This window comes from Heterodontus francisci, chromosome 4, assembly GCF_036365525.1.
Source record: "Heterodontus francisci isolate sHetFra1 chromosome 4, sHetFra1.hap1, whole genome shotgun sequence".
In the NCBI taxonomy this organism is placed as follows: Eukaryota; Metazoa; Chordata; class Chondrichthyes; order Heterodontiformes; family Heterodontidae; genus Heterodontus; species Heterodontus francisci.
The window spans coordinates 132188795-132332973 of NC_090374.1; the positions used below are offsets into that span (position 1 = coordinate 132188795).

At 44.0% G+C, this 144179-nt stretch overlaps 1 protein-coding gene across 2 annotated transcripts; it reads right to left on the minus strand.

The window, feature by feature from the left end:
* Positions 1–25161: 25161 nt before the first annotated feature.
* On the minus strand, positions 25162–117249 carry slc27a6 (solute carrier family 27 member 6). 2 transcript variants are annotated; one of them, XM_068030177.1, is made up of 10 exons: positions 116485–117246; positions 92102–92311; positions 79366–79524; positions 77823–77947; positions 58921–59115; positions 39169–39259; positions 31077–31275; positions 30331–30428; positions 28937–29067; positions 25162–28247 (listed from the first exon to the last, which is right to left on the minus strand). In XM_068030177.1, exons 1-10 carry the CDS (start codon positions 116963–116965, stop codon positions 28074–28076), a joined length of 1863 nt encoding a protein of 620 aa, XP_067886278.1. In that variant the 5' UTR covers positions 116966–117246; the 3' UTR covers positions 25162–28073. The 2 variants fall into 2 exon arrangements, with proteins under 2 accessions (XP_067886278.1, XP_067886279.1); XM_068030178.1 differs by lacking the exons at positions 25162–28247; positions 30331–30428 and having other exon boundaries at positions 28986–29067; positions 116485–117249.
* Positions 117250–144179: the final 26930 nt, after the last annotated feature.

Consider the following 144179-nt stretch of genomic DNA (forward strand, 5'->3'; position numbering starts at 1 on the left):
CGATGCTGCATTAACATCCCACACTGAAGGGTGTCTGCAGAGACTCATTGACAGGATTGCGGATGCCTGCAACGAATTTGACCTAACCATCAGCCTCAAGAAAACGAACATCATGGGACAGGATGACAGAAATGCTCCATCCATCAATATCAGCGACCACGCTCTGGATGTTTTTCAAGAGTTCACCTACCTAGGCTCAACTATCACCAGTAACCTGTCTCTCGATGCAGAAATCAACAAGCACATGGGAAAGGCGACTACTGCTATGTCCAGACTGGCCAAGAGGGCGTGGGAAAATGCCGCACTGACACAGAACACAAAAGTCTGAGTGTTTCAAGCCTGTGTCCTCAGTACCTTGCTCTATGGCAATGAGGCCTGGACAACGTATGTCAGCCGAGAGCGACGTCTCAATACATTCCATCTTCGCTGCCTCCGGAGAATCCTTGGCATCAGGTGGCAGGACCATATCTCCAACAGAGAAGTCCTCGAGGCAGCCAACATCCCCAGCACATACACCCTACTGAGCCAGCGGCGCTTGAGATGGCTTGGCCATGTGAGCCGCATGGAAGATGGCAGGATCCCCAAGGACACATTGTACAGCGAGCTCATCACTGGTATCAGATCCATCGGCCGTCCATGTCTCTGCTTTAAAGACGTCTGCAAACGTGACATGAAGTCCTGTGACATTGATCACAAGTCGTGGGAGTCAGTTGCCAGCGTTCGCCAGAGCTGGCGGACAGCCATAAAGGCGGGGCTAAAGAGTGGCGAGTCGAAGAGACTTAGCAGTTGGCAGGAAAAGAGACAGAAGCGCAAGGGGAGAGCCAACTATGTAACAGCCCCGACAACTAATTTTATCTGCAGCACCTGTGGAAGAGTCTGTCACTCTAGCATTGGCCTTTATAGCCACTCCAGGCATTGCTTCACAAACCACCTCGAGGCACTTACCCATTGTCTCTCGAGACACAGAGGCTAAAGAAGATTACTGACACAGACATGCCTACCTCATCTGGTTAGTAAGTGGGTTTATTCAATATTACACAAAACATCCCTCATTTCAGTAAATTACTGAACATAAAATAAGTCAATATAAAAATTGTAATGGGGAAAATCATTTATTATGTGCTGAAAAATGTTCTGGTAAAATTAATCACTATTAAAACAAATCCGCAGCTCATATTGCAGAAAAAAATTAAATTTATCCTGTCTTATCCCTTATCCCTGCTAATTATTGTTTTATCTATAACACTTGTGATGGAAAACCCACATGCCAAATGAAAAATAATAATTTTGTCATATGGAACTCTGCCTGAGACTTTTTTACTGGACATTATTACAAATAACTTTTAAAAAGCAGAACAGAACAGCTAAGGATGGCCTTGCACAATTTGCATATGAGAAGCCAAAGGCCGGCTGGGAGACAGAGGTGATTACTCAGTCTAGCCAGAACAATAGGGATGCCCTCTGATTCAATCACCTAGAATGGTTTTGTCAATGTCAGTCGTCAAAAGCCATTGACACCCATTGACTATGAAAGAGCCAAACCGCATGCCCCCCACCCCCAAGTATGTCTGAAGAACATTGTATTTCAAAAAACCTTCCAGATACTTCTACTTCAAACAAAGAGGTGGTCACATGACATGACTGCCTGTGTGACAGAGAGTTTGTGAATTGTGCCTCTGAAGGCAGATGGTAACTGAATTCCAAAGAAGAAAGTACCTCTCTCTCTCTCCCTCTCCAGCAAAGTCCAAGGGGAGCCTCAGCTACAGCTAAACCTCAAATCTACAGATCCTCACAGTCAGCAAAAGCGGACGGATAAAGCCTCTCTTCAGCCTTCCGGAACCAGAGAAGCAAGCCTGAATTGTGCACGTGGCTCAGCGAGGACTTCAAGACTTCAGTTTCAACTAAGGATGCAGGGATTATGCTTCCATATTTAAATTCAATTTTTAGTAAGGACAGTACTCCAAACTCTCAACCCTGCTTTTTCCCCTCTGTATCTATGTGTGTGTGTGTGCCTCTCGTATAATGTGAGCGTGGATGCATCGCATATCTCAATAAGTTCAACTGGGTTAGAGTGATAAGGTTAATAAACTTACATCTTTCTTGTTTAAACTCAAGAAAACCTGTCTGATTGGTTCATTTGTAATTATATTTGAGGAACAGTGAACAAGTGCTCACCGAGGTGGTAAGCTAAATCACTGTGTTAAAAGAATAAACCCTGTTGAGGTCAAACCAGAGAAGGGGTGAAAGGGACACATTCCTCAGCTGGTCGTAACAGAAATTTGGGGCTCTAGTCCAACATTTTACCCACAGAGAGACGAGAAATTGGAAGTGGGAAACCAAATTGATCCCAATCAAAAGAGAAAAAAATTTCAATACATGTTTTCTTGTGATTTGTGTTGCTAGAACACTAACATGTCCGCGTCCAAAGCCAGTACCTCCCCAAGCCAGGGTGAAGTAACTTGGGATAAGTTAAAGGCACTATCTATGGAAGAGTTGAGGAATACGGCTGGGCGGTATGGGATTACTTTCCGTGCCAAAGCTAAGAAATCCAAACTCATTAGACTTGTGGGCAATCATTTTTTCCTTGAACCTGAAGAGTCAGAGGTAGGGTTGGAATTAGATTCAGACAGGGTAACGGTAGCAAAAATACAATTCGAACAGAGGAAAGTCAAATTGGAATTCCAGAGAGTAGAGAAGGAAAAAGAGAGAGAAAGAGAGAGAGAAAGAAAAATAGAGAGAAGAGAAAGAGAGAGAGAAAGGAGAAAGAAGGAGAGAGACAGAAGAGAGAGAGAGAAAGAACTTTCCAGAAGAAGCAGGAGGAAAGGGAGTTACGGCGGCTTGAGATAGCGTGGGGTGATAGAGTAACCCCAGTGAAAGCATGGCCAATATGGAGGCTACAATTAATTTAGGGCTGTGTGCTGAGCTCTTAAAATTCTCCCAATTGTTCCAAAAGTTCAATGAGAGGAAGCATTTTTTGTAACTTTTGAAAACCTTGCAAGCCAGTTAAAATGGTCATCCGAGAGCTGGACCCTCCTGCTACAAAGCAAGCTAACAGGAAAAGCCCATGAGGTTTATTCCCTGTTGCCAGATGAAAGTTCATCAAATTATGAATTGACTAAAAATGCCAACCTCGAGGCATTTGAGCTAGTATCGGAAGCCTACCACCAGAAATTCCAAACTATACAGAAACAAGCTGATCAAACTTACCTGGACTATAGTAGCAGCTTTTTTGCCCAATGTTCGGGTGTATTGTCGCCATATTCTTTGGAAATATCTCGACAAAACTATTCAATACTATCAATCTCAATTGCCCACATGCAATGTCATGGGAGATCAACTAGTAGATAAAAATCATATTGGTGAATCTGCAATGATGCCATTCAATGAGTACTGGGTTGTGAAACTTCAATTTTGATCAGGAGCAGGTTTTAGTGTTCTCTTGACCTGCTCCAACTAGTGAAGGAAGTTTGTAACTGGTTACTATAGCAGTTGTTCATACAGTTGTCAGATACTCTACTTGCCAAAAAATTAATCCAGCTCTTAATTTTAAATAGTTCCTGTGAGTTGAGCATTTGCCCACTGTATGGTTAGCTGTTATAGCAACCACATATAAAAAACATATGTGAATGACAGGTGGATTGAGGGAGGGAGAACACAACCATTTTAAACCATGCTGCTGATTAAACTAGGTTTATCTCCAACTCTTTCTCTCACTCTCTCTTTCATGTGAGGCTGTTCTTAACTCAGTCTCCTGTCTTCTTTATGTTACTCATAAAAGAGGTGAATTTAACTTTGCCCTTCTAGCAGATGTCGATTTCTTGCTTTCTTCCCACAATCTTCATGCTTAACCTACTGTTCAGCAGGAGGGAAGAAAACAGTGGGACCTCCTTTAAATATGCAGTCAGGTTCCAATGATGGCATCAGTGCCCAAACCCTATTTTTACCATGGGGCTTGAGTGGGGAAGTGTACTGCTTTTCTACCAGGTTAACCCAGTGGGAAGAGGAGCTGCAGCCAGAAGAGACTCAAAGAGGTAAATATTTTTAAACTTTTTTTTTACTTTCCTTGTGGATTCAGAAGGAGCAGCAGTGCTCCTGCAAGCCTCACCGGCCTCAATTCCAAGATCCTCCTAAAACCCCTTTTCTATGACTTATCTGAATGCCAGGGACTGCTCTTTCAATCTGTGACTGCAGCCTTCTTCTGCCTGAGATTGCTCACTGGATAGCTGCCATTGCCTGCTGGTTTCAGGTGGGCAGATGCATGCTGCTGAGGTCTGGGAGTTAAAATCATCCGAGCCTCATGCTGCTGAAATTAAATGGTCACACATTACAATTGAGTCAATACTGTTTATCTTTCCTCCACATATGTGTATTTCTTCCTCACTTTCAATGTGTCTGGTAGTCTGTAAGCCTCGTGTGCACTTTCTCTTCAGGTGTTTCCATGTCTCTTTCTCACACACACTGTGGCTCTCCTCCCTTTAAAACTAACTCCTGTCAAAACTTACCTCAAAAAAGCTCATGCTTTACCTAGCTTTGATGTCTTCAGAAAGCACAATTACTGTTATTGCTTGTGTGCCCTCACACTTCTGGGGCGTTTTCATTGCATTGTGGATCGGCCCAATTTTAATTTCCAAAATGTTGCCTTTTTTTAATGGGAGGCCAATCCATGAAACCGATTTTATACCCAGGCAAATTGAAAATCTACCCCTTTGAGTTGTTACGTACAGATTGCCTGTGAGGTTTTCTCACAATGGGAGGGTACTTTAACTTTTCGACCAACTGGGAGTGGAAGGTGGGGTGGGGTGGGGTTCCAGAAGCGCAAGGGTTTTCCTGCACACTGTGGAGTTTTAACTCTACGTGTCTGACATCACTAACAGGTTCCCCACCCAGAAGTTAGCCTGATTGACAAGCTTAGCTCCCATTCAGACAAGGAATGCTGGAGAACAAGCTGCAAGACCAGGTAGATCTGATCCCCGACCCTGGGGGCCTGGGGGCGGGTCTGATCCCACAGAGGCTTCCAATCCCTGATCCTAGGGGGTTCTAATTTTGGTGGGGAGTGCATCCAATCCCAGGGGTGGATCTGAGGCCTGAGAGAGTGGCGGTTTGTATGAAAGGGGGTCCAGATGGTGGGGGGAAGCTGGGGGGTGGTGCAGAAGGAAGCAGTCTTGCTTCTCCTGGCCCATAAGGAGTGCTCCCTGAGGCTGTTCTTGTCTTGTTGCAGCGAGGCTCCCTGAGGCCTGGGAAATCCAGCCGACCATGTGAAAAGCATGTTAAATCCAAAGCTTTCAGCCTCATTAACATATTTAAAATGCTAACCTCCTTCTGGGAGCAGGTGGCTGCTCACTTCTTGTCCCAGCTGAGTAAAAGCCGTAAGTTGGCGTGTTAGAGCCGGTTTCCGAACACGATTCCATTTTTTGCCGATTTAACTGCCCACCCACTCCCCATGTTAAAATTCCCCCAAGGGTATTTGCATGCATTCAGACAGATATCCATCAAATATTGGTACTGATAGTTGCTAAGAGTTGTAGTTGGCTCTTCACCTGTTACAGATGATCTCTGATAATTTGAGGAAAGGTAATGTTGAATGATTGTCTGTGTGAGGTTTACCTACTGATTTTTAGGCTTCACTTATCCTCTAGGGTGCCTTGGGTGTGATTAAGTGCTGGGACATGGTCTATTTGCTACTCGGATTCAGAGTTCATTTTGTTGTTTGAGCTTGGGGAGCAGATGCCAGCATTTTGTATTAGTTTTGAGGTGCGTGCAGGGGGTCAGTGGTTTGCTGTGTGCAATCTGAGCTACTTCCATTTCTATTTTCTTCAGTCTCCGACACATGTGTGTCCGTCGCTGTGATTCCATACTTGTGTCAGTGATCGTGTAGTATTTTATTTTGGGCCATATATGGGCGGCACAGTGGCGCAGTGGTTAGCACCGCAGCCTCACAGCTCCAGCGACCCGGGTTCAATTCTGGGTACTGCCTGTGTGGAGTTTGCAAGTTCTCCCTGTGTCTGCGTGGGTTTTCTCCGGGTGCTCCGGTTTCCTCCCACAAGCCAAAAGACTTGCAGGTTGATAGGTAAACTGGCCATTATAAATTGCCCCTAGTATAGGTAGGTGGTAGGGGAATATAGGGACAGGTGAGGATGTGGTAGGAATATGGGATTAGTGTAGGATTAGTATAAATGGGTGGTTAATGGTCGGCACAGACTCGGTGGGCCGAAGGGCCTGTTTCAGTGCTGTATCTCTAAATCTAAAAAATCACAACTATCTTCCTTTGTGCTAGGTATGACTCCAACCAGTGGAGAGTTTTTCCTCCGATTCCTATTGACTCCAATTTTGTTAGGGCTCCTTGATGCCACACCCAGTCAAATGCTGCTTTGATGTCAAGGGCAGTCACTCTCACCTCACCTCTTGAGTTCAGCTCTTTAGTCCATGTTTGGAATAAGGCTGTAATGTGGCCAGGTGCTGAGTGGCCCTGGCAGAACCCAAACTGAGCGTCAGTTATGGCTGAGTATTTGTTGCTTAATAGCGCTGTCGACAACATCATCCATCACTTTACTGATGATTGAGAGTAGACTGACGGGGCGGTAAATGGCTGGGTTGAATTTGTCCTGCTTTTTGGGTACAGGACATAGCTGGGCAATTTTCCACATTGTTGGCTAGATGCCAGTGTTTTACCTCTACCGGAACAGCTTGGCACGGGGTGCGGCCAGTTCTGGAGCACACAGTCTTCAGTACTATTGCCGAAATGTTGTCAGAGCCTATAGTCTTTGCAGTATCCACTGCCTTCAGCCATTTCTTGATAATCACATGGAGTGAATCGGATTGGCTGAAGACTGGCATCTGTGATGCTGGGGACCTCAAGAGGATAATCCACTCGGCACTTCTGGCTGAAGAGGGTTGCAAATGCTTCAGCCTTGTCTTCTGCACTGATGTGCTGGGCTCCCTCATCATTGAGGATGGGGATATTCGTGGAGCCTCTGCCTCCAGTCAATCGTTTAATTGTCCACCATCATTCATGACTGGATGTGGCAGGACTGCAGAGCTTAGATCTGATCTGTTGGTTGTGGGATTGCTTAGCTCTGTCTATTGCATGCTGCTTCCACTGCTTGGCATGTATGTTTTGTAGCTTCACTGGATTAACACCTCATTTTAGGTATGCCTGGTGCTGCTCCTGGCATGCCCTCCTGCACACTCCATTGAACCAGTGTTGATCCCCCGGCTTGATGGTAATGGTAGAGTGGGGGATATGCCGGGCCATGAGGCTACAGATTGTGGTTGAATACAATTCTGCTGCTGCTGATGGCCTACAGCACCACTTGGATGCCCAGTTTTGAGTTGCTTGATCTGTTCGAAATCTATCCCATTTAGCACGGTGGTAGTGCCACACAACACGATGGAGGGTATCTTCAATGTGAAGACAGGACTTTCTCTACACAGGGACTGTTCGGTGATCACTCCTACCAATACTGTCATGGACAGTTGCATCTGCAACAGGTAGATTGGTGAGGACGAGGTCAAGTCGGGTTTTCTCTCTTGTTGACTCCTTCACCATGAGCTGCAGTCCCGGTCTTGCAGCAGTGTCCTTTAGGACTGTGCCAGCTTTGTCAGTAGTGGTGCTACCAAACCGCTCTTGGTGATGGACATTGAAGTTCCCCCACCCAGAGTACATTCTGTGCCCTTGCAACCCTCAGTGCTTCTTCCAAGTGATGTTCAACATGGAAGAGTACTGAGTCATCAACTGAGATGGGGGGGTGGGGGCGGCGGGTGCGGTAGGTGGTAAACAGTAGGAGGTTTCTGTGCCCATGTTTGACCTAATGCCATGAGACTTCATGGGGTCTGGAGTCAATGTTGAGGACTCCCAGAGCAACTCCCTCCTGACTGTGTACCACTGTGCCTCCACTTCTGGTGGGTGGGTCCTGCCAGTGGACAGGACATACCCAGGGATGGTGATGGTGGTGCCTGGGACATTGAATGTAAGGTATGTTTCTGTGAGTATGACTATGCCAGGCGTTTCCTGACTACTATATGGGACACCTCTTGCAATTTTGGCACAAGCCACAGATGTTAGTAAGGAGGACTTTTGTTATGACCGACCGCTCCTGTCAAAGCCCCCAAGCAAAATATGTGATTCTGATTGTGGTGGGACCAACGCACTGTTAATTCAATCCTGTTGTTCCACAGATCGGCTAACATATCATTTAAAACTTTCCAAATTAAAGAAAGACCCAGCCAAATTGTACCATCTATTAACCCCCGAATGAAGCTAACCAAACCAGGTGTCTTTAAATCAACAAATTAACTCTTTAATTAGAAGAACTAAATTCTTAAACACTATGAAAAGATAAACATTTAAAATTAGAAAAAAATTACAGTCCTTGCAAATTTACAATCCAATGTTGCTTGAAGTCCTCACAATCATCCAATGCGGGAAAAAGGTTCTTCCACAGTAGAACAGTCTGTAGTCTAACTTCAGTAGGTGATGCTTTCCTTCTCCAGCGAATTTCAACAATTAATGACTTGCAAACACTTTCAATGGAATCAAGCTTACTTTAGAGTTTTTGAGGGATAAAAGATTGTCACAGTATAACCCCTTTCTTTAGTTTCAAGTACCAGAGATCTCTGTTTTGGCTTGATGTTTCAGAATTTTGAGAGATAATAATTAAACAGACTAAAATCATCTTCCTTCAGTTTAAATGGTTGGGAGCTCTTTTTCAGGTGTGCTCATCACAGCTGTGTCCTCTGTGTCTGTGTTCTGTTAGAACTATCTGTCTTCAACTAAAAAGCCATTTCAAAATTGAACTGTAACAAATGTTTCACATGAGACACACTCCTAGTGGCTGTTTCCATGGTATCGAGAATGCACCCTTTGAATCGCAGTCTCCAAATGGCTGTTTCTAAGGCAACAAAAATGCACCTTCCTATAACATCTGAGGCTTGCTGGTTCTTAAAGCAATACTGATCCTTTGCAAGCCTTAAAGGCAAACCGCATATTCCTGAAAAAAAACTACAGGACCATGACTCATGACACTTTGTAGGGTCGACAGGTCTGCGTGTGCCATTGTCATTTACAGTGCCCAGGCCAATGCTGGATGTTCTGTCCAGTTTCATTCCTTTTGGACCTTTTTCTTGTGGTTTGGTACAACGGAGTTGCTTGCTAGGCCATTTCAGAGGGCATTTAAGAGTCAACCACATTGCTGTGGGTCTGGACTCACATGTAGTCCAGGCTAGGTAAGGACAGCAGATTTCCTTCTCTAAAGGACATTAGTGAACCAGATGATTTTTTAGGACAATCGGCAATGGTTTCCTAGTCAATGTTACTGAGACTAGATTTTCTTTTAAATTTCAGATTTATTAATTGAATTTAAATTCCACCAGCTGCCAACTGAAATACAAAGCGGGAGAAATTTGTACACACAGCACTGCTTCTGGTGGCACGATGCGACTTACATCAATTCCTCCGGGGCAGGCTGCTAACTGCACGGCGTGCGCAATGGTCTTCATTGATCTCTTTCAGGAATGTCATGCAAACTGTGCAGGTAGTGGCTCATGATACTGCTTGCCCCTGGGAAAATGACGTAGACTGTGTAGTGTTGCTAAAAGTGGCGCTATGTAAACAAAATTCTCCCCAGAATGTTTCTGATATGAAGAGACCTCCAAGAAAAATAGTCAGAGAAATTAAAATGTATAACATGTATTTCCATAGGCAGGTGAATGATGCTGCTTAGAAATTTGTAATTGTTTGAGTATATTAGCTATTTTATTTTGAGCAGAAAATCTGTTAGGTACTGAGAAAACAAAAAGGAAACATGAAGGGGTTTCAAAACTTGATTTTGCTTCCAATATTTTATTTGATTTTCATCCTTATTCTTAGAGTCTGATTTGTTGTTTTTGGAACATAAATTTGAACCAATCAAAAAGTGTTATACCAAAATGTGAGCCATGAAATCAAGATGTGCAGCACCCATTTTTTTGGACGTTAGAGAGGCTCCCAAGTCCCCAATATAGCAGGCAGGAAGCATACACTCATTGGAGTTGGAAATGAGCTGGCCATTGTTCCTTTGTTATGTGAACTATGCTAAGACTCACAGGACTACAAATAATATCCAAAGAAGACATGGGTTTTTATTATAACGGAACCAGAACATAAATATATATACAGCTGCTGCACAAGCACATCTACACACATCTTACTCTGTCAGACTTCACCCACAACTCCCTGGTCATCACTTGCTCCAGTGACCTTCACTTACAGCTTCTTATGGTGGTCCTTTCTTAACGTCCACAACTGCCACCATAATGATAAAGGACAAACAATTAGTGTACAGTGCCTGTGCCTGAAACTGATGTTAGGCCCTTTGCATATACAAATAAAGAGCATAACACTTATTTGAGGGCTAATGTGCAAGATTGGCTTTCCCTGAGGCAGACAAAGCCAGTCGTTAAAGGTGAATTCTGGAACCAGAGAAAACATCTAAAGTGTATGTTCTAACCACTGCTCTCCCTAGTATTATGTAATGAAATGAATCAGGTCTGCGATAGTCTATGACATCCCCCTGTTATGGAGGACTCTCTGACATAGAGAGAGATCATATTTCAGTTTGATTTAGACTGCAAACCTAGAGCTGGATTTTGTGCTGGAGGCGGGGCCCCTGGTGCTGGGCCATAAAGGCGGGGGGACCCTTTTTGTGCCCCTCCTGGAGCGATCCTCCTATCTTTTTGAATCAAAGTTTTAGGAGGTGGGATCCCCATTGCTTTAAAGACTTTACAGGGATGGGGATTCCGCCTCCAAGAGCTGCTGGCCGATCACAGGGCCGGCAGATCTGTGGTATTGGCAGCACCACCGGGAGCAGTGGCCACTGCTGGTGCTGCAGAGACCTCGGACCCAGGCCCAGCGCTGGAACCCCGGACCAGAGGTAGGTGAGGTGGGGTTGCCAGAGCCAGTCCAGCAGGCCCTGATGAGGGGGAGTGGGGGGTGGTGGTCATGCAGTCCAGGGGGAGGGGTCTCCCGGGGGGTAAAGTTGTTCCAGCTGGGGGTCCGTGGGCCACAAATTGCAGACCCCCCCACAAACCCGCAGGGAGGGAGCCTCGTTTACAAGGTGTCCTCCCCACCCAGCAGAGGCCCCCCCCCCCCCCCCCCCCGCTGCTGGGAAGAGCCCTTAATTGACCGTCAATAGGCCAATTAAGGGCCTCAATTGGCCTCTGGATAGAAAGGCCGTCATTGGCCTATCCACCCCCCGGGAAGATCACCAGGCAGAGGGGAGGCGAGGGGCCCTCTGCCCCACCGCCCTGCTTCGGGGGCCTCACAAAATCCCCACCCTAGTTCTAACTAATGACAAGTGGAAATGCAATGAGCAGTCCTCCTAATTCTATCTTTCTGGTAATTTTATTTTTCCCTAAAGGACCCTCTTGATGTATGGCGACAAGCTTCATGTTTCAAATGTGAGTTGTGTTTGATTTCTAGATATGTGTAGAATAAACACATACCATATAAGTTAAATTTTCTTTACTGTCTTATCTCCAAAGCTATTTGTGTGTTATGTTTTTACTTGAATTTCAGTTGAAAATAACACTTGTTTATCTGCAATATGCAAGGTCAAGATATGAGTTACATTATTCTTGCAGTTAGGGCTTTCCTTCCGTCTCACTTTATTCATGCTTACAGCAATGACACCATTCCACTGGCAGATCAACACCTCTGATAATACAATACTTAAGATCTTATATGTGGAGTGAATAGATTAAGTATGCCTCAAAATTAATAATTACACTTTTACCAAGATATTTTGTACTGAAAATCACATTGGGTACCCAACATGTCCCCAATATCTTCATTAGTCAAAAAAAAGCCACTCTGTTAGACTATTGCGCAGGCTACAACTACAAGTCAAATTTATTCACAATAATTAGGATTATATAGCAGCAAAAGAATACGGTAAGGGAATAACTTCACACATAATCATAAAGCAAAGTGCATAAAAGTTTTAAAATATACTCCAAAGAGCATATTTATTCTGCAGGCTAATATACTAAAACATTTTTTGGTGAAATGTTAGTATGTGGGTGAGAAGATGCCCTTGCCTGATATGATGGAACCTAGACATTGCCTGGGGACAACCAAAGAAATGGTCTGAAGCCTGTAGAATATGTTCCTGATTAAGAGCACAAAGGTCGATTCAAACCAGATCAAAGGACACTTTTCATAACATGCTAATTCCCTTGAAGAAGCTTCTTCTTTTCCAATAGGGCAGTAATTATAATTATTATTTTACCCAGATTGATAGCGGATAGCTGCAATTTTGTTATCTGGTGGAATTTTTACTGGGACAGGCTTGAAACAAAAGATGATAATTTTAATCTAAACTGCTGACCGAATTGGCTCAGACACCTGTTTTACATCCTGATTTTACATTCCATTGATTTTAACGGAAAATAAAATTGAACATGTGCTAAATCAGATCCCATTGGTTTCACACAGAGAGATTAGATTAAAATTACCTCTAAAGTAGTCTGAAATTTTTACCATTTTTAATGGTTGAGGTGAACATTAATAATAACTGTCTCCTCATACAGTGCTAAATTTATATACACCATCATTTTAACATGTGGAAGTTAACTAAATAAGATTAACCTGATTAATTTCTATTTCTGGCCATGATATATACACTTGTGATTGTTTTATTCAGGAAGGTAATAAAGTGATATGATAGAGGTATCTTAAGAGGTATCTCCAGAATTGGCCTTTATAGCCACTCCAGGCGCTGCTTCACAAACCACTGACCACCTCCAGGCGCGTATCCATTGTCTCTCGAGATAAGGAGGCCCAAAAGAAAAAGAAAAGAAAGAAAAAGAATCTTAAAGTTATGAAAGGAGAAGACCGGATAGAAACAGATTCTTTGCAGTGGTTGAGAGGCCTAGAACAAGAGAACTCAGTTACAAAATAAGTGTAAGAGATTAGACCTAAGAGTAGGAATTTTTTTCACACGGGGTTTTGAGGCTGTGGAAAGAATTATCATAGTTAGTGTTTGAAGCAGAGACCACACCAATAACTGAGAATCGACTAGACAGGCTCGAGGGGCTAAATGTCCTACCCCTGTTCTTATAGGAAAGGCCATTAAAGAGATATTGAAACAGGGCAGGCACATGAGATTAGGATTACTGCTCATGTGGTAGATAAACACAAATATGGACTAGTTGAGCAAAATGGCCTGTTTCCATGTTTTAATTCTATTTAATTCCCTTGAAATCAATTGCTTAGACTCACAACCTGAGGCAAAAGTGGTTCTTTCAGAGTGCAGCAACAGGATTCCATTTTAAGTGTGCAATGCTTGGCCAAGTTAAACTTTCATATGAAAATATATCAACCAGGAACATTATGACATCAAGTTGGAGGGAGTTCTACTTTTAAAAATTACTAACATGCGAAAATAGTTATTGTTATCAGTAACCTAAATGCATTCAATGCAACTTGTAAAGAACAATGTGGCTGATAAAATGCTTATTTCACGTACTTTAGATTCGCATTTCTTCAGAGCTCCAAAATCTCCTGAAACTTCTTATTCAGACATTAGGCTGCTTTAGTTAAAACTCTCATATTACTATTATAACTATTTACAGGAGTAATAATAAGAGAACAGTTATTAATTGCAGCCGAATGTGCTATCAGGTGTGATACTTCTTTCAATAAATGATTGAAAGCTCATGAGTGCGACAGAAACCAATCATTCACAACGACAAAAGGGTTTCCACTGCACTTCCAATGAAGTAATGCGATGGAGCAGCAGCAGCTCTGAGGAATTTCCTGGCCTTTAAGATTGTGTATAGTATTTGCGGCAGAACTCCTATTTGTTATAGTAAGATTAATCCCTACGCTGCTGAATAAAGTAATTTGATATAGCTAGCAAAACAAATGTAGTGAGTGGGCTGAAAAATAAAGCTCCCCCCTAACCCTCATCACTTGGAGGGGGCGGGCTGTCCATCCCAGGCAATGGCTTCGGCTGCCTGTGCGCAGGTGCTGACGCCATTTTTAAAGGGCTGTTAGCCCTACTGGTATATTTAAAGAAAGATTATATGAAAATAATTAAACATATACATCAATTTTTCCCCTTTCCCACCTCCCAATAACAATTAAATTAATTATTTGCCTTTTTAACCCCTCAAAAGACTTACATTTACCATCTGACCTTACCCCTCCTCAAACTGCACAAACTTTAAACTTCAATCCTTCCCACCATCCCCTATACCCATAACATTAATTTGACCCCCCCACACTGAGAATCTTACCTCCTCCCCTCCCCACCAGTGTTGCACCTCGTTTCCCTGCACGGAATCCGAAGCGACATAAGTTTATTTAAATTAATCATTTAAATTGATTTAAAAATTCGAATTATGGTCTAGTCGCCGGTACTATCAGGCCAGGCCCTGCCGGCGTTGAGGTCCATGGTGGGCCTCATCCGAGGCCATCTTCAGCCCCCTCCCCCCCCCCACCATGGATCCCGACGTCGAGGGCTCCTTAAAATCCAGCCCAGTAGGCGGGCTATTTTCAGAATGCTGGTTAGTGAGAACCTTAGGCAATTATCAGTTGTAGATAAAACTGGGTGATAGCAAGTCAGTAGCCTGTTTTCAATGGAAATAAAAATTGGGAGATGTAAAACTGGCTGCCCACTCGCTATCACCCATTATTTCATTGAAAACAGCCTACTGACTCGCTATCACTCAATTTAAACTATTATGCTGAGTCAAGATCATGAAGAAGAAAAGGATTACAAAAGAAAGTGTGGCACTATTTAGAAATGAAGGGAGGCATCTTTTATTTGAAAGTGATGGAACGGCAGAGATATTTGGTTAGTATTTTGCCTCACTTTTTACAGAGCAAGAAAGTGGAACTGTAAGAGTACCTGAAGTGGATGTGGAGGTTTCACGATTAAAAACATTTAAAAAGAAAAATGTATTAAAAAAAAAAGTCAATGAGACTAAATATAAAACAGTTCCCAGACTCAGATGATGAGAAGGAGACCACAGACTAATCAACTATAATTTTCCAAAAATCTTTGGAATTGTACCCAATGGCAAAAGTTACTCTCCTGTTTAAGAAAGAGAATGGGGATAAGACAGAAAAGCTCACCCTCCATCACTCTGCTAGGATCTTCCATGGCTGCTTGGCCTTGTGTGCCCTGTGTCCTCTTCGTCAGAAGAAATCGCATGTTCCCAGATGTTTTCCACTTGCAAGGCCTTCCCCCCTCTGCATAGTGCTATGTTATGTAGAACGCTGCAGACCACAACGATACACTCAACCTTCTGTGGGGCATATAGAAGGGCTCCAGCAGATCTATTGATGCATTGGAACTGCATCTTCAGCATACCAATGGTCTGCTTGATAGTCACTCTGGTGGAGCCATAACCGGCGTTGTAATGAATATCAGCAACATTGCTGGGGTTTCTTGCAGGCATCAGAAGCCATGTCCTCAATGGGTAGTGCTTATCCCCAAGAATCCACTTTTGAAGGTGAGCAGGGGGAGTGAAATGATGTGGCACCTGGGACTGCTGAAGTATGAATGAGTCGTGGCAGCTTCCTGGGAAGCGGGCACATACTTGTAGAAAGTGCTTTCTGTGGTTGTATGCAAGTTGCACATTAATGGAATGAAAACCCTTCCTATTGATGAAGGAGGCTGGTTGGTCTGTGGGAGCCTTAATGGCCACATGTGTGCAGTCGATCACACCTTAGACCTATGGGAATCCCGCAATGATCCCAAATCCAATGGCCGTTTCGGCCTGACTCTCAAGTTCTGTCCTGTCGTGCACATAGTCGCCGGCCCTCTTGAACAGAGAATTGATCACTTCCTTGATGTTCTGTGGATTGAGAGGCCCCACATATGTCCCAGGTGGATCCCTGGAATTATCCAGAGGAATAAAAGTTTAGGGCCACATTATTCTTCAGGTCCACAGTCTTGGGTGACCACCAAAACCGATTGGCCGCAAATCCTCATTGAGCAGTGTGGAGAGGTCTGTGACCGCCTCTCTGGACAGCTAGTCTTCTCTGGCAGTTCCGCTGAGACATCTGTAGGTGTGTCAAGCGAGTTCTATATACTTGCTGCTGTATCTGTACTCTTTGGTGTGTTCTTGGCTGCTTCCGCGCACATCTGGGAGGCTCCGCTTGCACTGCAGCTGCCTCTTGGGCCAGCCTCCGGCAGATTCGCCTCAGCACAACATGGGGGTCCAAGAAATAAAGGGTGAATCAAAGTGATCTTCATCCTCCTTCGACCTTTAGCTTCCTTCAAAGCTTAAGTTTACCTATCTGGGCAAAGAGATGTTTGAATTTTGGTTGCCAGAAGTCTACGTTAGCTCCATGGTATGGATTGATGTTGGACACACATTTCCAAAACTGCGAGCCATCATGAACAAACCAACAACATTTCAGTGCCCTGCACTGGTCTTCCGAAAGAAAACCATCTCTACACTTTCCGAGTCCTCCCAACAACCCCATCCCCTTCAGAGACACACCAATTGTAGAGTTCTCCCAACTCCCCCCTTCACAGACACACCACTTGCAGAATTCTCCCAACTCCCCCTTTCACAGACACACCATTTGCAGAATTCTCCCAAATCGCCCTTTCACAGAGACACCACTTGCAGAGTTCTCCCAACAACCCTGTCCCCCTTTCACAGACACACCACTTGCAGAATTCTCCCAACTCCCCCTTTCACAGACACACCACTTGCAGAATTCTCCCAAATCGCCCTTTCACAGAGACACCACTTGCAGAGTTCTCCCAACAACCCTGTCCCCCTTTCACAGACACACCATTTGCAGAGTTCTTCCAACTCCCCCCTTCACAGACACACCATTTGCAGAATTCTCCCAACTCCCCCTTTCACAGACACACCATTTGCAGAATTCTCCCAACTCCCCCTTTCACAGAGACACCATTTGCAGAATTCTCCCAAATCGCCCTTTCACAGACACACCACTTTCAGAGTTCTCCCAACTCCCCCCTTCACAGAGACACCATTTGCAGAGTTCTCCCAACTCCCCCCTTCACAGACACACCATTTGCAGAATTCTCCCAAATCGCCCTTTCACAGACACACCACTTGCAGAGTTCTCCCAACTCCCCCCTTCACAGAGACACCATTTGCAGAGTTCTCCCAACTCCCCCCTTCACAGACACACCATTTGCAGAATTCTCCCAAATCGCCCTTTCACAGACACACCACTTGCAGAGTTCTCCCAACTCCCCCCTTCACAGACACACCATTTGCAGAATTCTCCCAACTCCCCCTTTCACAGACACACCATTTGTAGAATTCTCCCAACTCTCCCTTTCACAGATACACCACTTGCAGAGTTCTCCCAACTTCTCCCTTCACAGAGACACCATTTGCAGAATTCTCCCAACTCCCCCTTTCACAGAGACACCGTTTGCAGAATTCTCCCAACTTCCCCTTTCACAGACACACCATTTGCAGAATTCTCCCAACTCCCCCTTTCACAGTCACACCATTTGCAGAATTCTCCCAACTCCCCCTTTCACAGATACACCATTTGCAGAATTCTCCCAACTCTCCCTTTCACAGAGACACCATTTGTAGAGTTCTCCCAACTCCCCCTTTCACAGAGACACCATTTGCAGAATTCTCCCAACTCCCCCTTTCACAGATACACCATTTGCAGAATTCTCCCAACTCTCCCTTTCACAGAGACACCATTTGTAGAGTTCTCCCAACTCCCCCTTTCACAGACACACCATTTGCAGAATTCTCCCAACAACCCCTTTCACAGACACACCATTTGCAGAATTCTCCCAACTCCTCCTTTCACAGAGACACCATTTGCAGAATTCTCCCAACTCTCCCCTTCACAGACACACCACTTGCAGAGTTCTCCCAACTTCTCCCTTCACAGAGACACCATTTGCAGAATTCTCCCAACTCCCCCTTTCACAGAGACACCATTTGCAGAATTCTCCCAACTCCCCCTTTCACAGATACACCATTTGCAGAATTCTCCCAACTGCACCCACCCCCCACGCCCCCCCACCAAAAGACAATGCAGTTGCTGAGTTCTTCCAACCAACCACTTCTCCTGGATAGCAGCAGTAAATGACCCTTTTGAGTCACAGAGGACTCTCGGTGGCTGATGCCTCCAGCTTTTTAATGATGCAAAACAGAAGGCACGTGAGTGTCGCATGCCCAACACAAGATTGCGAATGCCTGGTAAGATTGCTATTAATTACATTCAGATATAAGCTAAAGAGTGTTTACCAGATATAAATGCCAATGACGTCACAGCAGTGCATAAGTTCTGCCATGGCAATTTGCCGCCTCCAATAGAATCGGAACACAGCATTACGGTGTTGTGTTCTGTGGCAGCGACTCCATGCCGATTCTCCACCACCTCCCCCCACCCACCCCACTAAAAACCTGCCTTACAGAGGAATGTAAAATTCAGCCCACTGTGTGCCAAGAAAGAAAGACAGCAACACTGATTGGCTATTTAATTTCTCTCAAGTTACTTCACTGTTGTTTTTACCAACATTTTTATTATACTTAGTCAGAATTATAATTATTCAAGCGCTACCTGCTACCTGTGCCCAGAGGTCAGCTGGGTGTGGCACCAAGCCATAGGTAAAGAATGTACAATTTCACTTGTTCACACCTTCTGGAAAGCATTGAGGATAGGACAAATGGACTCCTGGGTTTGAGCACCATCAAATCACCCAGAGGCGGTGCTGACAGTTGAACAGTGCTCTATTCGCAAAGCTTTTTGGTTAATGCCATATTCTGCACTATAGATACCCAACTCCAATCACAATTACTTACATGCACAAGTACAAACACCTTCCTCCACTTTAAAAGCCTCATACCACCACATGCATGACTTGACCTCTCCCATGACATTTGCTGTATATTCCTTAACTGCCAGCTTTACCCTCATTCACTTATCTCTTTGTATAAGTAATTGGCATATGGGGTGAAATCTTATTGTCTTAGGTTTTAGTGGAGCATCAGGACTATTTTTAGGTTGGGAACATAAATGTAAGAATTGTGGGCCTTCCGGTTGCTCCTTCTGGAAGGGGACAAATTACAAGCCTGCCTCCGGGCTTCCTGACCAATTAGGGAGGGCAGGCGGGCGGGATGACATGGCCATTTTGTCAGAGGAATGACTTCTGCTTAAAGGAACGATGTTATATTGCAGAGAAGCTCATGAGCTGTTTTTTATTTAGGCTGCAGAGTCCACAGGAATGGAGAGTAGATCTCGAGTGGCTGTTCCCCGTATCTCCCATTCTTAACTGGAGATTCAGCTGAGGGAGCTGAAGGGCAGCAGCAAGGTGATCTATCGCAAGGACAGGAGGAAGAAGATAGCCTCTCCAACCAAGCAGGGATGGATGGAAGTGGCTGAGGAAGTAAGAAGCAACATTGTGTCCCTTCCAACCCACAGACCCTGGACTAGGAAGATTTAGGACCTCAGGAGGGCATGACAGGTGAGTGGCATAGCACCCTCAGGTGCCAAGCCCCGTAATCTGACTTTCCCAGCATTCTCCTACATAGCAAACCTTAGGTTAACGCAGCTCCACTATTCCTCTCTCTCCAAGCTCCTCACATCCCCATCTGAGCAACTAACACTCATACTCACCCTCAGCCTATTGTCTTTTGCAACCATGCCTCACAGTTACCCTCCACAAATGTTTGCTTTCATTTCTCTGCACACTTGCCATTATGAACACTCACACCTCCCTGCTTTCTCTCCTTGCAGGAGAAGGGAAGACACAACTTGGCGAGAGTCAGAGGTGTGGTTGGGGGAAGCAGGCGGTGGACCTCCAGTGATAGGCGCCTTGTTGGCCTCTGGCAATGCATGCTCATCTGGAAGTCTGGGAAGGCAGTTTAGCATCATGAGGATGCAGATTTCAGCAGTGACCTGCCGTGACAGGCCTGAACTTCCTGAAGCACCGGTACTCCCACATATCAAGATAGCTGGTCCTCAGTCTGTAGCCACACTGTTGGGTGTCTTGCTGCCTTCTAGTTGCATCTCGGTGGCCATCCCCTCTTCCCTCTGGAGGAGCATGTGGCTAAGGATAAGGCAGCTGATGCTTCTGCTGGTGTTGCTCCTGCAGCAGCTGGAACATGTTGCATTTGTAAACCCCTGCCTAGACCCTCAGAGAAGGTGGACGGTGATCATATGAATTAGGAGCAGGAGTAGGCCACGGCCCCTCGCGCCTGCTCCACCATTTAACAAGTTCATGGCTGATCTGATTGTAACCTCAGTTCCACATTCCCACCTACCCCAGATAACCTTCCACCCCCTTGCTTACCAAGAATCTATCTACCTCTGCTTTAAAAATATTCAAAGACTCTGCTTCCTTTTGAGGAAGAGAATTCCAAAGACTCACAACCCTGAGAAAAAATTTCTCCTCATCTCTGTCTTAAATGGGCGATCCATTATTTTTAAACAGTGACCCCTAGTTCTAGATTCTCCCACAAGAGGAAACATCCTTTCCACATCCACCCTGTCAAGACCCCTCAGGATCTTATATGTTTCAATCAAGTCGCCTCTTGCTCTCCTAAACTCCAGCGGATACAAGCCTAGCCTGTCCAATCTTTCCTCAAAAGACAACCTGCCCATTCCAGGTATTAGTCTAGTAAACCTTCTCTGAACTGCTTCCAATGCATTTACATTTTTGCTTAAATAAGGAGACCAATACTGTACACAGTACTCCAGATGTGGTCTCACCAATGCCCTGTACACCTGTAGCATAATCTCCCTACTTTTGTATTCGATTTCCCTCACAATAAACAATAACATTCTATTAGCTTTCCTAATTACTTGCTGTACCTGCAAACTAACCTTCTGAGATTCATGCACGAGGACACCCAGATCCCTCTGCATCTCAGAGCTCTGCAATCTCTCAACATTTAGATAATATGCTTCTTTTTTATTCTTCCTGCCAAAACGGACAATTTCACATTTTGCCACAGTTTCCTCCATTTGCCAGATCTTTGCCCACCCACCTAACCTATCAATATTCCTTTTGTAGCCTCCTTATGTCCTCTTCTCAACTTATTTTCCTACCTATCTTTGTGTCATCGGCAAATTTAGCAACCATACTTTCGGTCCCTTCATCCACGTCATTTATATAAATTGTAGAAAGTTGAGGCTCCAGCACTGATCCCTGTGGCACACCACTTGTGACATTTTGTCAACCAGAAAATGACCCATTTATGCCTACTCTCTGTTTCCTGTTCGCTAACCAATCTGCTATTCATGTCAATATGTTACCCCCTACACCATGAGCTTTTATTTTCCGCAATAACCTTTGATGTGGCACCTTATCAAATACCTTCTGGAAATCTATGTACAGCATATCCACCGGTTCCCCTTTAACGACAACACGTTACTTCTTCAAAGAACTCCAATAAATTGGTCAAACATGATTTCCCTTTCACAAAACCATGTTGACTCTGCCTGATAACCTTGAATTTTTCCAATTGCCCTGCTATAACATCTTTCTTAATAGCTTCTAATATTTTCCCTATAACAGATGCTAAGCTAACTGGCCTGTACTTTCCTGCTTTCTGTCTCTCTCCCTTTTTGATTAAAGGAGTTACATTCGCTATTTTCCAATTAAATGGAACCTTCCCCAAATCTCGGGAATTTTGGAAAATTAAAACTAATGCATCAACTATCTCACTAGCCACTACTTTTTAGACCCGAAGGATGAAGTCCATCAGGACCTGAGACTTGTCAGCCCGCAGCTCCAACTATTTGCTCAGTACCACTTCCTAGGTGATTGTAATTTTCTTGAGTTCCTCCCTCCCTTCCATTTAATGATTTATAGCTATTTCTGGGATGTTACTTGTATCCTCTATAATGAAGACTGATACAAAATACCTGTTCAATTCTGCACATTAATTTCTCCAGTACAACCTTCTCACTAATACTAATTTCCTTCCTCATTCTCCCCAAGCCCTTGGAAATCTAATTTTGGGAGATTTCTTGTATCTTCCTCAGTGAAGACAGACACAAAGTAATCATTTAGCTTCTCTGCCATTTCTCTATTCCCCATTATAAATTCTCCTGATTCTGCCTATAATGGACCCACATTTGTCTTAGCCAAACATTTCCTTTTTACATACCTGTAGAAGCTTTTACAGTCTGTTTTTATATTTTTTGCTAGCTTACATTCATATTCTATTCTCCCTTTCTTCATCAGTTTCTTCATCCTCTTTTGCTGTATTCTAAAATCCTCCCAATCCTCATGTTTACTACTATTTCTGGCAACTTTATAGGCCTGTTCTTTTAATCTTATACAATCTTCAACTTCCTTTGTTATCCACGGTTGACTGCCTTTACTTTGGGGGTTTTTGTGCCTTGAAGGAATGTATAGTTGCTGTAAACTATGTAATATTTCTTTAAAGACTATCCATTGCCTATGGACTGTCATACCTTTTTAATGTATTTTCCCAATCCACCTCAGCCAATTTGCCCCTCATACCTTCCTTTGTTTAAATTTAACACCCTGGCTTCAGGTTAACTACCTCACTTTCAAACATAATGTAAAATTCTATCATATTATGCTCACTCATCCCTGAAGATTCTTTTACAACAAGATGATTAATTAGCCCGTTCTCATTACATAAAACTAGATCTAAAATAGCCTGTTCTCTAGTCAGTTCCTCAACGTACTGCTGTAGAAAATCATTCCTAACACACTCCAGAAACTCGTCCTCCACAACATTAGTGCTCATTAGTTTACCCAGTCTATCCACTGATTAAAATCACCCATGATTACTGTATTACCCATGCCACATGCTGCTCTAATCTCCTGATTAATACCATGCCCCACACTACCACTACTGTTTGGTGGCCTGTTAACAACTCCTACCAATGTTTGCTGCCCTTGCTGTTTCTTAGCTCCACCCAAACAGATTCCACATTTTGTTCTTCCAATCGGAGATCCTCCTTACTAATGTACTAATATGCAATGAGATAGGATTAATTAATGACCTCATAGTGTAGTCACTCCTAGGGAGCAACGATCATAATATGATTGAATTTTACTTTCCATTTGAGGGAGCGAGTGGGTCTAAGACTAGTATTTTAAATTTAAATAAGGGCAGTTATGAGGGTATGAAAGCAGAGCTAGTCAAAGTGGACTGACAAATCAGGTTAAGGGATATCGAAATGCAGTGGCAGACATTTTAGGGGATATTTCAAAACACACAAATAGATACATTCCAACAAGAAACAAAAATTCCAAGTGGAGGACCCCCCCCCCACCCCATCTATGGTTAACTAAAAAAGTTAAAGATAGTATCAAACTTCAAGAAAAAGCATATAATTGTGCAAAGATGGGTAGCACGTCAGAGGATTGAACAGAATATGAAAAACAGCAAAGGATGACTAGAAGATGAATAAGGAGGAAAAAATTAGAGTACAAGAGAAAGCTAGCTAGAAATATAAAAACAGATAGTAAGAGTTTCTATAGATATTTTTAAAAGTGAAACGTTATCAAAGTGAGCATTGGTCCTATAGAAAGTGAGTCTGGGGAATTAATAATGGAAAATAAGGAGATGGCAAATGAATTGAACAGACTCAAAGCTTCATAATTTCGAATCCTGAGCCTAGATTCTCCTATCTTCATTATTTTAATGTCAGTATTGTCAGGCAAGCCTGACCTGCCAAGATTGAGGCACACATTATTTCGCCACATGAACATTAAAACTTAAAATTGTGGCTGGGAAGAAAAGAGGGCCTATCACAAGGAATTGCCAGGCCCCTGACTGGAAAGATATTTGCATGCTAGCACAGTGTTGGAACAAGGGACCCAGTCCTTGCTTCCCCAATACACAGAAGAAGTGGTCAGATCAGTTTAGTCACATGACTAGCCGGCTGTTGGTTTTTTGAATTTGAACTGGCCACAGAATTTTGAACTCAGAAAGCTGTTTGCTCCTCGACTGAGAACACCTCTCTCCTGTCTGCTCCCATCTCTTTCTCAAGGAACGGAAGACCCATTGAAGACAGTTGAATTTAAAGAGAGAAAAGTCTCCTACCTGAACAAGGTTTAAGAAGAATACTGGGCCCCAATAAAAAGTAAGAGCTGTCTACAATCAAAGACTCTACGGTGAGCTGGAAACACAGAAGCAGTAACAAGAACCCTCTTCAGAGATTACCTTAAACCGCTCTACTTTATTTTTCTTCTGCTCTTTTCTGTCCCTATATGAATGGGTGTATCGCATGTGCATGCTAGCATGGGTGTATCGTATATCCATAGGCATTAACCGAATTAGAGTTTAAGTAAGTTTAATACAGGTCATTTTTCTTCTTTACACCTAAGAAAACTTGGTGTGCTCATTTCTTTGCCTTATAATTGGAAAGTGGTGAACAAGGATTCACCAAGGGGGAGCTCAAAACACAGTGTGTTTAAAAATTAAGCCCTGTTACAAGACCAGGTGAAGGCTGAAAAGACCCCCAGACACCTTTCTCACCTGGTTGTAACAGTATCAACCTAATAATTTTGAACAGGTTAACAAGTGTTAAAATAATGCAGATAATATGAAACTAAGAGGGCGAGGTTTCAGGACCAGAGCTGCTGCACTGAACATCCGTAAGGCTGATTCCTCATGTCATAGGTCTGGATTATGAGAAGAAACTTGGGTTTTTGGCCTTTGAAAAAGGCTTCTGAGAGGTTATATATATATATATGGGCTATCCTTTAGAGGTATATAAGACAGCAAATAGTGTCAGGGAAGTAAATCGGGGAATGACTATAAACTGAACTGAGATAAAAAAAGGGTTGGAATTTTACCCGGGAGTGGGCTGGAGGCAGGGTGGGCTAAAATTGTGTGGGAGGCAGGAGGTGCCGTTCCCTTGCCTTCCCACGCACGACAGGAGAGGTAACAAATGGCCCACCTGCCCCAGGCCAATTGAGGCAGTTAAGTGACCAATTAATTGCAACTTAAGGGCCTTCTCCCGCCGCTGCTGGTATATTACCTGGTGGCGGGCGGGCACTTTGTCAGCTGTAGAGGCTGCCCAGCAATACCAGGAGGCCTCCGTGCAGGCCCAAGGGGGGTGCTCTCCTGATCGGTCACTCTGTGCCCCATGGAGTTCCCCCCCAAGCACCTCCTGCCACCCCTGCTAGTGCACCTCCCACCACCCTCCTGATAGTCCCCCACTCCCTTGCTGGTGCCCAGCCGATTCTCCCTGGCGAGGCCCAAAACACCATTTACCTTTTTTGGCGCCAGTGTCCACAATCCTCCTGAAGCTGGGTGCAGTTCCAGTAGTGACCATTGCTCCCAGTGGAGCTGCTGGGACTGAGCAGCTGCCGGCCCCCTGATTGGCTGGCGGCTCCTGGAGGCAGGACATCCTGCCTGGACCACGTGTGAAGCTCCCAGGCCCAGCAGGCTCATCCCTGACTTTTAAGTCAGTGGGCAAGGTTTCCACCTCGACGTAAAATTCTGGCTGGAGTCACTGTTTCAAACTAATTAAAGGACTGAATCAGGAAATTTTTCTTCACACACACAGTGATCATCACACAAAATGAACTCTCAGATAGAGAAGTGGAGGAGAAAACCCTGGAATCATTGAAGAAATAATTGGATGCTGTAAAGGGGGAAGCTTTAGGGTTTTCTGGATGAATGTACAAAGATGGGTCAAATAACCTTTTGAATACATGTTTTTCTTAGCTCTTGTGAATGCTTAGTTTTTGATTCCATTATCTTTGATCCTCGAAATTGTGTTTTCTCAAGGGCAATAAAATCCTGCTTATAGTATGGTGATTAAGAATGTATTCACTTCTCTATATGGAGTTCTACAAATACATGATAAAATTTCATTAATCAAGAGCATTTTAGCAACCAGAAGTAGCATAAATATCATGCAAAACCATCACAGTTAAATTAGCATAGTTAAGACCTGGTCTGAATGAGATGTATTATATTAACAGAGTATATAATTTAATATTTGGAATAAGCTCTGTAAGTTTAATTACATCCTTACCCCAGTAATTAACTCAACTGGCGTTATTAATTTATCTGTGTTAAACATCTTTCACAGTAGTAAACCCATATTTAGATATGGAAAATTATATTAATACCATTCAAAATAGCTTTAAAATCTTCACTGGCATCTTCAGAATGCCAGTAAGTCTGTATACATTTTACGAATGGTCTGAATCAAGTCCCTACTATTTTACGGCCTAATGCAGGTGTTGGTACTAGAAGAAGCAAGAACAAACCTTACCAAAGGAAGGATATACTTGCCTTAGAGAGAGTGCAACAAAGGTTCACTAGGCTGATTCCTAAGATGACAGATTTGTCCAATAAGGAGGGATTGAGTAGACTAGGTATATATTTCATAGAATTTAAAGAAATGAGAGGTGATCTAATTGAAACATATAAAATGCTTAAAGGGCTTGACAGGGTAGATGCTAGGAGCATGTTTCTCCTGGCTTGGGAGTCTAGAACTCGGGGTCACAGTCTCAGAATATGAGGTTGGGTATTTAGAACTGAGATGAGGAAAACTTTCTTAACTCAGAGGGTTGTGAAACTTTGGAACGCTCTACCACAGAGAGCTGTGGATGTTCAGTCATTTATATTCAAGACAGAAATCAATAGATGTTTGGATACTAAGGGAATTAAGGGATTATGGGGATAGTGCAGGAAGCAGGAGTTGAGGTAGAAGATCAGCCATGATCATAATGAATGGTGGAACAGGCTCAAAGGACTGAATGGCCTAGCCCTGCTCTTAATTTTTACATTCTTAAACAGCATGGTAATGGTGCCTCACATACAAAAATATCCTTAAATATACAGAAGTCTGGAACTTTCTGGCAGGCCATTGCATCACTGGAGGTGTGGTGAGGTAGGACTTCCACCCTCGAGTCTGCCCTAGCATTAAACCTGTCCAACACTCAAGAATAAAATTGCTAGAATAAGGGGGCATGCATGCAGAAGAACAAGGAATTTCAGAATGCTGTTCCATGAGGGGTGAAAAGCAGATCCAGATGAAGCGCCAGATTTTATTTTTACAGTTGATCAAACTGACATATGCAACTTTCTTAACAGTAATCAATTGCTCTATGGACCTCACTTCTACCAGGATCTGATTGCAGCAAGCAAAGGAGACAGCATTTTCTGCAGTTCTGGAGAATGATACTCTGCCAGTCTTACCTAGTCTTCTGATCTGAATACAGGGGTGATGTGATTGAGGATATCACAAGAAGTACCCAAACACAACCTATGAGAATTTTGCATACTCTCAATAAAAGCCCAATGAAACCAAGCTCCTCCCCAGCCACCCAAACAATGGCAACTTTATGTTTCCAGAAACCAGGCAGTTACAGTGTAGGTGTTCTATAAAATCAATATGGACAGTAAACAGGGCACAAATGATTTGTTATACGATGAAATTGGTACTGCATCAAACATTACAACTATGCATTTAACCTGGTCCTGGTGTAGGAAATTAAAAAGTCTAATGTGCCTGATTAAAAAGTGCAATCTTCCAAGTTTTATAATTTCATGCATAGAATACAAGAACCAAGAGTGGCAGCATTTTTATAATGCTACTTTATCCAATTAAAAAGTCAAATCCAGGCTTTTTAACAGTTCAGAAACTGGAGCTACTAATAGCATCATAGGAAATAGGAGCAGGAGTAGGCCACTCAGCCCATCGAGCCTACTCCACCATTCAAACAAATTATGGCTGATCATCTACCTCTACACCATTTTCCCCCACTATCCCCATATCCCTTGATGTCATTAGTGTCCAGAAATCGATCAATTTCTGTCTTGAACATGCTTAATGATTGAGCTTCCACAGTCCTCTGGGGTAGAGAATTCCACAGATCCACTTTTAACATGTGTTTAAATATATGTAAAATAATGTTTTTGTTACAGAGATACAAATTAAAATTATTTACAAGGCAAGTGAAAAAATATTCCCTGCAAAAAATACATCCTCAGATATAATGTGCTAATAAAACACAGTTGGTATTAAAATTAATGCTATACAATTATTTGTTGAGAAAGCAGTCATGTCGGATTGCTGTGGGCATATAATAAAACGTTCAAATTATAAAAATGGCTCATAATTTTATCTTGAATGACAAAATCTGGTTGTAGATTTGTTCCGTCATTAAAATGTAAGATTTCTCAGAAGCATCCAGGAAATACAATGGCTCAGTTATCAAGGGATTAAATGCTTCTTGCACCAAATGAATTTTTTTTCTCTTGAAGGTTCCAGTCATCTCCAAGGATTCCTAAGTTATAATAAAACAAATACAATTATTTTTAGTTTATATAAGATTTTCTGGAGGATATTTATGTTCTGCTATGTTTTTGCACTGGTGCTACATTAAGCTCACAGTCTTCTCGACCAAAGCCACCAACAGTGTGAACTGTGATTTCATATGTACTTGGGACATGCTGTAATAATAGGAATTAGTACACTTTAGATCTCAATTTAAGAATGCAATTGCTAATACCACTTGTTGACATCTTTAACAAAGCCGTCTAAACTTCATCACTTCTGCCTGAGTAGAACCAGTTCTCATCACTATTTTCTTGTGTCTCCCAAAGGTCCAGTTGCAGACTGGGACCAAGGTGGACATGGACATCCTCATTTGGGGGGTGGGGGGGGGGTAGTTCACGAAACCTGCACTGTCACATCCTACCTCCACCAGTGCAGAGACACTCACCTAGGATGGACCACAGATTAGCGTAGAAAGGGGAGCACAGGGTGAACCTCACAGCACATGCGAGCAGGAGGAGGAGGGTGAGGCAGAGTTACCTGTGGACATATTTTTGAATTGAAGATGATAGTTTACCTGCACTATTTAGCTATGGCCAAATATGTCACATTCATGTTTACTCGATGTAATTACTTATTTAGTGAGAACTCAAACTTCACTAATGTGTTAAATTGATTAAAGAATTTGTAAATATTGACCTGGATCCTTAGGAAACGTGGGTAAGCATAGCTTGGCAGATATTTCACAACATGACTGTATAACTTTTTTCCATCAAACTCTCGAACTGGTTTCAGTATGATAGCTGCCATTCCTATCTTGCCTTCATACCCTGTGATAAGTACATGAAAATGGTTAATTAAATGTTTTCCAACAATGTTAAAAATGAAAAAAATATGCAATTAATCATTTGCATTTGCCATATGCTTAATATAAGTAATGGACACAAAGCAGGCTGATCAGTTCAAATTTCACATTTACTATAAACTTAAACACTTTGCATTTCACTATCTCCCAATAAATTCCCATTCATAAATAAGATACTAATCATATTCCTGAAAAACTTTGGATGCCATGACAGTCCCCCTTTTAATTCTTTCTCATCCACCATCAGCCCATCAACTTGTTAGGGACTACTTGCCTAAAACAATGATTTCCTGACCTGCCCTATTACCTCCTATCATGCATCTTCAAGAAGCCCATACTGGTTCTCCTACCGAATTAGGAGCTTCTTTCTCTTAAAAGCTTCAGTCCTATTTTCAAAAAGAATCTGCAATTTTTGCCTTGCATGCTTAACGGATTTCCCAAGATTATCTTTTAGTGATTGCTTTTGTCCCTTAGTGATGTCAATGACACTATGGTCAAACATTTGAAGGTGCAGATGAGCTGATTTCAGGATAATAGCTGCAATTAGGTCAAAGAGAAGAAAAAAACAGAATTGGCAAAACTGATGAGAAAGAAAAGCGAGAGAAGGAAATCAATTAATATGGCTGGTCCGAAAGTCCAGTTTCCATATTGTAATGGTCGATGCAATTCTATGTAACAAAATTAAGAAAGATTGAATTTGGAGAACAAAGCCAAACATTAAAAATAATGAAAGGAAAAATGTAACCATGAAAGCAGAAAAGATGGGCAATACAATAAGACAAAAATCAGTAAAATAGTATTAAGCAATAGGCTCCAGGCCAGATTACTCCAATTTCCTTCTCATTAGCCTCCCCAACTCCACATGCCATTTCTCTAGGGTTTCTGTGGATCTAATGTCAAACTTAAGGTGGACAACTGAAAGAACCCCCACTGAAATTCAACCTCTGGTCTCTGCAATCTCCTCTGAATCTATGTTTCTACTCCTTTAGTGCTTTCAAAAATCGCAAAAAATAAACCCTTCAACTGTGCATGGGCTCCCACCTTTCAACTTCTGTTTTCCTTTCGCTCTTCACTGGTACCCATCTTTCTTTCAACCAGTGTATACTTAGGAAATATCACACAATTAGATAATGTATAAACAAGACCTTAATGCTTAATTAGTATACGACTAGATTTTTAAAAAATCTAAAATGAATTAAAAAACTATTTTTATGCTGTCTTTCTTCACCTGGGATAGCTACTCCACATACATTGGCTTCTTCCACAAAGTCCAGCATTCCGATAATTTCAGCCACCTCTGTGGTTGCAACATTTTCCCCTTTCCATCTAAAAACAATGACATTCAGACCAATGGATGATATCACTAACATGGGAAAGGTTAGGTACTTTTAAAGGGAACAGATTGATGGCTGACATTTGTTTTCTGTTTGAAGCACCCAGCATACATTTATTTACATTTATTTAAATCTAGTCACATTTCTCTGAATGGTGAACAATTATTATTCATTAAAGACATTAATGCTCTGTTGAAATAAGGTGCTTTTTAAAAGAAGCATTTAAACTTGTTCCTCCCTTTTGTATCAAAGTAGTTAGAACTCCTTTCCTAATCTGTAGGTAGGTAACTCCTGACATGGTCTTTCAGTATGACATTCTAGAGCACTCAGTATGCATGTGGATAACCATTAAAAGTTCCTGCATGGGTATTTTCGAAGTTCATAAAATATCAAATATCAATTTTGTTTTCAGTGAAGATAACTAGCTCATAAAAGTCAGAATCAATATTGCCAAAACCTAATAACAGCAGAAACTAAAGTAAAATCACAAATTCATCCTAATCAACAACTTGATCTTGACAATTTTAGTAGAAAATCAAAAACATTTACTATCTCGGCTTCTAATTGTTATTCAAACAAACCACATTTTTCATCCTCAATGGAATAAAGGAGCAAGGGTTTCACATTTGATATTGCTTACCTAAAGGTGTCCCCAATCCGATCATGGAAGTAAATATAGCCATCCTGGCTCTCAGACATTAGGTCTCCAGTGTTGAAATACAGATCACCTTTTTTAAAAACATTTTCCAGTAGCTTCTGCTCTGAAAGCTTTTTGCTTCCAGCATAACCACTAAATGGGTTCCATTTAGTCACAGGAGATATGAGGAGTCCAGTCTCACCTACCATAGGAAGAGAATGGATTGATTATATCAGTTAGTAAAAGGGACAAAATACAATGCAGCCAAAGTTGGACTACAATGGACATTGTTAGTGCCTGCACTGTGTACAACTCCCACTATGTTTGATTGCCACATGCTAGGTAATAAAGAAAGCTTGCAGTTATATACAGCCTTTTACAACCTCAGGATGCCTCAAAGTGCTTTACATCCAGTAGTTACTGTCGTAATGTAGAAAGGTCTCACAAGTGGAAATAGAAAAGACAGTCCATTCATAATGGCACATTTACAAAATAGTGACTCAGATACCTCTGAACATAAATTTTACATCATGAAACATAACAATAAGATGAACTGAGAAAGACTGAAGATTATATCTCTATCTTCAAGATCATGTGAGATCCTGTAACAATAATGATGAGTCTTTATTATTTGATAAAATGACAGGTAAGAATAAATAATTCTCATGAACAAACATTCTCTGTAGATTAGTATGGATTAGAAACAGAGCACAGACCTGATGAAGCCATCCCATGTTGGTTGCAAAGTACTGGTCATCACTATGGGTACATTAGCATAGTGGTTATGTTACTGGACTAATAATCCAGAGGCCTGGACTAATGATCTGAAGACTAAGTTCAAATCCCACCATGGCAGCAGACAAATTTAAATTCAGTTAATGAAATAAATCTGGATTGAAGAGTTAGTATCAGCAACAGTGAGTATGAAATTATTGGATTCTTGTAAAACCTATCTGGTTTGCTAATGTTCTTCAGGCCAAGGAAGGAAATTTGCTATCCTTACCCAGTCCGCTCTATGTGTGACTCCAGACCCAGAGCAATTTGTCAAGTCAGAGCAACCGGGGTGGCAGCATAGTCCGGAGGGGTGGCCCGGGGAGTTCTCAACTCTGGACTCCATGAAGTCGCATGGCATCAGGTCAAATATGGGCAAGAAAACCCCTACCATCGGGAACATCCTTCCTGCATCTACCCTGTCAAGTCCTGTTAGAATTTTGTAGGTTTCTATGAGATCCCCCTCACTCTTCTGAACTCCACTGAATATAATCCTAACCGACTCAATCTCTCCTTCAGCCTATCGAGTCTGTGCCAACCAACAACCACCTATTTATACTAATCCTACATTAATCCCATATTCACTACTACATTCCACCATTCTCCTACCTACACTAGGGGCAATTTACCTATCAACCTTCAAGTCTTTGACTGCAGGAGGAAACCGGAGCACCCGGCAGAAACCCACACGGTCACAGGGAGAACAGGCAGTACCCAGAACCGAACCCAGGTCGCTGGAGCTGTGAGGCTGCAGTGCTAACCACTGCGCCGCCCATTTGCAGCAAGACATCCTGCTCCTGTAGTCGAATCCTCTCATTATGAAGGCCAATATACCATTTGCCTTTTTTACCGCCTGTTGGACCTGCATGCTTACCTTCAGTGACTGGTGTACGAGAATACCCAGGGTCTTGTTGCATATTCCCCTCTCTCAGTTTATAGCCATTCAGATAATAATCTGCCTTCCTGTTTTTGCTACCAAAATGGATAACCTCACATTTATCCACATTATACTGCATCTGCCATGCATTTGCCCACTCACTCAACTTGTCCAAATCACCCTGAAGCCTCTCTGCATCCTCCTCACAACTCACCCTCCCACCCAGTTTTGTGTCATCTGCAAATTTGGAGATATAACATTTAGTTCCCTCATCCAAATCATTAATATATATTGTGAACAGCTGCGGTCCTAGCACCGATCCCTGCGGTATCCCACTAGTCACTGCCTGCCATTCGGAAAAAGACCCATTTATCCCTACTCTTTGTAACCTGTCTGCCAACCAATTTTCTATCCATCGCAATACACTACCCCCAATCCCATGCGCTTTAATTTTACACACTAATCTCTTATTTGGGACTTTGTCGAAAGCCTTCTGGTTCTGTTTTCACAAAGGAGGACACAAATATCATACCAGAAATATTGGGGAACACAGGGCTTAGTGATTCTACAGACTCTGGAACAGTTCCTACAGATTGGAGGGTAGCTAATGTAACCCCACTATTTAAAAAGGGAGGTAGAGAGAAAGCAGGGAATTATAGACCAGTCAGCCTGACGTCAGTAGTGGGGAAAATTCTAAAGTCCATTATAAAAGATTTTATAGCAGAGCACTTGGAGAACAGTGGTAGAATTGGAGAGTCAGCATGGATTTACGAAAGGGAAATCATGCTTGACAAATCTACTAGAATTCTTCGAGGATGTAACTAGTAGAGTTAATGAGGGGAAGCCAGTGGATGTGATTTATTTGGACTTTGTGAAGACAGAACCAAAGTATGCATTTAGTTGGTCAGCCATTTCTTTGTTCCCCGTAATAAATTCCCCCTGTTTCTGACTGTAAGGGACCTACATTTGTCTTCACTAATCTTTTTCTCTTCACATACCTATAGAAACTTTTACAGTCAGTTTTTATGTTCCCTGCAAGCTTGCTCTCGTACTCTATTTTCCTCTTCTTAATCAATCCCTTGGTCCTCCTTTGCTAAATTCTAAACTGCTCCCAATCCTCAGGTCTGTTGTTTTTTCTGGCGAATTTATATGCCTCTTTCTTGGATCTAATGCTATCTCTAATTTCCCTTGTAAGCCATGATTTGGCTACCTTTCCCGTTTTACTTTTGCGCCAGACAGGGGAATAAACAATTCTTGCAGTTCATCCATGCGCTCTTTGAATGTTTGCCAGTGTTACAACAGTGTTAAATGGAAAAGAATCAGAACAGATCTAGCAGCTCAAAACTGGGCATCCATGAGGTGCTGTGGGCCATCAGCAGCAGCAGAATTGTATTCCACCACAATCTATAACCTCATGGTCCGGCATATCCCCCACTCTTCCATTACCATCAAACCAGGGGACCAACCCTGGTTCAATAAGGAATGTAGAAGAGCATGCCAGGAGCAGCACCAGGCATACCTAAAAATGAGGTGTCAGCTTGGTGAAGCTACAACAGAGGACTACTTGCATGCCAAACAGCGGAAGCAGCATGCTATAGACAGAAATAAATGATCCCACAAACAACAGATCAGATCAAAATCCGGCAGTCCTGCTACATCCAGTCATGAGTGGTAGTGGACAATTAAACAATTAGCAAGTGGAGGAGGCTCCATGAGCATCCCCATCCTCAACGATGGCAGAGGCAAGTACATGAGCATAAAAGACAAGGCTGAAGCATTTGCATCCACCTTCAGCCAGAAGTGCTCAGTGGATGATTCATCTCGGTCCCCTCCTGACGTCCCTAGCAGCACAAGTGCCAATCGTCAGCCAATTTGATTCACTCCACTTGATATCAATAAACGGCGGAGCATACTGGATGCAACAAAAGACTGAGCCATGACAACATCCCAGCTGTAGTACTGCAAACTTCTGCTCTAGAACTAGTCACGCCCCTAGCCAAGCTGTTCCAGTATAGCTACAATACTGGCATCTACCCAACAATGTGGAAAATTGCCCAGTAGGTCCATCCACAAAGAGCAGTCAAGTCTGAACAATTACCGCCCCACCAGTCCAGGTTCAATCATTAGCAAAGTGATGGAAGGGGTCATCGACAGTGCTATTAAACAGCACCAGTTTGTGTTCCGCCAGGACCACTCGGCTCTAGACCTAATTACAACCTTGGTTCAAACACGGCCAAACAAGCTGAATTCCAGAGGTAAAGCAAGTGACCGTGCTTACATCAAGGCAGCATCTGGCCGAGTGTGACATTATGGAGCTTTAGTAAAACTGAAGTCAATGGGAATTAGTGGGAAAAACACTCTACTGGCCGGAGTCATACCTCACACCAAGGAAGATGGTGTGATTGTTGAAACCCAAACATCTAGCCCTAGGACAACGCTGCAGGAATACCTCAGGGTACTGGCATAGATCCAACCCTCTTCAGCTACCTCCTAATGACCTTCCTTCCACCATAAAGTCACAAGTGGAGATGTTCGCTGATGACTGCAGTGTTCAGTTCCATTCGCAACTCCTCAGATAATGAAGCAGTCCGTGCCCGCATGCAGCGAGACTTGGACAATATTCAGGTTTGGGCTGGTAAATGATAAATAACATTTGTGCCACAAAGTGCCAGGTAATGACCATATCTAACATGAGAGAGCCTATCCACCTCCCCTTGACATTCAATGCCAAACTTCGTGTATCAACCTCATCTGAATTATTGTAGCACTGGCCGAGCAATGTCCACGCTCCTTTCTACTCCCGAACACTGCCTGCCACATCTGTGCTCAGCAGGAGGACCCAGAAGCATTGTTTGCAGACCACATTGTACAGCCAGCTTACTCTTCTTAAAGGCAGGCTGTATCAGAAAGGAAAGTTGTGCAAAAATATTGCTTCAATGCAAATTATTGCAAAGTGTACACCAGAGCAGACAGAGGGATCCATAGTGATAGATGTGGTGCTGGAGGCATTAGTGGTGCAGGTGGGCAGGAGGAGAGATGCCATTGGTCTGTGGGTGACCAGAAGACCCTCAAGGGCCACCCTCAGAAGAGTGGGGTCAGGAAGGTCAACTCCTGGAGCCTCAACCCGAGGACCAGGCAGCAGTGTCACAAAAAGTCTAATGATCTCACATGGGTGGTTAATGTCAATGAATGCATCTTCACATGACATCGCCAACCCACCATAACACCAGCCTCTCATGCTGCTCAATGCAACACACCCTCATCGCTCACTCAGCAGCACTCCCTGGCACTCAGGACTCACACCTAACATCCAGATACTCCACTTCACCCTCATACCTTCCAATGCTGCCTGCCTCACGCACATCTCTCACTGCCACCACATACCTCCAGCTATTCAGCTATGGCAGGCACATCACCCAAACTGAGCATGACCACTGACACAAAAGCTAAATACTGCAGATGCTAGAAATCTGAAACAAAAACAGAAAATGCTGGAAAGATTCAGCAAGTCAGGCAACATATTTGGAGAGAAAAGCAGAGTTAATGTTTCAGGTCGATGACCTTTCATCAGAACAGGCAAAGGCACTTGGAAGGAGTGTTTAGGGCCCTGAACAGTGAGAAGGAAGGAGGTAAAAGGGCAGGTGTTGCATCTCCTGCACTTGCATGGAAAGGCACCGCAGGAAAGGGGGGATGTGTTGAGACTGACTGAGGAGTGTACCAGGGTGTCGCGGAGAGAATGGTCCCGTTGGAATGCTGAAAGGGGAGGTGAAGATGTGTTTGGTGGTGGCATCACAGTGGAGGTGGCAGAATTGGTGGAAGATGATCTGTTGAATAAGGAGGCTGGTGGGGTGGAAGGTGAGGACAAGGGGAACCCTATCATGGTTCTGGGAGGGAAGGGAAGTGGTGAGAGCAGACGTGCGTGAAATAGGTCAGACACAGTTGAGGGCCCTGTCAACCATGGTGGTGGGAATCCTTGGTTGAGGAAAAAGGAAAACATATTGGAAATACCAGTATGGACGGTTGCATTATCTGAACAGATGCGACAGAGATGGAGAAACTGGGAGAATGGAGTAGAGTCCTTGCAGGAAGTGGGGTGTGAGGAAGTGTAGTCCAGGTAGCTGTGGGAGTCCCTGGGCTTATAGTGAACATTCCTTCTAAATGAAACAGCGATTTATTTATACTTCTTTCAATTTAGTATACTGTATTTGCTGCCCGCTACACTGGGGAGACTGAATGCAACTGGGTGACCACTTTGTGGAACACCTCTGTTCAGTCCGCAAGCGTGACCCTGAGCTTCCTATCGCATGTCATTTTAATTCTCCGCCTTGCTCCCACTCTGACCTTTCTATCCTTAGCCTGCTACAGTGTTCCAGTGAAGCTCAATGCAAGCTCGAGGAACAGCACCTTATCTTTCTATGAGCATTTTACAGCCTTCCGGACTCAACATTGAGTTCAATAAATTTAAATCACAACCTCTACCCCCATTTTCTTTCCTTTTCTCGTGTTTCATTTGCTGTTTCCCTACCCGCACCCCCACCCCCAGCACCCCCGCCCCCCCCCAAATTTCTTTCTTAATCTCTTTACTTTGTGTTTGGACGCCTGCTATCCTGCCATCTACCCCTCATCCAGAAAACCTTTTATCATGTAATGTCTCCTGCCCTCCACCCTATAACAGAACTTCCCTTTTGTTCATCTTCGCCCCACTTCTCTCCTTCCCCCCTTCACTTGCTCAAAACGTATTACATTTCTAACCATTGCCAGTTTTGATGAAAGATTATTGACTTGAAACATTAAGTCTGCTTTTCACAATCACTGACATTCTGCCCTCTCTCTTGCAGGACAAGGTGGCACACAATAGAAGGGAGCAAAGCAGAACTGGAGGGAGACAAGGCAGTTGCATCTCCTGAACCTTATGGATGAGATGCTTCTCTGCATCATGGGGCCAGCTGCGACGGGGCCAGTGACATCTGACATCGCTGAGAACAATCGAGAATGATGGCATGTTCCTGCCTTATGCCTCTTCTCAACTCCCAACACTACCTCATCCTGCAATCTGAGATGATGAGCAAGCTGCTGATGGCATGACCATGGACCTCTTCCTTCCCACTTCACACCCCTTCCATCACACCAACCTTCCCCTTGAGTTCCTGCTTTTAGACACCCAAGAACTGCCTCCTGGCCAGCCACAGCTGTACCAGGAGGAGAGAGAGCAACAGCACAGCACTAACAATGATGCCCCTTCGCGTGATCTGACACTCGAAGCCACCAGCTTAGATATTGGCATCACACATACCTCGGAGGCTGGTATAGAGGTGGGATCAGCAGGCTCCTAGTCATCCTGCGGCCAGATCAGTGGTAAAGAATGGTTAATTTGCTAGCTCGCCAAATGGCAAGGTGGCAGATGAGTGCTGCTGCAGAGGAGCCAGAAGAGGACCTTGATAGGGCGGCATTTGAGAGAATTCTGAAAGGGCATGCAGATCAAGATGCTGGGTGCATTGGCTGGCCTGTCAGACAGCCTCCTGTCACTGTCAAACAGCATGGTGCAGTCCAGCTCCAACTTGGCAGAAGGGATGGTGTAGAGCTTGCCCTCTTTGCAGCCTCTGCTCCATCTCTCTGTTGGGACGTAGACCCAGAGACACAGCTACTACTGCCCCCATACCTTTGAGTGGACAGATTACCTACTTCTCTGGTCCCACCATGAAGATGCAGCAACACTCTCTGGCAAATCCAGGAACTTCCTGAAACACCTTTAAAAATACTCCAGAGTACTTAGAAAGAGAAAAAGTTCCAAAAATTTGACATGCCTGTAATCAGGGTGCCTGGCCCTTTAAATAACATTACTGCAGGGCCCATCTTGCAGCCTCACAGTTATTTTCTTTTGAGGTAAGAACGCTGACATTGCCTGGACATTCATTGCCTAAATTTGCATTACGTCAACTTGTTGAGCTGTGTGGTAAGTTAGCACCAAATTAGAGCCTTCGGCGCATGCAGGGGATGCATCTGCTTGTGCCCTCATCTTGGCAGAACGCCATGCCAGTAGCACAGGATCAGCCAAGGGTATGGGGGACACTGGCAGCACAGCACAATGCAAGACAACTTCTTGCCCTGGAATTCCCTACGTAACACTATGGATGTGCCTACTGAAGTGGGTCAAGAAGGCGGCTCGCCACCAACTTCTCAAGGATAATTAGGGATGGGCAATAAATACTGGCCTTGCCAGCACCGCCCACATCACATGAACGAAAAAAAAAAATTGCTGGTGAAATGGCACGTTATAGGCTCTATAATCCAAACAGTGAAGCACAGTTATGATTATCTGGCCTTCGATTGTACTTTTAAATACATTTGCGCTTAATATTTTGTTTGATTACACCTCTGTGGAGCACTTTGGGACATTCTTCTACTTTAAAGGCCCTGAATAAATGGTAGAATGCCCTTTAAACATACCTTTGCCAACCTTTTCACATTGTCCTTGTTCATTCCTTATCGGTGTTTCCTTTTGAGCATCGTATTTCACCAGTTTATAAGATAGCAATGCCTGAAGAATGAAAAGATTTGGAAAGAATCACTTTCAATGTAATTACATATGATGTGAAACAAGAACAATTGTTCCACATTTATACAACTGGTTTTGCAGAATTCATGAAAATCCTCTTAGAAAGTGTCTTCACAGTCTTGTAATTATTAGATTACCTATTTTTGGTATAACCTTCCTCTTCAATCAAACTCCTTCTATGAAAGGAAATCAACCTGAATGCGGTATGTTTGAAATGTGTGCATAATTTCGATAAGCTGCTTTCCCCTCCCTCTGCAGTGTATAAGCCAATTTCTGAACTCTGCTTTAATTTTGTTAAAGAAGGCTATTTGAACACATAAATAAGCTTCAAATTGCACCAGGTCAGAGACAGGAAGAAAATATTTGTATGTGTTGGATGAACTACATTAAAAGATTGAAGACTATAGCTAAGATAAGTGATCTATTATTCTTCCACTTCTGCTCACCCTACAAACTAGAGTTATACTAAAGTAGTGTTAAAAAAGGGCAGGAAACTATGATCTCAACATTGAGGCCAAGCTTGTTGCAATCTGTCCAACAAAGCACTTGTTATCTTGAACTGTTACATCAAGGCAATAATGCTTTGCGAAGGCATGCATACCATTCTAAGCATCTGCACTGTAAATTGTGTTGAGAAAAGCCCTTCACATATTGACCCACAATATGGACTAGTAATGGACTTCACTTTCTTACAGAGACTTACAATACAGGTACTAGTTTAAGCAAGTTCATCTGATGGTGTGTTCTTTTACATGAATATACTTTCCGACCAAACCTCAAATATAACAAAAATAAACAAAAAATTATGAAAACATATTGCATTAAACTCAATAAGATTAATAGTGAGCTTAATTACCATCAGAAATCTTGTTATTGGACATAGCCCACCTTCTCCCACCTGCATAAATGGAAGTCCAAACACTCAGCACATTATTCAAGATGCTATGATAGGCCGGGCACAGTCTTTCACAGTTGCAGGCTGTGGCCAGAAATGCTGCCCAAATAGCAGGAAGTGCTGCATGCAACCTCAAGGAACCAAATGAGCAGTTTCTTGATATTGTGATTCCCCTATTTCTAGATTGGCAAACTCCAGACTTCTTTTTAGTCACTGAGGTAGTAGCAAGTAAATAAACATCACCCAGTCAAGTTGGCTTAAACCGCTTTCGAAGATTGCGATATTCAAAGAAAATTACCACAAAATTTCTTGAGCTGGCGTGGGGGGTGGGGGGGCGGCGGTTGTGGGGGGAAGGGCTGTTGTTTTCAGTTGCACTTACAGCAAATGGCCAATGGAAAGCAATCCCACAACCAATGGATCAGATCAAAGTTCTGCAGTTCGGCCACATCCAGTTGTGAATGGTGACGAACAATTTAACAACTAACAAGAGGAGGAGGCACCATAAACATCCCCATTCTCATGGATTGGGGAGCTCACCATGTCAGTGCAAGAGACAAGGCTGAAACATGTGCAACTATCTTCAGCCAGTAATGCCGTGTGGATGATCCATCACGGACTCTTTCTGAGGTCCCCAGCATCACAGATGCCAGTCTTCAGCCAATTCAATTCACTCCAAGTCATATCAAGAAACAGCTCAACGTACTGGATACAGCAAAAGTTATGGGCCCTGACAACATCCTGGCTGTACGACTGAAGACTTGTGCTCCAGAACTAGCTGGACCCCTAGCTGAGCTATTCCAGTACAGCTACAGCACTGGCATCTACATGACAATGTGGAAAATTGCCCAGGTATGTCCTGTCCACAAAATGCAGGACAAATCCAATCCGTCCAACTGCCGCCCCATCAGTCTACTCTCAACCATCAGCAAAGTGATGGAAGGGGTCGTCGTTAGTGCTATCAAGTGGCATCTACTTTGCAATAACCTGCTTGCTGATGCTCAGTTTGGGTTCCACCAGGACCACTCAGCAGCTGACCTCATTACAGCCTTGGTCCAACCATGGACAGAAGAGCTGAATTCCGGAGGTGAGTTGAGAGTGACTGCCTTTGACATCAAGGCAGCATTTGACTGAGGGTGGCATCAAGGAGCCTTAGCAAAAGTCAACTAAATGAGAATCAAGTGGAAAACTCTCCACTAGTTGGGAGTCATACCGAGCACAGAAGAGATGGTTATTGCTATTTGATGCCAATTGTTTCAGCCCTAGGACACTGCTGCAGGAGTTCCTCAAAGTAGTGTCCTAGGCCCAAACATTTTCAGCTGCTTCATCAATGCCCTTCCCTCCATCATACGGTCAGAGTGGGCATGTTCACTGATGATTGCACAACGTTCAGTACCATTTGCAACATCTCAGATACTGAAGCAGTCCGTGCCCACTTGCAGCAAGTCCTGGACAACATTCGGGCCTGGGCTGATAAGTGGCAAGTAACATTCACATCATACAAGTGCCAGGCAATTACCATCTCCAACAAGAGAGAATCTAACTATCTCTCCTTGACGTTCAACGGCATTACTATCCCCAAATCCTCCACTATCAACATCCTGAGGGTTACCATTGACCAGAAACTCAACTGGACTAGCCATATAAATACTGTGGCTATAAGAGCAGGTCAGAGGCTGGGAATACTGTGGTGAGTAACCCACTTCCTGACTCCCCAAAAGCCTGCGCACCATCCACATAGCACAAGTCAGCAGTATGATGGATGAGTGCAGTTTCAACAACACTCATCCACCATCCAGGACAATGCAGCCTGCTTGATCAGCACCCCATCCACCACCTTCAACATTCGTTCCCTCCACCAGCGGTGCACAGTGGCAGCAGTGTGCAGCATGCACAAGATGCACTGCAGAAACTCACCAAGCCTCTTTCAACAGCATCTTCCAAACTCATGACCTCTATACCTAGAAGAACAAGGGCAGCAGGTGCATGGAATCCCACCACCTGCAGGTTCTCCTCCAAGACACCCACCATCCTGACTTGGAAATAATCGCTGTTCCTTCACTGTCACTGGGCCAAAATTCTGAAACTCCCTCACTGCACTTTGAGTTTACCTACACCACATGGACTTCAGCGGTTCAAGAAGGGTGCTCACCACCACCTTCTCAAGGGCAATTAGGGATAGGGAATGAATATTGGCCTTGCCAGTAATGCTCACATCACATAAACGAATATAAAAACATATGTATCCTTATTGTGCTAAGTCCCTAGTTATCAGTATTGGGAAATTTTGATTTAAGGGATCTAAATTTTTCATAACTATTTGAAAAAGGAAATAGCAATATTAATAAGTTCTCAACATAGTCATTGGCTTTTGAGTGCTCAGAGCTGTTCTTTTATGCTGAGTTTTGGGAGGTGAAATTGGTCTAAGCCAGCATTGCAAAATGGGCTCGTAGCAAATCGGCAGCTTGTTATACACTGGGCCAGTTTGTATTTTCCATTGAGTTGGAAAATATCACCAAGATTTTAAGTTTCAAACCAAGCACAAGTGACAGTGAGATTAGGAAATGAGTTCCAAGAAGAGTTTGAACTATCATTCTGTGAACATCAGTGGAATGAAGATCAGGCGTGATGAAAATCTGCTGCTGATTTGCCCATTTTGCGCTGCTGGTGGAGACCAATTTCACTCTCTTGATGTTAGATTTTTGGTGTCACCATATCATGTGATCTACTAAACCATTAGCAGCAATAACACATAGCCCCTGCCCCCGTCCCCCACACTCCACCCAAAGCCTCCCCTCCACCTCCACTTTGATGTTTGGGTTGAAGTATGGTCTAAAATGGCCACCTGTGGGTAATTGGATGTCTGAAATATTCAATTTTTAATCTCTTTATCAAGGAACCAATTGTTATTTTGAATCATACTCCTTAGGCAATTTGCCAGAACGTTGTCTTTCCAGTCATCTGCCAATACCATTAAAAGTCACAACTTAACAAACATAATGAGAGCCTATTTTTGAAGACTCTAATAGATTTCCCTATCATCATCGACACAATATTGATCCACTTTACTGTCGTAATGTCATCTGTTTAGGGCAGGGTTACCTGCTTATGAAACATGAAGAAAAAATGCCAGCTAGCCAAACTGAGTCTAAGTAGATTCATATACATGTTGGACAGAATCTTATGAAGCCAGCTGAGGTGGCTTTGGAGGTGGCAGGGGGGGTGGGGTGGTGCAGGTGGGGAACTTTTGAAAGTATGTGTTGGGTCAGCTCCCCTAATGCATTCCTACCTCCATTTGATCTTGCTAGAGGCGGGCTGCCACAGGAACCGGCAGGGGAGGGCAGACAATTAGTGCAATTAAGGCTCCACTTAGGTGGCATTTCCAGAACCCGTCAGCATCTCCCCAACGTCGGACGAGTCCATACTGAATCTGCAGTCCGGTGGCTACTTGGAGGAGACCTCCAGGCAGCAGGTCGTGGGCCATCAAAGCCTCCTCTCAATCACACTGATGCCTTGACAGCTATGGGCATTCTTTATTTTTAAATTTTCATCACGCTTCAGATGCTACAGTAGTGCCCACCTCTCCTGGTGGGGCTGCCAGTTATCCAGTGCTGTGGGCCCTCTGATCGGGCCTCCTGCCTTGGGAACCTGCCCGCCATCTTTAATTGGATGGCAAACGCAGAGGCAACCTATTAATTGGCAACCGCCCAGAAGATTCCAACTGTTGGTGCAGCTCTGACCCATGTGGAGTCTCTATCCCTTAAATTTTTCAATGGGCATAAGATTCTTCCCATTAAAACCAGTTAGCAATACTGAATTAGCAAAATAAATATATAAAATAACATTTTAAACTTCACACTCTGGAGCTAAATATAGAATCAGTATTGATTTGAGAAAACAAAGTACGATTCCTTACTTGTGGTTACATGATCAGTCACAGCATAGTAAGAGAAGGAAATAGAGAGATGTAGAATGTGGGACATAGATGTCATCATCTATTCTTAACGGGACAGATGCTCTCTAAAGGTTCTTCATGGGAATTTATGACTTTTGATCTGCAACCATCATATACGAAGATGTAAAGGCTCACTTTCAGCTCCCCCAGTGGGTCAAACGTCATCTCTTTAACCTGCCCAGTACATCAGGTTGGGAACAGTTGGAACATACGAATTAGGAGCAGCAGTAGGCCACTCGGCCCTTCAAGCCTGCTCCGCCATTCAATAAGTTCATGGCTGAACTGATTACTCCACATTTCCACCCGCCCCTGACAACCTTCCACCCCCTTGCTTATCAAGAATCTATCAATCTCTACTTGAAAACGTTCAAAGACTCTGCTTCCATCGCCTTTTGAGGAAAAGAATTCCAAAGACTCACGATGCTCTGAGAGAAAAAAATTTCTCCTCATCTCTGTCTTAAATGGGTGACCCCTTATTTTTAAACAGTGACCCCTAGTTCTAGATTATCCCACAAGGGGAAACATCCTTTCCACATCCACCCTGTCAACAGTCCTCAGGATCTTATATGTTTCAATCAAGTCGCCTCTTACTCTTCTAAATTCCAGTGGATACAAGCCTAGCCTGTCCATTCTTTCCTCATAAGACAGTCCGCCTATTCCAGATATTAGTCTAGTAAACCTTCTCTGTACTGCCTCCAATGCATTTACATCCTTCCTTAAATAAGGAGACCAGTACTGTACACAGTACTCCAGATGTGGTCCCACCATTGCCCTGTAGAGCTGGAGCATAACCTCCCTACTTTTGTATTCAATTCCCCTTGCGATAAACAATAACATTCTATTAGCTTTCCTAATTACATACTGTACCTGCATACTATTTTGTGATTCATGCACTGGAACACCCAGATCCCTCTGCTTCTCAGAGCTCTGCAATCTCTCACCATTTAGATAATATGCTTCTTTTTTATTCTTCCCGCCTACGTGGACAGTTTCAGAAGCCGTATTTAAAGGGATCCTCGCTTCCCTGAAGTTAAGTTTCTGGTTCGTCGTTTTAAGTTGCTAGGATGTTCTTGGGCTAAGTTTTTGGGTGTTTTGAATAATGTTTAGCTGTTAAATAATTTGGATGAGAAAGTTTGTGGAGGGCTACAGCTGTTTCACTGACTTTTCTTGTTCACTATTGTAGAACATGGGCACACTATTGGGTTTACCCTTGATGCTCCCAAATGAGGAGGAAGACAGCTAAGACATTAGAACATTAGAACATTACAGCGCAGTACAGGCCCTTCGGCCCTCGATGTTGCGCCGACCATCTGACCTACACTATTCCATTTTCATCCATATGTCTATCCAATGACCACTTAAATGCCCTTAAAGTTGGCGAGTCTACTACTGTTGCAGGCAGGGCGTTCCACGCCCCTACTACTCTCTGCGTAAAGAAACTACCTCTGACATCTGTCCTATATCTTTCACCCCTCAACTTAAAGCTATGTCCCCTCGTGTTTGCCATCATCATCCGAGGAAAAAGACTCTCACTATCCACCCTATCTAACCCTCTGATTATCTTGTATGTCTCTATTAAGTCACCTCTCCTCCTCCTTCTCTCTAACGAAAACAACCCCAAGTCCCTCAGCCTTTCCTCGTAAGACCTTCCTTCCATACCAGGCAACATCCTAGTAAATCTCCTCTGCACCCTTTCCAAAGCTTCCACATCCTTCCTATAATGCGGTGACCAGAACTGCACGCAATACTCAAGGTGCGGTCTCACCAGAGTTTTGTACAGCTGCATCATGACCTCGTGGCTCCGAAACTCGATCCCCCTACTAATAAAAGCTAACACACCATATGCCTTCTTAACAGCCCTATTAACCTGGGTAGCAACTTTCAGGGATTTATGTACCTGGACACCAAGATCTCTCTGCTCATCTACACTACCAAGAATCTTCCCATTAGCCCAGTACTCTGCATTGCTGTTACTCCTTCCAAAGAGAATCACCTCACACTTCTCCGCAAAAAACTCCATTTGCCATCTCACAGCCCAGCTCTGCAGCCTATCTATGTCCCTCTGTACCCTACAACACCCTTCGACACTATCCACAACTCCACCGACCTTTGTGTCATCCGCAAATTTACTAACCCACCCTTCTACACCCTCATCCAGGTCATTTATAAAAATGACAAACAGCAGTGGCCCCAAAACAGAACCTTGCGGTACACCACTAGTAACTAAACTCCAGGATAAACATTTGCCATCAACCACCACCCTCTGTCTTCTTTCAGCTAGCCAATTTCTGATCCAAAGCTCTAAATCACCTTCAACCCCATACTTCCGTATTTTCTGCAATAGCCTACCGTGGGGAACCTTATCAAACGCCTTACTGAAATCCATATACACCACATCCACGGCTTTACCCTCATCCACCTGTTTGGTCACCTTCTCGAAAAACTCAATAAGGTTTGTGAGGCACGACCTACCTTTCACAAAACCGTGCTGACTATCGCAAATGAACTTATTCTTTTCAAGATGATTATAAATCCTATCTCTTATAACCCTTTCCAACATTTTACCCACAACCGAAGTAAGGCTCACAGGTCTATAATTACCAGGGCTGTCTCTACTCCACTTCTTGAACAAGGGGACAACATTTGCTATCCTCCAGTCCTCCGGCACTACTCCTGTCGACAATGACGACATAAAGATCAACAACAACGGCTCTGCAATCTCCTCCCTGGCTTCCCAGAGAATCCTAGGATAAATCCCATCTGGCCCAGGGGACTTATCTATTTTCACTCTTTCCAAAATTGCTAACACCTCCTCCTTGTGAATCTCAATCCCATCTAGCCTAGTAGGCTGTATCTCAGTAATCTCCTCGGCAACATTTTCTTTCTCTACTGTAAATACTGACGAAAAATATTCATTTAACGCTTCCCCTATCTCCTCTGATTCCGCACACAACTTCCCACTACTATCCTTGATTGGCCCCGTTCTAACTCTTATCATTCTTTTATTCCTGATATACCTATAGAAAGCCTTAGGGTTTTCTTTGATCCTATCCGCCAATGACTTCTCGTGTCCTCTCCTTGCTCTTCTTAGCCCTCCCTTTAGATCCTTCCTGGCTAGCTTGTAACTCTCAAGCGCCCTAACTGAGCCTTCACGTCTCATCCTAACATAAGCCGCCCTCTTCCTCTTGACAAGTGCTTCAACTTCTTGAGTAAACCACGGCTCCCTCGCTCGACAACTTCCTCCCTGCCTGACAGGTACATACTTATCAAGGACACGCATTAGCTGCTCCTTGAATAAGCTCCACATTTCGTTTGTGCCCATCCCCTGCAGTTTCCTTCCCCATCCTACACATCCTAAATCTTGCCTAATCGCATCATAATTTCCTTTCCCCCATGCTCAGGTTGCAGAAGATGTCAAAAGAGGCTTTAGTACAGGAGATGTTACAATATGTGCACCTTCAGGAACCAATCATCATACCTGGACCCCTAAGAACAGCAGCTACATTTCAATAAAGAAGAAAATAAGACATGCATTGATACAGCATCTTTCATGACTTCAGGGTGTCATGGAGTCATATACGGCACAGAAGGAGGCCAGTCAGTCCATGCCAGCTCTCCATGAAGCTGTGCTGTCAGCCCCACTCCCTGGCTCAATCCTTGTAGCCCTGCAAGTCTATTTCTCTCAGCTGGCCATCTCACTTCTTCTTGAAGTTATTGATTGTCTCTGTTTCCACCACCCTTGTGGGCACAAGTTGCATGTCATTATCACCCGCTGCGTAAAAAAATGCTTCCTCATATTCCCTCTGCATCTTTTGCCCAAAACTTTTAATCTATGTCCCCTAGTCCTTGTATTTTTTTTTTAATGAGAACAGTTTTTCCTTGGCTAACTTATCTAAGCCGGTCATAATTTTGCACATTACTATTCAATCTCCCCTCAGTCTCCTTTGCTCTAAGGAGAACAACCCCAGCTTTTCAAACCTCACCTTTTAATTAAAATCCTCAATCCCTGCAGCCATTCTGGTAAATCTCCTCTGCACCCTCTCAAGGACCCTCATATCCTTCCTGAAGTGTGGTGACCAGATCGGAACACAATACTCCAGTTGGGGTTTAACCACAGCTTTGTAAAGGTTCAGCATAACCTCCCTGCTTTTGTACTCAATGCCTCTATTTATAAAGCCCAAGATCCCATATGCTTTACTAGCCACTCTTTCAATATGTCCTGCCACCTTCAAAGATCTCTCCACATGTACTCCCAGATCCCTCAGTTCCTGCACACTCTTTAGAACTGTGCCATTAAGCATATATTGCCTCTCCTTATTCCTTCAGCCAAAATGCAACACTTCACTCGAAAGTATTAAATTCCATTGGCCACCTCTTTGTCTTAATGCACTTTACAGCAATTAAGTCCTTTTAAAGTTTAGCCACTGTTGTAATGCAGGGAGACAATCACGAACCTGTCACAGCTGTTTCAGTGAGAAGTGGAGCCCAACACCATGCACTGCACTGTCTATGGCAGTGTAGGTTCACATGGCTCAAACATATTTTACATCTGGCTTCTTACAAATTGCTTCTGGGGACATCAGCAACATCAGTCAGTTTGTTATGCCCATGGTGATCCAACAGGTCACTGTTGAACTGTTTGGGAGGTATCAACAGTTTATTAGCTTTACCATGGAGGCTGATAAGCAAGAAGAAAGAGTACTGGGATTTGCCCACATTGCTAGTTTCCTGCATATGCCTGTAGCTGTATTTGCAACACAGCAAGAAGCAGATCTGTTTCTGAACAGGAAGTGCTTCCATTCATTCAATGTGTAACTTTGTTTTGACCACAAAAAGTGAGTCATGTTGGCCTGCGCCATGTTTCCAGACAGTAGTCATGACATTTTCGTACTGTGCCAGTCCTTAGTACCTTCTTTTTTTCAACTGGGCCATCTGGTAGCAGGATGGTTTCTGGGGACAAGCGATATACTCTCACAAACTGGCTCATGACTCTTTTCAGGAACCCTGATACAGACATGGAGCTCCGAATAAATAAGAGCTGTGCCTCAGTGTGGTCAGATCTGGCAGCATCCTTTAGTGTAGACCTGTTACGACCAGGTGAGGATGGGGTCTAGGGCTCCCCTCTCAGCCTCTTTGCTGGTTTGGCCGTAACAGGGTTTAATTTTTAAAACACCGGTTTCAGCTTCCCCTCAGTGAGTTCTAGCTCACTGCTCTTTAATTGCGATTGCAAAAAAATCAACTAGACAGGTATTCTCAGATTTAAACAAGAAAGGTGTAAGTTTATCAACCTTAAAACTCTAATTCAGTTAAAACTACTAAAAATATGCAACGCAGCCACGCTAGCATGCATACGCGATAAACACACATGCAAATAGAGACAGAGGAGGAGAAAGAAGGGGAAAGGTTTGAAGTAATAGCTGGAGTTCAGTTACTGGTTTTGGATTGGATGTAAAGTATTTGTTTGAAATTAAGTCTTGCAGTTCTTGTTGGGGCCCAGTGCACACTTTCAAATTTATTTCGCTGGTCTTCTGTCTTGAAGCTGAAGTTACTTGTGTCGGTCCCTGAAACTTTGCGTGAGAGAGGGAGAGAGTGAGATGCTCTCTTCTTGAAGTTCAGTTGCAGTCTCTTCATAAAAACCTCTGTGTCAGGCACAATTCAACTATCCCCAGGTTGGCCAGCAGGTTAGCCATGTGACAAGCTCCTTGTTTACAGCAGCCTCGCCTGCGAGAATTGTGGATTCCTTCAAGCTTACCAGATACTCTCAGTGGCAGGGTGGAATGCTGGCTCAATGACTCTCAATGTCTCTTGATTATCACTATGGATAAAATCACTATGGCTAACTGAATGAGGGAGTACTCCCATTGTCTTCTTCATGCAACTGTCTTTTAAAATGCAAATGTGCAGCTGTGTTTTCAGCCACTGTTGTGGTCTTTTTAAACAAGTTATTTCAAGTCCAGTAATAATTCAAAAATAATGCTCCATATGACAAAATTAATATGTCTCATTTTGGCAAGTGTGGTTTCTATCACAGACCAGAAAGCATTTCAATATTCATTATTTGCTGCATGCTCCATAATGTATTGTCATGCTCGGAAGGAGACGAGATGAAATAAACAATGAACTGCAGGAATTATGATAATAAAAAGTTAACTGTTAAACTGAACCAGAAGAAAATGGTTACATCTGTACCAAAAACAAAATGAAGTAGAGGTCAGATGATCCCTCCTGCACTGGCAATCAGCCTGTTTTTTTTAAATTCTTTCATGGGATGTGGGGGTCACTGGCAAGGCCAGCATTTGTTGCCCATCCCTAATTGCCCTTGACAACTGAGTGGCTTGTTAGGTCATTTCAGAGGGCAGTTAAGAGCCAACCACATTGCTATGTGTCTGGAGTCACATGTAGGCCAGACCAGGTAAGGATGGCAGATTTTCTGCCCTAAAGGACATTCGTGAATCAGATGGGTTTTTACAACAGTCAATGATAGTTTCATGGAACCATTACTGAAACTAGCTTTCAACTCCAGATATTTTAAATTAATTACTTGAATTTATTAATTAATTGAATTTAAATTTCACCAACTGCAGTACCTGGCAGTGAAAGGGAGGTGGTAGCTGCTGACTCCACAAAGCAAGTGCATTTTCTAGTATTCCTTGTGGGTCAGGAGGGGCAGGAGTGCTCCCCCCGGCCCCTTAATGAAGCTTCTGGCCTCTCCCTCCCCTGAGCATGCAGCAATTACCGACCTCCCACCTCCACCCCCGATGGCCCCTCTCTCCCAGAAGCCTTGAACATTAGTCTCTTTCCCTTACAGACTGCTGAGGACTGTCCAAAGGGTCTCAGCGTGCCATCCTGCCCCTCATTTCAATCAGACTGCCAATTTAGCCGCTTCCAGGTGGGAAACTGATCTAAAAATTGATACTGAAGTCCTGCCTTGCTGGGTTTTTTGGCTTCCCTGCCTCCACAACCTCTCCATGTCTCCATAATCATTGCGGCCAAAGAGCCTGTCTAGGGTCACAAATTGAAGACAATTAGATGGTTGCTGACAGGGCTGTGGGCTAAATTTTCCACACATTAACTGTGATTGGGTGAAAAATCTAGTCCTGTATCTCACCAAAACTTATCAAAAGAATTAAAAGGTGAACGGAATAAAGCGATGGATACAAAATATTTTCAGGTCTTAAACTGAGTGCCTGTATGTGGGAGGCCAGGGGCTGTCCAGGAATTGGACCTCATTAATATTATTTGGGTAAGTGCTGATGTGTCTCGTGCTTCCATAGGCAGCTCGCCTATTGTATAAAGATGAAATAAAAACAGAAAATGTTGGAAATACTTACCAGATCAGGCAGAATCTTTGGAGAGAGAAACGAAGTTAATGTTTCAGACTGATAACTTTTCATCAGAAAGATTTGAAGGTATAAAGATGAATGTCGGACTGATTGATGGCAAATCCCCAGTTGCAAAAAGAGTCAATGAAGTTCAAACTTTAAAATGTCTCGCCGTCTCCCCCCAGTAGCCACAAAATCAATCAATTAAGTCTAGCTCCCACTATCACACACTCTCTAAAGGCTTCTCAAATTGGCCCCCAGTACTTACCTGCCAGATCCTGCAGCAATCGAGGGGATGAATCAAAATGCAGACTCTCTTACAACTGCTGCTGACTGACATATACAATAGCCAATCAGCAAGTGGTATTGAAAAGGTAGCTGGCCAATCGGAATGCCTCCGTTCCTCCTTGAAGACCTCCTGGCTCTGGCATGATTGACTTTGTTTATTATTATTTTATTTTATTTTTTATCCAGCTAGGATTCCTAGCCTCTGACCTGCTCTTGTAGCCATGGTATTTATATGGCTACTCCAGTTCAGTTTCTGGTCTTTACATCCTTTTTTGAACAATATTTGCAGTTCTCCAGTCCTCTGGCATCACCCATGAGTTTAAGGAAAGTTCAATATGCTACTTAAGCAGTGATGACTCATCAGGAGACAGTCTATTTTTAGCAGAGAACACAGTACAGTTGGAGGCATGGAACTTACAACACAGTTGAAGATAACTGCTGATAGTGATAGATCTTACATTGCATACTTTCAAAATAACGTGACTCTGAATTAGACCTCTGTTCATTGAACAGTTTGAAATTGTATGCTATAATTACATGGCTCCTCGTAACAAAGTGTTCTTGTGTAAATCTCAAACAGTGTGAATCTCCATTGAAGTTTTCACTTCATTCATGTAACTTTGTTTTTGCGAAAACAATAAAAGGATGTGACAATGAACATGCATCTCAAACGGACTTACATTTTCTCAACGGGGTATTTCCAACCCTTGGAATAAAGTACTTGAAATGTTGCAAATTAGTTGACAATTCAACCAGTGCCAATTTGGCGTAAAAAAATTACTGACAAGCACCCCGTTCAGAACAAGATAAGTTCCTGCAAGGGTGAGCAAGAATGGAAGTGGGTTGGGGTTGATCATGGGCCAATAGGCTCTCAAAGTGCTGCAATGCAAAGAGGAGCACTCCTGCCCTATCTGGCTCCATGTCAAACTTACAATTTTTGTGGCAGCTGCTTGCTAGATCCATATCCACACCTGGAAAAAAAACAGATGGAACAGGCCTTATGCCTGCTCCACACAGGGCAGCCCAAATTTCCTGTCGGCTCCTAAAGCAGGCATTGATAGATGTTAAGCCCCAATGATTGTTTTAGGCGGCTACCCCAGAAGCCTTAAAAATGGCCTCATCCAATATCACTTTGTGGCACAGGCAGGACTGGTTGTTTCTGTTTCTGCAGCCAAGAAATACCATTGGGTGAAGTAGTGAGGGAAGAGAGAGAAAAACAACAGCCACCTATTAAGATAAACAGGAATTCAGCTGATGGTGGGATTCTCCCTTGGTTGAGATGGTCCTTGCCTGGCACTTGTGTGGTGTCAATGTTCCTTATCAGCCCAAGCCTGGATGTTGTCCAGGTCTTGCGACATCTGGAAGCGGGCTGCTTCGGTATCTGAGGAGTTGCGGATGGTGCTGAACATTGTGCAATCATCAGGGAACTTCCACACTTCTGACCTTATGATGGACAGAAGGCCATTGATGAAACAGCTCAAGATGGTTGGGCCTAGGACACTAACCTGAGGAACTGCTGCAGTGATGTCCAGGGACTGAGATGATTGACCTCCAACAACCACCAACCATCTTCCTTTGTGCTAGGTATGACTCCAACCAGCAGAGAAATTTCCCCCGATTCCCATTGGCTCCAGTTTTACGAAGGCTCCTTGAGGCCATACTCAGTCAAATGCTGTCCTGATGTCAAGGGCAGTCACTTTTACCTCACCTCGAGTTCAGCTTCTGTGTGTGAATACCTAAGTGTGCCACATTGCAAATATGACTAATAATCTTAAATTGGTTGTTAGTGTAATTCTTAGCTCACTTAGATTGTTCAGTAAGTGCTGTCCAATCGCGGAACCACATCTAACATTCAACATTGTTTCTGAATTTTGCAAGTACAGGCTGGTTGAGTACGGTCAGCAGTCTGCCTATTGCGAACAACTGAAGGGACGAGCTGATGATTCGGCACCCTGTACCCCAAAAAGGGCCCCCCGTCCTTGCCCTCCTGATTGACCCACCCCTCCTTGCCGGGGTCCACTGATTGTCCCTAACAAGGCTCAAAATCCCACTTACCTTTCTCGAGGCCAGCATCCTTACTGCTTCTCAGACTGGGTGCAGTCCCAGCAGTGGCCACCGCTCCCTGTGGCACTGCTGGGACTGAAGACCAGCCGGCCTGCTCATTGGCCGGCAGTCCTTAGAGGCAGGACTTCCTGCCTCAGAGGGCTGAATTCCCATCCGAGGCCAATTAAGGGCCTGGGCCACGCAAAATCGCTGCGTGGCTTCCAGGCCCAGCAAAGGAGGGCTCTCCCCCGACTTTTAAGCTGGTGGGCAGGGCCTCTGTCCCGATGTAAAATTCTGGCCATCATGTTGCTACGACAGCTCCCAGCTGTGCAGGTAATACTGGGCTCCACAACCACCACATTCCACCATCTCTCTCTGGCCTATCGGCCCAAGCCTTAAGCCTTAATCCTCCCCAACATTCATCTCTCTCCTGTACTTCCATCTCCCCCAACCCTATTCCCTTCTCTCCCTTTCTCCCACGAGCCCCCATCCTCCAACTGTCCAGTCCTGTATCCTGCCCCCTGAACCCCCGCAGTATCCTATTATAATCCTTTCAGCCCACTACCCCCATCACAAACTCAAATCTCCTACCCCCAATTCCTTTAACCTTAAACTCGCACCTCCATCTCTCTCTCCCTTCCCACTGCCCCAGACTGTTTTGCAAACAGCCAATCCAGTTTCTGGTCACCCCTAAGTGGGAACAGGCTCCCAGACACAAGGTTCATGCCAGGCACCATGCCTTTGGCTATCTGTCCTCAGGCATCTGGCCCTGCCCACCGGCCCTGACGTCACTCACATTTCTTTTTGGGCAGGAGACAGTGGTGGAGAATTTAAATGATGCTCAGGAGCTAAAATAGCCTGTTGCTCAGCCTGTACTCTCCAGGGATCCTCCCTTCCCTGGGTTAAAATTGACCCGAATATGTTGTAAAAAAATCTTCTCTGAAAAGAACATTTGTCTTCACGAGAGTTCCAAGCCAAAAACAAGAAGCATTGCGCAAATTGAGGCAAACAGCTGTGAACAATAACCTCTTTATAATTCCCTATCATAAGACACAATACTCAAGTCATCACTGGTGCGAGCGGAAGAACAAAATATGCAGCATTATTCTCTTGCCATCAGTTGACTCAACTGTACCAGGTTTCACATTTCAGAAATTATTTTCAAGCCAATGCTTTCAGTTTAAGTTCAAAAAATCAAAGTTAACACAAAGACCTAGTAGCACAGTAAACCTATATACTGCAATTGGGCATCCATTTACTTAAAGCTACATGAAGCCAACAGACTAGAGCTGTGTTAAGTCAACTCTTTGTTCACATTAAAAAGGCAAAAAATTAAGCATAAAATAAAGCAGGCTGGGAAGATAGACTACAGGGGAAGTCAGAAGATGAGTAGTGGCAGACTTTTAAGCAGATATTTTATAACACTCAGCAACCATTTATTCCAGTCCAAAGGAAGGACTCGATGAAAATGAGGAACCACCCGTGGATAACAAAGGAAGTTTAAGGAAAGTATCAAATCAAAAACAAAAGCGTACAATGCGGCGAAAACGAGTGGTAGGCCAGAGGATTGGGATTTTTTTAGAAAGCAGCAGCAGATGACTTAAAAACTAATAGAGGGAGAAAATTGATTTGAGAGTAAATTGGCAAGAAATATAAAAACAAAAGGTAAGAGCTTCTACGGGTATATTAAAAGGAAGAGAGTAGCTAAAGTAAGTGTGGGACCTTTAGAGGATGAGACTGGGGAATTAATAACTGGGGAACGGCAGATAATTATAAACCAATATTTTGTATCGGTCTTCACAGAGGAGGACACTATAAACATCCCAACAATAATAGATGAGCAAGATGTAATTGGGAGGGAGGAACTTGTAACAATCTCTATCATGAGGGAATAGGTGCTGGACAAACTGGGACTAAAGGCACATAAAATCCCTGAAGGTTGCTACCCAGGTTAATAGGGCTGTTAAGAAGGCATATGGTGTGTTAGCTTTTATTAGCAGGAGGATCGAGTTTCGGAGCCACGAGGTCATGCTGCAGCTGTACAAAACTCTGGTGAGACCGCACCTGGAGTATTGCGTGCAGTTCTGGTCACCGCATTATAGGAAGGATGTGGGACTTGAGGTTGTTTTCGTTGGAGAGAAGGAGGAGGAGAGGTGACTTAATAGAGACATATAAGATAATCAGAGGGTTAGATAGGGTGGATAGTGAGAGTCTTTTTCCTCGGATGGTGATGGCAAACACGAGGGGACATAGCTTTAAGTTGAGGGGTGATAGATATAGGACAGATGTCAGAGGTAGTTTCTTTACTCAGAGAGTAGTAGGGGCGTGGAACGCCCTGCCTGCAACAGTAGTAGACTCGCCAACTTTAAGGGCATTTAAGTGGTCATTGGATAGACACATGGATGAAAATGGAATAGTGTAGGTCAGATGGTTTCACAGGTCGGCGCAACGTCGAGGGCCGAAGGGCCTGTACTGCGCTGTAATATTCTAATTCTAATTCCCAGGCTATCCAGCACCTTAACATTTCACTTTCCCAGCAGGAAACCTGTCCATCCCAAAAGACATACAGTATGGAGTTAAATCTCCACAGCACTCCACCCCAACCCATGTTTTTAACCCACCTCTGTTAACCAGAATCTATGGCCTTGATATTATTTATACTGCTTCCCAGTTAGAGGTCACAGTTATCCATGACTAGATGTTAGGTGATAATGCTAATTACTATTTATTTATTCTAAGCATCGGTGGCTAGGCAGCATTTGTTGCCCGTCCCTAATTGCCCTTGAGAAAGTGGTGGTGAACCGTCTTCTTGAACAGCTGCAGTCCTCGGGGTGTAGGTACACCCACAGTGCTGTTAGGAAGGGAGTCCCAGGAATTTGACCCAGAGACATAGAACATAGAACAGTACAGCACAGTACAGGCCCTTCGGCCCACGATGTTGTGCCGAACCTTTAACCTACTCTAAGATCAAACTAACTACCTACCCTTCATTCCACTATCATCCATGTACCTATCCAAGAGTCACTTAAATGTCCCTAATGTATCTGCTTCTACCACCACCGCTGGCAGCGCATTCCACGCACCCACCACTCTCTGTGTAAAGAACCTACCTCTCTTACCTATTCTGGCACTGGTCTCCAGTGACCTCATAGTTCTTCTGAGTAAAACAGTCAATCCATGCCACTGTCACAATTACATGCTCCAGGAATCTTGTCCCCTAACTTTCCTTAGTAGTGTCAATCCGTCCTTCCAGTGAAGCAAATGTTCCCTTTGCTTTAAGTTTCAGCCCATTTTTACTTACAATTATAACTGAATAAAATTTATCAGCTCAGTACAATTTAAGGTTTTATTCATAATCCTTTTTCTGACTATGATCAGCCAAACTGAATTAAGCAGAACAATCAGCTGACTACCTCATTTTACTCTATTATCTCCTGTGAGCAATTCACATGCTGGAAAAAAGTAACACTAGCTTCTAATTTTGAATTAGCCACGAATGTTTACTCTCTTCCCTGCAGGATCTTGCTGGGACTTAAAATCCCCTTGGGGATTGCTCATGGCATCATTTCAGTGGCTGCTTTCACCCTATAGACTGCCTCTTGCTTACATAATAGTAGTGATTACATTTCAAAAAGTAACCTAATGTTCATGAAGGATGTTGGGATATGAGCGGATGCTACAAAAATGTAAATTCATTAGTTTCTTGCACAAACACAAGTGGGCAGTGAGTAGCCTGAAAGAGTGGGAAAAAAAAATTCTAAATAACGATTTTTCAAAAAAACTGTAACAAAATGAAGAATAAAAGCAAAGCTAAGTACTATTTTCTATTTGGAATTATAATTGAAATTTAATTCCATGCTTCCAGTTTGTCCAGCTGCAAATATTAGTTTCTTTTTTCAGCTCTGCATCACTCGCAGTGCAGCCATTTTCCATAAGAACTCTGTTACGACAAGGTGAGAGAGAGGTCTAGGGGTCCCTTTCAGCCTTCACCTGGTATTACTGTAACAGGGTTTTTTTTAAACACACCGTGTTTTTAGCAGCCCTTGGTGAATTCTTGTTCACCGCTTTCCAACTATAAGGCAAAGAAATGAGCACAAACAGGCTTTTTTAGGTTTAAAGAAGGTGAAATTTGATTAAACTTAAACGCTAATTCAGTTGACACCTCTGGAGACATGACGTGCCCACGCTAGCATGCATACGCGATACACACATGCAAATAGAGACAGAAAAGAGAAAAAAAATAAAGTGGAAAGGTTTGAGGCAATATCTGAAGAGTTTTTGTTACGAGTCTTTGATCTCACTGTAGTCCTTGTTTGTAGGTGGATCTTGCTTTTCATTGGGGCCAGGTATTCTTCTTAAACCTTGTTCACTGCAGGAGACTTTTCTTTCTTGGGGTTCATGTGTCTTCAGTCGGCTTTTGGACTTCTGTTAGGAAGAGATGGGAGCAGACAGGAGAGGGTGTTGGGAGCAGACAGGAGAGGGTGTTGCGAGCCAGCCAGGAGAGGCCTTTTCAATTTAGGAGCAAACAGGTTTCTGCCAGTTCAAACACTGTCTCTGCAATTTAAAACTCCCCAAGTTGGCCAGCAGGGTAGTCACATGACCAACTGGTAGAACCACTTCTAGCTTTGTGTATTGTGTGGGTCAGAGAATGGTCCTTTGTCTACAAATACTGTCTGTTAATATGCAAAAATAACTTTCCAGTCAGGGGCCTAGTAATCCCTTGTAACAGGCCTTCTTTTCTTCCCAGCAACAATTTGAAATTTAATGTCCATGTGGTGAAATTAGTGTGCCTCACTCTTGGCAGGTGGGGGACTGCATGACAACACTGAAGTGCATAAATATTAACAGCAATGAACAGACATAAGGAATAACTCACCAAAAACTCACCTCGTTAAATGAAACTTCAGTTAGTTTCACAAATTACAGATTTCCTCCATCATCATATTTGCAGCAATGTATTGCTAGGTAATCACAGATCAGGACTTTACACCAGAAAGCTGGAAAGTGGAGGTCACTCACTGTGACAAGCATCCACCACAATCAAACTTACTCCCAAAATAATCAGTATTCTTTGAGGCAGTGATTAAACTAGATCATCCAGAAAATTTCCAGCTTTCATACTGTGAACTCAATATTCACTCACCTTATGTAAGTAACTGGTGCGTCCCACAGCTCCCAATTTGCCTGTGTAATTCATAAAGAAGATATTTCCTTCTGTAGCACCATAAAACTCACAAATCCTAATGTTGCCAAATCGCTCTAGAAATTCTTTCCAGACCTCATTCCTTATACCATTTCCTACAGCCATGCGCACTTGGTGATTCTTTTCTCCTTCTGTCTGTAAAGCAAAAAGAGTTAAGGTTAAGTATAAATTTTCTCTCATGGACAATGCAGTAATAAGTCAATAGTTTTGCTTTTGTTTTAGAAGTAATATCAGTTCCACTAAATAAATAAGTTACTTTGGTAAAGCTTAAAAGAAGTTGCATGTCTTTTCTGTGAAGCTAACCCACCTTCATTCCTTCTTGTATTTTGTTACGTAATGTGTTTTGTTGAATGATAATTTTCTTTGGTCCACTGGCTGGAGATCTGAATTTGTAAATATTTTTTTAAAAATACATTTTTAATTTGCAACACTGTATCCTACATTGCAAAGCTTGTGAGGAGAGAGATGAAATGTCTGCATTTCCCAACAAGAACCGAGATCCAGGAAGTTTCAAGGAACTACCTGTTCTCTCAGCAAGAAGAGAAACACTGCTAACTGCTATGCTTGAATGACTGAGTGACAAGGCCCTCCCCACCTGTGGTTTTCAGCTGTTTTTTTCTTCTCTGTAGCAGAGGAGAAGCAACCGGACTCGGATATCAGCAAACCCTAAATGGGGTCCCTCTCTCTCTCTATTCCAACATGAAAGCTTTCAAATCCTGCTGTTGACTGACCACCTTTGTATACTCCGGCTACAATCAGAAACTCTGCTGGAGGACATCATCCGCATTGCTATCTCCAAGCGATTCACTGAACCAGCCATCTAACTCTTCAAACTAAAAGCCTCAGAACCACTGAATTCAGCTAGAAGCCAGTCAATACACCTAACTTCACAGACTGTATACCTTTTTATGGACTCCAACTCAACCAATTTACCTTTCCCCACTCTGTAACCTATTTGTATGTGTGTAAACCTCTAGTGTGTGTGAGAGTGAAAGTTGGTGCATTGTTTATTATTTTATTAGTTTGGTTTAGGTACAAAAAGCTAACCTCTTTCTTTATTAACTCAAGAAAACCTGCCAGATTGGTTCGTCTTGCGATCAGAGCAAGTAAGTAATCAAACACCTACTGAATTGGCCTGTACATCCACTTTAAGAAAGAATTAAACCTGTTGTGGTCAAACAAGGAGAGGGAAAAGAGGGAAGCCCTTTGACCGCACCTCACTTTACCAAATCAGCTCACCAACACCTTCTCAAGGGCAAATAAGGATGGACAATAAATGCTCACCTAGCCAGTGAAGCCCACATCCCATGAACCAATAAAAAAAGAGACAGGCAGCTAACATAAAAAGGAAGCCAAAAGTCATTTATAGGCATCTAAATAGTAAAAAGGTGGTAAAGGGAAGAGTAGCGCCAATTAGGGACCAAAATGAGGATTTACGCATAGAGGCAGGGGGAATAGAGTCATAGAGAGTCTTAGAGTTATACAGCACAGAAACAGGCCCCTTCAGCCCATCGTGTCTGTGCTGGCCACCAAGCACCGAACTATTCTAATCCCATTTTCCAGCACTTGGCCCGTAGCCTTGTATGCTATGGCGTTTCAAGTGCTCATCTAAATACTTATTAAATGTTGTGAGGGTTCCGGCCTCTACCACCCTTCAGGCAAAGCATTCCAGATTTCAACCACCCTCTGGGTGAAACATTTTTTCCTCAAATCCCCTCTAAACCTCCTTCCCCTTACCTTAAATCTATGCTCCTTGGTTATTGACCCCTCATCTAAGGGAAAAGGTTTCTTCCTATCTAACCTATCAATGCCTCTCATAATTTTGTGTACCTCAATTATATATCTCCCCTCAGCCTTCTCTGCTCTAAGGAAAACAACCCTAGCCTTTTCAGTCTCTCTTCATAGCTGAAATGCTCTAGCCCAGGCAACATCCTGGTGAATCTCCTCTGCACCCTCTGCAGTGCAATCACATCCTTTCTATAGTGTGGTGCCAAGAACTGTACACAGTACTCCAGCAGTGGCCTAACCAGCGTTTTATACAGCTCCATCAAAACCTCCCTGCTCTTATAGTCTATGCCTCAGCGAATAAAGGCAAGTATTCCATATGCCTTCCGAACCACCTTATCTACCTGTGCTGCTGCCTTCAGTGATCTATGGACAAGTACACCAAGGTCCCTCTGTACTTCCTAGGGTCCTACCATCCATTGTATATTCCCTTGCCTTGTTAGTCCTCCCAAAATGCCTCACCTCACACTTCTCAGGATTAAATTCCATTTGCCACTGCTCCGCCCATCTTTATCATCCTGTAATCTAAGGCTTTCCTCCTCACTATTTACGACACCACCAATTTTTGTGTCATCTGCGAACTTACTGATCATACCTCTTGTATTCACGTCTAAATCGTTAAAGTACACTATAAACAGCAAGGGACCCAGCACCGATCCCTGTGGTATACCACTGGTCACAGGCTTCCACTCGCAGAAACAACCCTCGACCATTACCCTCTGTCTCCTGAACTATGCCAATTTTAGATCCAATTTGCCCTGAATCCCATGGGCTCTTACTTTCTTAACCAATCTCCCATGCAGGACCTTATTAAAAGCCTTACTGAAGTCCATGTATACTACATCAACTGCTTTACCCTCATCTACACATCTAGTCATCGCCTTGAAAAATTCAATCAAGTTAGTTAGACACGATCTCCCCCTGGCAAAGCCATGCTGACTATTCCTGATTAATCCCTGCCTCTCCAAGTGGAGATTAATCCAGTCCCTCAGAACTTTTTCCAATAGTTTTCCAACCACTGATGTTAGACTCACCGGCCTGTAATTACCTGATTTATCCCTGATACCTTTCTTGAATAATGGTACATTCGCTGTCCTCCAATCCACTGGTACCTCTCCTGTGGCCAGAAAGGATTTGAAAATTTGTGTCAGAGCCCCTGCTATCTCCTCCCTTGCCTCACACAACAGCCTGGGATACATCTCATCTGGGACTGGGGATTCATCCACTTTTAAGCCCACTAAAACAGCTAATACTTCCTCCCTTTCAATGCTAATATGTTCAAGTATATCACAATCCCCCTCCCTGATCTCTACACCTACATCGTCCTTCTCCATAGTGAACACAAATGAAAAGAAATCATTTAAAACCTCACCTATGTCCTCCGGCTCCACACACAGATTGCCACTTTGGTCCCTAATGGGCCCTACTCTTTCCCTGCTGATCCTCTTGCCCTTAATGTAGTTATAAAACGCCTTGGGATTTTCCTTTATCTTGTCCGCCAGTGTTTTGTCATGTCCCCTCTTCGCTCTCCTAATTACTTTTTTTTAAAGTACTCGCCTACACTTTCCATACTCCTCTAGTGCCTCCGCTGTTTTCAGCACTCTGAATCTTCCATAAGCCTCCTTTTTATTCTTGATCTAATCCTCTATATTCTTTGACATCCAGGGTTCCCTGGACTTGTTGGTCCTACCCTTCACCTTAACGGGTACATGTTGGCTCTGAACTCTCATTATTTCCTCTTTGAATGACTCCCACTGGTCTGATGTAGACTTTCCTACAAGTTGCTGCTCACAGTCCACTTTTGCCAGATCTTGTTTTTTCATATTAAAATCAGCCTTCCCCCAGTTTAGTATCTTTATTTCCAGTCCATCTTTGTCCTTTTCCATAACTACCTTAAATCTTACAGAGTTATGGTCACTATCCCCAAAATGCTCCCCCACTGACACTTCTACCACTTGTCTGGCTTCATTCCCTAGGATTAGGTCCAGTTCTACCCCTTTTCTTGTAGGACTTTCTATGTACTGGCTCAAAAAGCTCTCCTGTATGCATTTTAAGAATTTTGCCCCCTTTTCAGCCTTTTGCACTAAGACCTTCCCAGTTGATACTGGGGAAGTTGAAATACCCTACTATTATTACCCTATTATCTTTACACCTCTCTGAGATTTGCCTACATATCTGCTCCTCTATCTCTCCCTGACTGTTTGGAGGTCTGTAGTACACTCCCAGCCAAGTGATTGCCCCCTTTTTGTTTTTAAGTTTTACCCATATGGCCTCATTTGAGGAACCTTCTAAGATATTAGCCCTCCAAATCAACGCCCTCAATTCAGCTGCCTTACTAGTAAGACTCCTTGCATCAAAACAGATGCAATCCAACCTTGCATTTTTCACTTGTGCCTCAACAGGTCTATATTTGCTCTGCCTTCAAGACTGACTCAGTTTCTCTTCTATATTTGACAGTGCATTACCCCCTACTGTACCTCCACTCTGTATCCCATCCCCTTGCCAAATTAGTTTAAACCCCCCCAACAGCACTAGCAAACCTTCCAGCAAGGATGTTGGTCCCGTTCCGGTTCAGGTGCAACCCATTCAACTTCTACAGGCCCCGCCTTTACCAGAAACAGACCCAATGATCCAGGAACCTAAAGCCCTCCCTCCTGCACCACCTCCTCAGCCACGCATTCATCTGCTCTATCCTCCTATTCCTATACTCACTATCATGTGGCACCGGGAGTAATCCAGAGATGACAACCTTTGAGGTCCTGCTTTTTAATCTGCAACCTAGCTCCCTAAATTCCTGTTGCAGGACCTCATCCCTCTTTCTACCTATGTCGTTGGTACCCATGTGTACCACGACCTCTGACTGTTCACACCCCCACTTCAGAATGTTCTGCAGCCGCTCCGAGACATTCTTGACCCGAGCACCAGGGAGGCAACATACCATCCTGGAGTCCTGTTTGCGGCCATAGAAACCTCTGTCTGTTCCCCTTACAATTGAATCTCCTATCAGTATGGCTCTTCCACTCTTTTTCACCCCCTCCTATGCAGCAGAGCCATCCATGGTGCCACGAACTTGGCTGTTGCTGCTTTCCCCTGGGAGGCCATTCCCCCAACAGTATTCAAAGTGATATATCTGTTTGAAAGGGGGCTGGCCACAGAGGACTCCTGCACTACCTGCCTGCGCCTACTACTCCTCCTGGTGGTCACCCATCCCTTTTCTGTCTCTGCAGCCATTACCTGCAGTATAAATGTGCTATCCATGACATCCTCAGCATCGCGGATGCTCCATAGTGAATCCATCCGCAGCTCCAGCTACGCAATGCAGTCAGCCAGTAGCTGCTGCTGGACACACTTCCTGCACACATGGTCGCCAGGGACACAAGAAGTGCCCCTGATTTCCCACATAGTGCAGGAGGAGCGTGCCATGGGGTTGAGCCTTAGATTAAGCTCCTTAGTTACTCCCTTTAACTTCGAGTACTAATTACTCTATGGACCTTATTCTACTCCAAACACGACCTACTACAATCTAAATTCCCGACCTTTACTTTTACTTTGGCTATTGAAAGTAGCAAAAAAGGGTAGAAGTACTCACCTATTCCTAATTACCAATCAGCTGCCTCCCCTTGCAATGTGTCACTTTCTGAATGTGACTTCAGTCGTGAAACTCTCTCGCTGTCCCTGTGAGAGTGTGTGAAAGTATGCCTTTTTAAGATGCTGGAACTCCCGCTCGCTGGGTGCCTGTCGCCTCACAGGTATGCCTTGATCTTGCTCTTTCTCAGGCCTCTCGCAGCCTCTTTTAAGCCGCTGGAACTCCCGCTCGCTGATGCCTGTCTCCTCTCAGGTTCACCTCGGTCTTGCTCTTTCTCTGGCCTCTTGCAGCCTCTTTTAATAGCTGAGTTATTAAATTAATGCTTTACATCGGTCTTTACCAACAAAGAAGATGCTCCCCAGGCCATGGTGAAAGAGAAGATTTTAAAATTGATAAGGTGAAGGTATGAGATAGGTTGTCTATGTTTAAAGTTGATAAAGCACCAGGACCAGATGAGATGCATCCAATGATAGTGAGGGAAGTGAGAGCGGAAATTGCGGAGGCACTGGCCATAATTTTCCAATCTTCCTTCGGAGTACTGCCAGAAAACTGGAGAATTGCAAATGTTACGCCCTTGTTCAAAAAAGGATATAAAGATAAGCTCAGCAACTACAGGCCAGTCAGTTTAACTTTGGTGGTAGGGAAATTTCTAGAAACAATAATTTGGGACAAAATTAATAGTCATATGGACAAATGTGGGTTATTTAAGGAAAGCCAACGTGTACATGTTGAGGGAAAATCGTGATTAACTAACTTGCTGGAGTTTTTTGAAGGGGTAATTGAGAGGATTGATGAGGGCAATGCTGTTGATGTGGTGTACATGGACTTCCAAAAGGCATTTAATACAGTGCCACACAACAGATTTGTGAGCAATGTTATAGCTCATGGAATAAAAGGGACTGTAGCAACATGGATAGGAAATTGGATAAGTGAAAGGAAACAGAGAGTAGTGGTTAACGGATGTTTTTCGGGCTGGAGGAAGGTATGTAGTGGAGTTCCACAGGGGTCAGTATTGGGACCCTTCCTCTTCCTGAAATATATTGATGACTTAAGACCTTGGTGTACACAGCACAATTTCAAAATTTGTGGATGATACGAAACTTGGAAGCATTGTGAACTGTGAGGATAGTATAGAACTTTAAAAGGAAATAGGCAAGCTGGTGAAATGGGTGGACAAGTGACAGATGAAGTTCAATGTGGAGAAATGTGAAGTAGTTCACTTTGGTAGAAAGAACATGAAGAGACAATGTAAAATAAAGGGTACAATTCTAAAAGGGGTGCAGGAACAGAGGGACCTGAGTATATATGTGCATATGTCATTGAAGGTGGCAGGACAGGTTGACAGCGTGGTCAATAAAGCATACAGTTAAAGGCCTGCTACCCGACCCGAACCCGACGGGACCCGACAACATGTGTTGGGTTTGGGTCGGGTCGCACTTCGAGGTCCGGCATTCGGTCTTGGGTCAGGTCCAGCTGGATCGGACACGCTCTATCATCACCTCAGGTAAGTGAACCAAATGTTAATTTACTTTTTGGACTTTAAAGGTAGTTTTGTTACAGTTATTTTAAGCTTGTGCAGGTAAGGAACAAAGTGAAAAATGGAAGGTTGGTTAACTGATGGTCTGGTCGGGCGCAGGAAAAATTGAAAGGACTCGGGCTGGGTCGGGTCGGGCTCGGATGGGGTTCTGTCGGGCTCGGGTCGGGTCTCATTTGCAGACCCGAGCAGGCCTTTACATACAGTATCCTAGGCTTTATTAATAGAGGCATAGCGTACAAGAGCAAGAAAGTTATGTTGAACTTGTATAAGACGCTAGCTCAGCCTCAGCTGGAGTATTGCGTCCAGTTCTGGGCACTGCGTTTAAGGAAAGATGTGAAGGCATTGGAGAGAGTGCAGAAAAGATTCACGAGAATGGTGCCAGAGATGAGAAACTTCATTTATGAAGACAGATTGGAGAAGTTGGGACTGTTTTTCCTTGGAGAACAGAAGGCTGAGAGGAGATTTGATCGAGGAATTCAAAATCATGAGCGTTCTGAACAGAGTAGATAGGGAGAAACTCTTCCCACTCATTAAAGGATCAAGAACAAGGAGGCACAGATTTAAGATCATTGGCAAAAGAAGCAATGGCGACATGAGGAAAAACTTTTTTCACGCAGCGAGTGCTTAGGATCTGGAATGCACTGTCAGAGACTGCAGTACAGGCAAATTCAACTGAGGTATTCAAAAGGGTATTAGATAGTTACCTGGAAAGAAAGAATGTATAGGGTTATGGGGGAAAGGCGGGGGAATGACACTAAGTGAATTTCTCACTTGGAGAGCCGCTGCAGATACGATGGGCCAAATGGCCTCCTTTTGTGCTGTAACAATTCTGTGGACTGAGTGTTGATGTTCAGAGAGACTTGGGTGTGCTCTTACAAGGAACATAGAAAGTTAGCTTGCAGGTACAGCAAGAAATTAGGAAATTAGAAAATTACAACAGGATTGGAGTATAAAAATAATGAATTTTTGCTAAAGTCTACAGCGCTTTGGTGAACCACACCTGGAATACTATGCATAGCTTTGTTCTCCATACCTAAGGAAGGATATACTTGCCTTGGAGACAGTACAGCAAATGTTCAAGAGATTGGTTCCTGAGATGGGAGGTTTGTCCTATGATGAGAGGCTTGGGCCTGTACTCTCTGGAGTTTAGGATGAGAGGTGATCTCATTGAAACATACAAGATTCTGAAGGGCCTTGACAGGGTAGACACTCAGAGATCAAGGCTGTTTCTGCTGGATGGGGAATCTAGAACACAGGGCAGGTGGAGTGGGGGGGGGGGGGGGTGCGGGGGATGGGCACAATCTCAAGATAAGGGGTCAATCATTTAGGACTGAGATGATGAGAAATTTCTTCACTCAGAAGGCTGTGAATCTTAGGAATTCTCTACCGCAGAGGGTTGTGGATGTTCCATTGTTGAGGATATTCAAGGCTGAGATAGACAGATTTTTTGATCTGTCAGGGAATCAACAGAAATGATAAGTAGGCAGGAAAGTGGAGTGAGACAGAAGATCAGCCATGATTGCATTGAATGGCAGAGCAGACTCGAGAGGCCATGTGGACTACTACTGCTCATGCTTCTTATGTTCTTATATTAACTTGAAGATTGAGTAGATTTGTGATTTGCTGGTATGGATCAGGCAAGCTGATCAGGCAAGCTCCAGTGAGCCACAGCACCTCTTCTTGTAAGGCAATGTAAACACCTGTGGAATTCTGCTTATTTGATGTTTCCTTCCTGAAGCACTCATGAGAACATTTACTATCTGAGTTTAATTTCTTCCATGACCTGGAGCTTGATGTAAGAATCGTGCAGTTGGCTTATAAAGCCTTCTGGATTTTAGCAAGTCTTTTTTGGAGTGTGGAGTAACCGTCAAGCTTTTAGAAGTCATCTGATTTCAGCAGCTGAATTTTCAGAACGGGTTCAGGAACCCGGTGCTGAATGATTTCTGGGTCTCGACCCCACGCCTCAGATATGTCGCTATTGCGATGCTATTGTTAAATGTTTCTGCCATAATTGGGCAGAAAGTGATCTCAGTGCCCAATTAGTGATACCGAACATCTGCAGGAGGCAAGCGGCAAAGGCAGGTAACAGACACAATGGGGCCTGCTGCTGCCTTGCCGAGGAGAGCGGGCAGCTCCTTGGACAGCCAAAAGAATAAAGAGGTGAGGCAGCACTTCCAATATATAAAAAAAAGTCCTGCGTTTGGCCCAGCGCAAGATCCCTCTGGGCCCAAAACACTTCATCTTACAACAATAAAGTTTGCCCACTGCCCGCTATGAGTCTGGAAGCTGTGCACTATTGTGCACCACACTGGTCGGGCTCACCAGAATTCCAATTGGAAATTACAGTGTGGACCCCCCAGCCCTTTGACGAGGTCCTCCATGAACTTAATGGGCCATAATTGGAGGTGAGTGGGATCCCTGTTCCCTACCCCCGCCCTGAAAATCACGGAATGTCCTGGAGGCGTAAGTTTCTGAAGACAACCTTCGAGACAACGATTTTCAAATCGTGTCTGCACCCGACCCCGAACCCGACAGCATTTGAAAATCCAGCCCCGGAGATAGTATAAAGCAAGCCCTGTCGTGTTGTTCACCTGAACCAGATATCAAAATAACAGCTAACAAATGGAAGGCAAGAATGTGTTCACATGAAGACATGACTGAATTGGTAGCACGCTTTCCCCCGAGTCAGAAGGCTGTGGGTTCAAGTCCCACTCCAGGACGTAAGCCCAAAAATCAAAAGCTGCAGTGCAACTCCAGTGCAGTACTGAGGATGTGCTGCACTGTCGGAGGTGCCATCTTTTGGAAGAGATGTTGAACCGAGAGCCCATTTGCCCTCTCAGTGAGTGCAAAATATTCAATGGCACTATTTCGAAGAAAGCAAGGGAGCTATCTCCAGGGTCCTAGCCAATATTTATTCCTCATTCCACATCCTATAAACAGATTATCTAGTTATTATCACATTGCTGATTGTGGGAGCTGATGTGCGCAAATTGACTGCCACGTTTCCGACATTGCATGAGTAACTGCACTTCAAATGTACTTATCTGGTTCTAAAGCACTTGCGATGTCTGTGGTTGTGAAAGGCACTATATAAATGTATTCTATCTTTTCTTTTAAATAATAATGTGTGAAAAATACAAAACTATGCAGCAACCCAAAATACAGCATTAGGGCGGCACAGCGGCGCAGTGGTTAGCACCGCAGCCTCACAGCTCCAGCGACCCGGGTTCAATTCTGGGTACTGCCTGTGTGGAGTTTGCAAGTTCTCCCTGTGTCTGCGTGGGTTTTCTCCAGGTGCTCCGGTTTCCTCCCACAAGCCAAAAGACTTGCAGGTTGGTAGGTAAATTGGCCATTATAAATTGCCCCTAGTATAGGTAGGTGGTAGGGAAATATAGGGACAGGTGGGGATGTGGTAGGAATATGGGATTAGTGCAGGATTAGTATAAATGGGTGGTTGATGGTTGGCACAGACTTGGTGGGCCGAAGGGCCTGTTTCAGTGCTGTATCTCTAAACTAAACTAAACTAAACTAAAAGCTTCAAAAACTCAATTTAAAGCACAAACTTTACAAGGCTACATAACAGAACATAATGAATTTTCCATACATATAGACAGCATTCAATGCTAATGTCAGTGATAACACAGAAAAGTACACATCAGACTGAAGTACAAGAGAGTGGAGTAAGATGACCAGATCAAAAAGCAGCGCAGTGGTGCAAATGTCTGAAAAGTTCCTGGGTGATTTTTCCCTCTGCGATTCCCTCATCCTCAGGACAGCTGAACAGTGCCATGCAAAGTTCCACTCCCCCAACACGGCAGGTAAGGTAACTCACTTGGCACAGCTGCCTTTTCTTCCTTGCCCACTTCAGGTAGCAGCTCACATTCTTCACCCTCTTAAAGCAACACTTCCAGAACATAACTGTAGATCCATCACAGCAAAAGGTGGTGTTGGAGGAGTAAGATAACAGTGAAGGTGAAGGGAGTGATCAGGGTCTAACCTCCCAGGAATCAACAGCTGCATAATATTGCATCTACCAAGCCTTCAGCAATACCCCTCACAGCATTATGCCAGTGGAAAGTGGGAGGTGACACAAAGTTGCCCAGGGACAAGCTGGTGTGAAATGCGAGCTATCTCAGCCTTTTGTAAAGCATGAGCAGCCAACAACTTTCTGAGAGTCTGGCCCTCAAGTCAAACTTGTGAGCAACCTGAAAATAATTGAGAGGCACGTGCAGGCACCCAAGGGAAGAATAGTGTTGAGAAAGAATAAGGTGATTATTTGCACTTTGCAATTATTGTATTAAAATAGACTGTTACTGTCATGGTGCTTTGTTATTCATGCAAGAAAGGGTGCATTTGTTGTTGACTTATTCATTCAAGTAATGATTACTGCACAGTCATGTATGGTCAAAGTGGTCTGATGTGTTGTTGTGTGATAAGGTGGGTCGTGGTTAAAGAAATATGCCTTTGCTTGCAATTGGGGGAGAAGGCAGGTGGGGTCAGGCTACGGTGACAGAAGTACACAAAAGATAAGACTTTGGAGCTGACCCATGCCTTGAATTTCCTTGCAGCAGTCACTGAGGACTCCTGAGTGTTGATCATCACGATGCCCTGTTCCATTTAGCTCTAGTTCCACCTGAACAAAAGTCTCCTCGTCAGTCCCGTTAAATTCTAGCCCTTTCTGTTGCAAAGCTGTGAAGAGAATTGCAGGCTACAACTATTCTTGAGACCCATACGGGAGTTTACTGTAGGGCCACATCTGACCAATTCAGGCAGTGAAAATGTGCTTTTAACACCCCAGTAGCCTCTCAATGACTAGTCTATTAAAGGCATACACCTCTTTGTAGGCCTCCTCTGCTGCTGTTCAGGCCACTATTATTGGCATCATCACTCACGGGAGCAGAGGATAGGTTTTGTCACCCAAAAACCATCTGCTGATTTGATTCTCCTCCATGAAGAGATCCTGGAGGGCTGAATTGTGAAGAATGAAGACATCATGGTAACCTCCTGCATGTTGAATACTGATGTGCAGGATCCTTTGATTGTCACATGCAATCTGAACATTAATAAAGTTCTGTTGACATCATTGATTGGGTGTTTTGTGGACACCCCTAAAGCAATGTGGGTGCCATCTCCTGAATCGTGGGAAGCCATCAATCCCATACAGCTATATAGTTGCATCTTGCCTCTACCTTCCTGTAATCTGGGCTCAAAACACACTGGAGTAGAATTGTCCAATTCTATGCTATTACAGAGAGGTAGTGTACTGTGAGAGATCCTGAGAAATTTTAGCATATGGTCATATCTGCCAGAAATTCCCATTTAATAATGATTGAGCAGATGAGTAGTAGTACCTACTATAGTGGATCTAACAGACTACCTATGGGATCTTGAAAACACATTTGCATTGAGCTGTACATTTAATATATTTACAACCCAACCTGAAATACTAAACCTGAGCGGCAAAAAAATCTAAATTCAGACAGTATTTCTACTGTGGTCAGCATCATTCAGCAGGTAACCCATTGAACCATTATTGCCAACTGCTCTTAAATTACAAGAAGAAACAGCGACATTACTGTCAGAGAGCAGTATTTATGTAAAATTGCATCCTTCAAAACTCACTAGAAAGCAGAGATTGGGCTGTCATCAATATGTGTTAAATGCACAAAGTTAAATGCAAATAAAATTTTCAAATCTTCTTTAGCTTTTCAGTATTGATAAAAACACTTTAGATGAAGAATTGTTTCTAAATTGAAATTTCCCTGAGTGGTCGACTCAAGTCTGCCAATAGAGTCCCACCAATCTTCATTTCCACTTAGACCATAGGAGTCAAATGACAATTGACAACTACCTATTTGGTCATAATGAATGGGGATATAGCGGCAGAGACTATAGGAAGAAAAAAATGCCTGTGTTACTGAATAAGGTTGCAGTTAGAATAAATGCAGATTTTAAAGTGCACATATGCATTTTTTGGATTGTAACTATGCTTCTAGACAAATTTTCTGTCAAAATAATAGTTAAGAAATAAGTTATCTCTCTTAGAATGAACATTTATTTCTCCTAGGCAATATCCTACTCTGCAAATTTTGTCACGGTATATTTTTTCCAATGACTTTTTAAAATCTCATGTTTTCCAATGTCATCTGTACCTCGACTTTATTTTGAATCTTTCTTTTGCAGGACCCTCCTGTGTACCAGTCGTCTGTCTCAGCACTAAAAGTACAAAACTGTTGTCTACCCTTAAACTTTCCTCAAATTACTTAATCAATCAGCACCAGTCTTCAAATCTGTTAGTCTGATACATCTTAATCTTTGACATTGCACTGTTTATCAGAAAATCCAAAATTCCAACACTGATTTTGTATTCAAATACCTAATCCCATTCAACACTCACAGCTGTCCACTCTTAAGGACTTACAACATAGGCATTTTGGGCTGAATTTTTGTTACGGGATCAGAAACATGATGCCTGGAACATTTCTGGGTCCTGACTGCTCGCCATGCTATTTTTAAATGGAAGTAAGTTAATTGGCCTGGGTGCAAGACCGGCACAGTGTCCTGGAGGCAGGAACAGGTCACGGAGGGCAATCTTAAAAGGCAAGTGGCAGTCATGGCTGGGCTTCCATTGCCTTCAGTGATGCAGCACCAGTGACATCGGTGGGCCACTGTGGGCATCAGCATGTGTCTCCAGGCAGCACCCCATTTCTTTGATGTCTCCAATTGATGCAGAATCAGAGAGGAGAGAGCTGTTCGTCCCAGCCTCAGGAAAGAGTAATCCACCCAGTGAGACCAAGAGGGCATGGATGGAGGTGGCCACGGAGGTCAGCAGCTGCGAGAAGGACCTGGGTCCAGTGTAGGAAAAGGTTCAATGACCTCTTGCAGTCTGGTAAGGTAAGTGGCCGGCAGCACCCAGTTCATTGGACATCAACTCTCCAAGCACCAGAATGCATGCGAGCTGACCTCACAGAATGTCCATACATCTCCCTCACATTGTCAGAGTAAGTGAACAGTTGTTACACTGTGACGCTGTCACCCTCGCATATGGGTTGATATTCAGATGGTGACATCACTGAGGGAAGCATCAGCCCAAGTGTATGTCACGCTGGAAGAGATGAGGGAGGGCAGCCTACTCATGAATCTTTCTACTCTCAACCTGCAGAAGGGAGCCCATAATATGCAGGAAATGGCCAGAATGGGAGGTGAAGTGGCCCAGCTCCACATTCTGACAGCAGTGGAGGAGGCGGCACTAGTGGTCACCAGGGTTCCGTCGAGGCACTCGGTGGGGGATGGCGAGATGGAAGGCCGTGAGCAACAGGGTCATTAGATAGCTTTTTCTTGAGGTGAAGGGCATGGAGGAGATTCCTGTCCAAAGTGAGCTCTGGATGTTAGACTGCTGTCATCTGAGGGGTTGGTTGTGTTGGGGCACTTGTTGAGTAGAACCAGTTCTCATCACCATTTCCTTGTGACTCGCACAGCACCAGTTGCAGAGCGGGATCAAAGTGGACCTGTATCGACACCGACATCCTCAGTGGAGGGGAGTTCTCATCCCACCTCAACACCTTCCACCAGCGCAGAGACACTCACCTCGGTTGGGCCACAGATTAGCATCGCATGGTGAGCAGTGGGTAAACCTCACATTACGCGTGAGCAGGAGGAGAAGGGAGAGGCACAGTCACCTCTGGGCAATACCCTACACAGGACGGAAGGCAGTCACAGCCAAGCTTCGCTGGGCGAAGATGCTGGGCCTCAGATGTCACAGACAAGCACCGTCTTCCTCATGAACCAGAGGCAGAAAAGTTCCCGTTTGTCAGAGCTCCCTGAGGCTTTGAGGAGCCATAGGCAAGCAATGGAGGGGTTCATGCAGTGCTTGTGCTCCATTATGACTCAGGGCTTTAACCACATGAGCTCCTCCATTAAAAGATTGGGCTGTCTCTTGGAGAGCCAAATGCAGCAACATTCTGAGTGGATGCAGGAGCAGCATGCTGATATGCTCAAAAGGAGTGAAACTTTCTGTAGCATTGACCACTCAGTGTTGCTGATGAAGCAAAGTTGCTGAGAGTGGATACCAGCTGCGTCCCAATCAGTGGCTGCTTCCAGAATCCACGGGCCCTAGGGAAGGGCTGAAACAGTCCTAGCTGCAGATGACGAGGCCATCCCTCAGGCAACACAGTGGCGCAGTGGTTAGCACCGCAGCCTCGCAGCTCCAGCGACCCGGGTTCAGTTCTGGGTACTGCCTGTGCGGAGTTTGCAAGTTTTCCCTGTGACCGTGTGGGCTTCTGCCAGGAGCTCCGGTTTCCTCCCACAGCCAAAGACTTGCAGGTTGATAGGTAAATTGGCCATTGTAAATTGCCCCTAGTGTAGGTAGATGGTGGGGATGTGGTAGGGAATATGGGGTTAATGTAGGATTAGTAAATATGGGTGGTTGTTGGTTGGCACAGACTTGGTGGGCTGTAGGGCCTGTTTCAGTGCTGTATCAATAAATAAATAATTAAAAAATCACAATTTGTCCCCTCCAACTCAGGAGCCATCTATCTGCCAAGGCCCTGTGACAGAGGCAGCCCCTGCCATGATGTAGGTGCAACAGACTGTGAAAGATTCCCATGGGCATGTCCAAGACGAGGATAGAAGCCGTGGTCATCTCAGCCAGAGGCAGAGACTACTTTGCAGTCTACCTACACCTCCTCATTGGCCACAGGGGGAGCACCCTGTAGAAGTGCGAGGGAGAGGAAGGCATTACAGCGTTGAATTCACATATTGGATCACCTGGATACTATTGTTTACATCTGCCTGTTACTTTGCTTGTCCCACAATATAATTTCTTTATGCCACCACTCTGACAGATGTATTGTTGATGTCTTATCTCAAAAGGGGGCCACATTTTTTTTAATTCATTCATGGGATGTGGGCGTCGCTGACTAGGCCAGCATTTATTGCCCATCCCTAATTGCCCTTGAGAAGGTGGTGGTGAGCTGCCTTCTTGAACCGGGGCAGTCCATGTGGCGTAGGTACAATGCTGTTAGGAGGGGAGTTCCAGGACTTTGACCCAGTGACTGTGAAGGAATGGCGATATAGTTCTAATTCAGGATGGTGTGTGGCTTGGAGGGGAACTTGCAGGTGGTGGTATTGTGGGCAGGTAGCGGGGACGTGGGGCTCTGAGAATGTTATGTACCCATTCCTTATGATGCTTGACAATGTTGGATGGAGGAATCCTCAATCTGTATGTTCATGGCTGCCAATGAGTTAAGGGTCATTGCAGTGTAATAGCTCTGAATGCTGGAAGTTGAGTTGTGGGGTATCAGCTGCAAGGGCTCAGAGACGATCAGGAGAAGCACAGCTGAATCAGCGTGGGCCTTGCAGCCATGTCAGCCTGCAGTTCACCTTGAGGTCTCTGACGGCATGGCCAGACATCCTCCACTGTCGCGGCACCAGCCACCTCTGGAGCAATCCCTTCCTCCTCTTTTTCTTCTTCTTCCTCCTTGGAGGTGAAATGACGTTCCAGTTCCTCCTCCTTGTCATCAAGCTCCAGGCCTCTTTCCAGTGTCATATTGTGCAGGGCACAGCAGACGACCACAATACAGGAGGCTCTGGCTGACTTGTACTGGAGGGCACCCCCCAACAAGGCAATGGAAGCACATCTTCAAGAGGCCAATTGCCTTCTCAATGCAAACCCATGCTGGGAGATGGCTCTGGTTGTAGTGGTTCTCTCCATCTGTGTCTGGATTTCGAATGGGGGGTCAGCAGCCACCCCCTCAGGGGACAACCTTTAACCTCCAGTAGCCTTCCACGGAGTCTGGATGTGGGTCTGAAGAGGTGCAACACCTGGGAATCACGCAGGATAAAGGAGTCATTACAGCTGCCCGGGAACCAGGCGCACACCTGCAAGATTCATTTCCTGTGGTCACAGACCAACAGGCCAACTAATAAGTGGTAGCCCTTTCTGTTGAGGAATCTGACTGGTTGGTCTGTCTGTTGGTGCCTTGAGGGCTACAAGGGTGCAATCGATGACACCCTGGACCTGAGGGAATCCACTGATGGCGGTAAAACCCAAAGCCCTTTGTGCCTCCGCTGGCCCGTCTGTGTCAAAGTGGAGGTATTTCCCCCACCCTGCGGAATATGGCATCCGTGACCTGCCTGATGAGAAGCTGATTGTGAGATGCCACCTAGGCCTGCAGCTGATCCATGGAATGAGCCAAATGCATAATAATTCAGGGAGATGGCAACCTTGATGGCTGTAGGCATGGGACTGCCAGGGGTCCGTGAGGCCTTAGATCATGTTTGCTCGGAGCACAAAGGTCTGAGACCATCTGCCTGGATAGGCACTGCCTCCTACAGCACTGGCACTCTGTCATTTGCAGATCACTCACACTTGGGAGGTAGACCCAATGTCTACTAAAGCATTTGCTGAAGCTCATCCTGGCTGTTCTGTTCAATGTCAGAATGGTCTGTTCCCATCTCAACTTCCTCAGCTGAGCTTTGTGCATTCGCTAGGCTTTTCCCTGCTGACCCCAGCTGCCCAAGTGATGCCAGCAGCCGCATGTCCCTCTCCGAGTTCCTGCCACTCACCACTGGGAATAGCAAGTCTTACAGCTCCAGCAATGGCTACTCTGTGGCACCTTTGGAGCAGCTGAAATTTATTTTGTGCCTGTGCATTATCTTAATCAGCCCTTCCCATAGCCCTCATGGCCTCCTGCAGTGCTCACAATTTGCACACCCTACCGTGTTCCAGACGTGGGGCTGGATTTTGTGTTGGAGGCTGGGCTCCTGGCACCAGGCCAAAAAGGTGGAGGGAACCCCGCCTTAGCCTTCTTGTGCCCCCCAACATCACCACCACCATCACCACCCCGACCCTCACCGCGAGCAATCCTCCAGTCTTTGTGAATCATTTTCGGAGGCGGGATCCCCATCCCTTTAAAGCCAATCAGAGGGCCGGCAGCTCAGTAGTATCGGCAGCATTACCGATAGGTGGGGCAGGGACGCTGTGGCCAGTCCGGAAGACCTGGCAAAGGGGGTGGGGGGTAGCGGGGGTGGTGTTTGTGGTTGTGTAGTCCAGGGGGAGGGGGTCCAGGGGGGGTAATGTTGTTCCCAGTGGGGGTCCTCCATGGGCCAAAAACTGCCCACGAAGGGGGGACCCACCTCTCCCACAAGCCCACAGGGAGTGCACCTCGTTTTAAAAGGTGAGTAAGATTTACAAGTAAGATCCCAGCGGTGGCGGGAAGAGGCCCTTAATTGGCCATTAATAGGCTCTTAAGAGCCTCAATTGGCCTCTGGGTGGGAAGGCCGTCATCAGCCTATCCCGTCCCCAGGAAGATTGCTGGGTGACGGGGAGGCAACAGGCTCTCCCACCCACCGAAAGCCGTCGTAATACTTCATGCCCCCCTGCCTCAGGGGTCCTCACAAAATCCCAGCTATAGTCTCCACATTCCCTTCCTTTAAAAATTGTAAACTGCTGTTGACAAGCCTGTTAATCAGCTCCTCACTTAATTTGAGTTGAGCAGGTTTGCTGTTCCCTCCCTCCCGACGTCCCTTTAAAAATGGCTTTGCGTTCTGGAGGTGGAGGGACCCAGTGCCAACCTCAGAAAACGCGATCTCTAAATCGTGAACACACCTGCTCCCGCTCCAGTTGATTTTAAAAATCTGGCCCTTTAATACTATATATAACATCCTCTTAATATCAGCATAGTAGCAAATAGTCACCTACTAAAACTCCTGTTTGCTGCTGGAAATAAAGAGATTACAAAAAGAGTCAAATTGAATCCAATTTTTTGTGGTTCCCCAAGCAGAAGACAGATGCTGATTTGTTTGGCCGAGGGAAAGATGAAGTCAGTAGAGGTGCCTCGAGTCCTCCTGCTCCAGCTCGCAACACAACTAAAACAGTCTTTGGAAACTTCCTAAAATCATGGCTAGTAAAGAGCTCTGTCAAATACGTATTACCTTTGGCTGATTACACAGGTAGCGGCAGAGTTCTCCAATATACTGGAATACTGTAACATTGTACTTTCGACAGTCATTCCAGAACTGGCTAGCTGAGAATTTCTTCTTTAGCACCAATGTTGCACCTAAATGAACACAAGAATGAACCTTTCAAACATTTGGGCAGTGACAAAAAAAATTGTTCCTTCATTCATGTACTGTCAATAACTTTGAGCTTCTGTGGCAATTTCAGTTGCAAGCCAAGGGGTACGGGTCAGCAGCAGAACACAGAATACATGTGGATGGGCTGCAACAATGACATAGCCACAGTATTTCACAGTGTAATTTTCAAGTTAATATTTGGGGTCATTGGATAGTTTAGTGGGTAAAAGTACCAACTAATTCAGTATTGAGCTATACTGAACTTAAAACAGAAAATACTAGAAGACATGGCAGTTCTTCAGCATCTGAAAGAGAAAAGATAGATTAACACTTTCAGGTTGAGATCCATCATCAGTTGATGAAGTGTCTCAAGCCAGAATGTTAACCAGTCTCTTTTCAAATGTTGATGGATTTATTTCTTATTTCCGGTTTTATTTCAGATCATAATTTGTTTATTCACTCTATCTCCTCACTAACTTTCTCCTCTTTCCTCTTCTCCTTAAAGTATTCAATCCTTGCTAGCATATGGTTCAATGGTGCCAGTTGGCCTCAAGTACCTTGAGAGTTCATAGTTCTTGCCTCCAGTAAGGTGTAAAGACTAGGAGAGTCTAATATTTGATCTCTGCTCTATGTTCAATTAATTGATCTCAGTCAGGGTAGTGCTGAAGGCTTTTACATTGCTTTCACTACCAAAAATCTTTAGAGGGAAAAATCAACCAATGCTTCCATTCTTGATTGCTATCCACCGATTCTTCCAGAGTAGTGCACACACAGCTGTTGGGTAAGGACATGATCTCCCATCCCAGATTTACCTTAGATGCCAGCAAGACAGGTGGCCAAAAATTGGAATGCTGGCAATCAGCAAGCTGCCTTTGGATGCACAACTATCTTTTAAAAGTTAAGACCTAAGGCTCCTGGGAGATTGTCAATATTTGCAGTGGTTCCACAGAAAAAAAAAATTGAAAATCCTTGACCTACTCATCTCACTTACTTATTTTTGCCCATCTTCTAATAGTGCTATGGACATTATCGGAACCATTAGGATAAGTAGACTCCTCCTCCAAAGGAGAGTGTCACCTAAATTCAGTTCTGTATTGGAATGTCAACCAAACTTCTGAGCACAAACACTGGTTTAGGGCTAAAACCTTATGAAATAGAGGTTAATATTCTCAACTGTGCTGAATAAACATGTAAAATGTAGCAAGTTCCACATATTGCTGATATTCAATCTATTTAAGACTTAACACTTGAAAGTCCTATATTCAAAATAAAATTACCAAATAGTAAACGAATAACGTACTGGTAATCAACATTTATACAGTAACGTAATTTGTTATTATGTGACTGCTCTTCATTTTTAAGGCAGTAATTCGTATTTGACTTACTTCAGAAACACACATACCTATCTCAATGCAGCCACAGATGCCTAAGAGAGAAGCCGCACCATGATATAAAGGAAGTGAAATATAGATGATGTCATCCTTGGTGACTCCAAACACCCAAAAGCCAGCACTAGCCCTCAAGGACTGTAGCTGAGTGATTACAGCAGCCTTTGGTAACCCTGAAAGTGTTCAAAATCACATTATGTTGAAAGAATATTCAACTTTACATGAAAAAAGGAAATAATTAACAAATTGAAGTAGTACAATATTTCTAATTTCTGTTCCATACTTCTAGATTGAAGACAAGGCTTATTTTAAATACAAAATGTGACTAACTTTTAACAGAGGTGGCCTTAATTTCCATCTTTTTCATCTTTCATATAGTCACATTTTGTTATGGTCATTATCAAGTGGGCCCCCACCTGCCAAGAATGAGGTACATTAATTTTGCCACATAGACATTAAATTTCAAATTGTTGCTGGGAACAAGAGAAGGTTACAAGGAATTGCCAGGCCCCTGGCCGGAAAGACATTTTTGCATATTAGCAGACAGTGTTGGAACAAATGAGCTATCCCCTGATCCAAGACAATACACAGAACAGACCTGGTCAAACCAGTCAGTCACATGATCACCCTGCTGGCCAACTTGGGGAGTTTAAATTGTAGAGACAGTGTTTTAACTGGCAGAAGGCAGTTTTGCTCCTGGACTGAGAACACCTCTCTCCTGTCTGCTCCCATCTCTTTTTCGCCAGCTTCGGAATCCATTGAAGACACATTAACCCCAAGAGAGAAAAATCTCCTACAGCGAACAAGGTTTAAGAAGAATACTGGGCCCCAACGAAAAGCAAGATCTACCTACAAGCAAGGTCTATACAGTGAGCTCGAAGACCCGTAACCAAAAACTCTTCAGACATTGCCTCAAATCTTTTCACTTTATTTTTCTTCTGCTCTTTTCTGTATCTATTCACATGTGCATGTCGCATATGCATGCTAGCGTGTGGCGCGGTGTGTATCTGTAGGCGTTTACCGAATTATAGTTTTTAAGCTTAAGGTTAATAAAGTTTCAATCTTTTTTCTTTAAACCTAAGAAAACCTGTGTTTGTGTGCTCGTTTCTTTGCCTTATAATTGGAAAGCGGTGAACATGAATTCACCAAGGTGGAGCTAAAAACATGGTGTGTTTAAAGATTAAACCCTGTTATAGTAAGTCCTGGTGAAGGCTGAAAGGGAACCCTAGACCTCTTTCTCACCTGATCGTAACATCATACAAATTAAAGCAATATTCATCTACTGGATGTGGGTGTCACTGGCAAGGCTGGCATTTATTTCACATTCCAAGCTGCCCTTAAGAAGGTAGTGCTGAGCCACCTCCTTGAACTGTTGAGGTCTGTGTGGTGAGAATATTCCCACAGTACTGTTAGGTAGTGAGTTCCAGGATTTTGATCCAGTGACAATGAAGGAATGATGACAGAATTCAAAGTCAGAATGGTGTGTGACTTAGAGGGGAACTTGGGAGCATGGTTGACCTTATCCTACTTGGTGGTAGAGGTCACTGGTTTGGAAGGACCTGTCGAAGAAACCTTGGCAAGTTGCTGCAGTGCATCTTGTAGATGGTACACACTGTAGTCACGTTGCACCCATGGTGGAGAGTGTGAATGTTTAAGGTGGTGGACAGGGTGCCAATCAAGCAGAATGCTTTTTCTGGTAGGTGTCAAGTTTCTTGAGTGTTTTTGGAGCTGCACCCATCCAGGGAAATATTCCATCACAATCTTGACTTGTGCCTTATAAGTGGCAGATAGGCTTTGGGGAGTCAGGAAGTGAATCACTCGCCACAAAATTCCCAGCCTCTGACCTGCTCTTGTCACCACAGTATTTATGTGGCTGGTCCAGTTACGTTTCTGTTAATGATGACCCCACTGCCGCAAAATATTGATATGGTGGGGGGGGGGGGGGGGGGGCGGTGGTGGAGTTGACATTGAACGTCAAGGGAAGTCATTGGACTCTCTTATGTTGGAGAAGCTCATTGCCTGGCACTTTGCAGCGTGAATGTTACTTGTGTTACAACCAGGTGAGAAAGAGGTCTAGGGTTCCCTTTCATCCTTCACCTGGTCTTACAGTAATAGGGTTTTATTTTTAAACACATTGTGTTTTTCGCTCCCCCTTGGCGAATCCTTGTTCATCGCTTTACAATTATAAGGCAAAGAAACGAGCGCAAACATGCTTTCTTAGGTTAAAAGAAGAAATGTGAAATTTTATTAAACTTAAACACCAATTCGGTTAATGTCTATGGATACACAACAGCCCACACTAGCATGCAAATAGAGACAGAAAAGAGTAGAAGAAAAACAAAGTGGAAAGTTTTGAGGAAATATCTGAAGAGTTGTTGTTACGGTTCTTCGAGCTCACTGTAGAGTCCTTGATTTTAGGTCGATCTTGCTTTTTGTTGGGGCCCAGTATTCTTCTTAAACCTTGTTCACTGTAGGAGTTCTTTTCTCTCCTGGGGTTCATGTATCTCCAGTGGGTTTTTGGAGTTCTGTGAGAAAGAGATGGGAGCAGACAGAAGAGGCTGTGGTGAGCCAGCCAGGAGAGGTCTTTTCAATCCAGGAGCAAACAGTTTTCTGCAGACTCTCAGTTCAAACACTACAATTCAGAAAACCCCGGACTGCCAAGCAGGTTAGTCATGTGACTAACCAGTCTAACCATGTCTTAGCTCTGTGTATTGTGTGGGTCAGGGAATGGTGCTTTGTCTGCAAACACAGTTTGTTAATATGCAAAAATGTCTTTCGAGCCAGGGGCCTGGCAACCTCTTGTAACAGGTCTTCTCTTCTTCCCAGAAACAAGTTGAAATTTAATGCCCATGTGGAGAAATTAATATGCTTCATTCCTGACAGGCGGGGGGCTGCATGAAACTTGCCACTTGTCAGCCCAAGCCTGGATGTTGTCCCACTCTTGCTGCATGTGGGCTGCTTCATTATCTAAGAAGTTGCAAATGGAACTGAATACTATCATTAGCGAACATCTCTACTTCTGACCTTATGATGAAAAGGTCATTGACGAAGTAGCTGAAGACAGTTTGGCCTGGGATACTGCCCTGAGGAACTCCTACAGCGATGTCCTGGGGCTGAGATGATTGGCCTCTAACAACCACAACAATCCTCTTTGCACCAGACACGACTCCAGCCAAAATTATGTAGGAGATTAAGTACCTTATGATAAATTGGCTGTAGCTGATTTACATCTGTGATATGCAATATGAAAGCGTACGGAGTGGTATGGTACAAAGCCATAGGCTCTCTGGTTCAATCCCTGATCTGTACTGCTGAATGCAACAGGGTCAACAGTGGACCACTGCACAGGCCTTAGTGTCTACACTGGGTGACATCAGGTAAGGGTCGTCTGGCATGTCTTACAAAGTTGAACAGCTTGGCAACACTCAGTGTTGCAGCCCACAAATGAAAAATAGCCATATTTTCAAAGTATTGCAGGATTATCTGTGGAATTGTACCCCAGCTTGAATCACCATCCATTAGCAAAGAGTGGAAAGTAAAACTCACACTACAGCAGATGCAACTCACAAAATATGCAGCACATAAAGTGTTATGACCAGGTGAGACAGAGGTCTAGGGGTTCCCTCTCAGCCTTTTCCTGGCCTGACTGTAACAGGGTTTAATCTTTAAAACACCGTGTTTTTAGCTTCCCACCCGCCACCTCCACCCCGTGAATCCTTGTTCACTGCTCTCCAATTGCAATGGCAAAGAAATCAACCAGACAAGTTTTCTTCGGTTTAAACAAGAAAGGTGTAAGTTTATTAACCTTAAAACTCTACTTCAGTTGAAACAACTAAAAATACCCGACGCAACCACGCTAGCATGCATAAGCGATGAACACACGTACAGATAGAGACAGAAAAGGAGAAAGAATCAAGAGGGAAGGTTTGAATCAACAGCTGGAATTCATTTACTGCCTTTTGAGTTTGATGTAGTCTTTGATTGCAGTTTCATCTTGTTGTCTAGTTGGGGCCCAGTACACACTTTCAAACTTGTTTCGATGGTTTTCTGTAATCCAGTTGTAGTTTCTTCTTTTCATGAAAGACAGAGAGAGAGACCTTCCTTCTCTTTTGTCTTCAAGTTGCAGCCTGATCTCAACTGTTCTGTGAAGACAATTCAAACCAAACCAGGGCCAGCAGGCCATCATGTGACTAGCTTTTTTTTAAAACAACCTGTCCAGTGAGGTTTTGTGGATTCTTAGGCGGCACAGTGGCGCAGTGGTTAGCACCGCAGCCTCACAGCTCCGGGGACCCGGGTTCGATTCCGGGTACTGCCTGTGTGGAGTTTGCAAGTTCTCTCTGTGTCTGCGTGGGTTTTCTCCGGGTGCTCCGGTTTCCTCCCACAAGCCAAAAGACTTGCAGGTTGATAGGTAAATTGGCCATTATAAATTGTCACTAGTATAGGTAGGTGGTAGGGAAATATAGGGACAGGTGGGGATGTTTGGGAGGAATATGGAATTAGTGTAGGATTAGTATAAATGGGTGGTTGATGTTCGGCACAGACTCGGTGGGCCGAAGGGCCTGTTTCAGTGCTGTATCTCTAATCTAAAATTTCAGTCTTTGTAGACATCCTCAGTAGGGGGCTGAAATGCTGGCTTTCATACAGTTAATGTCTTGTGATTAAAATCCATTTGGTTAATTGAATCAGGGAGCAGTTCCATTGTCTCCTCCAGCAATTGTCTCTTAAAATGCAAATATTTCCAGCCACTGTCCTGTTAGAATGCAGGTGCAGCCATGTTTTCAGTCCAGTAAGAGTTTGAAATTAATGCTCCATATGATGAAATTAATATGCCTCATTCTTGGCAGGTGTGGTTTTCCTCACATAAAGTAATCGGTTGCAAACACATTTAAAAATTACAAGGGATTACATGAGGAAGGTCAGTAAACATTTTGTAGGAGCTTGTAATTATGCCCTTATTTCAGAATAACTAATTTTACTAATAAACTAACTTTATTAATAAACCATATATTTGATAAACACTATGGTTAATGAGTATATTAAAGAATACTGCATCTGCATAACATTTCACTTCTCTTTGCCTCATATTCAAAAATGAATTCATAAAATCACAGAAATTAAATCACAGAATGATTTCATTTCAGATCAGTTGTCTGCACCTGTTCCACACTGCAGCTACATATTCTCCCACTTTCTTGCTCTTTCCTTATACTTTTTAAATATATTTTTCAGTGTTTATCTGAATCTCTCAAACACTGCTAATGAATCAGTTTTAACTGTCACTTGTGGTAATGCATTCCATATACTATAATCCCTTGCATGAAAACATCTCCCTTTTTCCCTCCAGTATTGAACCTTAATTTTGTGCCTTTCTATAGGTGGAATAACCATTTACTCTCTCAAACCCTTTCATAACTTTGAACAATGCTAATGTTATTTATATTAACCTTCTCTACATGGCTAAATCTCCTCATTCTGTCCTTTTCTCAGATATGGATACCCATTGCATTTAATTTACCTCACCCTTGCAAGTAAAATTAAGCTCTGAATGTAATACCTTAAGATTACTGTCTCTCACTCTTTGCCTTTTATAAAAATAAAAGCAACAATCTTTTTCTTGGATGGTTATGGAGCTGTGCATCTTCTTGCCATTAACAGTGAGAGTTAGGTTAATCTGCGTATTCACATAAGGACTTTTTATATTATATGCCAGGTCTACAGAAAGCAATCTAAGATGGTCACGGTTCTAAATTTCCTTTAATCTGCATCACTGTGACATGTTGGTTAGCGTGCATGATATCAATATACAATTATAAAGCACATAATGAGGCCACTCAGCCAATTGTGCCTGTGCCAGCTCTTTGAAAGAGCTATCCAATTGGTCCCACTCCCCTGCTCTTTCCTATCGCCCTGCAAGATTTTCCTTTCCATATATATACATATATCCAATTCATTGCCAAAAGTTATTATTGAAACTGCTTCCACCACCCTTCCAGGCAGTGTTTGATCATAACTTGCTACATAAAAAAACTGCTCATCTGGAAAGCATTGCCTGAAAGGGTGAAGAAAGTAGATTTAATGGCAACTTTCAAAAAGGGAATTGGATCTTTACTTAAAAAGGAAAGATTCTCAGAGGCATGAGGAAAGAATAATTAGATAGCTCTTTCACAGAGCTGGCACAAACATGATGGACCAAATGGCCTCCTTCTGTGCTATGTGATTCTATCTATCCTCTGGTTCTTTAATGAATTATCTTAAATCTATGTCCTCTGGTTACTGACGCTCCTGCCATTGGACATAGTTTCTCTATCAAAACACCTCAATTTTGAACACCTCTATTAAATCTCTTCTTGACCTTCACTGCTCTAAGCAGAACAATCTCAGCATCTCTAGTATCTCTGCATAACTGAAGTCTCTCAACTCTCGTACTGTTCTGCTAAATCTGCACTGTTACATCTCCATGGCCTTAACATCCTTCCTCAACCTGTGGCCTAACCAATGCTTTTATAATGGTTTAGCATAACTTACTTGCTTTTGTACACCGACAGGAACCCACCAATTTCCGCCTTTAACCTGAGTCCGACCTGCTGCGTGCAGGAAACCCTCATGGGACAGGTGGGTCTGCTATTTAAATATGTACAGTGCAAATTATCTGCTTCTTTACTACTGAATTCTGAATTTAACTGTGTGTGCATAGGTTTCCTGAGCTTCCTGGAACCTATCAGGGAAAACAAGGCGAGATGACAGTGGGATTTGATGGGGCTGACCAACTGGCAAGCTAGAAATCTTTCAAATACTGCGATCTGACACCTGCTTTGTTGCCTAACTGAAAGGTTTTGGCTCACATGATTTGTTTTGAATGTGTACTTTCACTGCTTTGGAGGTGATTTCCAATACATTGGAGGTGATTTCTATTGCCTTGGAGTTATTTGCCTTGATCTGCACTTCTCAGTTCCCAACGTTCAGATCAGCATGGGAGCTGCATATACAGCTCTACACTGGATGTCAAATGAGGAATAAGATGAGCAGCAGCAACAACACCAAAAGAGGCAGGAGCAGCACCAATAGCAGCCTTCGGCTCACCCACCTATCACTCCATAGGAGAGAGGAGATGAACAGAGGTCCATCTTGCAAGAGACACTATCCCCAGCACCTGGTTTACAGAAAAAGGATAAGCCTTCTGTACATGACTGAACACAAGAGGCTCAGAGTTTCCTGTCAGGTTGTCGTTGACATTTGCAGCCTCCTGGGAAAGACCTCCTGCCAAGTGCACCAAGTAGGCATGCATTGCCAGTGGCAGTCAAAGTCACCAGAGCCCTTAATTTCTTCGCCTCTGGTTCCTTCCAGGGATCTGTGGGTGATATTTGTAGTATCTCACAATCTGTTGCCCACAACTGCATCTCACAGGTGACCGATGTTATGTTTGCCAGGTCCAGGACCAATGTTTCCTTTAAAATTTTGTTGTTGCGTGCAAATCAGTTTTTCAATACATGATCCCTTTAAATATTGTTGCTTGTCCAAGCCCGTGCAGTATTTATCATAGGACAAGGCCTGCGTAGTACTTTCCAGGCTGCTGTATGACTGCATACGCGCTCAGTTTAGTGGGAACATAAACGGGGACGTATGCACACTTCACAACTGATGAGGTCAGCCTGAATGATTGGGCGCTTAGATTTGCCACTTTGACCGGCTTGCCACAGGAAGTCATTGACTGCACACGATGTGATCAAGGTGCCCCCAGATCACCCAGAAGCCTTCGTCAGCAGAAAAGACTTCCATTCCATCAATGTTCAGCTGGTCTCCAACTACAGAACGATCATCATGCGTGTTTGTGCAAAATTCCCAGGCAGCTGCCATGAAGCTTTCAGCCTGTGCCAGTCAAACCTCCCTGAGACTGTCACACCTCAAAGCAGTTAGTGGATGGCTCCTTGGAGACAAAGGCTGAATACCTGGCTAATGACACATGTAAGGAGCCCAGCCAATGATGCCCAGGTGAGGTACAATAGAAGCTACCTGACTAACATAGCTGTGATAGAGCAAGCAATTGGGATGCTGCAGATGCACTTTAGATGCCTGGAGAGAACTGGGGGTGCTCTTCAGCATGTATCAGCCTGAGTATCCAGAATGACAGTAGTCTATAGCACCTTGCACAACATAGCACAGCAATGAGACCAAGACCTCCAGGAGGAAGAAGGTGTTGAGGACTGTGCCTCTTCAGAGGAGGATGAACAACATGAAGAGCAGGAGGAAAATGGCGTGACATGGTAAGAACACCAGCAGCTGCAGACATAGCTGCCTGAGACTCCGGGGACAGCCTTGTTTAGGCACGGTTCATGTAGAATGAGGTAGTGCACTCACCAAGCTGCCAAATTAAGAATCCATTTGGCAACCGCCCCCCACCCTCCAAATTCCCAGCACTAAGCAGTCCACAATCAAAAATTCATCCCCATCACAGACACGCCTTTCTGCCTTTAACTCTTGTCTTGCCATTCCTCACTTGCCAGGCAGCAGGCACAAATGGGCAAAAAGGAGAATGGAGCTAACAAATACAGTTTATCATACGGAAAAAGTGAACAGAAAGTTAACAATCTAACAGTGTTAAACAGCAATGTGCATACCACTGTGCAACTACAATCCCTTTCAACGACTCCTACATGGCGCTACCCCTATATTTCAGCAGAGGTAGATGCAGGCTGTTTATATCCCTGCTCTGACTGCACAGATGCTCTTGGCTGATGATCTTTGGAGGCCGTGAGGGCATTGCCAATGACTGCCCCACCTGCCCCTATGCAGGGTCAGATTCAGCCATCGGGCCAGGTGGCAGCACGTGGGGGTCTCAATTAAATAGGTGTGGGGGAGGGGTTGTGGGTCGGGGAAGGGATCAGCAATGGAAGTGCTTTTGAGTAGAGTCCCCACTTCCATTTCCCCGTACTCCACCTTTCCTCTAACAGCCCACCCGCATTTCACTGCAAGCAATGAGCTGGAGAACACTTTGCTGCACTTCAGTGAGGCGCTGAATGGCCAAGGCTAGGTTTTATCAAAAGCAAAATACTGTGGAAGCTGTAAATCTGAAATTAAAACAGAAAATACTGGAAATGCTCAGCAGGTCTAGGTAGCATCTGTGGAGAGAGAAACAGAGTTATTGTTTTAGGTCAATGACCTTTCATCAGGTTTATAATCAATCCTGTTCAGGGTAACAGTCTAAGTGTGCAGGATGCTGCTGAGGGCTAGCATGCAGTCAGTCTGATGTTTCATGCAGGAGACCACTCTTTCCATCGACACAGACATCATCACAATACCGAGATATCATGGCACTCGTGTTAGAGACAGACTCCTCCAATCTCTCTCCAGTCATGTGCAGTGCGGCTGAAAGGCTAGCAGGACCTCACACCTTTTGTGAGGCTACTCCAAAATTGTCCTCTTCATTGATGGCCCCCAAGGTTAAACATCTGCATCCAGGTGAGCAGAGCTTGGAGCGCTCTGCGCCGTCTGACACAAAATCCTCACTACTGCGTTTGCTCACTTTTGATGTGTGAGACATCATATGAGAATCCAACTATCTGTCTTGGTGGTTCCACCAAGATGTGTTTAGCTCAGCTGGTGGACAATGTGCATGTGTTCTGTAATGGCGCATCCTCAAGAGTGAGTGACCTTCTCTGCGGGATGCTTAAAGGGCCTGTGGGAGATGAAAGACATGAATTAGAACTGACCAGGTGAGAGAGTTCAAAGTCATCATTGTGCACATTGTCAAGTTTCAGTGGCTGCTGACATCAAGTCAACATAATTGAATGTTGTATGGCACATGACTGTGTGAAATTTAATTCTGCCATCATGTAGCTGGGTGACTCCCATTACTCCACTCCAAAGGCCAAGCATGCAGAGACTCAGCTTATCTCCAGCATCTCCTTCTCTGAAGCTATCAATATGGAGATGGCTAGAGGGGGGTGGGTGTCAGTAGTGGATTGTCAGATGGGGTTATGAGGAGGTACCTAGACAGAGAGGGATTGGTGTGTTGGTATAAGGAATGATATGCAGGAATAGGCTTGGGATGACAGAGTGAGGGGGAGGTTGGGGTGAGACGTACACCATGATATACCTGAATTTTTCATGCCACTCACCTTTCCTGCTCTGATTAGATCATTAAACCACTTCCGGCTCTATATCCAGGAGCGTGGTGCTCCTGCTGCTGACCTTCTCACTGACTTCCAACCACGCCTTCCTGTTCTCTGCGGAAGGCTTCTTCCTCCTGTCAGCAGGGAACAGAATCTTCCTGAGGGACATTACAGCCTGCAACATCAGCTCTAGGAGGCATCCGTGAAGCGTGGTGCTGCCTCTCAATGTTATGAGTTCATTGCACAAGGTTCTAGTTCTATCTAAACACCTGCACAATGCTTCAAGTCTCATCCTAGCAAGGTCCCTTTAAAGAGTTGAGCTGAAATAGAGTGATGTGGGTCATCATCATGCCCGCTCACACTAATTGGTGGGGAAAATTGGAAGTCAGATGCTAATGTAGTGGCAGGGTTAAAAAGCCACTGACAAACACACTTCTGAAACTTCCAGGGTTCTGCATGCATTGCTGGTTTGAAAAGTTAAAATCCAGTCCATTGTCTTTCCTCATTCTTCCTCGCAATGAAGATAATAGATTGTGAATGATAACCTAATGGCAATACCATATAAATCTGCTGCTGCCACACACGATAGTACGAACAGCAGTGGGCAGAAAGAGACAGTGGAAAAACAGGCCTACTTTGATGCTGGTGTAAAATATCCAGCAGATTTAAGTTGAAGTGGCTAGCCCATGATGGAGATCTGCGTTACAGGATTCACTAGCCAAAGAGCAATATAAAAGTACACATATAAAAAATTTCCATCACATCAAGCAACTTTATTTTCCTTGTGACATCAATGGTACACTGCATGCACCACGTGACAAATCTAACAAGAGCACATTCTGTTTGCGACTGGATTTCCACCTCCCAGCCCCCAGAGAATATCTGTGACTCCAAATTTCTGATAAGAACAAAACATTTCATTCATAGACATGTATTCAGCTGCAATATGTTTCAGTGACTTTGCACTGCTTTTTCTTGTAGTCTTCCCCTTTAACACCCATAGTCGGAATATAAATGTTGCAGAATGCTTAATAGTTCAACTGTACCAGAGATTTCCCTAATGTGGTCTATGTCAAATTACATGGTATTGATAATGAAAAATACAATTACAAAAGGCCTTATTGGGTTTTACATGTTATTCTTACCTGAAATTTCTTTAGTGAAAGAACAGTACTACCTGTGTCTAAGAAATGGAATGAAACTATAGTAAATGTTCATGATGTAGCTAAGCCAAAATAGACTGTTGTACTTTGAAACGTCGTATCATATATAAAACATAGAGAGTCATTATGGCACAGAAGGAGCCAATTCAGCACATAGAGTCCATGCCATCTCTCAGTAGAACAATCCAGTCAGTCCCATTTCCCCACTCAATCCCTGTAGCCCTGTTAGTTTATTTCCCTCATATGCCAATCTAATTTCCTTTTGAAATCATTCATTGTCTCCGCTTCCACCATTCTTGTAGACAGCGAGTTCCAGGTCATTACCACTGGCTGTGTAAAAAATGTTCTTCCTCACAACTCCCCCACCACCCCCCTGCATCTCTTGCCCAAAAGCTTAAATTTGTGTCCCCTAGTCCTTGTGGGAACAGTTTTTCTTTGTCAAATTTATCTCTCACTATCATAATCTTGCATACCTCTATCAAATCTCTGCTCAATCCCCTTTGCTCCAAGGAGAACAAGCCCAGCTTTTCCAACCTAACCTTGTAGCTAAAATCCCTCATCCCTGGAACCAGTCTGGTAAATCTCCTCTGCACCCTCTCAAGGACTCTCACGTCCTTCCTAACATGTGGTGAGCAGAACTGGATGCAATACTTCAGTTGGGGCCTAACCAGAGCTTTAGAAAGGTTCAGCCTAACTTCGCTGCTTTTGTACTTAATACCTCCATTTATGTACTTTAATGGGTGCAAGTTAGAAATTATGTTGTATGCCAATTTTTTGATCTGAATATGCTCCTGTGAAGCTCCTTATTATGTTAAAAGCACAACATAAAGGCAAGATGGTTTTGTGCTAGTATTCTTATTCAAAGAAGACATGCAACCTACAAGGATTCATGTTTTGCTTAAGATTACACAATTGGAATATTCATTCACCCAGTCACCGTTGACCCACAATGCTCCCTGTCCCAACAAATTAAACTTAATATGTTTGTTCTTATCTTTAAATCCCTCCAAAGCCTTGACCCACTAATCTCAGAAACCTCTTCCAGCCTTATCCCCCCTTGATAACTTTTGTGCATCTCCCCCCACCCTCCCCACTAACCCTCCAACACCCTTCACCCCATCATTGGTGGCAGAACGTTCAGCCACCTTTGCTCTCCTCTCTGGAATTCCCTCCTTATACCCCTACACCTTTCCTCTTTATTCAGGATTAAGAAGCATCTGAAAACCCATCTTTTTGACCAATTTGTCACATTTCCTAATTTCTCCATCCATGGCTTAATACCTATTCCCTTATGTTTCCATTGATTTTTATCTTCCCTTGAAAACATCTCAGGGAATTTTTAAAGCCAAAGCTGCTATGTAGATTCAAGTTATTGTGCTGTAATGCAGGAAGAAGATACATCATTTCTCATTCTTGAAATAAAGTTGTCCACTACAGAACAAATTAAAGAATAAAAACAGAACCAGAATCCTAAATACCTGTTGTCCCCGAGGTGAATATATACAAAAAGATGGACTTCAAGTGGATTCTGGATTGCCACGATCCTGGCACAGGAGTGTCTGGTGCTTCTTCTACCTCATCTGCAAGGGTATTTACTCCATGCAGAGTGCAACTTTTTCCCATAACCCAGACAGATATATTATTCTCCTGGATGTTGGTAAGAATGTCCTCCACAGCATCAACTAGATCTGCAAGTTATAAAAAAAACACAACTTTATAGATATGCAAATCAGACATTGCAAACATTATTTACTTACAAAATAATAATTGCGTATGGAGAGCAAATTTAGAATCATGGAATAGAACAGCATGGAAGGAAGCCATTCAGCCGATCATGCCTGTGCCAGCTCCTTGACAGAGCTATGGAAATAGTTTCACTCCCCTGAGCATTCCCCATATCCCTGCATTTTTTCTCCTTCATGTATTTATCCAATACTCTTTTGAAGGCCTTCTTTTATTTGTTCTTGGAATGTGAGCATCCTTGATGAGGCCAGCATTTATTGCCCATCCCTAATTGCCCTTGAGAAGGTGGTGGTGAGCCGCCTTCTTGAACTGCTGCAGTCTATGTGATGTAGGTAGACCCATAGTACTGTTATGAAGGGAGTTCCAGAATTTGACCCAGCAACAGTGAAGGAATGACGAGAAAGCTCCAAGACAGGATGGTGTGTGACTTGGGAGGGGAACTTGCAGGTGGTGGTGTTGATATGCATCTGGTGCCCTTGTCCTTCTAGGGGTTAGAGATTGCAGGTTTGGAAGGCGCTGTCGAAGGAGCCTTGGCAAGTTCCTGCAATGTTTCTTGTATATAGTACATTATGAAACCACTGTGAGCGAGTGGTGGTGGAGTGAGTGAATGTCTAAGCTGGTGGATGGGGTGCTGATCAAGCAGGCTGCTCTGTCTTACAAACATCTGAATTAGGATCAGGAGTAGGCCATTTGGCGTCTCAAGCCTGCTCCACCATTTGATAAGATCATGGCTGATGTGATTGCGGCTTCAACTCTACTTTCCTTGCTATCCCCTATACCTTTTGACTCCCTTGTCAATCAAGAATCTATCTAACGCAGCTTTAAAAATATTCAATGACCCTGCCTCCACTGCTCTCGGAGGAACAGAATTCCACAGACTAACAACCCTCTGAGAGAAAAAAAATTCTCCTCATCTCCATCTTAAATGGGAAACACCTAATTTTTAAACTGTGTCCCCTAGTTTTAGTCTCTCCCATAAGGAGAAACATCCTCTCAGCATCCACCCAGTCAATTCCCCATAGGATCTTATATGTTTCAATAAGACCACATATCATTCTTCTAAACTTCAATGGATACAGGTCCAACCTTTCCTCATAAGATAACCCCTTCATCCCTGAAATAGTCGAGTGAACCTTCTCTGAACTGCGTCAAATGCAATTATATCTTTTTTGAAGGAAGGAGACCACAACTGTATGCAGTATTCCAGAAGGGGTCTCACCAATGCCCTGTACAACTGTTGCAAAACATCCCTACTTTTATATTCCATTCTCCTTGCAATAAATGACAACATTTCATTTGCCTTTTTAATCACTTGCTGTACCTGCATACTAACTTTTTGTGATTCATGTACCAGGACATCCAGATCCCTCTTTACCACAGAGTTCTGCAGTCTCTCTCCATTTAAATAAATACTGCTTTTCTATATTTCCTGCGGACAAGTTCACATTTTCCCACATTATACTCCATCTGTCAAATTTTTGACCACTCACTTATTCTATCTATATCCCTTTGCAGACTCTTTGGGCTGAATTTTACCAGCCCCTTGACGCCGTGGGTCGTGGCACGGGGGCCGATAAAAATGTTGCGGGGAGAGGCCCGCCTCGACCCGCGACGTCGAGAAGGGCCCACCACATATTACCGGCGACAGCGGGACCTAGGTGCAGTCCCCTGCCGCACAGCAGCACCACAATTCACATATGGTAATGATTACTTACCTATGCTGATTATGCAGCCCGCCGCCTCTCCACCAACACTGCTGGATTTTTCATTGAACAGGCGCCTGTCACGTGCTGTCCCATTCACAATATGTAAAGCCAACGGGTCCTCACTCTGCATTGCGGAAGGGAGGAGGGTGGGAGGATACACAGGGGTCTAACTCTGCATTCTGGAAGGGAGGAGGGAGGGGGGATATGCAGGGTCTCATTCTGCATTCTGAAAGGGAGAGGTCTGGGATTACTGGAGGGAAAGCTGTGCTGGCATGAAGGGAGGTACCGTGTACCATCCCTCCATTAACAGTGTACGCTCTGTGTTTGTGAGGGGGCAATGGCACACTAGGCACCCTGTGTATGGGGAGGGTGCCAGAAAGAGGAACATTAAGGTTTTATGGATGGTGGGGACAATCGATTCAGCTGGTAGGATCTTGATGTGGTCATGTTGTGCCACTCTGAGTGTTGGCTAAAATGGGCAATGCCATGGCACGCCACATAGTTGATCCAGGAAAGCAGCTGATGTATCTGTCAACACCTATTCATGCCCTGTTAGGAAGCTTCGAATACATGCAGGGTTTAATTTTATTTATCACATAGAAATAGGTATGGCTCATCCTACATTGTGTGATCCTCTGCACATGAGAGGCAATATCAACAGGCAGGTGCGAACCACGTAGAGGCCCCCGGTCGTGAGCAGCATCCCCCAAAGGGAAGCTTGTCATTACGATTGCTGTGCATCTACAGGACCCACATTATATGCCATCGGATGTCAGAGCACCAGAGTCAGAGGAGATTGCGCATATGGAGAGGGTGGTGACACGTCTCTGAGCCCTGCTCAAAGGTAACCTGCGGCCTATGGGGTCCAGTGGACATCCCATGCCTTTGTTCCTCTTAGTGGCAGCGGTTCCCAAGCCTGATGCCTCTGCAGCCTTTTAGGGGCCCAACAGAGACCTTTGTGGGGTCACACAATCAGCAGTGCACTGCTGCATCAGGGAGGTCATCAAAGCCCTGCACTGGAGGGCCAGTGAGGATGTCCGCTTCAGGACAGATTCTCACAGCCAGGCCCAGAGGGCCATTGGTTCTGGCACCATTGCCAGAGAACCATAGGTTGTAATGTTCATCGACTGCACTCATATAGCCATCAGGGCTACTGCCAGGCTACCACCTGCAGATGTCACCTTTAAAAGGAGCCCTCTCAGTCTAGGTGAAGCTGGTATGTGAACACTGCAGATGCTTGCAGCGAATGTGTGACCGCTTCTCAGGCACCTGCCATGACACCTGGGTCTTGCGCCAGTCCCAGTGCCCTGTGAAGTTGCAATCCTCTGTTCACTGAACTAGCTCAGATGGAGGGGTGGCTTCTTGGAGATAAGGGCTATCCTTTGCAGATATGACTCCCGACACCAGTGAGAGACTCTACCAATGCTGCAGAGGAGAGATACAACGCCAGCCACTGAGCTACATGAGCCACATTGAGCAGGGGATCAGCATGCTGAAAGAGCGTCTCCAATGCCTGTATGGATAGGGTGATGCCCTGTACTATGGGCCGAAAATGCCAGCTCCTTTCTTTGCTGTTCTGCTCAACTACGCACCCAATAGGGACCAGGCCTGGCAAGATGAGGAGAGACGTCAACAGGATTCCTCCTTGGACTATGAAGACGCTGAGGACCTACAATATGAAACACACAAGGGAAGGCAGATGGCACCCAGGCTCTGCATGCAGGGCTAGCAGTGAGGTAGGGATGTACAGAAGTGGCTTATCAGACAAAGGCTGTCTGCTCCATAGGAACATGTTGAAGCACATTTAATGAAAGATGTATTTACATTGCTGTGACACCCGTGCATTCCCATTTGTGTCAGTGTGTTCTCTGACAACCTCTGTAATACCTTTTATGGTGCATTTAAGTCTCACATCCTGGAATGTGCAAATTTAAGATTATTCACCCAGGTGCAGAACGCCTACAAGAAGGAATGTTACAGTTGAGTGGAAGAAGAGGATCGCAATTTCACAGGACACTGAGACACAGCAGGGTAAGTATGTGGCAGCAAAGCGGAAAGTGCTGGGGTAACTCAGCAGGTCAGGCAGCAGCTGTGGAGTGAGAAGCAGAGTTAACTTTCAGGTCAGTGAACTTGGACAAGTTAACTCTGTTTCTCTCTCCATAGATGCTGCCTGACCTGCTGGATTTCTGCAGGACTTACTGCTTTGCTGCCAAATTGACAGCAGCCCCACTCTTCAGCAGTCAGGTAAGTATTCTTTGACAGTTGTCAGGAAGCAGGTGCTGGGGTACTTAAAATAGGGCCCCAGCACCTGCTGCACAGCTGTCAACGGGTTCCTCACTGCATCGAATGTCCCGTCTCTGCCCACGTAATATTGGGGGGGCGGGGGGGGGAGGCTTGGTGCAGTGATGCTAATGAGCCCCAGCGCGTAATATCACGGGGGCTCTACGGCAGCTGGTAAATGCGGGCGCCCTTTATGTCCTCTTCACAACCTCTCCTACCTACGTTTGTGTCATCAACAAATTTCGTAACCATACATTCAGTCCCTTCATCCAAAACATTGATATAGATTGTAAATAGTCTTGGATGGTGTCGGGCTTCTTGAGTGTTGTTGGAGTGCACTCATCCAGGCAAATGGAGAGTATTTCATCACTCTCCTAATTTGTGCCTTCTAGATGGTGGACAGACGTTTTAGAGTCAGGAGGTGAGTTAGTTGCTGTAGAATTCCTAGCTTCTGACCTACTCTTATAACCACAGTATTTATATGGCTGGTCCAGTTAAGTTTCTGGTCAATGGTGACCACCAGGATAATGATGGTGTTGGAAATTCAGCGGTAATAATGCTGTTGAATGTCAAGGGAAGGTGGTTAGATTCTCTTGTTACAGACAGGTGGTAAGGAGTGTGGATAGTTCCCATGTTGACCTCCCAACTAACCGCAATTGTGTTTTGTTAAAATGATGCTTTAGCCCTCGAGTATCTTTAGGGACAAATAACATTCAAATAACAGGTTTTCTCGTAGGTAAAAAAGATAACTATTCTTAAAAAAAAACCCAAAATGATTGCAACCATACTCACATACATTACATACACAAAAATAGATAGACAGAAAAGGGTAAGAGGTAGTTTAAAGTCCCAAGTGAAGTAAGTGTTTATGATTTACTGAAGATTATTGCATCTTCTCGGGAGGGAAAGCCTTTATTTTATAAAAAGGTTGCAGGTCTGATTATTCGCAGCCTTGAACTTGCAAAGGTATTGTAGAGCTCTAGTGGTTGTAATACAGCCCAAAGCTGGTGGTGTAAAATTTGTTACCTTCACAGATGGTTAATCTCAAAGTCACTTTGTGCTGTCTCTGCTGTGGTGGCTGTTCTTCATCAGCAGGGTTCTTGCTTGCTGGATTCTTCTCACAGGCTTTCTGTGATGTTGGCTTGATCTCCCCTCTCTCTCTCTCTCTCTCTCTCTCTCCAGACAGCTACCTTTTAAGGTAAAAATCCCTCACTTTAGCTTCTGTTAGGATATGCATAGCCCTCTCCCCTGTTGTCACCATACAATGGGCCAGGATATGATAATCATGGCCATTGTTTAATGCTTGAATGGGAATCAGTCTGTTATGATGATGTTGCTTCACACCTTATTCATCTTGGTTTGGTTATGAGCCAGACTGTCTCCAGCATCCTCTGTCATGTCGACCAGAGACATTAATATGCAATAGCTTCTTTCAATTTCAAAGGGGTTCTCCCCAGTGCTATTTCAGATGAGGTTAAGCAGCCTCGTCCTTGTAGACAAGTTTGTGGATTTCCAGTACAGGAGGGGTCATATGGCATGTTCTTGTGATTTTGTTTTGCAGTAGTCTTTTTAAATTCATAATTCTTCCATTTCATTGCATATTTCATCATGGTTCCTTCCGTGCATGTCACTCTCTTGTTGGAGGTGGTCATTGCCTGGCACTTGTGTGGCGTAAATGTTACTTGCCACTTATCAGCCCAAGCCTGGATGTTGAACAAGTCTTGCTCCATGTGGGCACAGACTGCTTCAGTATCTGAGGTGTTGCGAATGGTACCAAACACTGAGGAACTTCTGCAGTAATGTCCTGGGGCTGAAATGATTGGCCTCCAGCAAACCACCACTATCTTCCTTTGTGCTAGATATGACGCCCACCTGCAGAGAGTTTTCTCCCTGATTCCCAATGACTTCAATTTTGCTAGGGCTTCTTGATGTGACACTCAATCAAATGCTACCTTGCTGTCAAGGGCAGTCACTCTCACCTCACCTATGAAATTCAGTTCTTTTGTCCATGTATGGACCAAGACTGGAATGAGATCTGGAACAGAATGGCCCTGGCAGAACCCAAACTGAGCATCGGTGAGCAGGTTGTTGCTAAGTAAGTTTTATTTTATTCGTTCATGGGATGTGGGTGTTGCTGGCTAGGCCAGCATTTATTGCCCATCCCTAATTGCCCTTGAGCAGGTGGTGGTGAGTTACCTTCTTGAACCACTGCAGTCCATGTGGGGTAGATACACCAACAGTGCTGTTAGGAAGGGAGTTCCAGAATTTTGACGCAGCGGCAGTGAAGGAAGGGTGATATAGTTCCAAGTCAGGATGGTGTGTGGCTTGGAGGGGAACTTGCAGGTGGTGGTGTTGCCATGCATCTTCTGCTCTCGTCCTTCTAGTTGGTAGAGGTTGCTGGTTTGGAAGATGCTGTCTAAAGAGCTCTATTGTCTTGCTGCAGTGCATCTTGTAGATGGTACACACTGCTGCCACTGTGCATTGGTGGTGGAGGGAGTGAATGTTGAGGGTAGTGGATGAGGTGCCAATCAAGCCGGCTGCTTTGTCCTGGATGGTGTCGAGCTTCTTGAGTGTTGTTGGAGCTGTAACCATCCAGGCAAGTGGAAAGTATTCCATCACACCTCTGACTTGTACCTTGTAGATGGTGGACAGGCTTTGAGGAATCAGGAGGTGAATTACTCGCCGCAGGATTCCTAGCCTCTGACCAGCTCTTGTAGCCATGGTATTTATATGGCTACTCCAGTTCCGTTTCTGGTCAATGGTAACCCCCCAGGGTGTTGATAGTGGGGGATTCAGCGATTGTAATGCCATTAAATGTCAAGGGGAGATGGTTAGATTCTCTCTTGTTGGCGATGGTCATTGCCTGCGACTTGTGCAGCATTAATGTTACTTGCCACCTATCAGCCCAAACCAGGATATTGTCCAGGTCATGCTGCATTTCTACACGGACTGTTTGAGTATCTGAGGAGTCGCGAATGGTGGTGCTGAACATTATGCAATCATCAGCGAACATCCCCACTTCTGGCCTTATGATGGAGGGCCGTTTAATAACACCGTTGACGACATTGCCGATCACTTTGATGATGATTGAGAGTCAACTGATGGGGCGGTAATTGGCCGCATTGGTTTTCTGCTGATTTTTGTGGATGGACATACCTGGCAAATTTTCCACATTCTCAGGTAGATTCCTATCTGTACTAGAACAGCTTGGCAAAGAGTGTGGCTAGTTCTGGAGTACAACTCTTCAGTGCTATAGCTGGGATGTCGTAAGGGTCCCATAGCCTTTGCTGTATCCAGTGCCTTCAGTCGTTTCTTGACATCACATTAACACCATGGCACCAATAGGCAAGGATTGCACAGGAGAAAACAGCAAAGAGTAATAATGCAGTCGTTGTAGGAGATTCCATAGTTGGGGGAATGGGGGGGCCAGAGAGGCTTTTCTGTAACCATGATTGTGAGGCTTGCGCGGTGTGTTGCCTCCCTGGTGCCAGGATAAAATACACCATGGAGAGGGTCGGGAGGAAGTGAATGAGCTAGAAGTTATAGTACATGTCAGTAATGACATAGAGAGAGCAGGGAGGAAGTTAAAAAGTAGGATCTTGTAGGTAGTAATCTCTGGATTACGCCCAGTGTCTCACGCTAGCTAGAGTAGCAATAGGAAGACAGGGGGATCAATGCATGGCTTGAGACATGGTGCAGGAGGGAGGGCTTCGGATTCTTGGGACATTGGGAGCAGTTCTGGGGCAGGAGTCACCTATTCAAAAGGAACAGGTTGCACCTCAACAAGACTGGGATCAATGTGCTCGTGCGGAGGTTCACTAGTGTGGTTGGGGAAGGTTTAAACTAAATTGGCAGGGGGGTGGGCACCAGTATACAGAAGGAGAAAAGAGGAACAAGGTGCACAAAGGATACTAATGACATCAAGGAATATGGAGATAGTGAAGAAAAATGGCACAGAAGTAGATGGTCAGCCATGATCTGATTGAATGGCAGAGCAGGCTCGATGGGCCAAATGGCCTACTCTTGCCCTATTTCCTATGTTCCTTTCCTCCAAAGTGTGTTGGTTGGTACTAGAGAAGGAAGTAGTACCATATTAGATAGAAGCAGTCTAAGAAGGACCACAAGGAATACAAAGACAGGTTTACAATGCATGTATGTAAATGTACAAAGTGTGGTGAATAAGCTTGGTGAGCCAAAAGCACAAATAGACGTGTGAGGATATGATGTAGTGGCAATAACAGAAACGTGGCTTAAAAATAGTGAGGATTGGGCGATTAATATTCAAGGATACAAAGTGTTCAGAAAAGATAGGGAAGGAAAAGAGGGAGGTGGAGTGGCAGTATATATTAGGGAAGACATTGTAGTGCTGGAAAGGGAGGATGTCCTTGAGGAGGCAAAGACACCATCCATTCAGCTAGAGTTCAGAAGAAAAAGGATGATCACGTTACTGGGGGCATTCTATTGGCCTCCAAATAATGAGAGAGGGATGGAGGAGCAAATCTTCAGGAAAATCAGTGGTGAAATTGGAGACTTTAATTACTCAAATATCAATTGGGATAACGTTAGAGTAAAGGGTGAGGAGGGGTAAGATTTTCTGGAATGTGTTCAGGAGAACTTCCTTGACCAGTATGTTCTCAGCCCAACTTGGAAGGAGCCATTGCTGGATCTAGTGCTGGGGAATGAGGCGGGCCAAGTGGATCAAGTGTCGATATAGGGGAACACTTGGATAAGAGTGATCATCATATCATAAGGTTTAGGTTAGTAATGGAGAAGAGCAAGGAATAATCTGAAGTAGAACTTGTAAATTGGAAGACGGCTAACTTCAATGGGATAAGAGGGAAACTAGCCAGGATAAAATGGGACCAGAGATTGACAGGAAAAACTGTAACGGACAAAGGGTGATTTTTGGAGATGTTTCAGGTACAGGTTAGGTACATGTCAACAAGGGTAAAAGGTAAGGGAATCAAAGTCAGGGCTCCTCAGATGTCGAGAGAGACAGAGAATGTGAGAAAATAATAAAAAGCATGTATTCAGATGAATTATTCAAGCGAGAACCAGGCCAAATGCAATAAGTTGAAAGGGAAGTGAAGAGGAAAGTAAAACTGGCAAAGAGAGAAAATGAGAATAGAATGACAGTTTATATAAAAGGGAACCCAAAAATCAGCAGTAAGCAGGTAATATACGGTGGGACGGGACCTATTAGGGACAAAGAGGGTGAAATATGCTTAGAGGTGCAAGGCAAGGCTAGAATACTTAAAGACTACTTTCTTTGGGTGTTTACCAAGGACGAGGATGCTAACAAAATATTGGTAGAAGCAAAGATGGTAGAGGTAATGGATGAGGTGAAACGTGATAGGAATTATGTACTGGAAAGGCTAGCTATGCTTAAGATTGGTCCAGATGGCTTGCATCCCAAGTTGCAAAAGGAAGTGGGAGTGGAGATAGCAGAGGGGCTTGCCATAATTTTCCAATCTTCCTTAGATACAGGGATGTGTCAAAGGATTGGAGATTGGCAAATGAGAAACCCTTCTTCAAGAAAAGAGTGTAAGGACATTCCTAGTAACCACCGGCTAGTCAGTTTAACATCGGTGGTGGGTTAGATTTTAGAAACAATAATTAGGGAAAAAATTAACAGACACTTGGAGATGTTTGAGTTAATTAAGGAGAACCAGCATCGATTTGTAAAAGGCGGATCGTGCTTGAATTTTTTGATGAAGTAACAGAGGTTGATGAAGGAAAAGCAATGGATGTCATCTATATGGATTTTAAGAAAGTGTCAAAATACCATATAAAAGGCTGGTTAACAAAATTCAGGCTCATGGAATAGGAGGGTCAGTGTCAGCTTTGATAAAAAAATTAGCTTAAGGACAGAAAACAGCGAGTAGCGGTAAATAGTTGTTTCTCAGATTGGAGGATGGTAGACTGTAGTGTTCCCCAGGAGTCAGTGGTAGGACCAATGTTTTTTTTTGATATATATAAATGACTTGGATATTGGAATGCAGAGTAAAATTTCAAAATTTGCTGATGATACCAAACTTGGAGGTGTGGAGGTGTGGCAGAAAGTAAGGACGATAACAAAAGACTGCAAAAGGACATAGATAAATAAGCTAGCAGAATGGCAGACAAGTGATAGATGGAATTTAATACGGAGAAGTGTGTGGTGATGCATTTTGGCAGAAGGGATAAGGAGCGGCAATACAAATTAATTGGCACAGTTTTAACGAGTGTGCAGGGGCACAGAGACCTGCCTCTGTCAGGATATATTGAGGGAGTAATTAGCAAAGCATATAGGACCTTGGGCTTCATAAATAGAAGTATTGAGTACAAAAGCAGGGAAGTTAGGCTGAACCTTTATAAAGCTCTGGTTAGGCCACAACTACAGTATTGTGTCCAGTCCTGGTCACCACACTTTAGGAAGGATGTAAGGGTCCTTGAGACGATGCAGAGAAGATTTACCAGAATGGTTCCAGGGATGAGGGATTTTAGCTACTAGGTTAGGTTGGAGAAGCTGGGGTTGTTCTCCTTAGTGCAAAGGAGATGGAGGGGAGATTTGATAGAGGTGTACAAGATTATGAAAGGTTTAGATAAGGTAGACAAAAAAAACTTCCCTATTATCTGATAGTACAAGGACTAAGGGACACAGTAAAAGATTTTGGGCAAGAGATGCAGGGGGATGTGAGGAAGAAGTTTTTTACACAGTGAGTGGTAGCGACCTGGAACTTACTGCCTACGAGGGTAGTGGAAGCGAAGATGATGAATGATTTCAAAAGGAAATTGGATGGGAACTTGAGGGAAACAAACTTACAGGGCTATGCGAATAGAGCCAGGAAATGTGACGGATTGGATTGCTCTGCAGAGGGACAGCATGGACTCGGTGAGCTGAATGGACTCCTTCTGTGTCCTAATGACTATGACTGGGCATGGTGTGCCTTTGTCGTTTCCGTTTCCTAGGTCGATGCCAGATGGTCTGTCCAATTTTATTCTTATTTGACTTTTCTGTAGTGGTTTGATACAACTGATTGGCTTGCCAGGCCATTTTTGAGGGCAGTTTTTTTGAGGTCAACTATAATGAATTACTATTGAATCTACTACCCAATCAGGCAGTGCATTCCAACTCCTAACTATTCATTGTATAAAACAATTTTCCTCATGTAGCCTCTGGTTCTTCAGATAAACACCTTAAATCTGTGCCCTCTTTTGGACCCTTCATCCATTAGAAATAGTTTCTCTTTATTTACTCTATTTAAGCTCCCTATGATTTTTAACACTTCCATCAAATCTCCTCTGAACTTCTTCTGCTCTTAAGTTGTAACACCCCTAGCTTCTGAAATCTATCCACATAACTGTAATCCCTGGAACCATTCTAGCAAATTACTTCTGCACTTTCTCCAAAGCCTTCAAATCATTCCTGAAGTGTGGAGCCCAGAATTGAACACAATACTCCAGCTTATGAAGGTTTGGCATATCTGGCTTTTGTATTCCATAGCACAGTTTATAAAGGCCAGGATCCCACATGCTTTATTAACTGTTTTGTTAACTTGGCCTTGTCACCTTCAAAGATTTGTGCACATATACCCGCAAAGTTAGCCTTCCTCCAGTTAAGTATTTTTACTCTTAATTGTAGAAGTGCCCCATTACCATAACTCTGCAGTTCTTATAACTTTCTGTAATTTTCCCATAAATTTCTCCTCAATCTTTTTCCCACTATTTTGGTGTCCTCTAGACACCAGTATTGTAATAGCTCCTCTACTGTACCTTAATTCTAACCAACAGATTGTCTTTGACCCCTCAACTGAATCATCCCTCTCCACTGTTCTAACAGCTTTTTGATCAATAGTGCAACACTCCCCTCCTTTTATTTCCCTTTGCTATCTTTCCTGAAGCCAGAATATTAAGTTCCCAATTCACCCCTTCTTATTGTACCTACTCTTCTACTTGGTGCACAACACCTGCTCCCACTGGCACAATGCATTTTGATCATGAGACCAAGAATTCCCACAGCAGAGTCCAATCCGAGAGCCAAATAACAATGACAGGTTTGAGTTACAGTTAATACCTGCAGTGAAAGATCAAAGAGGGGAGCACAGGAATTCCCAAAGAGTGGATTTACTGTCCTATTGCAAACCCATCAATTTTCTAACAGAAAGGATAAAAAGCGTGCAGATTCATTTAGACGACATACACCTGACTGCCCTTCGATAGCACCCATCACACCCAGAAACACACCTTCCTAAGGTGAAGAAAAAGAATTTTGTGATTGCAGCCAAGAATGTCAATATTACAGAAATGGAACATTTATTTTTTTCATCCAATTATAGCATGGGGAAGAACACAGAATAGCAAGCTGCATGAAAAAAGATATTCCCTAACCTATCCAATAATGTACCTAAATTCCAACTTAGAAGAGCACATTTTGCTGCATTGATATTGCATTTATACTTTCCAGCATCACTTATTTTTATGACTGTTTCTCCGAAACAGTTTTTGTATTGCATTATAGTGCTGGTGGCTCCCAATGTGGGTCTCATCTCGAGCAGCCATGAACAACCCCAAAGTTGAGTTCCGAAGAAGGGTCACTGACCCGAAACGTTAACTCTGTTTCTCTTTCCACAGATGCTGCCAGACCTGCTGAGTGGTTCCAGCATTTCTTGTTTTTATTTCAGATTTCCAGCATCCGCAGTATTTTGCTTTTATCCCAAAGTTAATCTGACTGGTTCAATAAGACCAATGTTATGAAGACCTGTTTTTTTCCAAAAAAAGTCTAGGCCCTGTTTACAACAGCATTTTGTTTTGGTAGCCAGCTCTAGTGAATCTAGCAGCTTTATTTGGGGGGTTAATTCGAGCTCCGCAAGACCCATCCATCAGGAGCAGGTCACACTAGCGTGGCACATAAACTCGTATTAAAGCAGAGTTTTGCAGTAGACACCAAATGAATTGAATTGAAAAATCTGTAAACCCATGGGAAAGGGAAGGTTCTTTGTTTCAAACTGTGCTTCATTCAATCCCAGATGGATTGAAAGAACTATAGAATCAAATAGCGAGGTAGCAGCTGGGAAGGCGAGTTTCAGTTGAAATTAACTTACCTTTTGTTTCGGCAGCTTTTTTTTTGATGCGGACACGGGGACTGCTGGGTAAGTAAACCTAGAAATTCGGGTAGTGGCTAAACCCGAAACACTACACGTGTAGTGTCTCCCACCCATCCTCCTCCTCTAACCAAAAAAAAGGACTCTTGTGTGGAGGGTTTGGTAAGGTAAGGTTTTCCTTTTTTTTAAAATCTCTGTTGTCAATATAGAGCAGAGGGGTTGGAAGCTAGGGCAGTTGCATGCTCCTCTTGCAGGATGTGGGAAGTGAGGGTCACCACTTGTGTCCCTGCTGACTTCACCTGTGAGAAGTGCACCCAACTCTAGCTCCTCGCAGACTGCATTAGGGAACTGGAGCTGGAGCTGGATGAACTTCGGATCATTCAGGATGCTGAGGGGGTGATAGCGAGCAGTTATAGGGAAGTAGTGACACTTAAGTTACAGGATAAAGGTAGCTGGGTGACTGTCAGGGGAGGGAAAGGGAATAGGCGCACAGTGCAGGGATCCCCTGTGGCCGTTCCCCTCAATAATACGTATACCGTTTTGGATACGGTTGGGGGGGGGGGACCTACCAGAGGAAAGCCATAGTGGCCAGGTCCCTGGCACTGAGCCTGGCTCAGTGGCTCAGAAGGGAAGGGGGGAGAATAGGAGAGCGATAGTGATAAGAGATTCAATGGTTAGAGGAACAGACAGGAGATTCTGTGGTCGCGAACGAGACTCCCGGATGGTATATTGACTCCCGGGTGCCAGGGTCAGGGATGTCTCGGATCGAGTCCACAGGATTCTTAAGGGGGAGGGGGAGCAGCCAGAGGTCGTGGTACATATCGGTACCAATGACATAGCTAGGAAAAGGGATGAGGACCTGAAAAGCGAATATAGGGAGTTAGGTTGGAAGCTGAAAGGCAGGACGAGCAGAGTAGTAATCTCAGGATTGTTACCGGTGCCACATACTAGTGAGGCTAGAAACAGGGAGCGAGTGCAGCTGAACACGTGGCTACAGAACTGGTGTAGGAGGGAGGGATTCAGATATGTGGATCATTGGGATACCTTCTGGGGAAGGTGGGACCTGTACAAGAAGGACGGGTTGCATCTGAACTGGAGGGGCACCAATATCCTGGGCGGAAGGTTTGCCAGAGCTCATCGGGAGGGTTTAAACTAGTTTGGCAGGGGGATGGGAACCAGAGCTACAGATCAGTGGATGGGGTAGCTGTTGAACAGGCAGATACCGAGTGCAGAAAGTCTGTGAGGAAGGTTAGACAATTGACACGACAAAGTGGCAGCCAGTATGATGGGTTGAAGTGTCTCTATTTTAACGCAAGAAGTGTCAGGAATAAGGATGATGAACTTAGAGCATGGATCAGTACTTGGAGCTACGTTGTTGTGGCCATTACGGAGACGTGGATATCACAGGGGCAGGAATGGATGTTGGATGTTCCGGGGTTTAGATGTTTCAAAAGGAATAGGGAGGGAGGTAAAAGAGGTGGGGGAGTGGAATTGCTAATCAGGGATAGTATCACAGCTGCAGAAAGGGAGGTCATCGAGGAGGGTTTGTCTACTGAGTCATTATGGGTGGAAGTCAGAAACAGGAAAGGAGAAGTCACTTTGTTGGGAGTTTTCTATCGACCCTCCAAGAGCAACAGAGACACGGAGGAACAGATTGGGAGGCAGATTTTGGAAAGGTGCAGAAGTAACAGGGTTGTTGTCATGGGTGACTTAAACTTCCCTAATATTGATTGGAACCTCCTTAGTGCAAATAGTTTGGATGGAGCAGTTTTTGTCAGGTGTGTCCAGGAAGGTTTCCTGACTCAATATGTAGATAGGCCGACTAGAGGGGAGGCTAGGTTGGACTTGGTGCTTCGCAACGAACCAGGCCAGGTGGCAGATCTCTCGGTGGGAGAGCATTTCGGTGATAGTGATCACAACTCCCTGACCTTTACTATAGTCATGGAGAGGGACAGGAGCAGACGGGATGGGAAAATATTTAATTGGGGGAGGGGGAATTACAATGCTATTAGGCAGGAACTGGGGAGCATAAATTGGGAACAGATGTTCTCAGGGAAATGCACGACAGAAATGTGGAGGTTGTTTAGGGAGCACTTGCTGCGACTGCTGGATAGGTTTGTCCCGATGAGGCAGGGAAGGGATGGTAGGGTGAAGGAACCTTGGATGACAAGAGATGTGGAACAGCGAGTCAAGAGGAAGAAGGAAGCTTACTTAAGGTTGAGGAAGCAAGGATCAGACAGGGCTCTAGAGGGTTACAAGGTAGCCAGGAAGGAACTGAAGAATGGACTTAGGAGAGCTAGAAGGGGACATGAAAAAGTCTTGGCGGGTAGCATTAAGGAAAATCCCAAGACGTTCTGCACTTATGTGAGGAACAAGAGGATGGCCAGAGTGAGAGTAGGGCCAATCAGGGATAGTGGAGGGAACTTGTGCCTGGAGTCGGAGGAGGTAGGGGAGGTCCTAAATGAATACTTTGCTTCAGTATTTACTAGTGAGAGGGACCTGGTCGTTTGTGAGGACAGCGTGGAACAGGCTGATATGCTCGAACAGGTTGAGGTTAAGAGGGAGGATGTGCTGGAGATTTTGAATGATATGAGGACAGATAAGTCCCCGGGGCCAGACGGGATATACCCAAGGATATTACGGGAAGCGAGGAAAGAGATTGCTGCGCCTTTGGTGATGATCTTTGCATCCTCACTGTCCACTGGAGTAGTACCGGATGATTGGAGGGTGGCAAATGTTGTTCCCTTGTTCAAGAAAGGGAATAGGGATAACCCTGGGAATTATAGACCAGTCAGTCTTATGTCAGTAGTGGGCAAATTATTGGAGAGGATTCTGAGAGACAGGATTTATGATTATTTGGAAAAGCATGGTTTGGTTAGAGACAGTCAGCATAGCTTTGTGAGGGGCAGGTCATGCCTCACAAGCCTTATTGAATTCTTTGAAGATTTGACAAAACACATTGATGAAGGAAGAGCAGTGGATGTGGTGTATATGGATTTTAGCAAGGCGTTTGATAAGGTTCCCCATGGTAGGCTCATTCAGAAAGTGAGGAGGCATGGGATACAGGGGAAGTTGGCTGTCTGGATACAAAATTGGCTAGCCCATAGAAGACAGAGGGTGGTAGTAGATGGAAAGTATTCAGCATGGAGCTCGGTGACCAGTGGTGTTCCACAAGGATCTGTTCTGGGACCTCTGCTCTTTGTGATTTTTATAAATGACTTGGATGAGGAAGTGGAAGGCTAGGTTAGCAAGTTTGCCGATGACACGAAGGTTGCTGGAGTTGTGGATAGTGTGGAAGGCTGTTCTAGGTTGCAACGGGACATTGACAGGATGCAGAGCTGGGCTGAGAAGTGGCAGATGGAGTTCAACCTGGAAAAGTGTGAAGTGATTCATTTTGGAAGGTCGAATTTGAATGCAGAATACAGGCTTAAAGACAGGATTCTTGGTAGTGTGGAGGAACAGAGGGATCTTGGGGTCCATGTCCAAAGATCGCTCAAAGTTGCCACCCAAGTTGATAGGGTTGTTAAGAAGGCATATGGTGTGTTGGCTTTCATTAACAGGGGGATTGAGTTTAAGAGCCGTGAGGTTATGCTGCAGCTCTATCAGGCCCCGGTTCGACCACACTTCGAATATTGTGTTCAGTTCTGGTCGCCTCATTATAGGAAGGATGTGGAAGCTTTAGAGAGGGTGCAGAGGAGATTTACCAGTATGCTGCCTGGACTGGAGGGCATTTCTTACGAAGAAAGATTGAAGGAGCTAGGGCTTTTCTCAATGGAGCGAAGAAGGATGAGAGGTGACTTGATAGAGGGGTACAAGATAATGAGAGGCATAGATAGAGTGGATAGTCAGAGACTTTTTCCCAGGGTGGAAAGGGCTATCACCAGGGGGCATAATTTTAAGGTGATTGGAGGAAGGTTTCGGGGAGATGTCAGAGGTAGGTACTTTACACAGAGAGTGGTGGGTGCGTGGAATGCGCTGCCAGCGGTGGTGGTAGAAGCAGATACATTAGGGGCATTTAAGCGACTCTTGGATAGGTACATGGATGATAGTAGAATGAAGGGTAGGTAGTTAGTTTGATCTTAGAGTAGGTTAAAGGTTCGGCACAACATCGTGGGCCGAAGGGCCTGTACTGTGCTGTACTGTTCTATGTTCTATGTTCTGAATCTCATGGTTCAATGAAGAAACCAGCACACGAAACCAAACATGATTCAGACATCAGACAACTAATTCTTAGAACGATCTGTAGTACCTGGTTGTATTGTTTTACATGACATGCAAATATCTAACTTTTAGGATTGAACAGTTTTATTGTTGTTTTAAGTATTCTTAATTTTAAATAAAAACAAATTGTGTGCTTCCATTAAACCATTCCAAAGACAAAAGAAACCTCCAGACACTGGAGATTTGAAATAAAACTTGAAGCTGGTGGGAATACATAACTGGGCCATCAGCCTCTGGAAGGAGAAAAAAAATTCCAATGGCAGAGCCTTCATGAGAACTAACGAAGGTTTCACATCCAAAATATTAACATCTTTTCTCTTTACCAGTGTTGATTGACCTACAATGTTTCTTAAGGCATTTGGGGTCTTATTTTGCTTGTGGGCAAACCAGTTGGACCACAAATGACTGTTTTTTTTCTGAATATATATTTACACTGTCTTCCTCTACTAACTTCATTTGTATACCAAATAACAACTACATTAGTGTTGGAAAACACAAACAGAGAGGTGTTTATCGGACATCAAGCTGAGATAAGTGAAGACCAAGTGGCTCATAAAGGTTTACTGAATCCCCAAAGTAGATTTACATACAAGACAGCTGTGATTTTTTTAAATCCATGTGATTTGTTTTGAGGAGGGTTTTGCCATTTTTTCCTCCGTTTCCTCCTCTTGCTTCTCTCCCAAAGACACTGCTTATTGTTGCTCTCCAGTATCTTGCCCAAGTGGCTCGCCTTCACATGTAAGCCTAGTGGACATTGGCAGTAATTTAACTATGCCAAGCTCGATCCTGCCCTTGGCCAACATCTACATGAACTCACATTCCAACAGGGATCATTGTATAGTTATTAAGGGCAAGAAACCCTCACCGATATTTAGGGTCAATTGTCAGTCTGTACAATCAGCTCCACTGACATCAGCTAACTTGGCACAGACTGGGACTTGAACCCCAAGACCTTCCAGTCTACATAACTCAGTTACACAGTGCATTCACCATTGGTGGAGCTTCATTTGTGTTCTGGCTTTTTTTTTGCTTGGTCTCCTAATTTTTGCTTTCTGTGCTTATTTTCTCTTCAGCTGATGGTGGCTGCCATGTAGTGTATATTTTTGATGTGCAGGCTTTGGGGAGTCAGGAGGTAAGTTACTCACCCAGCCTCTGACTTGCTTTTGTAGCCACAGTATTTATGTGGCTGGTCCAGTTAAGTTTATGGTCAATAGTGACCACCAGGATGTTGATGGTGGGGTATTCAGTGATAGTAATGCTGTTGAACATCAAAAGGAGATGGTTAGATTCTTTCCTGTCAAAGATGGTCATTGCCTGGTACTTGTGTGGCGTAAATATTGTTGCCACTTATCAGCCCAAGCCTGAATGTTGTCCAGGTCTTCCTGCATGTGGGCACAGACTGCTTCAGCGTTTGAGGAGTTGCAAATGGTACTGAACACTGTGCGATCATCAGCGAACACCCCAACTTCTGACTTTATGATGGCGGGAAGGTCATTGATGAAGCAACTGAAGATGGTTGGGCTGAGGACACTGCCCTGAGGAACTACTGCAGTGATGTCCTGAGGCTGAGATGATTGGCCTTGAACAACCACAACCACCTTTCTTTGTGCTGGGTATGACTCCAACCAGGCGAGGGTTTACCCCAATTCCTACCGGCTTCAATTTTGATAGGGCTTCTTGAGGCTACACTCAGTTAAATACTATCTTGATATCAAGGGCAATCAGTCTCACCTCACCTCTGAAATTCAGCTCTTTTGTCCAGGTTTGGACCAAGGCTGTAATAAGGTCAGGAGCCAAGTTGCCCTGGCAGAACGCAAACTGAGCATTAGTGAACAGGTACTCTGAGCAAGAACCACTTAATGGCACTGGTGTCGACACCTTCTATCACATTATTAATGATTGAGAGTAGACTGATGGGGTGGTAAGTGGCCGGATTGGATTTGCCCTGCTTTTTGCAGACAGGACACACCTGGGTACTTTTCAATATTGTTGCATTGATGCATGTGTTGTAGCTGTACTGGAACAGCTTGGCTAGGGGCTCAGCTATTTCTGGAGGACAAGTCTTCAGTACTACAGCCGGGATGTTGTCAGGGCCAATAGCCCTTGCTGTATCCAGTGACTTCAGCCATTTCTTAATATCACATGGAGTGAATCAAATTGGCTGAAGACTGGCATCTGTGATGCTGGCGACCTCAGGAGGAGGCCCAGATGGATTACCCACTCGGTACTTCTGGCTGAAGATGTTTGCAAATGCTTCAGCCTGTTTTTTGTACAAACTTGCTGAACTGCCTCATCAATGAGGATGGGGATGTTTGTGGAGCCTCCTCCTCCCATTAGTTGTTTAATGTCCACTACCATTCATGACTGGATGTGGCAGGACTGCAGAGTAGATTAAATACTTTCTGTATTGAAAGGTTCTATTATACATCCCATTTATGGAAGTTTTTATAAATACCGGAACGTCTTGATCACTTTTCCAAAGAAAGCATGTTTGTTAATTTTGAGGACAATTAAATGATATAGTCAGAAATAGAGCTTTGCCATGGAGTACTGTCAGTAACTATCGATGTTGTTATATTCAATATATGTTTATGTTATATGCAAATGCAAAAAAAACCCTTGAATCCACATTAACCCAATCCCTTAAAAACTTCCTCGTGTATAGTAACTGATAAAGCAGGAGTCACTTGCTGCTTATACACTGGTAAGAATATGCAAAATTGTTATAGGCCTGTATCAGACCTTTCTTTGGGTTTTAAAAAAATTACTGTTGCATTTTGTAGAACAGGTCTCATACACAAAAATCAGTAAAGACTGTTAGCATATTTGCTAGTTACTCTGGCAATGCTTTGTCCTTTATTTGGCAACATATCCATGTGGCATTAACTCAAGAACAGATCTGCTGGAAGCACAACAACGCTGAATTGTTTTTAGTTGACAATCCTAAATGAGCAGACCTGAAGCTGGGCAAACGCATCCAATGAATGGTAGCACAGTCATTTTATCAAGTTTGTACCAAGTTGGCAAGAAAATTACTGAAGTTTATGAAAAAAGTACTCAATACCTGAAAAGGAAACATTTACTATAATATGTGAATAAAGATTACAATTTGACACGTACAATTTGGGAATGTAGCTATCTGAGGCAGAATCCATGATAGCAGGATTATAATTTTCGAAAAAATGTAAGTTAAGTAATACCATCTTTAACGAAACACATATTCATTTAAATAAATTGTTGGTTAGATAATCCAATAAGACGTAAAGTGCTTTTAATATACACATGAACATATAATTTTCAGCCAACAAAAGCAGAACCGATGTTTATGCCAGTGTAAGCTTACTCAGAATTTGTGCGATGAAAACAGAAAGTGCTGGAAAAACTCAGCAGGTCTGGCAGGATCTGAGGAGAGAGAAGCAGAGTTAATGTTTCAGGTCAGTGACCTTACATTAGAACTGGAGCAGTATATGATGCTGCGAAGGTGCTGTGGAGAGAGGGGGTAGAAAGGGACAGAAAGAGGGGGAGAGAGACGGGGGGAAAGAGAGGGACGAGAGGGAGAGTGGAGAGATGGGGGGGGGGGGGGAAGGGACAGAGAGAGAGATGGGGGAGAGAAAGATAGAAACAGAGAGTCATAGAGTCATTTACTTACGGCATAGAAGGAGGCCATTCAGCCAATCGAATCCATGCTGGCTCTCCACGGAGCTATGCAGTTAGTCCCACACCCTGGTTCAATCCCCATAGCCCTGAAAGTCTATTTCTCTCAGGTGGCCATCCAACCACCTCTTGAAATCACTGATCATGTCCACTTCCACCACCCTTGGGAGCAGCGAGTTCCAGGTCATTACCACCCACTACGTAAAAAAGTGCTTCCTCATATCTTTTGCACAAAACTTTCAATCTGTGTCCCATAGTCCTAGAGATGGGGGTGGAGCAGGGGAAGAGAGAACAAGACACACACAAGCATGGGGAGAGGGGGGAAGAGAGATCCAGATCTCTCCTGACAGATGGACATCTATCCAGAATACTCAACATCGCAACATCAAGTGTGCAGGCAAGGATTGACTACTTATGCAAGCAAAAATAATGCCAGGTATGTCACTAAATCAGTTTTCAATACAGTGATGAGAAAGTAAGTCAAAAAATTAATCTTCTCATCGAAAGTTCTTCATAAAAATGCACATGTTGTTATTTTTATTAGTAAGATAAATGTTTAATGCCTTTATCTTTTGAAATTTGCTCACCGGCGCCCCTGGCCGAGCAAAAATCATAATGTGGCACTCTGCCCGAAAAGGTTGGACAACCCTGATTTAAAGCAACCCCCAGAACTGAAAGCAGTGTTGAAACAAATATAAATTGTTTGCACGAATTTGATGCAGATGATTTAAGGTATTAGTACATTAAAGCAGACTGGCACAAGTTCATTTTTTCCTATATACATTGGTGCAAATACAGTAAAAAAGCCTAGCATATTAACATGCTGGAAAAAACAAGTCAGCATTATTCACCAAACAAATTATATATTTGTCAGATATATTGTGAATATGTATAAGTGGAATTGTTCCTTTTGGGGGATGGGGGAGGTAGGGAGGTGGGAAGAGATGGAGCAGCGAGAAAGAAATTCATGAATAGTTGACAAACAAAAAAATGCCAACCAAAAATCTTTGCCTAGACAGTACTATTTGAGCAGTGCATCTCTGTAATGCATTGAATTTCTGTTCAAAATTCAATTGTGTTCACTTTCTTCAAGTCATTATAAAATTATTTGCTCCATGGGCCTGACACAGGGTATTTTTAGCTAAAAAATTATTTCAAGTTAAAAAGGAATTCACAACTGACTTTGACTAAACAAAGTTTAAGCTGTTGATTCCACCAACTGCTATAAAGTTCTAATAATAGTACTTGCTTCTAACAAAATTAGATATTAAAGCATATTGTGAGCATTACATTCAAACCTCCTACACACACCAACTGCTGAAAAAAATGGCATATACATCCTCTGTCAACATGATAAAGTCGGTGAGAAGTATAAATTTGCCAGTTGTTTTAAGAGTATAGGAACAGGGTAAGCCATACAGCCCCACAAGCCTATCCTGCCATTTAATTAGATCATGGCTTATCTGAATCTTAACTCCATCTTCCCGCCCAGTTCCGTAACCCGCAATATTCTTGTCTAACAAAAATCTATCAATTTCTGTTTTGAAATTTTCAATTGACCTAGCCTCAACAGCTTTTTCGGAGAGAGAATTCCAGATTTCCACTACCCTTTTTGTGACATGAACTCTGAATGGCCTAGTTCTAATTTTAAGGTTATGCCCCCATGATCTGGACTCTCTCAGCAGAGGAAATACTCTTTCTCTATCTACCTATCAACTCCTTTAATCACCTGAAAAACCTCAAATATATCACCCTTAATCTTCAATACTCAAGGGAATACAAGCCTAGTCTATGCAAATAGTACTACCAGTTGTGTCTGCCTTAGCTTAGTAGTGCTATCGTGGCCCACTCCCAGGATGTGGGACAATCATGAACCACTTTGCAGCAGCTTGCCTGCAATTTGGCATGACTATCTGGTTTAAAAAGATAGTGGTACTCTTCCAACTAGTCATTGGCAAGGATTACACTGCACCTATCATCACCATTGCGAATCACATTTTTTAGGCAATGAATAGATTCACCATGTCTCGAAAAGTCCATATCACTACAGAAGCATCTGCAGAAACACCAAAGCCAGCCTTAGCTCTTGGCAAACGCTGTGAGCATCTTTGGAACAAGAGAAACATCAGCCTGTAAACCTAGTTCAAAATCTACAGGGCTATTGATCTGATAACCCTGCTTTATGTCTGTGAAACTTGGACATTTCTGTACTGCAAATTCAATGCAGCATATGCACAACAAATTAAGAAACAAAATGACTTTCACCTAAACTGCTGAAGATAACTAATGAAGATCAGATGGTAAATCAAGATCCCTGACACCAAAATTATTTAGAGATGGGCAATAAATGCTGGCCTTGCCAGTGGTGTTCACATCTCAAGAATGAATAAATTTTTAAAAAGGTCATGTGGTACAAGTGTCTGATGAAGTAATCCTGAAGAAAATCTTTTATGGTGCATTAATAACTGGGAAACAATCTCAAGGTAGACAACAGGAGATATAATGACTATTTACAAGTGACTCTGAAACCATACAAATTAGACATCCATAAATGAGAACAACTTGCTCAAGAAAGCTTGGTGAAAAACCTCCATGAAAGTACCTCCTACTATGAGACCCAACTGTAGCTGATGAAGTCTCCTCTGAAAAATCAAGAACCCCAATCTACTGTTCACTCTTTGGCAGCTAATTCTGAGCAAAGAAATGCTCTCATCAGAAACTGAATGCAGGAAATAGGATGATATTTCAATACTGAAGGGCAAACAAAGGAATGAGCAGCAATCTGAGTCAGAAGATCATGGGTTCAAGCCCTACTCAAGAGCCTTGAGTTCATAATCTAGCCTGAGTGTAGTACTGAGATACAACTACATTGTTGGAGGCCCCATCTTTTGGATGGGACATTAAACCAAGGTCCTGTTTGCCCTTTGTGGTAGAGGTAAAAGATTCCATGGTACTGACAAAGAAAAGCGGGGAGATCTCCTGGCCAATATTCATACCTCGTCCAACACGAGACCAAAACACATTATCTGGGCTCTGACCTGATTTGGGGCAGATTGGCAGCTGCATTTCTCTACAACAGTGACTAGGCTTCAATAAAGTACTTCATTGGCTGTCAATAGCTTTGGGACATTCTGAGGGGGTGAAAGGTGCTCGAAAATGCAAGTCCTTTCTTACCTGCGCCCACTACCAGGGTCTTGGCCCCCGAGCTGTCCAGGCAGTGCAAGAGTGAGCGTTCACGGAGGTTGGTGTTGAGGAAAGCCACGGCACAACCGAGCTTGGACAAGCCGAACCAGACGCACACGAAGTCGGGCTCGTTGCTCATCAGCAGCGCTACCGTGTCACCCGCTCTCACGCCGTGTTGGTGCTGAAGGAAGACCTGAGCTACTCGGTTGCTTCGGCTGTCCACGGCTCGGTAAGTGTAAGGTCGGCCCTCGTACAGCAAGAAGGTTTTGTGCGGGTTTGCCTCCACCTGCTGCGTGAAGCGATCCAGGACGGTCAGCACCCTTCCGGTGAGGTAAACTTTTAAAAGCCTGAAGCCGAATTTGCTGGCTCGTAATACAAAGCGCACGTCCTGGCACAGACAGGGAAAGGTGAGATTCAGGAGCATCAGCAAGGCGATGGCTCCTGCGACCGCTGCTGCAGCGACAGACAACATTCTTCCAGCTGCGTCTGACCAAAGGAGAATGATTTAAAACAAAGTCGATTGATCGTCTTTCTCCGCTTCTTGAGCGCCTTCAATTTCTTCTGTGGTCTCCTCCACCCAGTTCTCACTCAATCCTGTTTACCACGTTATGGAATGAGTTATTTTCTTTCCTCCTGATAACTTTTCAGTGAACGACAAGGACAGTGACCATACAGTGAAAGTGAAATGTCTTCAAGCACCAAATAAGGCGGGACATCCTGCACTGCCTTGTGTAATGCATGTTCAACTTTTGTTCAAATCTTCCAAGCTTGTTGCTACTGCGCTTTAAGCAATCCTATTTAACTAAAAGTCTGACATTTAAGTTCGATTTTTCAAAGGTGTCACACTTCAGGGTGTTGCATATTGACATGGCACCAATGAGGGATAGGTTGAAATGTATGTTGGTGATTTTTGTACATGTCGTACAGTGGACAGGTAGTGGGTTACACTACCTCTGCCTGTCCGATGGAGTTGGCAGGGCAACCGGGCCATTTTTGTGGCCGGGCCTAATTGAAGTTCAACCGGTGATCTTACAACGCTAATAAAGAAAGAAAATCTTGCATTTGTATAGTAACTTTCACGGTTTCATGATGTCTCAAAGTGCTTAACAGCCAATGAAGTATTTTTTGAAGTGTAGCCACTGTTGTAATGTAGGAACCGTGGCAACCAATTTGTGCACAGCAAGCTCCCACAAACAGCAATATGATATCAACCAGGCAGTCTGGGGTCCTTTAAGGTATTGGTTGAGGAATAAATATTGGCCAGGACACCTCTTCCTCCTCTTGTCGGTAGTACGTGCCCAGACAAATTTCTCAGCAGCAATGGAGAGGTGGCTTGATAGGTAAATGCCACAAGTATTGTTCCCAGGACTTCACTGCAATGTGGGGAAATAATATACAACCTCATCAAGACTGCCAATTTAAGACTTCTCTTCATATCTCTCTTGCTTTCTGTACAGCTCTGCATCGAGGACTATCTCACCTCCCTATCCCCATTTTCCCCCAAGCCTCTCCTCTAATCAGAATGGCACACATCCTTGCATCTCCTTCTGCATGCACTCATATCCTCAAAACCTACTACTGACCTCACGACTGTCCTTTCTTGGTCACATTCTGCTTCTTCTTATTACCATGCACACTTCGCTAAGCTGCCAAATACATCTTAAAAACACACCAACAAGGCACAGACTAACACACTTTCTCTTGCAAGAGAAACTGACACACAACAGAAGGAAGCATATGAGAACAGGAGGAGATCCTGCCTTCATATAGACACCAGTGCTGATGGATGAGAGTGCCATTGATATGAATGACAGACAGAGATTCCATTAGAGATACCCAGGCTGGAGGTCGCACATGGTGGTGGGATGTTTGAGTATCTTCCCTTCCTTTTTTCTTTCCACTTAACCCTCTCACTCACTTACATACTCCGTATAACAACCCCATGGTGCATTGCACAGCCACTCATCTGCTACTGCTTACCCTTTTCATTTTTTTCTAGGTCCTTCTGATGAATTGGACCTTGCAGCCAGACAGGCTGAGAGCGAGATCCTCTCAACGATGCACTGCTACTTTCTCTTACCCTTTCAAGCACCAGCATATATATCAGCAACCCGTATAGTATAGATCAGGGTTGCCCAACCTTTTTGAGTGGAGGGTCGAGTTATGATTTTTGCTCAGCCCGGGGCGCCGGTGAGCAAATTTCAAAGATAAAGACATTACAAATTTATCTTATCATAAAAACAACAACAGATGTGCATTTTAATGAAGGAGCTTTAAATCAGAAGATTAATTTGTTGACTTACTTTCTCAAGACTATATTGAAAACTGATTTAGTGACATACCTGGCATTGTTTTTGCTTACATAAGTAGTCAATCTCTGCCTGCACTCTTGATGTAGTGATGCAGAGTATTCTGGATAGATTTCCATCTGTCAGGAGAGATCTTGATCTCGCTCCCCTATCTCCCCACGCTCTGTGTGTGTGTGTCTCTGTCTCAGTTTTCCCCACCTCTCCCTCTCCCATCTCCAGGACTAGGGGACACAGATTGAAGGTTTTGTGCAAAAGATGCAGGGAGAATATGAGGAAGCACTTTTATACACAACAGGTGGTAATGACCTGGAACTCACTGCCCAGAGGGTGGTGGAAGTGGAGACGATCAATGACGTCAAGAGGAATGGCCACCTGAGCGAAATAGACTTGCAGGGCTATGGAGATCGAGCCAGGAAGTGGGACTGACTGCATAGCTCTGTGGAGAACTGGCATGGACTTGATGGGCTGAATGGCCTCCTTCTGTGCCATAAGTAAATGGCTCTATGACTCTCTGTCTGTCTGTGTCTCTGTCCCTCTCTCCCCCTCTCTGCCCCCCCTCTCTGTCTCTCTCTCCCCCCTTCTCTGTCCACCCCTCGTGTCTCCCATGTTGCCCGCTCAGTACTCCCCACTCCTTGCTCAGTGTTACCCACTCAATGTTCCCTGCAGCAGCCTTTCCCTCAACTGGATGTTTACCATGTCTGTATTATTTAAGTTGGGAGCGAGTGGAGGTGGGAACCTGCCCAGTGTGCAGGATACAGGACATTTACTGAATCGCGCAAACGCTGAGGGGTGGCCGATCCCAGGGCACATGCGCCGCGTTTCACCAATCAACACAACACTGCCTGGTCAGCCCCTGTCAGTCACAGGGAGTGACCAATCACAGACAGGGTTTTCCCTGCCCATCAGACACAGGTTTCGCCTACATCCTCCACCTAACGTACATGGGAGTAGTCAATCTGAGCTGAGCTAAAGGCAGATTGGCGGGCCAGATGGAAACCTTCAGCGAGCCAGATTCTAGCCTACGGGCTGTATGTTGGACAACCCTTGTATAGATAATGAGTACAGGGGACTGACTTATGTGATTCACCAATTCAGGAAGCAGGATCAAATACAGTTGAAAGGACATCCCAGGAAATGGCTGTCAAAGACTGTGATGGAATCAACTACCAACTTGTATGGAGTTCTTTCATATGGCTTTTGCACTCTTCAGTCAACCATGAATGCATGGTCGCCCCAATAGATACTGCCACTGGGCCCTCCCGAAAGGAGCTTGTGATACACAGAGTAGTAAGATATCTCAGGGATGCTCATTGTGGCACCGTGCAGTGTTTGAGTTCCAGTATCTCCTCCACTGAGAAGAACAATGAGCCATGTGTGTAGAAAATAACACTTGTCTCTAAACAGCCAGCCTCTCTCCTGTACAAGGCTGGTGGGTATAGAGTCACAAAGTCATTACAGCACAGAAGGGGGCCATTCAGCCCATTGAGTTCATGCCAGCTCTCTATAGACCATCGAGCCAGTCCCATTCCCTCCCCTATCCCTGTAGCCCTGCAAGTGTATTTCCCTCAAGTGTCCATCCAATTTTCTTTTGAAATCATTGGTTGTCTCCGCTTCTTCCGCCCACATAGGCAGTGAGTTCTAGGTCTTTACCACTTGCTGTGTAAAAATACTTTTTCCTCACATCCCCCCCGTACCTCATGCCCAAAACTTTAAATCTGTGTCCCCTAGTCCTTGTACCATTAGCTAATGGGAACACCTTTTCTTTGTCTACCCTATCCAAACCTGTCATCATCTTGTACACCCGTATCAAATCTTCCCTCAATCTCCTTTGCTCTAAGGAGAACAACCCCAGTTTCTCCAACCTAACCTAGTAGGTAAAATCCCTCATCCTTGGAACCATTCTGGTAAATCTCCTCTGCAAGGACCTCACATGCTTCCGAAAGTGTGGTGACCAGAACTGACATCATACTCTAGTTGTGGCCTAACCAGAGCTTTATAAAGATTCAGCATAACCTCCCCAGTTTTGTATTCAATGCCTCTATTTATGAAGCCCAAGATCCTATATGCTTTGCTAACTATTCTGTCAATATGTCCTGCCACCTTCAAAGATTGATGCACATAAACCCCTAAGTCCCTCTATTCCTTCACACTCTTCAGAACTGTGCCATTAAATATCGATTACCTCTCCCGATCCCTTCTGCCAAAATGTATCACTTCACATTTCTCAATATTAAATTCCATCTACCATTTGTCTAGCGTCTATGGCCAGTTGCAGTCAATTGGTATCACCCTCACTGTTTTCCCCTCCTCCAAGTCTGGTATCATTAGCAAATTTTGAAAATTTATTCTGTATCCCAATATCCAAGTCATTTATATATTAAAAAAATTGGTCCTCGCACTGGCCCTTGGGGAACACAGCTGTCTACCATCCTCCAGGCGGAGAAACAACCATTTACCATGACTGATTTCTGTCCTTATGCCAATTTTTTTAACCAAGCTGAAGCTGACCCTCCTATTCCATGAGCATCAATTTTGTTAACTAGTCTTTTATGTGGTACTTTGACTCTTTCTTAAAATCCATATAGATGTCACTTCCAAGATTCTATAGACTCTGAAACAGTTCCTACATATTGGAGGGTAGCTAATGCAACCGCACTATTTAAAAAGGGAGGTAGAGAGAAAGCAGGGAATTATAGACCAGTCAGCCTGATGTCGGTAGTGGGGAAAATTACAGAGTCCATTATCAAAGATTTTATAGCAGAGCACTTGGAGAACAGTGGTAGAATCAGACAGAGTCAGCATGGAATTACAAAAGGGAAATCATGCTTGACAAATCTACTAGAATTCTTCGAGGATGTAACTAGTAGAGGTGATGAGGGGGAGCCAGTGAATGTGGTTTATTTGGACTTTCAGAAGGCTTTCGACAAAGTCCCACATAAGAGATTAGCATGTAAAATTAAAGTGCATGGGATTGGGGGTAGTGTTTTGCTGTGGATAGAAAATTGGTTGGCAGACAGGAAAGAAAGAGTAGGGATAAATGGATCTTTTTCCGAATGGCAGGCAGTGACTAGTGGGGTACCGCAGGGATTGGTGCTAGAACCGCAGTTATTCACAATATAAATTAATGATTTAGATGAGGGAACTAAATGTAATATCTCCAAATTTGCAGATGACACAAAACTGGGTGGGAGGGTGAGTTGTGAGGAGGATGCAGAGAGGCTTCAGGGTGATTTGGACAAGTTGAGTGAGTGGGCAAATGCATGGCAGATGCAGTATAATGTGGATAAATGTGAGGTTATCCACTTTGGTAGCAAAAACAGGAAGGCAGATTATTATCTGAATGGCTATAAACTGTGAGAGGGGAATATTCAGCGAGACCTGGGTGTTCTCGTACACCAGTCGCTGAAGGTAAGCATGCAGGTGCAACAGGCGATAAAAAAGGCAAATGGTATGTTGGCCTTCATAGCGAGAGGATTCGAGTACAGAAGCAGGGATGTCTTGCTGCAATTATACAGGGCCTTGGTGAGGCCACACCTGGAATATTGTGTGCAGTTTTGGTCTCCTTATCTGAGGAAGGATGTTCTTGCTATAGAGGGAGTACAGCGAAGGTTTACCAGACTGATTCCTGGGATGGTGGGACTGACATGTGAGGAGAGATTGAGTCGGTTAGGATTATATTCGCTGGAGTTCGGAAAAGTGAGGGGGGATCTCATAGAAACCTATAAAATTCTAACAGGACTTGACTGGGTAGATGCAGGAAGGATGTTCCCGAAGGTGGGGGAGTCCAGAACCAGGGGCCATAGTCTAAGGATACGGGGTAAACCTTTCAGGACTGAGATGAAGATAAATTTCTTCACCTAAAGAGTGGTGAGCCTGTGGAATTCGCTACCACAGAATGCAGTTGAGGCCAAAACATTGAATGTTTTCAAAAAGGAGTTAGATATAGCTCTTGGGTCTAAAGGGATCAAAGGGTATGGGGCAAAAGCCGGAACAGGCTACTGAGTTGGATGATCAGCCATGATCATAATGAATGGCGGAGCAGGCTCTAAGGGCTAAATGGCCTACTCCTGCTCCTATTTTCTATGTTTCTATGACATCCATTGCAGTCCCTCATCAACCTTCTCTGTTGCTGCATCAAAAAAATTAGATTAATGAAACACGATTTTCCTTTTACAAATCCGTGCTGGCTTTCCTCTCAACTCAAACCTCTCCAAGTGCCTCTTAATTATTTTTCCATGATTATTGTTTCTAAAGCCTCCCACCATTGATGTTAAACTGACCAGCCTGTAGTTACTAGGAATGTCCTTACACCCATTCTTGAATAAGCGTGTCACATTTGCCACTCTCGAATCCGTGGGCACATCTCCCATATCGGGAGAAGATTGGAAGATTATGGCAAGCCCTTCTGCTATCTCCACCCCCACTTCCATTAGCAACCTGGGATGCACTCCATCCAGACCAGCTGAAGTATCCACTGTAAGCATAGCCAGCCGTTCCAGTACATCCTACCTATCAATTTTCTCCCCATGCATTACCTCTACCACCTCCGTTTCTACCGATGTTTTGTCAACATCCTCTTCCTTAGTAAGCACCGATACAAAGTATGCATTAAGGATTGTAGTCTTGCCCTGTGCCTCTAAGCATATATCACCCTCTTTGTCCCTAATAGGCCCCACCCCACCTCTTACTACCTGCTTACTATTTACCTGCCTGTAGAAGATTTTTGGGTTCCCTTTTAATTTGACCACCATTCTATTCTCATATTCTCTCTTTGCCAGTCTTATTTTCCTCATCACTTCTCCTCTCAACTTCTTTGGCCTGGTTCTTGGTTGAAGAATTAATTTGATATGTATCATACACTCTTTATTTGCTTCACCATATTTTCTAACTCCCTGATCATTCAATGTGGTTTTGGTTCCCTTGGCTTTCCTTGTTGTTAGAATGTACCTAGCTTATACCTGAAACATCTCCTTCTTAAAAATTGCCCACTGCTCTGTTACACTTTTTTCTGTTGTTTTTGGTTCCATTTTACCCTAGCTAGATCCCTTCTCATTCCATTGAAGTTAGCCCTCTTGCAATTTAGAAGTTCTACTTTAGATTGTTCCTTGCTCTTCTCCATTACTAATCTAAACCTTGTGGAGAATTGCCTCAGACAAAAGTGTTATCATAGTTGCCAGGAAAGCAGGCACAAGCTGGCATGATATACTTTTGGCGATCAGTGTACCCTCTAAGCTGCGCGGCTGTGCAGCAACCTGGAAACTCCCATCCAGGCCGAGCATAATTCTGCCCCTATAAATAATGACGCACTTGGGTGCGCACAAATTTTTTTTAAAGGGGCTGCCATAACAAACAAAATTGAGGGAACTTTGCTGGTGATGGATTGAGTATCTATGACAACAACAAACGTATCAGGATAGGTGATCAAAATCTTGGTCAAAGAGGTAGGTGTTAAGGAGTAATGTAAAGGAGAACAGAAAGGTGGAGAGATTTACAGAGGGAATTGCAGAGTTTAGGGTCTAGACAGCTGAATGCTAAGCTACCAAATTGGCAAATGGACAGAATCTGCGTTGCACAAAGGGTTATAATTGGAGGAATGCAGAATTCTCAGAGTTGTAGAGTTATAGGAGGGTAGCAGTTCATGAAGATAGTGGGACTGTAAAGTAGTCCATGAAACAACTACGTTGCAGTCAGTGAGGACCTGGATAAGGGAAGAAGCCTGCGATCTATGTGAATCTCAGAGCCCTACTCTGTTGCTTACAGTTGAAAATGGTGTAAGTATTTCTCTAGCAAACAGGACCTTATTTCCCTGCTTACTGCAAGCATAAACTGCAGACTGACTGAAGTTACTGATATCCACTGTGGCAGCCTGAAATGAGTTGGAGGCAAAAATATTCAGAGCTGCAGTGACCTCGACAGCAACTGGCATGTGGTTACTAGCTGTGACAGTTGATTACAGGTCTCGTTGCAAGAGGTGATACAACTGTTACATCTCCCTAGAGAAGTGCAACTCATCAGACAGTTGAAGGTATGTTGTCCTGGGCCTATAACCTGTGAGGAAGGATAGGATTCCTGCAAGCACTCATGTTTTTATTTGCTTTCCCTACAGCTGGAACTCTGCTTCTCTTTCCTGCAGCTGCTGTTCCTTAGTCTCTTTCCAAATTGAAATTGTCAGGATTCCTATGAAGAAAAACTTGTGTTGCCAGAAAATCCTTAAGACCTTAACAATATTCTACCACAATACAAAGCATTTTAAGTTGCAAAAGCCATAATGTAATTTGAGCAACATCGATCCCAAAACTTTCTGTTGTTTTAGTTAAGAGCAGATAAAGATCCCTTTAAATATTGCTAAAACTTGCCCATGTACTGCCCATGGTTTGGAGCATAGTCTTTAACAGCATAGAAGGAGGCTATTCAGCCTATTGAGTCCATGCTGGCTGTCCACAGAGTTATCCAGTCAGGCCCACTTCCGTTGCTTGATCTCTGTAGCCCTGTAAGTTTATTTCCTTCAAGTGACCATCCAATTTCCTTTTGAAGTCATTGATTGAGAAACAAAAAAAAGAACTGTTGCTAGCAAAGTGGGCAGAGGGAAAATGGCATTGTGGGACCTATGTCATCTGACCCTAATTAGCATATATTTATTAAGACTTCTCGCAAGAGTTCTAGCCACTTAAATTGACGTCTTCGCAAAATTCGGAATGGGTGGCCAACTAGTGGTAAGTTCTTGGTTGTTTTCAATGTAATTTTCGTCCTTCTGCTGCCCCATTTCTAAGCACAAATGGAGTGATCGTAGGAAGAAAATTACACCTACCTCTCTACCATTTCTCTGAATTGCTTCCATGCTGTCTGACTGCCTATCAAACATCAAGGGTAGGATTTTTGGGTCCAAGATTGGAAACGAAGGCAGATGGGGCCTGAAAATACTGGAATTGGCCAGCATGCCAGTTTCCTAACCCCATTCCCGGCATCAGCTATTTTCGCCGAGGAGGGTTTGGGGCCAGCAAGGGTGCCTGCCCGCACAAGGCAGGCAGCCAATTAGGGTCATTCAGTGCCTTGTTAAAGATAAATTAAGGAGGCAGACTGAGATTTTCCAGTCGTTCTCCAGTTTCCCGACATGATGCGGGATGGGCATATCAACTGCCTGGAGGAGGGCACCCAGTGGCAGGCCAGGATGCCTCTGCTTCAGGCAGGCTTACAGGCCCTCCTTGCCTCCCTGGGTGCGGTTGCAGCCTAAGGTTGCCCTGTAGAGGGATTTCACCCCCAACCACCGACAGTGGCATCCTGGCTGCTTTCTCTATTCTTTTAATTCCATTTTTTTTTTAAGTGGCTGAGAGGGCACCTGCATGTTGAAGTGCCCTCTCAGTTACCTACCCATTACTGCAGCCAGGTGCTCCTCTGAAACTGGAAGGCCTCTGATTGACTCATTATAGCTTTGAGAGCCTACCTGCTGCCCTTAATTGGACAGGGAGCCTGACTCCATGCCAATTAAGGTGGCACTCCAGTTAAAATTCTAATGACTGATTCTTTCCACCCAAGGGTGGGTTTAGGACCCAGAAACAGTCCCGACTCTTGTTTCCCACCCCCAAAGCAAAAATTAAACCCCAGTCTTAGGTGATGTACAACATCCTCCGGGGAAGCATCAGAAAGAACAAACCTGTTGACTTTGTCTCACCGCCCCCTCTCCCTCCACAAACTCTGCCACTGATTCTATCCCCTTTTTTAGCCATTCCTTAGACTGAACTTGAGTTGAGCTTTAAACCCCACATCATAACCATCACGACAGATATCAAACTCTGCATTACCTACTTCAGATTTACCTCAGCACTCTTTTTTTTCTGGAACTTTTCTAGATGCCTTTATCAGCTCCAGACTGGACTACTTAAATACATCCCCTTGCGGTTGCCTGATCCACCATTCTTCAACTTCTCCCATTGGGTGAAGGTGAACTGGGCTGAGATGGTTTCCTGCCCAGTGCAAATACTCTGTGGCTTACCCACTAACAAGTGGGGGGTCAGTTAACTCAATTGGCTAGATGGCTAGTTTGTGCTGTAAAAAGACACCAACAACATGAGTTCAATCCCCATGCTGGCTGTGGTAGTTCATGGAGGCCTGTCTGCTTGCCTTGCCCCATGCTTGTGGAGTGGTGACCCTTAAGCTATACATCACCAATGGGCTCTCCCAAATGGGAGAGATTCCCGAGGTCCTTTAGGACTATGGCTACAACAGCCAACTAATTCACCTACTGCAAGTGCTTCTCAGCTCACTGACCTGTATTGCTGCCTCCAGTTCTTCCTGGCAAACCTGTTTCTCTGCCTGTCTGCTTCTCCAATTGTTCTGTTGCTATCAATTTGAATACAGGTCACACATCTTCAGAAATGGCTTATTTTCCCATCCAGACAGCATGAACTCTTTGAGTTGGTCGAGCATCTATCCTTGTCCTCCCCCTCTTCTCCATTTAAATCCTGCTCCCTGTGACACAATTTACAGTCATGGACCAGCTTCCATATGTATACTGATACCATCCAGCTCTACCTCTTCCATTGACCTCACAATCTGTTCCATGTCATCAGACTACCTGTCAAACCTCAATTCATAGGTGATTCAAAAATTCCTCAATTGAGCATTGAGAAGGCTTCAGCCATTGTCTTCAGTGTCTGCCATGACACAATCTCAGAATAAAGGGCAAGCCATTTAGGACTGAGATGAGGAGGAACTTCTTCACTCGGAGGATGGTGAATCTTTGGAATTCTCTGCCCTGAGGGTGGTGGGAGCTCAGTCACTGAGTAAGTTCAAGACAGAGATCGATAGATTTCTAGTTGCTAATGATATCCAGATACATGGGGATAGTGGGAATATGGCATTGAAGTAGATGATCAGCCATGATCTAGAATGGTGGAGCAGGCTCGAAGGGCTGAATGGCCTACTCCTGCTCCTATGTTCCTATTCTCCCTTGTCATTGACTTCATTCTCTTTCTCACTCAGTCTGAGCCAGACAACATGAAATTTTAGCATCCTACTTGACCCAGTACTGAGCTTCAAACTCTGCATTCTTTGTACTAAGGTCACTTACTTCCACCTCTGCAACATTGTCTACCTCTGCCCCTAATCCAGCTCCTCTACTGTTGAAGCCCTCATTCACATTTTTGTTACCTCCTGATTTGATTTCATTGACCTCTTTGATGGTCTCACACTCTCCACCCTCGAACTTATCCAAAACACAGTTGCTTACATCCTGTCCCACAATAAGTCCTACTTACCCAGCCCTCCTATATTCACTGATCTATACTTGCTCTCTCTTCCCCAACACATTATATTTAAAATCCTTGGGCCCATTTTCCAATCTCTTCCTGACGTCATTCCATTGACCACTGCAACTTGTTCCCACCTTATATCTCCTCCTGAACATCTTAGTCTTCTAACTTAGGACTTTTATGAATCCTTTCCTCCCTTCTCCAACTTAAAGTGTCAGCAACATCCTGGTGGTACAGCTGGCAAATTATATGTTTTCTCCTCAGCTTTTGTCAGAATATTTAGCTTCAGTGATCTCTTGCCAAAGCACTCTCTTGTAACTTCACTGTGGCTCAAGATTTCATCATGGCATCAACTTTACATATTGGTGGCTTGCAAGGAATGGCTCAGTCCAGTAATGGTAGAAGGAAAGGAGTCCAGAATTTTTGGGATGCTGACATACAGATCCTCCTGGACAAGACCTGCCAGAGGGGAGATTACTTACTGGTCTTGCAAGGAAGGTGGCTACCAAAAGATCACAGATTCATCAGAATGATGCCAGCCAGAGCTTAAAGGGTAAATTATGAGGACGGTTTGTGTAAACTTGGATTTTATTCACTTGAGTTTAGATGTTTGATAGGGGAACTAGCTGAGGTGTTTCAAATGATAAGAATTCATTGGATAAAGAGAAACTATTTCCTCTGGTGGGAAAGCATAATCTAAAAATTAGATTAAAAGCAAAATACTGCGGATGCTGGAAATCTGAAATAAGAACAAGAAATGCTGGAACCACTCAGCAGGTCTGGCAGCATCTGTGGAAGGAGAAGCAGAGTTACTGTTTCGGGTCAGTGACCCTTCTTTGGATAATTAGACCTGTTTATGAGTGAAATCAACATGCACCTTTTCACACAAAGTGGAAATGTGAAACTCGCTTCCCCAAGAGGCAGTGGATGTAGGATCCAATGAAGCTTTCAGGACTAAGACCAATAGATTTTGGGAAGGAAGGATATCAAGGAATATGGAGCAAAGATGGGTAAATGTGGTTGAGGTACAAATCTAATTGAATGGAGGAACAGGGTCAAGGGACTGAACGGTCAAGTCCTGTTGAGTTGGCTGTTGTGTCTTTTATTGTCCTCAGTACAACTTTTAACTTGCAAGATCTCCACTCTCCAAAAGTTTGATTTTTTTTTTACAGATTTGTAACTCTATGACCTGAATTCAAATTGTACAATCTAACCATGAGCAATGTGACTAATTTATTTGATGCATCAGTACTATTCAGTCAACTATACTGATACAATATTTTTCCTCAGGTATTTCTTGTCTCATCGCTTTTCTTTAAATAATTTTGAAAAGCTTACTGATGTAAAATTTATATTTAATGGGTTTTTTTAATGAAAGAAAGAAAGGGAGAAACTTGATAGTATGTGATTGTGCATCTGTGTTAGGCTTTATGTGTCTTAGAAATTTTAACAAGTGTATTAAATTGAGGGGTCAGATTGAACAAGTGAGAGAGAGAGAGGGGGGGATTAGAGTGAAAGGGAAACAAAGAGAAAAGAAGAGATGTTCTTTCTTCACTTAATTTTAATAAAATTCTCAAAAAAGTTAAATTTTGAAGCCAGCTAAGTATCTGCACAAATGTTATTCGCGTACGTTTATGAGACAGAACTTTTAATTCCTATTACATGTGAGAGAGCGCGATAGGGAGAGAGGGAAAGACAGGCAGGCAGGCTGACAAACAGGCAGATAAAGTCACAGAGAGATGGGCAGATGGGGAGTTTCTTTCTTCATTCCAATCTGATTTATTTGTAGCACAAGTTGACTTTTGAGAACACCTCTTCAGGGAAACAAGACAGGGAGGGTGAGGAGAGGAAAGAGACCTTAAAGGTTATGGGCCTCTGGTCTCTTTGTAAGCACCCTCACAGGGTGAGTGAGAATGGAGGAAAGTGAATGAATGGTGAGGTGAGTGACAGTACAGCAGGGGGAAAGGGTGAATACAGGGGTCATTCAAGGAGGAAAAGGTAGGGATAATAATGGTAATGAGGGAGGTGGCAAGAAATAGAATAGGTGGTGGGAAGATGAAAGGATAGAGGTTGTGATGGGAAAGAAGCAATGAGGAAGCACATGTGATTGGGGGAGGGACAGAAACCAATCGCTAAGAGCTGCATTTTCCATGCAATACCACAGAAAATTGGTTAATATATAAAATACTGTTTTCAGAAAATAATGAACAGAGCTGTGAAACTCAATCCACAAATCCCAAAATGCCACTTAATAAAAATAGAACTTGTCTTATTTAGTCACCATAAATTGCCCTGTTTTTTCAACATCAAAACTTGTGTATACATAGTGCCTTTAATGTTCCAAGCCACTTCTCAAGAGCATTATAAAATACATGATTTGACTCTCAGCCATTTAAGGAGATATTAGGACAGATGACCAAAATCTTGATCAAAGAGGTAGGCTTTAAGGAGCACATTAAAGGAGAATAGAGAGGAAAAGAGCTGGAGAGGTTTGAAGAGAGAATTCCAGAGCTTAAGGCCTGAGTAACTGAAGCCACAGCTGCTAATGGTGAAGCAATTAAAATCAGGGATACTCAAAGAAGCCAGAATTGGAGGAGTGCAGATACCTTGGAGGGTTGTAGGGCTGGAGGCGATTACAGAGATAGGGAGGGATTGAAAACAAGTCTGAGGATTTTAAAATCAAGAAGTTGCTTAACCAAGCGCCAATGTAGGTCAGCAAGCACAGGCATGATGGATGAATTGGACTTGGTGCGTGTTAGTACATGGGCAGCAGAGTTTTGGATGACCTCAAGTTTACGGAGGGTACAATGTGGGAGGCCGGACAGTAGTGCATTGGAATAGTCAAGTTTAGTGGTAGCAAAGGCATGGATGAGGGTTTCAACAGCAAGTGAGCTAAGGGAGAGGCAGAGTCGGGCAATGCTACAGAGTGGAAATAGGCAGTCTTATTGATGGCACAGATGTGACACCAGTGTTGCGAACAGTCTGGTTCTGATGCTGATCCAGTCTGGATGAAGTTGGTGGTTGGGGAACAGAGTTTGTGGTGGGGTCCAAAGACAGTGGCTTCGATCTTCCCAATGTTTAGTTGGAGAAAATTTCTGCACATCCAGTACTTGATGTTGGACAAGCAGTCTGGCAATTTAGAGATAGTGGAGGGGTCAAGAGAGGCAGTGGTCTGGAGGACTTGTTGTCATCAGCACACATGAAGAAACTGACACTGTGTTTTCAGATGATGTCACCAAGAGCAGCATATAGATGAGAAATGTCGGAGGGTGGCCAAGGATAGATCTTTGTGGGACACCAGAGGTAACGGTGCGGGAACGGGAAGAGAAACCATTGTAGGTGATTCTCTGGCTATGATTGAATAGATAAGAATGGAACCAGGCATGTGCAGACCCATCCAGCTGGACAACGATGGAGAGGCGTTGGAGGAGGATGGTGTGGTTAAACATGTCAAAGGCTGCAGACAGGTCCAGAAGAATGAGGAGGGATTACTTATCTTTGTCATAGCCACATAGAACGGCATGTTTGACTTTGATAAGAGCTGTTTTGGTACTGTGGTGGGAGTAGGGGTTGGAACCTGGTTGGAGGGATTCAAATATAGAGTTCTGGTAAAAATGGGCTCAGTCTTGGGATGCAACAGCATGTTCAAGGACTTTGGTGAGGAAAGGGAGATTGGAGATTGGGCAGTAGTCAGCAAGGATGGAGGGGTCAAGATTTGGCCTTTTGAGGAGAGATGATGGCAGATTTGAAAGAACAAAGATTTGAAAGAGAACAATTAACAGTATCAGCTAACATGGGTACCAGGAAGGGAGGTCTGGTGATCAGTAGTTTAATGGGAAAACATTTGAGGGAGCAGGAGGTGGGTCTCGGACAAGATGAACTTGGAGAGGGCATGAGTGGGGATAGGAGAGAAACTAGAGAAGGTTATGAGTTCAGGGCTAAGATGGGGGGAACCATAGAGGAGAGTTGGCCCAGTGAGCTGGGGGAAGAGAGAGAAGTGATAGAGGCAGCTGATCGGATAGTCTCAATTTTACTAACAAAGACGTCTATGAGCTCCTTGCACTTGCTGATGAGGTGAGGGTGGAGGATAATGGGGAGAGTAGTTTAAGAAGACAGTTTGCATGAGAAGAAAGAAGGCCAGGGGTTATCCTTGAATTCCAGGATGATCCTGGAATAGTGAGCAGTTTTGGCTAGCAGGACCTGATAGTGCTTTAGTGGTCCAGTCAGATCTGGCAGTGAATTACTAAACCAGTTGTCCACCATATTTATCCAAGTATTGGATTTAAGGGAGCAGAGATGAGGGCCACACCAGGGAAATGGCCAGGGTGAAAGAGAGTCATGGTTTCAAAGGTGGAGGTGAAGATGTGGTTGAGCAGATTGGTAGCTGCAGAAATGTTGTGTTGAGTGGAGGGCCAAAAGCTGAACAGATGGGATTTTGAAAGTACATTTCTAAGTAAGAAGTTGTAAGTGTAAGGGAAAGAGTTTTTTTCAGGGGCAGACACAGAAGGAAGTAGGTATTAATACAAAAGTAAAATACTGCAGATGCTGGAAATCTGCAACAAAAACAGAAAATGCTGAAAACACTCAACAGGTCTGGCAGCATCTGTGGAGAGAAACAGAATTAACATTTCAGGTTGATGACCTTTCTTCAGAACTCTGAAAAGCTAGAAATGTAACAGGTCTGAGGAGTGGAGCGACAGTCGGGAGCGGAGCTGTGTACAAACGAGACCAGAGTGGGAGCTGTAAGTAAAGAGCGGGGTTCGCGGTGTACACCCACCTGAGGAGCGGAGCGACAGTCGGCAGTCTCTCTCTGTGGCTGTGTCGGGCATGTTGGGTTTGAAAAGTGAAAAAAAACTAAAAGTGACATCATGGGAAATCTGTAAGCTGATTGGTTGGTAAGTAACAGCTGTTATTGCCTGTAAATAGCTTAAACAATCAGAGAAAAAAAGTAATTATTTTTAAAAACCCTCAAATAACTGCCTAGTAAGTGATAAGGTTAGTACTACTAAGGGTTTTTAATTAGTGTAACTTATTAATAATTACTAATTAGAATAGTGCTGTTTGGTCAGAGAGAAAGGCTATGAGTTGTGTGTAAGGGATTTCAGTGACTAGGGGAAGGTTGCGCTCTTTGCAGTCTTTTCTGCCTTTTACATAGGAACATAGGAACAGGAGTAGGCCATTCAGCCCCTCAAGCTGATTCAATGAGATCACGGCTGATCCGCAGCCTAACTCCATGTACCTGCCTTTATCCCATATCCCTTAATATCTTTGCTTAACAAAAATCTATCTCAGATTTAAAATTAACAACTGTTCTAGCTTCAACTGCTGTTTGTGGGAGAGAGTTCCAAACCTCTACCACCCTTTGCATGAAGAAGTGCTTCCTAACATCTCTCCTGAACGGTCTGATCCTAATTTTTAGACTATGCCCCCTAGTTTTAGAATCTTCAACCAGTGGAAATAGTTTATCTTTATCTAGCCTGTCTTTTCCTGTTAATATCTTGAATGCTTCGATCAGATCACCCCTTAACCTTCTAAATTCTAGCGAAAACAGGCCTAATTTGTGTAATCTCTCCTCGTAACTTAACCCCTGTAGTCCAGGTATCATTCTTGTAAACCTACGTTGCACTCCCTCCAAGGCTAATATATCCTTCCTAAGGTGTGGTGCCCAGAACTGCTCACAGTACTCCAAGTGGGGTCTAACCAGGGTTTTGTACATCTGCAGCATAACCTCTGTGTCTTTATACTCCAATCCTCTAGATATAAAGGCTAGCATTCCATTAGCCTTTTTGATTATTTTCTGCACTTGCCCGTGGCATTTTAAAGATCTATGCACCCGAACCCCCAAGTCTCTTTGGACATCCACTGTACTTAACCTCTTCCCATTTAGAAAGTACCTTGCTCTATCCTTTTTTGGTCCAAAATGGATAATCTCACACTTGCCCTCATTGAAATCCATCTGCCACAATTTTGCCCACTCACCTAGTCTGTCAATATCTCTTTGCAATTTTATGCTATCATGTAGACTGTCTACAATCCTGCCTAACTTTGTACCATCAGCAAATTTGGATATATGACTTATTATGTCATCATCCAAGTCGTTAATGAATAATGTGAATAATTGAGGCCCCAACACAGATCCCTGCGGGATACCACTGGTCACATCCTGCCGATTGGCGTGCTTACCCATTATCCCCACACTCTGTCGCCTACCACTCAACCAATTTCCTAACCATGTCAATAAATTGCCCTCAACTCCATGGGCTTCTACCTTAGTTAACAGTCTCTTATGTGGGACTTTATGGACTGGAAGTCCATATAAATAACATCCATAGACATTCCCCTTAGTCACCTCTTCAAAAAATTCAATGAGATCATGATATGCTATCATCTAGACTGTCTAAAATGCCGCCTAACTTTGTGTCATCAGCAAATTTGGATATATGACTTACTATGCTATCATCCAAGTCGTTAATGAATAATGTGAATAATTGAGGCCCCAACACAGATCCCTGCAGGACACCACTAGTCACATCCTGCCAATCGGAGTACTTACCCATTATCCTCACTCTCTGTCGCCTACCACTCAACCAACTTCCTAACCATGTCAATAATTTGCCCTCAACTCAGGGTTTCTACCTTAGTTAACAGTCTCTTATGTGGGACTTTATCAAATGCCTTCTGGAAGTCCATATAAATAACATCCATAGACATTCCCTGTCCACTACCTTAGTCACCTCTTCAAAAAATTCAATGAGATTTGTCAGGCATGACATTCCCGTCATGAATCCATGCTGGCTGTCTCTGATTAACTGACATTTTTCCAGGTGTTCAGTCACCCTATCCTTGATTATAGACTCCAGCAACTTGTCCACCACAGATGTCAGGCTGACTGGTCTGTAATTTCCTTGGTTCTCCCTTCTTAAAAAGTGGAGTGACATGTGCAACTTTCCAATCCAGAGGGACCATTCCTGAATCTAGGGAACTCTGAAAGACTATAGTTAGGGCATCTACAATGTGCTCCCCTATTTCCTTTAACACCCTCTTACTCTTTAGTTCCATTAATTTCCTTGTTACTGATGTTTTACTTATGTTAATTGTATTAAGTCCCTGTCCCCTATCAGCTATTAATTTGTTCAGGACTTCCGGCAAGTTATCCTTCTTTTCAACTGTAAATACTGAGGCAAAGTAATTGTTCAACATGTCTGCCATTTCCCCATTATCAATGACAATATCTCCACTTTCAGCTTTTAGTGGGCCTACCTTGCTCTTGACCACCCACTTTCCCGTTATTTATTTAGAGATACAGCACTGAAACAGGCCTTTTGGCCCACCGAGTCTGTGCCAACCATCAACCACCCATATATACTAATCCTACATTAATCCCATATTCCTACCACATCCCCACCTTCCCTACCACCTACCTATACTAGGGGCAATTTATAATGGCCAATTTACCTATCAATCTGCAAGTCTTTTGGCTGTGGGAGGAAACCGGAGCACCCAGCGAAAACCCACACAGTCCCAGCGGGAACTTGCAAACTCCACACAGACAGTACCCAGAATCAAACCCGGGTTGCTGGAGCTGTGATGCTAACCACTGCGCCACTGTGCTGCCCATGTAACTATGGAACTATATGATTTTGATGTCCCTTACAAGTTTCCTTTCATAATCTCTTTTAGTAGCTCATATAAGCTGCTTTGTGACCCTTTGCTGGTCTTTGTATCGATCCCATTCGGCCGGATCTGTGCTGCATTTTGTACTTTTGTAAGCCCTTTCTTTTTGTTTTATGCAATCCCTAATCTCTTTAGTTGTCCATAGCTGTTTTTTTCTGTGAAGTGGAGCTTTTCCCTCTCAGGGGTATATACTCGCTCTGTATTTCGTTAAATGTTTTTTAAAATTTTCTCCACTGTTCTTCAGTCGTTTGATCCATTAACAGATCTACCCAGTTTACCATGGACAGTCTCTGTCTCATCCTGGTAAAGTCAGCCTTACCCAAGTCTAAAATTCTAGTAGCTGATTTGTGCTTTTCACTTTCAAACGCTACCTTGAATTTGATCACGTTGTGATCACTATTTGATAAATGTTCACGCACAGTTAGGCTACTAATTAAATTTGGCTCATTACTCATAACTAAATCTAATATTGCCTGTCCCCTTGTTACATCTAGGACATATTGCTGTAGGAAACTATCCCAGACACATTCCAGAAATTCACTACCTTTCTGACAGGTGCTAGTCTACCTCTCCCAATCTATGTGTAAGTTAAAATCCCCCAAAAATACTACTCTGCCTTTGTTACACACTTGCCTAATTTGTGCATTGATACAATCTAACACCTCAGAACTGCTACCAGGGGGTCTATACACAACACCTATTACAGTTTTAGATCCTTTTCTGTCCCTCAATTCCACCCATAAGGTCTCCACTGGATGCTTTCCCCTCATTATATCCTCCCTCACCAATGAGGTGATATTATTTCTAATCAGTAATGCTACTCCACCCCCTCTGCCATTTTCCCTGTCCCTCCTGGAAACTTTATAACCAGGTATATTTAGTTCCCAGTCCCAACCTTCCTGCAGCCACGTCTCCACAATGGCCACCACATCATTATCTTCCATTTGAATTTGTGCCTGCAGCTCATCTAGTTTATTCCTTACACTCCATGCATTTGTAGATAGAACTCTTATTTGGGTTATACTCCCTAACCTGTCCCTCAGCACTGATGCTTTATTTGCCTGTTTATTATTTCTCTCTTCTGGTTTAACCAGTATACTTCTTGCAGTTTGGTAACAATAAGCCTCACCACTAACCTGCACTCCTACCTTCTCCTTTAACTTCCTGTTTTTCCATGCAACTGAATCCTCCACCACCCCCCCCCACTATTTAGTTTAAAGCTCGATCTACAGCCCTAGTTATGCAATTCGCCAGGACTCTGGTCCAAGCATGATTCAGGTGGAACCCGTCCCATCGGAACAGCTCCCTCCTTCCCCAGTACTGGTGCCAATGTCCCACGAATTTGAACCCATTTCTCCCACACCAATCTTTGAGCCACGCATTTACCTCTTTAATCTTATTGACCCTTTGCCAATTTGCTCGTGGCTCAGGTAGTAATCCGGAGATTATTACCTTTTTGGTTCTGCTTTTTAATTTAGCCCCTAGCTGGTCATATTCCCTCAGCAGAACCTCTAACCTCGTTCTACCTATATCATTGGTACCTACATGGACCACGACAACTGGATCTTTCCCCTCCCACTCCAAGTTCCTCTGCAGCCCAGATGAGATATCCTGAACCCTGGCACCAGGTAGACAATGGAGCCTTCGGGACTCTCGATCCTAGCCACAGAGAACAGTGTCTATGCCCCTGACTATATTATCCCCGATTATGACTACACTCCTCTTTTCTCCCCCCACTTGAATGACTCCCTGTACCATGGTGCTGTGGTCAGTTTGCTCATCTTCCCTACAGTCCCTGCTCTCGTCCATACAGGGAGCAAGAATCCCGAACCTGTTGGACAAGGGCAATGGCTGAGGCTCCTGCAACACTACCTCCTGGATCCCTCTACCTGCCTCACTCATAGTCACACCCTCCTATCCTATCCTGACTACTGGCCGAATTCAAGGTAGTTAATCTAAAGGGTGTGACTGCCTCCTGAAACATAGCATCCAGGTAACTCAGTCCAGGTAACCGTAATCCACGTTACAGGGGATGAAGCTGATTGGCAAGTAACTGGCAAGTTATTCCATTTATTACACAAACAATAATTCGTTTGTTAAGCTAAGTAATGGCAGGGCAGTTCAGCCAAGCGGAATGTGCCTCCTGTGGCATGTGGGAAATCGTGAACGCACCATGTGTCCTTGACAAACATATCTGCAGGAAGTGTCACCGGCTGCAGAAGCTTGAGCTCTGGGTTTTGGAACTTGAGCGGTGGCTAGATTCACTGTGGTGCATCCATGAGGCAGAGAACTATGTGGATAGAACGTTTCAGCAGGTAGTTACCACAGAGCTTAAGAGAGCACAGGCAGAGAGAGACTGGATGGCTGCTAGACAGACAAGAAGGCCAAGGCAGGTAGTGCAGGAGTCCCCAGAGGGCATCCCACTTTCTAACCGGTATTCAGTTCTGAGTACCAATGGAAGAGAGTGCAGCAAGAGTCATGACCAGAGCACCATGGGTGGCTCAGCTGTGCAGGGAGGGAGGAGAAAAGACAAGAGAGCAATAGTGGTCGAGGAATCTATAGTTAGGGGAACAGACAGGTGTTTCTGTGGTCGCAGACGTGATTCCAGGATGGTATGTTGCCTCCCTGGTGCAAGGGTCATGGATATCACCGAGCAGCTGCAGGGCATTCTGGAGGGCGAGGGTGCACAGCCAGAGGTCGTGGTCCACATTGGTACCAACGATATAGCAAGAAAGAGGGATGAGGTCCTGCAGGTTGAGTTTAGGGAGTTAGGAAAGAGTTTAGCATGCAGAACCTCAAAGGTAGTAATCTCCGGATTACTCCCAAGGCTACGTGCTAGTGAGTATAGAAATGGAGAATATACCAGATAAATGCGTGGCTGGAGAGCTGGTGCAGGCGGGAGGGCTTCAGATTTCTGGGGCATTGGGACCGGTTCTGGGGAAGGTAAGACCTGTTCAAGCCAGACGTTCTACACCTGAACAGGACTGTTACAAATATCCTGCAGGAAGGTTTGCTAGTGTTGTTGTGATGGGAACCTGAGCACAGTCTCAGATAGGACAATTTCAGGGCAGGGAATGGGAGGTATTAAATTAGTGAGTGACTGAAAGACAGAAGGAGCAAATGTTACAAAGTGTGCAGCACAGGACTTTGGCAGTGTTAAAAGCTATTTATTTAAATGCAAGGAGTTTAGTAAATAAAGCCGATGAGCAGAGGGCACAGAGAGACACATGGCTACACGATATCATTGCTCTAATGGAAACTTGGCTTAAAGAGGGACAAAAATGGCAGCTCGACATCCCTGGATATAGAGTTTTCAGGCAAGATAGAGAGGGGGATAAAAAAGGAGTGGGTGTAGCATTGTTAGTTAAGGAATCAATAACAGCTTTGAGGAGGGATGGTACTCTAAATGAATCTTAAATGAGGCCATATGGGCGGAGCACAGAAATGAAAAAAGAGGTAGCCACACTACTAGGAGTGTACAATAGACCCCCAAATAGTGAGAAGAAATAGAAGAACAAATATGTAGGCAAATTTCTGAATGAAAAAATTATAGGACAATAATAGTTGGTGATTTCAACTACCCTAATATCAACTGGGATACAAACAGTGTGAAGAGCACAGAGGGCACAAAATTCTTGAACCGCATTCAAGAGAACTTTTTTAGCCAGCACAGAACAAGCCCAATGAGAGGGGGCACAATTCTAGATTTAGTCTTCAGAAATGAAACTGGACAAGTGGATGAAGTAACAGTGGGTGACCATTTTGGTGATAGTGACCATAATACAGTTAGTTTTAGCATAATCATGGAAAAGGACAAAGATAAAACAGGAGTAAAAGTTCTAAATTGGGGAAAGGCAAATTTTACGAAGCTGAGAGGTGAGCTGGCGAAAATGGACTGGATACAGCAACTTGAAGGAAAATCAGTGGCAAACCAGTGGGAGGCATTCAAAAGTAAGATACTACAGGCACAGTGTAGGCATGTTCCCACAAAGAGAAAGGGTGTTATGGCCAAATCTAGAGCCCCTGGTTATCCAGAAGCTTACAGGGTAAGTTAAAACAGAAAAAGAAGGCTTATGACGATCACAAAAAACTTAATACTTTAGAAAGCTTAGAGGAGTATAAAAAGTACAGGGGTGAAGTAAAAAAAGGAAATTAGAAAAAGAAAGAGAGGACATGATTGGCAGGTAAAGTCAAGGAAAACCCAAAGATGTTTTATCAGTACATTAAGAGCAAGAGGATAACTAAGGAAAGGGTAGGGCCTATCAGAGATGTACAGGGAACTTATGCGTGGATGCAGAAGAAGAATTTCTGAATGAGTTTTTTGTCTCTGTCTTCACAAAGGAGAGGGTTGATGCAGACATTGCAGTTAAAGAGGAGGAGTGTGAAATATTAGATATGATAAGCATAAGAGAGGAAATACTAGAGGGTCTGACATTCTTGCAAGTGGATAAATCGCCAGCACTGGATGGATTGCTTCCCAGATTGTTAAAGAAAGTCAGGAAGGAAATAGCGGATGTGCTGAGAATCATCTTCAAATCCTCACTGGACACGGGCGAGGTGCCAGAGGATTGGAGGCCTGTGGACGTTATACCATTGTTTAAAAAGGGTCCAAGGGGTAGGCCAAATAATTATAGGCCAGTCAGTCTGACCTCAGTGGTGGGTAAATTATTAGAATCAATTCTCAGGGCAGGATAAACTGCCACTTTGAAAGGCACGGATTAATCAGGAATAATCAGCATGAATTTGTTAAGGAACGATCACGTCTTACTAACTTGATTGAGTTTTTTGAGGAAGTAACAAGGAGGATGTATGAGGGTAATGCAGTGAATATGGTCTACATGGATTTTAGTAAGGCATTTGACAAGGTCCCGCATGACAGACTGGTTAGTAAAATGAAAGCCCATGGGATACAGGGGAATGTGGCAGGTTGGATCCAAAATTGGCTCAGTGACAGGAAACAAAGGGTAGTAGTCGACGGATGATCTTGCGAATGGAAAGCAGTTTCCAGTGGCGTTTCACAGTGCTCAGTATTGGGTCCCTTGCTATTTGTGGTATATATTAATGATTTGGACTTAAATGTGGGAGGCATGATTGGAAAATTTGCTGATGACACAAAAGTTGGCCGTATAGTTGATCGATAGAAGATAGCTGTAGACTCCATAATGATATCAATGGTTTGGTGGAGTAGGTGGAAAAGTGGCAAATGTAATTCAATCCAGACAAGTGTGAGGTAATGCATTTGGGGAGGGCAAACAAAGCAAGGGACTACACAATAAACAGGATGATATTGAGAGGGGCAGAAGAAGTGAGAGACCTTGGAGTGCATGTCCACAGGTCCCTGAAGGTAGCTGGACAGGTAGATAGAGTGGTGAAGAAGGCATGTGGAATGCTTTCCTTTATTGGCCGAGCTATAGAATACAAAAGCAGGGATGTAATGCTGGAACTGTATAAAACGCTGGTTGGGCCGCAGCTGGAATATTGCATACAGTTCTGGTCACCACATTACAAGAAGGTCATAATTGCTCTGGAGCGAGTACCAAGGAGATTTACAAGAATGTTGCCAGGGCTTGAAAGTTGCAGCTATGAGGATAGACTGGATAGGCTAGGGTTGTTTTTCCTTAGAACAGAGGAGGCTGAGGGGTGACTGAATTGAGGTGTACAAAATTATAAGGGGCCTAAATAGAGTAGACAGGAATGACCTGTTTCCCCTAGCAGAGAGGTCAATTACCAGAGGGCACAGATTTAAGGTGATTGATAGAAGGATTAGAGGGGACATGAGGAAAACCTTTTTCATCCAGAGGGTGGTGGGTGTCTGGAATTCACTGCCAGGAACAGTGCTGGAGGCAGAAACCCTCAACTCATTTAAAAGGTACGACATGCACCTGAAGTGCTGTAACTCACAAGGCTTTGGGCCAGGTGCTGGAAGGTGATATTGGACAGGGCAGCTAGTTTTTTCAGCCGGCACGGACACGATGGGCTGAATGGCCTCCTTCTGTGCCATAATTTTTCTATGGTTTGATGGTTCTCGGTTTTGAGCAAGTGAAACGGGGAGGGGGAGAAGAAGAGCAAAAGGGAAGGACTTTGATAGGGTGGAGGGCAGGACAGATTAAATTTAAAAAGGTTTCATGGTACAAAGCCAAAGGTAGTGGTAATGGGACAAGTTCCCACTAAACTACTGACCACCAGACTTCTTTACTTGTCCCAGGAGGGCAGTGAACTCAGGCAAGAAAACATGATGGATTGAGATGGAGGTTGAAATCACTGAGGATAAGAAGTCGCTCAGTGCAGAGGCTGAGGGGGAAAATCAGTGAAGATATCACAGTGAGATATGAGATATGATATAATTTAAATGAGAGTCGAGAAGAGTGGAACAAGGTGAGATACTCAAAGGAGGAGAAAGTGCCAGAGGAGTAGGGGGACAGACAAAGGTGTGATTTGATGATAAGAGGCACACCACCACCACGACAGTCTCAGCATGGTAAGTGGTGAAAAGTATTGGCAGGTGGGAAGGCTTCATTCAATGGGAAGATGTCATCACTGCTTAGACAGGTTTCCGTCAAGGCTGCGATGTCGATGCAATTATCCATAATAAGTTCATGGATGGCAGGGGCTTTGTTCACAAGTGAACAGATATTCTGGAGGGAGATGTGGAGAGGGACGGTGATAGCTGATCTGCTGGCATAGTCCAAAGGGTCAAATCTTTATAGATGCCCTGTAGAAATGGGACAAGGAGTGGGGAGAGTTATAATTTCACCTTTTATTTCTGCACACACATTGAGCTGAATCTTTATGGGGATGGCTGCATGGGCAGGGGGTGTGTGGGTGGGGAGGGCTGGTGTGCGTAGAGTTTCTGTTAGGAAACCCAGAAGTTTGGGTTTCCTGCACGCAGCATGCGTAGTTTTACTTTGACAGCTCCCCGGCCCAGAAGTCAGCCTGATTGACAGACATGGCTTCCAGACTGTGAGGAGTACTCTGTAGGATGCAGCCACAGGTAAGTGGGAGGATGGGGTGATCCGCCCCCTGATCCTGGGGGATTGCATGGGGGTATGGTCTGATGTGAAGAAAGCTTGGGGGGAACCATGGAAAAGCACTTATCTTCTCCCTGAAGCTGTCCTCGCGTCCTTTCAGGCTTAAGAAACCTGGTGGGCCATGGTTAAACCTGCAAGGCATGTTAAATCAGAGGCAGCCAGCCCCATTAAAATATTTAATTGGCCAACTGGCCTTACAGGAACCGTTAAACCCTGAGGCGGATTGGTTGGGGTCGGGTTTGAGATTTGTAGTTTTAATATCCGACCCGACCCCAACCAAGCCATTTTTGGAAGTTAAGCTTTGATGATTTTTTGTGTCAACTTTACCAATACAACTTCAGTATCTTTAATAAACTTTTTAACTTCCCCTTTTAATGCAACACTTAAATGGAGATATTTTCCTTGTTTTATGATCCTGCCTATCTCTACTCATTGCTTTCTAATTCTCTTGTCAGGCAAGCCTGCGCCCCCACCCCCCTTCCCCCCCACCACCTGCTAAGAATGAGGAAAATTAATTTCGCCACATGAACATTGATTTTAAACTATTTATGGTGAAGAAAGAACTTGCTTTCAAAAACAATTGGAGACTTTGGCTGGAGGGAGACATTAGCATATCAACAGACAAGTACTTCAAAGGAGAAAGGAGCTATTCCCTGCTCCAATTTATTCCATAATGGACTTTTGATTACCAGACGTTGAAGCATTCCAGGTTAACTATAAAGATGGCCCAATACACAAACAGAGGTGGTCAGGCCAGTTTGGTCACATGATTGACTGACTGTTGGAATTTTTTTGAATTTGAACTTCCAACAGGGAATTTAAAATCAGAAAGCTGTTTTCTTCTGGACTGAGCACACCTCTCTCCTGTCTGCTCTCATCTCGCTGTCACCAGCTTCCGAAACCATTGAAGACATATGAACCCCAAGAGAGAAAAGTATCCTACATTGAACAAGGTTTAAGAGGAATACTGGGCCCCAACAAAAAGTAAGAGCTGTCCGTAATCAAGGACTCTATGGCGAGCTGGAAACACAGAAACAGTAACAAGAAACACCCTTTAGAGACTGCCTCAAACCTCTCCATTTTATTTTTCTTCTCTTTTCTGGCCCTATTCGCATGTGTGTATCGCGTGTGCATGCTAGCGTGGGTGTGTTGTATATGCGTAGACATTAACTGTATTGGAGTTTAAGTTTAAGGTTTAATAAATTTCACTTTTCTTCTTTAAACCTAAAGAAAACCTGGTGTGCTCATTTCTTTGCTTTATAATTGGAAAGCTGTGAACAAGGATTCACAAGGGGGGAGCTCAAAACAGTGTGTTCAGAATTAAACTCTGTTACAATAAGACCAGGTGAAGACAGTAAAAGACCCCTAGACACCTTTCTCACCTGGCTGTAACACTCTGTATAATCAGTGATCATTTCAGTAATAAA

Bases quoted from the DNA above. Each gene is read 5' to 3' on its own strand.
- slc27a6 (XM_068030177.1), bottom strand. From the start codon at position 116,965: ATGTTGTCTGTCGCTGCAGCAGCGGTCGCAGGAGCCATCGCCTTGCTG. The intron at 31,276-39,168 runs GTATGTTTAAAG...TTCCTATGGTAG, and splicing joins ATGTGAAAAGGTTGGCAAAG to GTGAGACTGGACTCCTCATA. The intron at 30,429-31,076 runs GTAAGCAATATC...CATTGTTTTTAG, and splicing joins CGGATTGGGGACACCTTTAG to ATGGAAAGGGGAAAATGTTG.